This window comes from Falco rusticolus, chromosome 13, assembly GCF_015220075.1.
Source record: "Falco rusticolus isolate bFalRus1 chromosome 13, bFalRus1.pri, whole genome shotgun sequence".
NCBI lineage: Eukaryota > Metazoa > Chordata > Aves > Falconiformes > Falconidae > Falco > Falco rusticolus.
In genome coordinates this window covers 25,288,590-25,410,485 of record NC_051199.1, presented here as the reverse complement: position 1 = coordinate 25,410,485, position 121,896 = coordinate 25,288,590, and the positions used below count along the sequence as shown (strand labels likewise).

General features: G+C 43.7%; 1 protein-coding gene across 5 annotated transcripts; it reads right to left on the bottom strand.

Moving 5' to 3' along the window:
* Positions 1-3,577: 3,577 nt before the first annotated feature.
* MECOM (MDS1 and EVI1 complex locus) lies at positions 3,578-53,097 on the bottom strand. Of its 5 annotated transcripts, none has more exons than XM_037407349.1 (15): positions 51,600-53,097; positions 41,001-41,103; positions 38,562-38,778; positions 35,213-35,360; positions 34,017-34,173; positions 26,945-28,307; positions 24,851-24,938; positions 21,925-21,951; positions 14,540-14,706; positions 13,079-13,156; positions 11,170-11,339; positions 9,925-10,069; positions 6,922-7,158; positions 6,176-6,362; positions 3,578-5,243 (listed from the first exon to the last, which is right to left on the bottom strand). In XM_037407349.1, the coding sequence occupies exons 2-15, from the start codon at positions 41,047-41,049 to the stop codon at positions 5,109-5,111; spliced, it is 3,168 nt and encodes a 1,055-aa protein (XP_037263246.1). In that variant the 5' UTR covers positions 41,050-41,103; positions 51,600-53,097; the 3' UTR covers positions 3,578-5,108. The 5 variants fall into 5 exon arrangements, with proteins under 5 accessions (XP_037263246.1, XP_037263247.1, XP_037263248.1 ...); XM_037407350.1 differs by having other exon boundaries at positions 34,017-34,170; XM_037407351.1 differs by lacking the exon at positions 21,925-21,951 and having other exon boundaries at positions 51,600-53,096.
* Between the last annotated feature and the right edge of the window lie 68,799 nt (positions 53,098-121,896).

Sequence of the window (121,896 nt, the reverse complement as noted above, 5' to 3'; positions counted from 1 at the left end):
GCAGGACTTTCTTCACCGGGCACCCTCAGGAAGAGACACTGGCCAGCGTGAGGGCGAGCACTGGCCTGGACAAAGGGCTGCTTTGCTAAATGACCATGTTACGCTGCTGCATACCTCAACCCAATTAGGCCAAGGCTGCTTGGACCTTAATTGGCCCTGACAAGCGCCTGTTGAAAGAGATTCCCCAGGAATTAAATCGCTACTTCTCTAGTTTGAGTTGGCTGGTGATGCAAAACATGACATGATTTTTGAGAATTTTCTGTGCTTACCATGAAACAAATATGCCACAGGTATCAAGAGGGCTTTGTTTTGGGGCTATAATCATATTACAAATTGAACACTTCCACATGTGCATGCTGGCACATCTACCCTCGGCTATCTCACATGTATCTGCCCCAAGGTACAGATGCTGAGGTCTTGACATAGCATAATATAGATCTAAATATATTTTCCAGATTGCCTTAGCACATGCTAATGAAAATGAGAAGTAAAGGCCTGAAAGAAGCAGCTGTTTAAAATTTTCCTCAATCCCAGAAAATCAACTTCTTAATTACTGATAATTTAAGCATCAAAATGATCACTAACCCTCTTCTCCCACTAGACCCTCCCAAGCTGGGAGGCCTGTTTTAAGACATTGGGGCAAAACTTTTTCTTGGAAGTGTAGCATTTCATCAAATTTCTTTAGCCTTTCTGGAATTAATTAGTATTAAAGTAAAGCAGGAAAAAGGAGGTTGCCTTCTGGAGGTGCCTTCTTTCAGACCCTCCACTCAGACAGCCGGAGCTGATACTGCTAAAGCTCTGACCCAGCACATTATATGAGACTACTTTTATATTTCCACGGCACCTTTCATAATAAAAGGTTCCCTGAACTTCCCCGAATGGATTTCTAGATATAAATAGCTTCACTTGCCATTAAAATACAGACACTCCTGGATCAAAAAAGGAAGGCTCTGCTTCCAGCACGCAGCAGCAAAGGGCTCTGCATTCAGTCTGGTTTATGGCCATACCCAGGGGGGCAACCGGTCCCAAGTACAATTTAGGCAGCAGTTTTGGGAAAAAGGCTTCACTCTTGCAAGATGTACCCCAAGTTCCTGAATCACTATGTGGCATTGAGGCCTCTAGTTGATTAAAATCTAGATTGTGAGAAAACAGCAAATTTGGCTGATTTTTTTTCTTTTCCCTCTAGCACAAACCTACACAGCTGGTCAATGGGATGGGAACAAGGATGGTTTTGGCCAAGCTGCAGAAAAGATTTCCTTACAACTGGAGTCCTGGCAAGGTATGTGGGTTTTGAGATGGAGAAAGGGTTCTCTGTTTGGTGCTGGATGCATTTGTTTCATTTAAATCATTACTGGAAGCATCTTTAAAATGAACTAGCTTTTCCGTACCACTATATGACTGACCAGCAAAACCACAAATGAGACTTAATATAGCTGGAAGGCAGCAGACTGTGGCAAAACAATCCAGGAGTTTGCAACAATTCTCTGTACATCTGAGCAAGAGGGACCTGACAGAAAGTTTTAAAGTTCAAGACACGCATGGAGCAATGGGCCAAACTGAATCGCTAAGCAAAAGCAGCATCACAAATGTTTTTATAATAACTTCCCCTCCCATTACTCCATAAATGTGGCTATTAACGCAGATAAACAGCAGGGCTGACACGGGAACAGCAACTCGGACCTGCAGTGGTATGGAAGATCTGGGCCAGGGTGAAATATTGATTAATTATCTTGTCATGCTGGTGCTTTGTCAGATTCTGTAGATAGGAACTGAGGCAGTAATATGCAGCTCCTTCGTCTAGTAAGGCTGCTGTATCACATGGGAATGATTAGTTGACTTACGCAAAACTACTACAGGGGGGTGAACAGTAGGATGATGCAGAAATAAGCAGAAGGGTTTTTTTAGAAAAGGATTTATATTATTTTTTCTTTAAAAGATATACAAAAATCACTGTAGCAGTAAGCCAGAAACATTGGTCCTCACTTAGCAATTTGCATCTGAACAAGTGCATCTGTGTGGTCCATCAGAGAGAGTATGACACAAAGATAAAATGATCCAGTTTTCTTTCTTTGTTTGGGAAATGAGATGGCAAATCAAATCCGGGTTTGCTTTTCAGCTGTTCCTCTGGGTAAATAACTCTGCCACTAAGAAAAGGCAATGAAAATCAAGATCACGGTAAGGTATCTACACGGAGTTGAAGGACCCCCTTGTGATATTTCACCCCTTCTGCTCATCGCACCCAGTAGGAAGTGCTGCTGGGTGGGATACTTTGACATGAAAATACAAAGTTCAAGGCTCTCAATGGAAACATCAGCCCAGGGATTTGATGAGGCGGTGGCAGCCGCTCCCTGATGGTCAATAGACCTAGTTAAGCACAGGTTAAACTAACCCTATGGCTCAGCTCGAGGAGTACTTTTGCTGACAGTTATATGATGGGAGTGTGCTACTGTAACCCAGAACGTTCAACCCAGGGGAAACGGTCCCACCCTCTCTCCACCCCCCCAAGCCCCTTTCATTTAGGGCAACGGAGAGCAGAGCTGATAAGAACTGTCATTGCATCACATTAAAGGGGAAAACGATCTGGAAAGTTGTTTGCAGATAAAGCTTGACTTGATTAATCTATTTGTTCTCTTTATTTGGCAGAAACCTGAACCCAAGTTTCAGGGTGACTTTAACTGCACTAAAAATAATAGCCTATTTATGCAATTATCTGCAGGTACCTGACCATTAGCTCAGGCCAGTGAGGTGAGTACAAGAACATGCACACAGGCGCTTCTTTTTTTTTTTGTTATTATTTTGGTTTGTTTCCAGGTGCAGCTTAGGCTTCCTGCATGGAAACCCTTGGCCTGCAGGCCCCAGCTGGCCACCAGCTCTGTCGGTGCCCCTGTTGCTACATGATGGTTATTGAACAAGTCAAACCAAGGCTGAAGACAGGAATGACATATAGAGCTTATTCTGAAATGTAATTTAAGGACCTGGTCGGCTATGAGAGGCCTTCGTGTACTGAAATGGGCTGAGGGAGGAGCACCCTTCTGCCTTGGCCTGCAGACAAGGCCTCCATCTTTGGAGGTACTTTTGCCTAAATGGACCTAATTTCTTTTTTTTTTTCTTTCTTTTAGACCCGAAAGGGTTAATTCCATGCAGTTAAAAGCCCATTTAGCTTCTCAGCTTTGGATTTTTATCATTCTGGTGAGTCAACATTTTGCTGTTAGCCAGCCAAGCTGACGTCATCCCCATGAGCAGCAGGCAGGTGCATCACCAGCCCTAGCTCAAGGCTCTACAACAGCTTTTAAAGGTGAACTTACACCAATCCCTCCTGTAAAATGACTTAAATATTTCTCTTTTTTAAGGTAGTGTTTTGAAGCTAAAAGGACTGATCTAAAACCCTCCAATGGTCTATGGAAAGACTCTGGTTTGGGTCATAGTTGCATGACCAAGCCCAAGACGCTTTGCAATGCCCCACCTTCTGGTTACCCTTATCCCCCTGATTCCACAGTGTCTTTGCTCCCCAGAATGCAGACAAAATATGCCATTTTTGCACTGACCCAGACATAAAATAAGACAAGAAGGAAAAAGATCCCTTCAGTTTTGTAGTCCTTTATTATTTTTTTAAGTTGATCCTCCCATAGTAATGTACTGAAATGCGTAACAGTTACATTGTACAAAGCATTTAAAGAAAGTACCTCAACTTGCCGATTATTTCAAAATGAGATTATAAACAAAAGGAAAAATAAATCTGGTCCCTCACTAAAGGCCAAAAAAACCCCAAAAATAACTGAATACCTTCCGTTATTTATTTTTTTTAAAAACATAAATTTGGAACACTTCATCTTACAAATAGGATTAACATGAACATAACATCACACAAGCTCGCAGACAACCAGCATAAAATATTGGGTACAGTTTTTTAATCAGAAGAATCATGCTTTCATGAAGAAATTATAACTGTTTATACAATCGAATCAATTTACTGTATTACAAAAAAAAAACCAAAACCTAAGTCGCATCTATTAGTTATTTAGTTCATTAAAAGGCAAAAATAAAATAAAAGAGGAATGTAAGAAAATTTCAAACACTGTTTTGCACTCCCATATACACAGATCAGTTCACCTCACTTTTTTTGAAGTACATGGGTGCCTTACATCGTAACGCAGTGGGGGACTGCAGCAGTGCTGTTTGTTATAGGAACAGTGCTATTTTAATCAACAAACAATCGTTTGCCAACAAATAAATACATGGTACACACAACACAAAGAAGAAATTAGAGGGTAGGGGGGAAAAGGAAACAATACAACAAAATAGTGACATGATTGTCAAAAATTAAAATCTCCTTACAATGATTTGAACTAGTGGTGCTGTCGATGAACGTGGTGTTTTCACGGAATTATCTGGATGATTTAGCTTCTTGGAGTAGTGAACATTCATAGTTTACAATATACACAAGCCTCTTATGTATTGTTTCTCAGAGTTCTTTTTTTTCTTTCCTTTTTTTTTTCCTTGTTTTTCCTTTTTTCTTAACAATGCAGTTGAGAAGGCAAAAGAATTACGGAGCGAACAAAATATTCCCTGTTACTTCTTTCTACATTTACGATGGATAGTGTGCATTTGATAGAACTATTTTCTTTCTTTGAAGGGCTAAAATGCATAAAGCTTTAATGAAGAGATTTGTACATAAAAGCAACTGTTCCCAATCCTGTGTCAAACTATCTTATACAAAAAGAAAATCAATTCAGTTCCTACTTTAAAGGAGTGCCCATGTGTGTATCAATGCAGTCTTAACCCTTTTGCCCCTGCCCCTCAAAGCCGGGTGAACTGGAAGACACTTTTTCCCGGCCCCAGTTTACATAATCCACTGAAACATTTTTTTTTTTTTTAAGTCGCATTGATCCTCCAGAAGTCAGCAGCTGCCTTTGCTGTGCAAAACAAAATATTGAGAATAAATAGTTTCTTTCTTTTTAAAATTATTCAGTTTAAGGTCACCAGACTTTAAATGAGTGACCCTGCAGATTTATAAGGCATTCTGCTCAGCAGTCTTTTAAATAGTCATATATGAAAGAGCCATGCTACTGGTTTGGACTTGGTCCCATTCTTGGTAAGACTTCACAATGTCATACGTGACTGATGGATTGAATGGCACTGGATTCTGCAGCAGCTCTCGCCATACTGTGCCACATATTGGGAGAATTGTGGGATGCAGAATGAAGGGAGTCCTTGTCTGAGAGAGAAAGCATCATCGCATACGCCTGGACAAGGAAAGAAGAAGGACAAAGAGGTCAGGATCCTGCGGCATGGATCTGAGCTTGGACCCGTGCCACCTCTACACAGTTAGGGCATCATTTAGGCTACGACTGCTATTCTCAACTTATTTTTTAAAAAAATAAAACACATTAGGTAGAACCACTGTCAACATTTCCACTGACACTTTTGACTCACTAATAGTAATAATAATTTCTGCTTTCATCTGGCTTCACAAAGCTCTGAGAAACCTTTGATAGTAGACAAGGTCCCAGAGTCTCCTCTGCCTTCAGATTCTTGGCACAGGAGGCAGATTTCAAGAGCCTGAGGAATCACATTATCCCTTGGCTGGTCCTGTATTTCACCAGATAAAAGTCTCCTTTGCTGACCTTTTTCTACAGGCATTCTCTGCAGTTTTAAAAACTGGAATCTTTTAAAGGGGCTAAAAAGACCCATTCTAATTAACGTTTTAAAAAAAATCAAGAAATAGCACTAAGATATCACTCTAGTTATTGCTGTTTGAAAAAAACGTTGAGGACCTAGAGGCAGTAACATCCAACAGACTATTAAAAAAAAAAATACCAAAAAGCCAAGCCAGCCAGATGATCGAGTCATACCCCTGCAAGGCTGCAGCTAAACTCCCTGGCATCAGTGTGACCATGCCAGCTGTCTGAAGGCGGAGTAGGACTATCTCTTAACGTGGCATCTCTGCAGGTGGCAGATGGGAACAAAAAAAAAGGTAAGAAAATCCTCCACTATCAGGGACCAGAGCACCCACCACATCTCCCAGGTGCAGGGAGAGGTCGGGGCAGGCTGAGGTCTGCGGACGTGGAGCACAGCCCTGTTTGACAAAGCTGAAACGGCCTTGCCTGCCACATACTAACAGTTTAATCCTTCAGGTATTTGGCGACAATAACATTTTTACTGAGTTAAGCTTTACCTGGGATTTGGATTTCCTGTACAACGGCTGTTTTAGGTCCTCTGGCAGCTGGGAAGTATTGAAAGCTGCCAATTCAGCTTCACTATATTGATTTTCTTCCATTTTCCTCATTTTGAGGCTATCTGTGAAGTGCCTTATGTGGTCCAAAGCCGAAAGTCCAGTCTTATTATACTCCTCCTCTTTATACCTACAGAAACACCACAGAGGTTTTAATGTCAGCTAAACAATCCTCTCCACCTTCCCTCGTCCTCCTCAGATTTACACATTTGAGCTATTTCTCCCCTTTTTCAAGTTCATAAACCACATTGCCCTGTGGAATTCTGACCCTGAAATAAAAGAAATTCTCCTTTCTTTTGTAAAGAGGAGAGGGTGGGCAGCAGGAGAAGGGGAGGGAGAGGTCACCTCTCTCCTGTTGTCTCCACAGCCTTTCACAAGACCATTATGGGAGATGCAGGTCAGTTTATAGAGCAGATAACGTCTCTCCCATGAATGTTTCCTGTCTCACCCACAACCTGACAATAGCTCCCCGAGCACAGTTATTTTTCCTCTTAAGGGCTACAGATTGCATGAAGAGACTGAAAACAGGGCTGGTATTGACCCAAACACAGACGCACGTTGCTATCGTAACTGGGAAGCTGGCTACTTCGGACTGGTTCCCACGGCACACAGTTTGGTGCTGGCACTCTTGTATGGTGTATTGTTTTTATTCCGCATATTGGGCACACCAATACTCGGAAGGAACCAACCTGCCAGGGGAAGCTTTGCAGTTCATGTCCAAAGTACTCGTTTCCTCGTAATCCTCCTCTGGAGTCCCCTCATGCATGTCACTTGTAACAGGCTCTTTGACTGTTTTCCCTGCAATTTCACTCTCTTCATCTTCTTCGTCCATCATGACTTCATCTTCTGCCTCCTCGTCATCCAGCAAATCTGAGTTCTGGCTGGCTACCATGGCTTTTTCATCCTTAAAGTGGCTGCCATTCATTCTGAAAGTACCAAAACAAACCCAGACAATAATCACAAATCAGTTACAAAAGCTCCTTACCAGCAGATCGTCGGAGGCAGATCTGGAAAAGATCTGTGCCAGCAGAACAAAATTATTTATGTATTTCATATCTTGTTTATCTTCAGACATTTAGGCAGTACTGGAGAAAATTTCACTCAAAAATCAGTTGAATGTTACAGTACCATCAGCATGGGATTTTCCTGTTACTCTGCTAAAAACTACTGTTCAAGCAGAGATATGTTCAGATATCCATTCCAAATTTTCTCACGCATTATTTCATCTCATGTTTCCAATCATATATGTACTCTGGGCAAAACAACTCATTGCCTTTTAACAAAAGCTTTAGGGGCCAAGAAACTCTGAAAATCAGATCCGGCATTTTCAAAAATGACATCCAATACTCCATGCAGAGTTTTAAAGTCAAAATTACATGCATAATTAATTTGGTACACTACCACCCATTTGGAAGCATACTACTTCACTGAACGTATGGATTACATACATGGGAACCTAAAGGACTTCAGCTGAAGATCTGAAGAGTGGTGTGCAATATTGCCACCACACTGAACTACATTATCAACTGATTTGAAGGGTAAGAAGTAATGAAAAGAAAGGTCGTATAGCATTTTAAGTGCATTTATTCTTATTAAATGAGTAATTATAGCAATACGCACATGGAAAACCATTTGGTCTACCCACTATTCTTACGTTGTCCTTTGCTTTCAGACAATGACTTCTCTTAAGTACTTCCTAGGGGATTTTATCAAGGACATAATACCCACGCTGAAGTAGGGGCCCATTTGCTAATGGCCTCAGCCCTGTAGGATCCTGAGCATCCACAGTTGCACCGCATCCTGCTGCGTTAAATGAGAGCTAAAGAAATTCAGCACCACTGCCACATCCACCAATGCATGGCCAGAGGGACTAGTGGTGCAGAAGGGCTGTACTCGGAGCCACGTGAAATTTGCGCTACCAGTGTATCTGCTCTGCCACGTTATGTATCATGGAGGCCTTGATTCATCTATTGTTCTCATTGTGCAAAAGGTCCTTACTCTTCCAGGAATACAGTTACAAAAATGGAAACTTTATTGTATGCCCGCAGTTTGCTTTAGACTTTGTGTGCTTCAAACTGTGCAGGACAATATGGAATATACCAAAAGTTTGAGCAAGATAAGGATGAGCCCTAGCAGCATATTTCGTATTTAATGTCTGACTTGCTGTTGTAACAGATGTATGTTATAAAAGATGTATTTCTTATGGAGCATACACAAGTGAAAGATGGTTTCTTATACAACAGCACCGTTTTCTTACACATAATACAGTTTCATCTATTTTCTGAGCAAATTCCAGCTAATTTTCATGAGCTTGGTATTGCATTTAAAAAAAAAAAAAGGCTAGGAAATGGTCTGTTTATATCAAAGTATCAAAAAATCTGAGGCTGTGCAGAGTCGGGAGAGCTGAAGCAGCCACCCCCCTCTAAGATAATCAGAGCAATATCTCTATCATCTTTTATTTAACTAGGCAGAAATAAGAAAATGTTGAGCATAGTTTGGGCTGCCAACTTGCTTATTATGCTCAATTGAGGCTGCTAGAAATGAAAGGGAGATGGACTACAACCAAAGTAACAAAAGCCATGTGATTAAGAAAACAGATTCTCTAATTATGCTTTCAAATGCAGCAATTTGCCAGGGATAAAATATCCGTCAAGAGCAGTCTGAAGTGCCAAATTTAGAAAGGAAACACTGCACAACCCAGCAACCTTTCCACTTTGCTGACTTCCTGTCGGAGGACATGTTGAGACCAGATGTGCAAGGAAAAAATCCCAAGCCCTCATTGCCAATCAAGATGGAATGAAATTTGAATATGCATGTAATCACTTAATCCAATACTTTCATGGAAATTGTGTTATGTCCACCATTTTTTTCCCTTCACAAAGGCATCTAGAAATTGAGAATACAGTGAAGTTTGTTCACCGACAGTAAGAAATTTTTGATGCTGATAATGTAACGCCCGTTCCAAAGTGCACATAATGCATACTGCAACACCAGTCTCAAAGAAATACATATAGCTGATGTGCGTATCCATGCTACAGCCTTTTCTGTTTAGCTGTATTTTTACTAGCTGAAAATATTTAGAAGTGGTCTCTCTTCTGTTAGTTCAGAAGAACTGAAACACCCACATACTTCATAAATAATAAAAGGAAAAAGTCTCTCACATGCTAGAACACTGTGGACTACCAATGCCTACCCACAACCTCACCAGCTTTTTGCTAGTCAGCATTTTTCTTGGGATTGAGTTACTTACGGGAAAGGCCTTTCAGTTATAATCTTTCATTTGATCCAAGAATTTAGCTTAGTCTATTAATTACACATTTAGATTGCATTTAAATGGTAAGGTTCTCTACATTTAGCCACAGGATATAGAATTCACCTGTTCTGCCGTGAACGTAAAAGGAGGGAATTTTGCAACAGACTTAAATTAACAATGGGAACGTGAAACTGAGAGCTCCTGATACACAGAGAAATGTGTTCATGGATGGAACCTTCTGGCCAGAACTTGCCACTGGGAATATGCTCCTGCACAATCAATACGTTTCTTTTCATAAGACACCAACACTGAAGCAACCAGATGGCTAAAATAACTCTGGCTCCAGACATCATCAAAAGTGAAAAATCCGGTTTAATAAGCTAGCAAACCTGGAAAAGGAAGAGGGGCCCCTTTTGAATGCAGATCAGATGCAACTCACCTCTCCTCTGAGTTTCGGGGGGACTGATTGTTGTGGTTGCTGTTTCCAATAAAATTCCTAATTTCTGTGAAGTAAGAGTCTTCCTTGTCGTCTAGGATTGCCCCTGTGCTTTCCAGTTCTGAGTGAGGTGAAGACGTTGCAGTACCTTAAAGCAAAACAGAGGACTTCTGTTGTTGCTCCTTCACATTTTTTATATTTAACCATTTAAATCAAATTGAAATTGCAACACTGGTTAAAATGGGTGAGAGCCAGAAAAAGTCATAGTGATCAATCAGCTTTTGGCCAGAAAACCAGTAACTAGAAGGGAAGTAGCAGTATCCATGAAGCAAAAGTGGTTTCCAGCCAAAACAACTCCTTGCATGCTGGGTGCCATTTCCATGGTTTGTTATTGCTTTTGCCAAGTATCTATTCCAACATCTCCCTCCTGTTCCCTTGTAGCTCCAAGAGTGTCAGTCAATAACTGTGTTAGACCAATGGCTGAACTAAGCAAATGGAACTTCATTTTAGCTACTAATTATGCAAACATGCTTAAAATACGGAGCAGCCATTGCCATAATCACCCAGGTGCATTAGCCCTGAGACCAGGCACAGACATCTCTGAGCATCGGGGAAAAGGCAGCTCAGCATTCTCTGCAGGTACCTGGTTATTTCCAGAGGAGCGAAACTTAGATCAAAGTCTGCAGACAGGGTTTTCATTAAACCCTGCAGATACCTAAACCAGACCAGTGATATCCACTACCTGCCACTGCCTTTGCTGCTGCTGTGCAGTGACCGATTTGCTCTGGGCTTGGGAGACATCATTACCTCCATAATAGCATGAGCTTTTCAGCTCCTGACAGTGAGAATATTTCAGAAGGTGCCAGGAAAATCTTTTAGAGTGCCCCCTGAGATTCTAAATCTAGGACTCCTATTGAAAGCCGAGTGATTGCGGAGATGGGATTAAACCAACTTTCCCAGTCTGTTCTCAAAATGCTATGGTTGGCTTAATTAAAACCAAAAGAAAAGGCATCATCCAGTCGTATTAAGTTATGCAAGGGTAGAGTTTATGCTGGGATTTTCAAAGCACTTTAAATGTCAGCAGAGCTTATGCACTTACATATTTTCCAAAAAACCACTCATTGGAGCAGATGGCGCAGAACAACGTGTGCCTACTGACACTCAGTACACTGAAAGCGAGCATGCAGCCTCTGTTTATGAGCGCTGGTGGTACGCAGGGCATGCCGGGGAAGGAAAAGGCATACATACCAGACATGTTCCCGTTCTCGTGCTTTTTTAGATGTCTGTCAAGATTGGTTTGTTGACCAAAACACCTGTCACACAAGTGACACTTGAATGGCTTCTCTTTATTGTGGATGTTACGGACATGTCTCTGCAGGTTAGAAGATATGCTAAAGGATCTGTCACAGTATTTGCATCTAAAAAAAATCAAAACAAGTGGGTAGAAAAGGGTTTGTTAGTAGCTGGAAATGTAAGATTTGTCCTAAGAGACATGAACCACCTTCTGGGCTCAGCCTCAGTACCCAACTGCAGTTCCTCAGTCTCTATTCAGGCAAAACCCTCCCTGAAGTAAAGACAAGTTTTGGCTGAATAACTGGAGAACTCTGCTCTTGGAATGGAGACGTCACTTCTGCGGTGGGTTTTTCAGCTTTAATTCACATTGGGCTTTATATTTCAAATACTGCCTTTAGGAATAATCATAATATTTCAGAGTTAATGGCATCAAACTAGGTAGGGTAATTGATTCCCATGTTCTGAAAACTGTTGCACGCAAAGTTGGGAAGTTTAAAAACAGTAGAGCAATAACTCTATTGTTTCATGTGCTGCCAATATAATACAATTAAACACTTTTGGAAAAAACATGAAACAGATCTCTTCTAATGCTCAAATAAGGTAAAAAGGGTTATTTCTTTTCCTATTCTAAATTACACTGTGTGATTAAATCTTTTCTTGAGGAATTAGCTTGCTCGATTGCTAATCCCAGAGGAAATTTGGTTATCTTGCAAAAACCAGCAATAAACAGTCCCAACCTTTAATACTGTGCCAATGTGAGTAGTTTAGTCTATCACTCCAGTACCAGAGGCATCAATTTTCATACTCTGTAGCGATTTGGAGTCCCTAAAGCCTTTACTGTATTGCTCTTTAAGCCATTACTAAGTCATACTATAACTATTCCAAATTCTCTGTCTGGCAACTAGCCAACAGTCTTCACCACTTTAGTTTTTCAATCTTTTACTTCTCCCATGCTTCTCTTATGCTTGTCAATGATGTCAAATTTTTTTAGTGCTGAAATCATCCATTATGCTACTAATTGCTTGTGGCTTTTATATAGTGGACGGGTATAACATGCATCAAGACCTTCCTTCAATAAAATTAGATGTGAATCTCATTTCCCAAAGAGACTAGAGGCCAAAAACATATTGTTTCCTCACAAACAATGAGCTTACTCTGCTCTTTACAGCTCATAAAATGCAGAAGTTTGGTGCATTTGTTTTACTGGAACATGAACTGGCTTCTTTCCAGTTGATTCAAATTAATCTTTCATTTTCAATAAGGTGAAGCTTCTATACACATTTCTGCATGTGACTGTCCTGGACACAATATCACTACATATTCTTATCAACAAGAGAGTACAGCCACATGGGTTTTGGTTAAGCAGACCTTAGAAAGGATTCAGATTAGGCAGGAAACAAACAAATACAGTAATGCCTTTGCAACCAGGACCTTTCAAAAATCAGATGATTGACAAAACACCCAACTTCAGGCTGCAAAGAACACCACAGAGCTCCTACAAAATAACATTTTTGCAAGGGAAAATATGACCATGAGCCCTATTGAAAATCACTTCCGTCCTGCTGGTTTCAGAAGTGCCAGCTAACCCTCCAGGCAAAGGCAGGACTTGCAGACAGTGCCTGAGCAGCTGCCTAAATCAAAATAACTTCACTAACTAGGACCAAAACCTTCCCCTACCTCTGCAGCTCCAATGCTGAATTATCAGCATTGAATGCAAAAAGCCCCATTTGAGACCAAAATGCAATGGTGGGTCACCGAGGCGAAGGAGCGAGCACTGGAGCTGGCCCAGCCAGGCACCTGAACACTCATTCCCTCAATTTACCCACTTGACCACACCACAGTCAGGGGTAAGGGGTTGCTGTACCTATAGGGCTGCTCTCCAGTGTGCGTCCTCAGGTGACGTGTTAGGTTTGCAGATCTCGGGAAAATCTTGCCACAGTATCTGTGATAAAAAAAAGGTTTAATAAGACAACGCAACCTGCAATGGCTTCATCCCAATGCGAGCTGCCCTGGATGCATAGCCCAAATTGAATCGTTAACATATGGTACTACTGGCATTGCTTTGGTGCAACAACATTACAATAAAAGCATTCACTAAATGTAAGTGACTGAGACACACACACTCACACAAGAAAGGGACTGGGACTGTTGGCAGTGACCAGCTTTTCTTGTGCATAGGCAAGGGAGATACGAAAACACACCAGTTTTAAAGATCACCCTAAATTTCTAAGCTCACTACATGATTAACAGTCACATTCAGATTTGGAATCAAGAGAATCTGTTATTAAAGCCTCGGATTTCTGCCTCCCTGTAAGCAAATTTCAAACCTTTCAACCAATTCTACGTGTCAGCAAACGTGACATCATTCTGTGCATTGAATAGGAACAGAGCAGACAAGACTCAAAGACCTAATCCATCAAGGTATGTTTCTATAACAACATGTCTTGAAAGAAGGTGACATGTTTTCAAAAAGATCAGATAAACTGATATGCCAGTGTCAAACGCCTGCGCATTCTGGAGATGATATAGAGACCTAAATAATGCAATTTAAAAACCATTCTCTAAACTCAATAATATGTCACAGGAAAAATAATGGAAAAAAAAAATATCGCCAGCCCTTCCTCTTCATTCAAGTAACATATTAATATTCAGTTCATAATTATCCCAGCTCTATTAATGACATTCAGCCCATTTTTGCATGGGGACAGAGCTCACACGGCACTCTCTTTAAGTGTATGAGGGTGGTGGCTGCTCCACGTGATGACTTTGAAGATTGCATCCCTTCACTTTTAACATCCCATTTATTTTTTCACAATGAGATGTATAAGCCTTCAAAATACCCACACAGCTAATTCTACTCTCCTCGACAAAGCTCCCATTCATTTTGGTTGCACGTACAATAACTATCTTCATCGTATTTTTTTTTTTAAGTCTGTATACATAAGTCCTAATAAGTCATGAATTTTATCTCTGATCCCTTTGGATATTAAAACCAGAAGCCCGAGAAAGAACATGTCTGTAGTTTATGATCAAAAAAATCAATAATGAAAGCACACTTGTGCATATGAAAGTGATGAGAAAATTTGGAAAAAATAATTGTTTATATAATAGTTTCCACCTCATTTATCAAACCGGCATGATACAGGGCAACCTCTCTGTTTCCTAATACCAGTAATTTAATAAATAAGAACCCCAAAGCAAAAGGCTTTCTATGCTTTTTTGGGCACACACAGCCCTGAAAGACCTGCTGCAGTCCCCATCAGCTGCCCATGCAGGGTGGGCTCTGGGGGCCTGGGAGGGCGGCGCAGCGTGGCCGCGGGGCTACCTGCAGGTGTAGCGCTCCTTGCCCTTGCGCAGCAGGGTCTCGGGCAGGGCACTCGGTGGCGCGCGGAAGTTGAACATGGACGGCACCGACTGGATCAGCTCGTTGGCCTCCGGTTTCAGGGCACTGAAGCTCTCCAGCTTTTCGGCCATGTTTTCTATAGCTGACATCTGCAACAGAAGATAGCACAGAACCCGTCACAGTGAATGCTGCTGTGGCTTTCTGCCCTCACTGGAAAGCCAAAACACAAAGAACAGACACTGCCAAGAGAAAAAAAGGTGGGGGGAGGGCAAATCTACACTTGCAGTCTCAAAAATGATGGGGCACGTCAGGCAAGGTGGTGGCCACGATGTTGTCCCACTTCGAGTAACGCCCATAACCACTACAGTGGGGTTTCTCTGCAAGGCTAGCATACAGCAGAACTCCTGCCCTAATCGCTGTAATGGAAAGCTGCTTCCACACAACATCGAAATCAGTCAGTGTTAATTTCTTCTTATTTTTAAGCCTCAGCTTCTATAAAATTCCAGTTTATGCAGTCGTGCTCTGTGGCTGTGTGCTTATGAGTTTAGTCTAGTCATGCCCTCTACTGAAACCATTGGCCATTTTTGACCAAATCAACAGAAAAAATAGATTCCAAAAATAACTTAATTTGCCCAGTCAGGGTTTTGTTAAAGGACTTGCAGAGAACAAATATTGCAGAAGAAACCTTACTAACGCTAGCTCAACCAAGGGCTGCAACAAGCCAGATCCAGAAAGGCTCCGTCAGTGCCCCAGCCACATCCAACCATTCAGCCCAGTCTTCTTGCCCTTCACAGTTAAAGACCATGAGATAAAGCCATAAGAAATGAAGCTTTAATGGGTTTGGTGCCATGTGTTTACATTACCTCTTAGATGCCTCTTATTTTTCTACAACCTCCTAATATTCCTGCTCCACTTTTAGTTGCTTGTAAACTCTATGTACTTTGGGATGCCTCCACTCTTGGTTAGCTGACTGTAATTTTTAGGGATTGGGGATTAAATAATTCCTGGAGAATGATTTCCTTTAAGGTGTCTGGAACCGACCATGAAAACTGCTCCAAAATCTCAAACTTTGTCACTTGGAGAGTTCAAGACTGATGCTAAGCCTACTGATAGGTGAGAGAAACCATCTGCCTCTTCATAACGTCACAAACAAATTAAAGAAAAGAAACCCAAGATCTCACCTACACATCATAAAAAAACCACAGCATGAGCCCTGTGCGATACTTTAGTTGTAACGAAGGAGGAAATTCTATGAAAGACAAGATGCTGAACGCTCCTCAGCTGAGAACACCTTTACAGCCCTTTCTTCAAAATTCATAAGAGGTTAATCTGACTGTTGGGATTTTAAAATTCTATTTTAATCATTTGTTGTTTTTTAAAATTTTTATTTTAATGAGCAGAATCGCACGTTTGCCTCCTGGAATGACTGTTCACATCATGGTTAGCTCTGGCTTTGGGTTGGGGTTTTTTTTTCCCTTTAGCCTGTAGCCTGCCCTCTCATTTCATGCTCAGATTCCTAATGCTGAGTACAAATTGCAATGTACAGGGTACCACTGCCAATTTGCCAAATGTCTTTCATCAAACACGGTGCAAAAAAAAGAAAAAAAAAATCTCAGAGGGAAGTCAAGATACATTTACTTGTCAGGCAACAAATGTGAAAGCATTGCGAGGCAGTAGGGGCTGTAAGCTCTGGGGTTTGATTCATAATCACTCAGCTGCTAAAACATTCTCCACAGATGCAAGTGGACAGCACATTTGTCAATATGAAGGATTTTGACATGTACTGATCACAGGCGTGAGATATGTAATGATGATGCTGCTGGGAGAGGAGGTAATTCTATCTCGGCACCAAGTTGTCATTATCAACCCATACACCTCAACATTACCATATATTTCTTTTGAGACGACTTCATCTTTTTCTTTAGTCAGAATTGATTCTCAAAGCTTTTACTATAGTTTTCCCACTGCCTTTAATTCCTTCTAATTGTTCCCCACAAGACTTCATTCATCTATTTTGCAATTGCAAAAAATAAATGGTTTGAATGAAAAATGACCTTTGGCCTCTGGGCTGATTAGCAATGACAAGACAGTGCATGGGTTATGATAGCACGTTTATGGTGAAGAATAATAAGGGCATTGAGAAGTATAATAAATGTTTTATTTATGTATATTTAATATTCAAGTCAGTTTCATTACCTAGTGGTTTTAAATCATTTTTGGATGACCATTTCTCATGTACATGGTCCCCTACAGTAATATATTAAAGCAACTATTTTGCCCTTTACATTTAAAATGTCTTAGTCATGCTTTTTTTTTTTTTTTTTTTAGTTCTTGTTTCCAGGATTTTGCAGAGGAGAAACTAGACCAATTCTTCCCTAATGTACAGCAATGCAGATCAGCACTACCTCCAACACTGCTTCCAGGATTACATCAGTCCCAAAATAGGTATGAAATCAGCATCTAATCTTAAATCCCTCATTCAGAGGAAGCACAAGCACTTCCAATTATTCTAAAGTATTACTCGCTTTCCAAAAATATGTTTCTCACCATAGGAATGACTATTGCGTTTGTTGTTTGTGGGGTTGTCTTTTTTTCTTTTCTTTTTTTTTTTTTTAAACCTGATCTATGTAGTTACCTGGTATGATTTATATTTTTCAAGAAATGCACCAGCAACAACGGGAAGCGCTCAGCCCCAAGCCTTTGCTGATACGAGGCGCTGCCACGCTGCTGCCGGCAGGATAATTACAGCTGTTACCAGCTGCTGGAGACAGGGCTCACAAGAACCAAAACTGGGGCATTTTCTTAAGAAGTCCTGGAGCGTGCTGGTGCTCAGGGCCTTCAGGAGGCAACCCCTATCACGAGATGGGTACCTGGGTTGCACGGGCTTGTTACAGCCCCTAAAATCCTGCCAGCCAGGACCCCCAACAAGCTCTCAGTTACTTTACAGGCAGGTAGGCAGCCCCTGCTCATCAGTCTAAATGCAAAATATCAACTGAGTAATATGAAATCCGGGGTTTGCTGCGCAGAGGACTAACTCAGACACTGAAACCAAGCAGGAATTTCAAACCTGCGACACAGGCTTTTGGGGAGCCGGTAGTCTGGTTTCAGGCAGTGGTTCCAGGGGATGCGCAGGAGGGTGGGCGAGGGACCGACCTTCTCCCCAGTGTCTTCTGTCATGCACTAGCAACGAGAGGTGCAAGAGCCCTAATTGGAGGTTGCATCTCGATTACAGTGTTGAACAGCCATAGGCGGCTGCTGCTCCCATTCATTTGGCTAAACCCTTTTCGAATTCATTTATATTTTTGTCAAGGAGAGTTCGCCCATTTAATTAGGTGCATATGAAAAGATACTGGCTTTTGTTCCTTCTAAGCCTTTAGCTGGATAATTCAGCTGGGTGCCCCTCATTTTTTTTTGTATTGTTAAAACTAATGAATAACCATTTCTCATTCACGTTCTGCTCACCATTCATGGTCTCACAGAGCTGGGGCACAGCTCCCTCAGGCATTTCTTTGCCAAGCTGAAAAAATCAAAATCTACTTAGTCTCTTTTTGTATGGAAGCTGTTCCCTACCTCTGATCATCATTGTTGCACTTTTTTGTGTCTTTTCTAATTCTACTATGTCCTTTTTGAGAGGGACTTCAGCTGTATTCAAGACCTGAGGGCAGTATAACATTAATGATGTTTTCAATTCCTTTCTGCTAAGCACTCAGATGATATTTTCATAGTACTATCGACTTCAAGATCTTTTTCCTGAATAACATGAGTTAAGAGTCACACTTTCCCCTCAGTATTAATGGGTACTTACTGACATTGAGTTTTATTGCTGTTTTAATCCCTGGTGACTCAGCTTTCTGCCCATCTTCTGCAAAATCTTCACAGTCAGCTTTGGATGTAGCTGTTCTCCATAAACAGTCACAAGCTCTGTACTCTTTGTCTGTTCACCCTTCTTCCCATGTCATTTATACAGAGTATGCCATAGTTCAGAGCCCAGTGATACACTGAGGTGGACCCACTGATAATCTTGAATGATTGTAAAAAAGACTAATTTGTTCTTATCCTTTTTTGCCCCAGTTTTTTTTGGGGGTGGATTTTTTTTTTCAACTAATTATTAACACAGGAAGAAGATACCTTTCCCTTTTCCACAGTGAAACTCCCTCTTTCATCTGAAACACAAAGTAGCTCTTACTCCTTCAAATACCACTACTGCTGATGGGAAAGCAAGACTTGCCCCTGTAGGAGCTGTATTGGCCACAGAGATGCTACCAGTCAGCGCCAAACTCCTGGAGCAAGCTGCCAGCAATAGCATCTGTCCTGGGAGGTTAGGTGGGTGCTCACGGCCACCTCATCCCTCCAGGGGTGGTCCCTGGGGAACACCAGGGAGGTAGGTGTGTGGCTCAAGCTGCCAGGCAGCACTTTCAGGAGGGGTCTGCACCCCAGCTGAGTGCCCAAGGACCACAGCGATCCCTGAGTGGGGCACGGGGAGGAAGGCACTGCTTGACCCCAAGGATGGGATTAGTGTAATTGCCGTGGTCACGGAGAAAGCTCTCCAAGGAGGTAGGAGAGCGAGAAGATCCTATTACATATTCTACATACAGCTATTGCCTTATGGACAAGTCATGCCTGCTGCTAATCTGAGATCAGTGAATGACAGTATTTTATATAGAACAGTAACTTTTGATTTACATATATAAGAGCTGTTGATTCTATCTGCGTCCAGATGTCTGGAAAAGGAAGCAGCTTCCCCCCACCTCCCCGAGAGGCTATTAACCTCCTACTGACGCAAACTAATATGCAGTCGCAATTCCCCAGCTCCGACTCAAAAATGCAGACATTACCATAATCGGCTAAAACAAGTATTTATAAACATTTCAACGGGCAAGATACCATCAGCAGGAGCCTTGAACATTTGTCTTAAAATTTATTAACCAATAGAAGAAAAAGTGGTATAAATAAAGCAAAGGTTTGTGGTTGCTGCTTTTTAAGAACAACCTGATGATCTGAAATAATCTAGCAGACAATGCCATGTAAAACATGACCTCATGTTTTACAAACGCGACTCCTTCATTGCTATTATCACAAAAACAACTGATTTTATGGCTGTAACTCATGGGAAAAAAAATTGTTCAAATGTTTGCTTTCTATTTTTACTAGTGTTATTTAGAGAAATACTGAAAACCCAACTACTAAAGCTCAGGATTTCTCCCTCCCCAGTTCAAGTTATAATGCTTTCTGTAAAAGCTACAACTTGTGAATGTGTTGTCCTGAAGCTGTGTGCATTTGGACATCCAGCCATGGAACTTGGCTGAGCTATATTCATGTTCAAGGGATCTATCACACGTGGCTGAACTCTGTGAAGCAGTAGTGAGAAACTCATGCTGATCTGCAGCATAGTTCTGCTATAACTCTATTTGTATTAATGCAGTTGGTGGGGATTTAACTGATCTAAAAGAATGGATCATGCTAAAATAAGCCCAGTAAAATAAAAGCTCTGTTAATGCACTCACCAAATCTCCTTTTTTTTTTTTTTTTTTGTAAAATTAATTATTTACAATTACTCTCCATAAAACTATTGCAAATAAAGTCTGACTATAACTACAAAACCTCTTTACAGCCACCTTCTCTTGATGGGACCAGAGAGGATGAAAGAGTCTATTGACTAAATAAATTGTGATCCATTCAGGAGAGGGTGTTGCCCATTGATTTGTACGATAGGGTTCCTGCCAAACAATGAAAAACAGTCCGAAATAATCTTGAAATATATGGCACACGCAACTGCAAACGAAGATAAAAAGGCTCATGTGACATATTCAAATATCTCAAGATGAAGATTCATCCATGAATCAGCATCCTGCTCTAGGCACTTTATGTTTTAAAGACCTATTTCTGCTGCAGCTGCTCAAAGCACTAGCATGGCCAGGAGACACGCTCACAAAAAACAAACGAGATGATGGAAATTTGAGGACCAAGCCAATGTCAAGGAAAGCAGACAGAAGAAACAGACTGCACTGGGTTTTTTGACTTCCCAAATAAGCCCAAATAAAGCTACTTTTCTGAAAGCAGGGGATTCAAGGCGCCTGGCCCAAATCACAAATCCTACCACAGCTCCTTCATGTGCTACACTGAATTCTCTCTACTGCAAAGAAAATGTTTGGGAACCACCTCTTGTGCTCTCCCAGTCCGGCATCTAACCCCACCTCCTATCTGTTGAGCTCATTCAGCATCTGTGGGTGCCCACAGGAGCCCTTCAGTGCCTGCTTAGCTCCTGTCATCTCAGGATCCTAGTGCATCTTTTGCAGCTGCATAAACCACTGCTTTACAGGAAGAAAATGGGATTAAAAGCCATGTGTATGCATGGGTCCACCGCTGCTTTTGAAGCATGGAGAAGGGCAGGGCTAAGAGCCAATCTGCAGGGGCAGTACCTCTGAGGGCTCCCGCACTGGCCCCATACAGACATGCACGTGGAAAAGTGTACATGTGAAATCCTGGCTTTGTCTTGTGAAACTAGTCCACGTTGCCTCTGAGTGATGAAGGAGAGTGAGTCAGGACCCAAGCCGCAGCCGGCTGGCTCCAGCTCTCCCTTCTGAAGCCCAAAGGTTGGGAATAATCTGGGACAAGTATTTATGGGTTCAGTGCTGCAGCTGAAGAGCCAGCAATGCAAGAGCAAAACACGGTGGTATTTGAGTTGCATCTGTGAAAGCAGTTGCTGTGGCTCTTTTTTCATGAAGAATTTAGACATATTAAAAATAATGTTTTCTAAAAATAGAAGAGCAAACTCAAATTTATCCCACAGTACTAAAAGCACAACTCCTGTTCGCATAAGGGGGACGATGTAAGTATACACACAGGACAAATTTGACCCAAACACAGCAAACAAATGGGTGTTGTATTTCTGCTTTAAGTACAGCAATGAGCAATTAAGCTCAAAACTTTAAAGCTATTAAAGTGACTAAGTCCCATTAAGCTCAATGCCAGATAGAAACGTGAAGTTCTCTGAGGCTCTGTGTTTTAATATCTCAAATGCAGATTAAATATTTATAACTATTGCAACCTAAGATTTCAGCCTGAAAATTTCACTGCAATCTGAAGGAAACGGCTTGGACCAATTTCAGTTAATTATAAAGAAAAACTGCATTTTGTAACTCTCAGGTAAAGCTCCCATTGCCTTCACCAAATAAAACCAGCAGGATTAGGTAGGTAAAAATAAAGCCAATTTGACATAAGAGGACATTTATCTGCTACAGCTACAACACTGTGTAGGAAAGCCTGGCATGCTCCATAATTGAGTGGTAAGTTTTCTTTCATACTATATTTTTCTTATGCAATTTATTTCACAATGATTAAATCAAAAATATAAGCAATGAACTTACCCAAATTCTTTGATCAGGCAATTGGAACTGGGAGCAAAATTGAAACAAAAACAACACATTATTCGTGCATTGGAACCCTCATTGCAATCAATCTACTAATTAAGATTTTATTTAAAGATACTAATTAAAATGTTATTCTGAATGATTTGTTGCATCGGGGTATTCTCTCCCTAAAAATACAATCCTTGTAATGGCAAATTACTGTGAAATATCATTAAATGATGTAATTTTCCTAGCTGTTGGGCCACTGCCACTAGAAGGAATTTTGCCCAGACAGGGACAGTATAAGGGCTGCAGGGTTTATATCCTTAATCTCTACTTCTGAAGCCTATTTTAAAGATCCATCTGTTAGCTGTCACTTTATATAGTTTAAAAAAAATAATTTTTTGCTTCATCAGATGGCCCATTTCAGAAACAAATTCACCTACAGATACACAAACTTGTAGGACACAAACAATAATTTTGTTCATGTTTTACACAGACAAATACTGCCAGCAGAAAATGAAAACTGTCGGTGCACTCCACACCTGTACTTTTACAGGGGTGAACAGGACTATAAAGGAAAAACAGCTTTTCTGCAACTGTTCCCCAGTCCTCCATAAATACCAAGTCAAATTCTGCCTTTGCAAACAGGAGACTCTTTTCTATTAAAGGCCGCAAAATAGCAGATTTTGGCATTTACTTTTTTGACAGGACATGTGATGGTGGTTTAGTTTTCTTTTACAATGTACTAAGAGCGCATGTTGCACTCACGACCTTTGTATCCATCCACCTCACACCAAGTTAAAGACGTCATCCCTAGCAGCTAGATAAATGATAAAATGAAAGCCAGCTTTTACCATGGATGCTTGTTTTCTTTCTATTGCAAAACGAGAAATGTGAAGGAATAGGTCAAGCACGGCAGGCGCACAGCTAGCCTTCCCTCCTGGCAGAGGGGATGGCTCTGCCCCTCCTCAGCTGGCACCTCAGCAGGGAGGTGGCATCCTGCACCTCCTGCTCACCCTGACGGACTTGGTGACCACACTGGGACCTTCCTCGGGCACCAACAATAAACAACTCTGTCAAAAAACACGAAGGCTGAAATCCCGACATCCTGCCCACTAATGGAAAAATGCCCAATGTCTCCATTTCACCTGCACGCCTACAGCATCCTTGCCTAGCTCCCATTAGCTCTTCTCTAGTTCCCCGTGTAACTCAGGCTCATGCAACACTGCATAGCAGAGTACCCAACTCCTTCCCTGCCCACCACAGCCAAACTCCTAACAGTGCATTTTAGTTTCCCTTCCCACCCACTGACCACGCTACCTACCACCATCATCACACCAACCTGTGGCAAAACCTTCATTTTGAATCCAGCTTGAATCCTTGAATCCAACTTCACTAAACAACACAGATTTACACCTCAAAAGCTAGCTAGCACTAAGCAAAATAATAGTTTCTTCCATCAATACAGCACCTAATATGCCATCATTTAAATAATTTACTATTAATTTGCAGCCCCTTAGCTGCTCTAACACAATCACACACTTAATGGAGAGGAACCAGCCTGGTTTGACAGCAGAGGACACAGAGGCTCGAGCTCCTGTTTGTGTGTTCGCGCATTAGCACTATCTGCTGCAAAATGGGGATTGTAACTTGTTGCTTTGCAACTTTGGCAAATAAGGTAACTTGGCAAGAGGTGCTGAGCTGCTACTAAATCTTGTTGATAAATTCTTAGTGACTTTAATGCCCAATAGATTCATCAATTCCTTCAGGCACTGGATCTAGAACGGGGTATTTTTCTGCACTCTCCACCCATGCAATAGCATTATGCTTGTGCATCTGCAACTATACGTGCCATCAGCTGCTCTTCCCAGTTCTGCAGAAATCCCGTATTTCAGAATATATTCCATACAACTTAGGACATAACAACTGTTGACTTCACTGAGAGAGAAAAAAAAAAGAAATGCAAGAAGGGGCAGATTATTGGCATGTTACGCCCAGGAATTCAGAGGAAGCTGAACCAGCTTCTGAAGCAGCTCCTGGTTGTACACTTAAAATACAAGATTTGTATGGGGTGTCATTAGTAGGATGAAGCAGCCCGTAGTCAGCAAGCAGTTCAAAATTCCCAATGCCACAGAGCATTTTATTTCAGGCATAAGATTTAACCCAAAGTCTTAGAAAAATCCCCTTGGGCAAGGAGGAGGAAGACAAAATGAGGGTGCAGTGCTGTTGAAGAAAAGCAATGTACAGTTCGCATACATGTCCTATTTCTATACTACGTACATATTGCAGTTGTTACACCATATTTAGGGACACTCTCCTAAATTTTTGTTACTCAGCAAATAAGCAGCAGGATTACAGCCTATGAACAAGACAGGAGCCCTCTCATATAGCATGTCTTCAGGTACGGAGGAGCAAGGATCTACAAAGTCACCGCACACACTACAGCCCACCACAGGTACCTAAGAAAGATGGAGTATTTGCATGACGAGACTTGAAAGCATTGGGTGGAAGGTTTTATCTCTTTTCTAGGAGTCCTTAAATATTGACAACTGGGATGCTCAGCTTTGCTGGCCCAACTTTGAATCTACATATCCTCCTTGCAGCCACTGCTGACTCCACCACAACAGCCCAGCGCAAGGAGAGTGCTGAAGAAGACATGGGTAGCTCTAAGTGTTGGTAGCTACACTACAGTTTTGGAGGAACACAATTCTAAAACATACATGTAGTTTGTATCTGGCTTCCTCTATAATCAAAACATGTTGTTTCATCTGCAAAACATCAAGAAGCTCAGAACAATGCTTATGCTTTCCACCACAATGGTACAGCAAAAACTGTGTGTTTTAGGAAATCCAAAAATGACTAAGACTGCATTCATTTCTCTGCACCTGCTTTGAAGCATCAACAGGCTTGTTTACAACGTCAAAATTCCGAAAATACTTACTTGTGGATGAAACAAGAATCCTGGGGAAGGTCTCAAGTATTTCTCTTTTAAAGCTTCCAGTGGGTCAGTTAACTTTCTTTTTTCTACTCTGTAAATGTTAAAATTAGATTTGCTTGTGATGAATCAGTCTCAGATATTAATAATTATACATCTACCAATGTTTAAAATAGTCAGTTATACATCAAGTAATTTGTTTCTCAGAGATAATCGTAAAAGATAAGGAAGTACAGTCAACTCTCGATGCCTGCATACAGCTCATTACTGTGGGTGGGGGCTGTGAATTGCCATTAAAGGGAGATTATATCATTTATATAGGAAATAATTCCATTTCAAAAGACTGGTAGTAATTATAATAGGAACGACTAACTACCGAGCACTCTTCTAAAGTGATAAGGCAACCAAGTGTGCTCTCCACTCAGAGGAGAGGAATTCAAGGCAACAGGAGCCTTGAGCAATGGGTCCTTTCTCATCTGCCCATGCAAGACATCACAGGCACCATCCTGGAAAACTTTCCTGCATGGCCACACACGAGCAGGGTGAGAAAGCCGGGCTTGTGGGGACACACTGAATCTGATATGCCAGCAACAAGGACTGTGATCAGCTCAAGTGGGCATTTACGCAGCGAAACACAGTGTGGATAATTCAGATGCAGCATGGAAGTTTGAGGATTTTGCTTGATATGTGCGGTTCATGGGACAGATCCTCTTATCCATACATAGATATAACTCAGGGCAAAGGAAGGCTCAGTAGCCACTGGCCTCATGCTGTGCTGTCAGATTTGTACAGATTTCATTAGTTTCTAATGCAGGACCATAAAACACGGATCATTATTTCCACTGCTTCAGGCATTTAAAAAGAGTATGACGCAAAGAAAACCTATAGTCTAATTCAGATATCAATCTGGCATGAATAAAACCATCTCAGTAAATAACATCATATCCTGTTTCCTCATAATGCATACCTGTTGTCTTATGCGACAGCACTCTCCAAAAACTTTGCCCATAGCATTTCTTTTCCAGATAAAGAAATTAATATAATTTACATGGCAGTAACTTTCTTTTTTTTTTTTAGCAATAGGCTTTAAAATCAGTCATTTCTATAACAGACAAATATTTTTATGGCTAATAATTTTCTAAACTAATTTAGATGCATGACTTTGGCTGGTTTCAGATGCACGAGCAGAAGGCGAAGGGCAAAGAGGGGCTGACGTACACAGGAAGCAGGTGAAATCCAGATCCCAGTGAGATCTGTCTCAGCACTGCTGGGAAACACTGAGGGGTCAGGATTTTACCACTGGTTTTTAAAACCCCAGCTCACTGGCAGTGTCTGCTTGTGCACCCGTCAAAGCCGCAGACAAGGCTCCCATTGATTTCATAAGGTAGATCAGATTAACTAGCCCGCCGGTTAGGCTTTGTACACACAGGGACACTGCACCTTCAATTATATTAATGAAATGCCTGGAGAAATCAACCCATTGCTCAAAAAAGGGTAAAAAAGGGCCGAAATCACTCTTAATTTCCGTACTGTTTATACACTTTAGGACAAATTTGCTTCCTTGTTGTACTTATGAGATACTCCTATTTAATTCAGGAGGCATCAGAAAGGTGGTGTCCAGGTGGCACCCTGGTGAGATGCGCTGGAATTTCCAGGGGAAGGCTGAGGGCAGTCAAGGAAGGTGGGCAGCATTTTGGAAGAAAAGGAATTTGGGGCAAACCAGTGGTGTCAAATACACAGTAAATAGACAAACATTCAATACTGATGCCAATTCACTTATGGGTAAGAGAAAACATTCAACTTCTGCATGTCAAGTTACGCAATTGAAACTAATGACCCACGGCAATGAGGGCAGTCATGAAGACTTGCTAATTGCAGCGTTAGCAGAGCCAGGGTTCGCTGCGAGCAGCTCAGATTTGAGGCGGGGTGCACAGGTTTGCATGCAGCCTGGGCCACCCCATGCCTCAGGGGTGGGATGATGCCTCCAGGGCCAGTGGGAGGGGGATGGGATGTGGTTGTCCTGCCTCCGTGGGCAGGTGGCCCTGACAGACCTAGCTGCCTGTACCAAAGGATGCCGAAAGGCAGCGGATAGTCTGTTACCTGTAAATGGGATCCATAAAGAATGGGGTGGGCCTGGCGTGCTGCAAGGAGGACTCCGAAGCTTTCCTTTGCTCGAGGTCACCTCCTTTCTTTTCTCCAAAGACGTGGTTTTTCCGAGGCTCGGCTTGTTTTGTGCCACTGGCTCGACTTCTGCTGCCCATGCTGAGATCTAGAGGCTGGTCCTGGCTTGCCGCAGAGGGGGCTGCTGGCTTTGAGGGTATGGGAGTAAGTGGCTTCTCCTCCTTACGCTTTATGGTGAGGTCAAAGGGAGACTCAGAGCTTCCCTTTGGAATCTTCTTTATTTCACTGGGTGATTGGGGCTCCACTTTCAAGGGTAACGGTCTCAAGTCTCTATCAGGAAATGGATACATTGATTGAGAGAATGCTGGAAAAAATGGGAGGGGAAACATGGAAGGGTAAGGTAAGGCTCCGACTTTTTTGTCTTGCAGCCCCACAAGTCCTGTTGAACCAAAGTACTTTTCAGCAATAGAAGCAATAGCCTTTATAGAATCATTCACCGCTCCTGACACCGCAGTCTGCTCCTCTAAGGATGGTGAGAAAATGGAATGATTGCTGTGGTCTTTCTTATTATTTATTGAAGCCAGGCTCTGCAGAGAGCTTACTTTGTCTTTGAACATTTTACCATTTTCTTTAAATTTCTCTTTCTCACTTTCAATGTCACTTTCCAGATCAGAGCCCGAGGTGGTTTCCAGGTCACTGCCACTGGGGGTACTGACATCGTCAAGGTCAAGGTCACTACTCTCTGACTGGTCACTGAGTTTCTCATGCGGCCTCTCTTCAGAGGACCTCTCTGGTTGAAGCTCCACTGGCTTATTCTCCCCTACTGATGGTTGCTTATTTAGTGCCTTCAAAATATCCTGGGTGGCTGGCAGTATCTGAGGATTTGTCATGAGGGGACTTTGACTTTTGTTTGTCTGATCTGCGCTCGGTAGTCCTTTAACAGGAGAACTAGTAGGTAGCAAAGGTGGCCTGTGGTACAAGCCTGAAGGAAACAGACCAGGGAAGCTAAAAGAAAATCCAGGAGCTGTTGGAAAGGTAAGACCAGCAGGATGCCTATTGGCTCCAAAATAGTCAGCAAGGCCCGGATTTGCATGATTCATATTAACCATGGACGTTTTATCCATAGCTGGGGTTCCAGGAAGTGAAATGCCTTGGCCAAAAAATCCTCCTGCTGCAAAATGGTTCTTGCCCTCACAAAATCTCCTGTGTTTATTTAAGGAAGACGTAGTGCTGAACATTTGTCCACAGTCTTTGCACTTGATTTGGGTTCTGCAATCAGCATGCATGCGCTTATGACGACAAAGGTTTGAAAACTGAGTATAGGATTTATGGCAGACCTCACCTGTATGTAAACAACAACAACAACATATCTCAGGCTTTATGGTAATTGCCCCCACCCTCAAAATTTTGCAAATAACACCACTTTTTTACCCACCAAATGTCAATTAGGAAGCCGTAAGGAGAAGTCTGGTGCCCAAATGCACAAAAAGCTATTGGTCTCTTCCAAAGCAAGGCATCCAAGCAGACAAATGCCTAAAGACAGCACCAAAACCCACTCCAACAAACCAGAAAAGGCCTTAAATCACTAAAAGACAAAGTTTCCTTGTTTGCTCTTTGCATTACACAGTGTTGCATATTTGGTGCTGTTACTCCATTTCGCATTAGCACCCAGAGCCCCACCAAGAGCCCCGGCTTGGTGCCGTAACACCGTACAAACCCACAGTGCCCCTGCACAATCAAGCGCTCGTGTCTTCAGATGACATTCATTACGTCACTAATCACATGTGGAAAGTTAGTCATTAAAATAAATATTTGCAGGACCAGACAGGAGATAGAGCCGCCGCACAGAGCTTTCAGCCTGCAGGACCACAAGGATATCAAGGAGGTGAAGAAGGAGACAACCAGGTATTTCCAAGTGCATAACCTTATTAACAAAAAACATTTGTTTCCACTTACAATTAAGCATTTAATTTCATGGAAGTTCAGGCTAGAGCCTGAGTAACCTCAGCCTAGTACTCTTGTATGTCCAAAGCTTTTCTATGTTTATAATGCATATAGTCCCTACAGGTGCCTGGGATGCTGTAACTCTGAATTCCATGTCTTAATAACTTTACTAATCTTAATATTGCTTATTTGTCTCTTGCACATGAAAAAATACACTCTATTTCAACAATTTCCTTTAAGAATGCAGCTGTATTTATTTGTGTGTCTGCTGCTCAAAACAGCTCAATGGATTTCCTTTCAAGCTCCTCTGGAATGAGAATAGCTTCAGCCTCACAAAAGCAGTACTTGGAGAAAGCCTGAAACCGCATCATGGAGGAGATCTACCTTGAGCTCATGGGCCTGACCTAGCCCGCGACACCGGCACGTCACAGCGCAGCTTCCAGCAACCATTTTCAGCAGCCGGAGGCTGAAAGTGGCCCCAGCGGTGCAGAGCGAGACACCATGAAGAGTGAATCACAGCACTGAAGCAAACGGGATTTTGCAGCTCCCCAGTCTTCTGCCTGTTACAAACCTTTGGGAGCAAACTGAGGCCACAACCAAGTTATAGGTCTGTAAGTTAAAATGCAGTTTTGAAGAGGATACCACTCAGCTCCCCAGTGCCTTTTTATGTCCCCTTTTGGCATCCTTTGGATGAGCAGGGGCATCGGGCAAGTCTCAAGGCTGTGCTATGACTTGTGCTTTTCATGATGCTAAAATCTGTCTGTGCCTCTGCACTACCGTGCTTCTAACAGTATCAGCTCCAGCCTTGTTTAAAAACAAGGCAGCAGCATTATCAGTAAGCAGTTATCCCTATGTAATAAATCCTTTCGGGGTTTTTTGTTTGTGGGTTTTGTTTTTTTTTTCCCAGCCAGGAAAAAGCATGTGGTCACTTTATTTTTATTTAATTTGTGTTATATCATAAGCTCTCATCTTTCACACATCAAAGCCACGCAACAATACACATTGTTTATTCTGAGGCCTTTTTAACAATCATTTTCATGATTTGAGACAGACTGACATAATTTACAATGGCTCTATTTTAAGCCTGCAAAGGAAACTGAATTGAATGTATCCCATCCTGCACTCTTGGTTCCCATGAACTGCAATCACGTCCTCTAACTTCCACTCACACCGGGGCCTGCACTAACCTTCCTGCTCCTCTAAACCTCTGCCCTTGAGAAACTTGACCACTTGTTGTCATCTCTTAACTGTTTACCTCTTCAGCAGGCTGCTTCATATCTCAGCAACAATGCTGCTATTGTTCCAGGGCCTGATCTTGCCTGATCCACCCGTTTTCCCTGCTCGCATCCCGTTGACATCCCCAGGACAATTCGTGGGGTAAAGCGTGCAGAATTGGGCCCAACCACAGGAAATTTGCAATGCGGTAATTCAGGAAGAATGTTTGTTGCTGTGTATCAGTTACTGTTCCTGTTGGAAATCTTCATTCACAAGGAAAGACAAGAAAGAAAAGAGATATAATAAAGAAAATGAAGAAGAAGAAAAAAGGAGAGAGGAGAAGCGGAGGAGGAGAAGCGGAGGAGGAGAAGCGGAGAAGAAGAGAAGAGGAGAAGAGAAGGGAAGAGAAATTATTCAAGTTCTTTGAAAATGCTAGATTTTCTGTGGATAAGTACTTTCTGTTTCTTTTTTTGAGGGGAAAATATTTAATTTGCCCATTTAACATAGAACTATTTTTATTTAATACAGAACTATTTGTTGTTTATTGAAGTATGAAGCTCTGCTTTTTCTGCTATTTCCTCCCATTTTTAGCCTATTTGCAGACATAAGGTCTCTGCTCCCACAAACGAACGTCACCTCCAGAGTTCACGGTACAGAATCAGGCCCCTGACCTTCACTGCTGAGGTCTTACACAAAAAAGCTTTCCCTGCTCCCACCGGGTTGATCACAGAAACCAAAATTAAACTGACCAAAATGGTGACTCAAGTGACACATCCGTAGGTCTGCACAAGGTTTACCTTGGATATTATGGGCCAACTCCCCTCCTTGTGTGAAGCGGTATACCTAACATTCAGCAGCAGAGCATCAGACTGTACGTACTTTTCCAGAAAAAAAATCTCCAACCCATACATTTGTGAGACTAGGCTAATATATAATTAAAAACAAATCGTGTTTTGTGAACTTTTGATCTTCTACCAGGTTGTGTCAAGGGCCTGCTTCTTATTTACATGATTATTAAATATAGCATTTCACTCAGGTAGGCTAGGGCGGCAAGCAGGTGAAAAGGCGTGTACTGGCACAGATTTAGTCTTCCTAAAGTTTGGGAAGTTCTCCTTAAAGAACATCCGTAAATTATTAGATTATTATTCTCCGATAATATATTCAAAAGTCAACCGAGAAATATTCCACTCCGAAGAAGAGCAAAAATACACACTCACAGCTGAGAGATATCCTTACAAACTACAAAGGGAGATGTAAATTAATCATTTGACTAAACATATTTTATCTCCGTTTCAAAAATAAATTAAACCAATAATAGCAATACCATTAAAATACATAAATATTTACTACTATAATTTCAATCAAACAATTAACAGTTGTACTGAGGACTTTACCTTTTTGAGCATAAAAAAATATTTAAAACTATTTAATGAGGTGCTGCTTGCTCAAGGTGCCTCTTGCATTTACATGTCAGTCTATTCAATCCACTGGCTCTCCAGGCTGGCAAAGAAATTCTGGGCCGGGGTCCAAAGCCCTTAATCTCCTCAGTAGTCTTACTCCTGGGGACCATCACCTGAAGCTGGGGTGTAACATGGGGTCAGTGAAGCGCACACCCGGTGCCCTGCTGATTCTGGAGGGGGGACCGGGTCAAAATCAATTGCACCACCTCGACCTCTGTGGGTATTCACAGGAGCCAGGACCCCTCAGGTAAGTTCGTGTTATAAGATCTACCACTTTTTCATCACACGACTTTTATTTCCAAGTAGTTTTGCTTAAACTTTAGTAGATGGGGACAGTTATCAACTTTAATTGCTTCCATGTATCAAAGCAACAGAAGCTGGGTTTGATTTCTCCTATTACACCTTAATACACCCTTTAAATCTCAGTGCCATACTTCTAAGCAACTAACTTGTAAGGGAAGCTTCCCTCCTTGCAGCTTTTATTGCTCTACAGACCCCAGGTTTAACACAAACTCCCAATCTGGCTCCGAAATTGCCAAAATTCATCTCATGCCTACACACACTCTGTACCGCGATTGTCTCTGGAACCCAAATTAGGCAGCAGTTAAGTTTGCATATTTTCTGCTTATTAAAAAAAAATTACTGTAAGTACTATTTTGAATATGTTCAGTCTATTATGGCATGTGGTTTCTATTTGGAGAGGCTGGAGATTTTGCGAAGGCAGTGAGTAATTACCTTAGTGTTGGTGAGTTTTCACTCAAGCTTGGGCGGTGTACTGTAATAAGAGACAGTTGCCATAAACAGACTGGTACGAGTAAATCATGGTGTGTGGCCTTCTGGTGGAAAACAGATATCTCCTTTAGGTGACCCTCTCTCCCTCCCATCACTTAGCAAAGCCTACCAAACATGTGGTCTCCAAACCCTTTTGTTCTGCAATTACATGGGTGTTATTCCTAGGCTGCTCAATGGGGTTTCATCCCTCACACTGTACGTATGAAGAATACCAGTTGCTGTTTTGATTTATCAGAATAAATAGTAACAAAGAGTATTTGAGAGGTTATTTCATTTATGAGAGGTGCTACTCACAGACTTTTATGTAGGGTATTGCAACAAGACCATCAGGCTAAGATTCCCTACTTAGCCAGAAGTTACTGCTTTCTAATGATTATAACCTTTAAGTGTAACTACTTAACCTGTAATCAGGTTTAAAAATTATTAGTGATATTTATTATTGGATCTAGTTGTGCATTTTCTCATTGAAGAAGCCCAAACCACGGGTATTATCTAACCCAATGGCAGGCATACAGATTTCACACAAATGAGTCTTTCAAGCCAATACTCCTCCTCCTCTTGAGGAATTACCTTAGCCTATGGCCACCGCTTTGTCCAGGAGTGCTGCTGATATTTTGGAAATTGCTGCCGAGAGCAGCAAAAGATAAAGAAGTTAAGCAGACAAGTAGGGGACATGGCCACAAGGTGCCTGTCAAGCCATAGCAGGTGCCTGAAAAGGCTGTGGTGGAGATCAGCACTACCCAGAACAATATTCTTGAGTATTTTCTGCCTCTGCTTCTCTGGTGAAAGGGAGAGAAGGCAACCTGCACCATTACCTACCAGGATCTGCCTCAGCAGCAAGCACAACCCGTGAGACTTTGAGGATCCGATTTATAGCCCAGCACAGAGTCAGGCCCACATACGAGGCAAGTTTTATGGCTGGAGCAGCTGCTGGCAAAGATCTAATGGCTCAACTCAATACTTAAATGTGGGGCATGCAAAGGAGCCTCAAGGAGGGCAGCAACCTCCTCCAACTGAAATTCACTGCCTCTAAGGTTTATTTTCCGACTCCAGCAAAAGTCACCGCATCTGTGGTGGAGACTCTGTGGCCCAAAATTAACTCCCAAAGCAAAACAGCCTTGCAGGTACTGCTGGCTCTGCCGAATTCCCAACGTGTCCCAACGGTGGTTGCAGCCACTGCCATTCCCCCGTGCCCACCCTGGCACTGCCACCCCCTCCCCATTGCCAGCACTGACGCTGCCCTGTGCAGCAAGGCTGGATCCAGCACAGGGCACGGCACAGCAGCAGGAAGGAGAGCAGCAAGCCTGGCACCGGGCAAAGCAGTGAGGCTGCAGCCACCGAGCCCGGCATGGCTCCTTCTTGCTAAATTCGCACCCCACTTGCTCTTTGCATCTGTGCATGGAAAAATATCCCAGGGACAATAGGTACATGTCTACATCATGCAGTGTTTGTCTGAAAAGGAAAACGGTATGAAAATAATGTTTTGCATTGGACTAGAAATTACCCAGAACTCATTTAATAGTGCACAGCCCCCGTGAAACCAGCAGGAAATTCACAGGGAGCACAACACAACTCCTGCTTCCAGATTACGCTGCTTTACAACAAAAGAAATAACCAAAGACATGTAGTTGAAGACTTACATATAAAAGGTTTGACACTGCTGTGGATGTGTTTATGCTGTTTGAGGCCTGAAGAAGTGGCAAAGGTTTTGCCACACTCTGGACAAGCGTGAGCACGAGCCCCAACATGCTGGGAACGAATATGCCTCTGAAGGTTGCTGGGGTCCGTGAAAACCTGCTAGGAAATGAGTACTGATTAACCAAGAAACTTGATTGCGGAAGAAGCCAGTTATTACAAGAGTCTTTTAAAATTCAAACCTTGGAGCTATTTGGGAATATTTAAGATAAAAAACTTTGCTAATGGGCATCAGGGGGAACTGTGCCTGCAGGATGGGGCCTCAGTTTCCCAGAATCAGCCAAGTATTTGGTGGACCTGTTAACCCCTTGGCAGCTGCTGCAGCAGATGCATTTGACCCTGCCATTAGAAATTGTGCTTTTGACGTCAAGGACTTCACAGAAAACAAGTCAAAATGTGGCTGCTTGAAACTTCTAAACATTACTGCAATAGAAATACTTTATAGCGACAACTGAGTGTGACACAGCAAGAAATCCTGTACGTGACACAGTCCTGGCACCCAGGGCTTGGTTGTGTCTTACGAGTCCCAGTTCATTATGAAATTCCCATTATTGTAGCAAATCTACTTGAAAATGAGAAAGTCCTCATGCAAAAGGCCCAAGCTTTGGGAATCTGCTACAAAGCAATGCAGAGCACCACATCCTATACAAATAACGTACACAGCAAGCTTGGCGCTGGGAAGCGACAGAGATGCTCTAGAGATGAGATAGTTGCACTCACTTAGTGCAGCTGGGGCCCATCTCTATTTCTTGATTTATATTGCAGTAGTGACCTGAAGTTTCTGGTACCAACGGCTGGCACACAGCCTAGGGAACCCATGTGCCCTGCATTTCCCCAGGGTTTCTCGCCCCTCAGTGATCCTTTTACATCCCACCGGTCCTCGCAAAGTGCCATGCCCTGAGCTCAGGGATGCTCGGCATCCTGCATTAGTGCTTATTTCATACTTCAGAGCCATCTCCAAATCAAAAGGGGTAGAAAAATAACATATTTATAAAGTAGAAGCGTAAATCCTTGAGAAACCATTTGGAGCAAGGCAGAAGCCCTACGTCCTCCTGCATCCCAGCCCCAGGCATCCCCACTAGCATGCTCCTGTGCATCCAGCAGCACAAGCCGTGCCAGGCAGCCTACAAATTCACTGTACCTTGGCACAGTTTTCACACTCGTAGTGCTTCCCGCTGTCGTGCGACATTTGGTGGCGTATCAAGTTGGACTTCCAGTTAAAAGCTTTGGGGCACTGGTCACACTTGTACTCCCTCTCCTCGCTGTGTGACAGCATGTGCTTCTCCAGGCTGAGGAAAGAAGAAGAGGGCTCAGTGAGGTTCCCCACACATGTGAGTTTATCAGCAGTTTATAGGAAAAGGAGACAGCAAAACACATAATTACAGCAAAAAAATTTACGAAGCTCCAAAGGCCAAACCCTGACAGACCCAAGTCCTTTGACTACCAGGCTCACCCCAGCCAGGAGGCACAACAACCTCCTCCCTACCAGAATAACACATCCTCTCGTGTTTTGCCAGGTCACTTGCAAATGCTGCAGGAGACATTGTTGCCATCACTCCCTACGGAGATTATTTCATACAACCCTCAGTATTTCACTCTGGTAATTCTTCCCTGTGGTCTGAATTATTTCTACCTTACGACTTTCCCTCTAAACACACCTTGGATCCCACCACCTGACATAACTCCACTGCTTTGATGGGAGTCAATTTTTCTTACAGCAGGAAGAGATGAGAAATAACCCCACTGGAGCAGAACAGGATGAGCACGAGAAGCCTCTCAATACAGTACGCTACGACTGAAGTTATACTTGATCATTACTGTGTTCAATTGCATAGCTGTTTATTCATTCATTTCTTAGTAGTTTCTTCAGTCTATTAGTAGGGTATCTAATCTTCACCTAATTTCTGTTGCACATCTTTGAATTAATTTTCATCTCTAAATTTTCTGATTTCCTGGTTTATTATTCATTTGTAGCAAATATATACTTTTAAACACCTGTATTGCTTGGTTACATACAGAGCTGTAACTCACACTATTGCTTGAGGAAAGGTAACTATATAACGTGAGAGTGGATTCACAGAAAAGCCACTGGAAACTGGAATTTTTAACCTGGGATGCCAAGCCAGATCAATCTTTCCTCACGTGAAGCTCCCGCCGATCCCTGCTGAATCTCTGCTGGTTTACTGTCCCATTTGTGTTGTGCAGCCCACATAGCAATGGATATTCCCACTCTCAGCCACAGGCAATGGAAATGCTTTTACCCTGCAGATGCTTTTTACTTCTACCCCTCAGAGTCTCCTTCCTTTGGGGGAAAAAAACAATTCTGGCTTCCCCTTCTAATACTTCTATAACAATTGACTCTCCATCATGTACTGGTAAACAAATTTGCTCTAAGAACTGGAGAGACCCTCGTCCCCAGCTCTGGCACCAGCTCCCAGACGCCTGCCGTGGCTACGTGATCTGCCGTCAGCACTGGGCAGTCCTGTCCCCCAGATCTCCATCCTCCTGCACAGCTCTTTCTCCATTTAATTACACACACCCTCAAGCATGGCTCATTCAGGCCTTTTGTTTTATATAATCTGGATATATCACACTTTGGTACTTTTTTGCTGTGAACTGTCTTTGTGGTGTATTAGCTTTTCAATAATTCAAGAGTTCAGAGAATGACTGCATTCTGTCTCATTTTTCACTCTTTCTCACAGTACTGCCCATCTATTTATGATGACTCGTTCTTTGTTTTCTGCCCTTTCTCTTCAATATTTAATATTTTAAGCTAAATTTACATTTCCTCAATGATTCCCATATGTTAGATATCGTCCTCTAGATCTCAGGCAAAAAAGAACTTTTAACACCAAGTAACTCACAACCTGGAAAAACATTACAGCCTGGACTCCTGCCTCACCCCCAGTGTGGCAGCCCTGTTGACTTGATCTACCTTCATCAGCCCTTCCCAATCAATCACTGGGATTGAAAATGAGACACGCGGAGCCGCACACTGCTCGGCATCAGCTGGTGAATATGGCCCTGTGTCGGCATGAATTCCCACTCCGCAGGGCTGACCTAGTATGTGGGGAGCAACGTTTGGCACATCATGTTTAATTTCAGTGTCATTAATTTTGCGGAAGTGTGAGGATCGGGTCATACGATACGCTGGTCCAAGACATCCCGCATGATGCCAAGCCACCTCCACTCCGTGAAGAGCCCGTGTTTTGGGAGAGAGGGCTCCATCTCACAGAACCAGCACCTGAAGCATCCAGGAGCAGTTGTCCAAAGGGGCTAACCCTGGGTGTGCACAAACCCATGCTAACCTCCAACAGACACCCCAACACCCTGAATCGCAGACTAGTAAACATTTCTATGAAAAATATGAACCCACAAAATACTCTCAATTGACAAGTCAATACTTAAGGGGCATATGGTTATTAAGCAATGCAAATAAATACACTGCTGTCCCTAAAAGGGCAGTTAATCAGCACTCAGGTTGTGCCCACATGACGTGGAAAGGAAAGAAGACACTGTGGGAGTGTGGGAGCTGTGCTAAGACTCCAACTGAAAGCAGGAGACACTGGCCCAGGTCTGCTGCTGCTACAAACCAGCTTCCTAAGAAATGCACTGCCTCATCACAGCGGAGGACCTGGCCCAGGATTTTGCTGTTGAGGTATCTCAGCACTACTATCAAATATTGGCTGAGGTCAACCTTCCCCTGGTCCTGAAAGATGCGAACCTGACAGGGATGTGCTGCAGAAGCTCGTGTGTACTTTCAATATCTTTCAGAAATCTGCAAAAATTTGCCATAATGTGCACCACAATACAGTATTTTAAGCAGCCACCAAAATGCTAGTGACAATAAATATGTAAATGATCTTCAGCATATAAAAGTCATACTTTTTATTTACATTCTATGCATATTTCAGACACATATGCACACCGGCCTATATGTTTTAACAGATAGATAGACAGATATGAGAAAAAGATGAACACCAGTGTTTCAAGACAGTACAGCTAGAAATATATATTAACATACACACATATATATTAATATCTAGAACCTGCCTCTAACTGGCATGGCTTGATTGCAAAGATAAAATTGGTAACATCAGTGAACACCACTCAGAGATGTTCTAAGTTATTTCTACCTAAAAATAAGGAGCCCAGACGTCAGTTGATTTGAACTATAATCACCCCTCTGATTTCACTGCACCCAGCCCAATTCATGCCAGCTAAAGATCTGATTAGAAGATCTAGTTCTTAATTTAAGGTCCCCACTGAGGACTTCAGTATAAAGATGAAATTTCTGATTTATTGAGAATTCACTGCTTTTTAACACCAACTATCACAAAAGTCTTATTCATCTTCATCTTAGGTTTGTATAGAAGAGGAAGGTATCAGGTTCTGCCTGGCTGATGCTCTGCCTGATTTACCATTAGACTATGGCTGAAGCCATTGCAGAATTTGCCTCGTTTAATCACTCTTTAAGCATCTACTCCTACCTTTGTAAGTCTGGGAAGACTTGATCACACTCCTTACACTCCTGGATTTCATGTACATCCTGAAGGTCATTCTCATTCTCAAGCTTTTTCTGGAAGTCCTCCTCCACCATGGAGAAGGCGGAGTGAGGGGTGCTGCAGGGGAACTTCTGGTGGTCTACAAGCTCAGCCTTGGACTCAAAGAGCTGGTCGCAGTCCTCGCAGCGATACTGGCGCTCCTCTGGAAGACAAAGGGGTTGGGCACAGGGGGCTCACATCAGTTTTCAGCCATTTTTAACTACCATCCCATCAGGAGTTCAATGACAGTATGGTAAAATAAATGGTTATTCAGTGAAAAAGAGAAGAACCTCAAAAGAAACAAGGATGCCTTAGAATGCTTTATAATAATGCTTAGATTCTACAGTATATGACAGCACACCACCTGTTAAATTGCCTGGGTGATATCCAACAGAGACACTTGACCCTGGCTTAGGACAAAAGTCAGTGTGTTTATATTCTATCCTAAATGGGTATATACAGGGTATAAGATGGAGATCCAGTGGAGGCTGCCAGTCTCTGCATTTCTGAATGAAGGAGACTGACTTAGACACAACATCAGCATCTAAAATAGCTAAAAGGGTGCTTATGGAGTTTTTTTAAGTCTCTTCATTTCCATCAGAGTCCTTTTGTAGCACCCGACACTGTACAAAGTAAGACAAGAGACATGAATTCGGCATCCTTGCTTTAAATTCCATAAAATCTGACTTTCTTACTGAAAATGAGTGTAGAATATCACAAAAGTGTTACTTTGGAGTCAATATTGCATTCCATTAATTAGTAATTCCTGCAAAAGAACAGATTAGCTGAAGAAAATTCCCAAAAGCAACCCTGGAGAAGAGCATCCCATGATACTTATTTCTGCTGTACTTTCTACTGATGGTCCATACAAAGAGGCAGATGCCCTGGTGTGGTTCCAGTGTTACCCGCCCTGCAGACATAAATGCCCAGGGGCTCTGAGTCAGAAAGGCACTGAGGAGTCTGGCTGAAATCTCAAATGCATGTACTCAGTTGCTACTTGACAGTTGAGTTTATACACAGAAGGCATTATAGTGTTCTCTTGTTTGCTGTCCACGAGCAATACTTTGGCTCAGTCTGCTTCTAAATTAGCCCTGTGGGACATACTCCTGCATGTGACTGCAGAGATTTCCTCTGGTATAATTTATACAATAGCTACTTGGCCATAGGGACTAGCAGGGAAAACACTATGCTTGAAAAGCAGGACATCTTTAGCAGTAACTAAACAAAGTTACCACTATGGGGAAAAAAAAAACAACCAACCAACCACAAACCCAAGCTAGAATGAATGAATAATCCCCATCTTTTTCTTTAGAGAACAAAAGATACTGTTCTAAATGTACAGGCAGTTATAGAGCAGCCCGAGTTATAGGCCTTTCCTGCCCTGGGAAAACCCCTGTGTACTATCCCTGAATCCCTGAGAAATTATAAAATGTCCACATTGGCATAAACTGCGAATTAATGGGTATCAAGCAGATGTCCTACACCCAGTCCCCACTGTGGCTGTATAACCCACCGCTTGATGGGGCTTTTGGAGGTGGGGGACTAATCTGAGCAAGAGCTCAGGAGTTTCAGTCCCAGAATCTGTGCGTCGGATGGCTAATGAATTAGCTCCATGAGGAAGAATGGCTTAAATGTCCTCAACATGTGACAGCAACATTTAACAACCTAAAATTTTCTATGTTCAAGATGATGGAACAACAGTTGCTTGGGAAAGTGACAAAAGATAACCTAAAATCAGGGTCCATACAGGTCCTGCAGGAGCAGCACAGCCTAGAGATAAGGGCATGGACTCTTGTTCTCCTTTCGCAATACCCACAAAATGATCAAGTTTCAATCTTGAAGCCTTACTACCACCCTCAGTTACATCTGCAGACTTCTGTTTCGCTAGGGAGGTTCAAATAAGTGAGTGTAAAACACAAAAGCATTATGAGTTGCAGGGATGCAACACTGAGAAATATCAAGCGTGCAAACCACAGCTTGCCAGATTAGCACGTAGAAAACGCATCGTTGAATGAAGTGACATTCAGTTGCATTCAAATGGAACACTGAATGAAGTTACACTCCCGGTTGGACTAGGCTGGAGCGATGAAGAAAATAAACAGAGAACCCCCAACACCAGCGTTGGCATTGCTTTTGAGAGCAGATTCACCCTTCAGAGGGACTGAAGGAGTCGTGGTATTATTAGACTAGTTAATTCACCGAACAGCTTTCAGAGAAGCAGGAGGGCAGAAGGCGGATAAATACAACCATGGTCCAGCTCTCCTCCCTGGCTGCAGCGAAGCCATCCCACATTTTGAAGGATTCCAACAGAGGAGAAATCTCCCTGATTTTTTGTCTAATTTCAATGATATTTTCTATTAGTTTAGACAGTAAGAGGTGGCTAACCGTGAATGTCTGGAGCCATTGTTTCATGTGAATAATCTTCACTCTTCATGAACAGTAAGAGCTCCTCTCCTGGTTCAATGTCTGCTACCACTCTGTAGAATATCTGCAAAAAACAGAAGAGAAAGCAACGTGACTACCACAATAGGCAAAGAAGCGTAAACCACTGCTGGTGAGTACTACAGGATCAAAACCCCATGGCCAGAGCCTGCCCCAGCGTGGGCGCTGGCTGCTGGAGAGGTGGCGACTTCGCAGGTCTGCTCCTTCCAGCCCCCAAGTCGTCAGTGCTTCAGGCTCTGTGAGGATAAAAAAGATGACTTTCAACAGCCTCTGCTGCAAAACGAGCTGCGTGATGACTGCAGATATCACCAGCAATTTGCATGCTCAGTTATACCAAACCCATGTACGAAGTAGCCATAAAATGCCTCCCTGAGTGATGCACATAAGGGAGGTAACTCCTGTTGCATGGGGAAAAGGCACTAACTCAGACCTGAGAGGACGTTGTTGATTAAGCCCAAGGCGTCCAACCCACCGTATCGATCATCTGTGTGCTCCAGAGAGCTGTGAGGTGAGAGGCTTATACAAAGCAGCACACCTGGTTATTCCTTAGCTTCAAACGGGAATCAAAGGATCAGTCCTGGATGAAGAAACACCATGAGCAGCCAAAGCTGCTGGCAGTGACCCCGGCCAGTGGCACCTGGTCCCCTCGCACAGGTGACATCAGGCCCTGGGAAGGAGCCCGTCAAGAAGCACGAGGATGCGGGGGGGGGGGGGGGGGGAAGGGGCCACACTGCCTTGGGTCTGTGCACCCACGCCAAGCCCACGCCAGCACCGGGTGGCTCTACCGAAAGGAAATTCCCAAAATCCATCTGGCTGCTTTCTGTCTCAGCAGGAAATGTGAGGAGCACTAAAAAGCTCCACGAAGCAGCTCAAATAAATATTAGTAACTTCCTCAGGCCTTGTTAAACAAAAACACATGACAGCTACGTTTCCTACGCTAAAAAATGATGCCTTTGCGTTTTCTCAGACTAATGTATTTTTAAAGGTTTTGCTCTCAATCTCTTAACTCTCAGTACTCAGCGCACTGGGAGAAAGGCAGAAAATCACTCCTGTTGTTTCAAGTCAAACGGACGCTTTCGTTGCAAGGCAGGCACAGGTATCTAGAGGTGCGTGGGCATTTTCCTCGCCCGGTCGCACGGACTGTCACCGGCCGGGTGGCCCCGGGAGCCGAGCACATACCGATGTCTTCCAGGAGGTGGCCGTATAGCCTAATCGTTTCTTTCTGCACAAGCAGCCTTTGCCCACAGATATGGGCTAAATACCTAAAAATAACGAAATGAGATGCATTTCCTCAGATTTGTTTTCTTTGCCTTGTCCCAAAAACCGCTCTGGAGGAGGCGCACAGGGGAGCAGCGGTGAAGGCTGCCGGGGCCAGCTCATCCCACTGCCCTGCTGCTCGCCCCAATCCAGGTGCCAAAGCGCTGGCAAAACACATGAGGCACAAGGTACTCATGCCACAACCCCTGCTTATGGCCAGTCTTCCCCATAAAAGCCAGGAGAAGGACTTTATGGGCAGCCTGATCTGCCCAGGCTGCACCTCCCTCTTCTTCCATACCACCCTGGTTAAACCATCAGCAGGGTCTGCTTGGGCTGGCCACTTTTACCCCTTGCCAGGGGGTTTAAAACTCCAGTAAGTATTTTGAAGGGCACAAGGGGTCAAGAGAGCCACGGCAGGGTCTTGTGCATGTCTCTTCATGAAGCTGGGTGAATGCCTGGTACCACAATCCCCTCCGGAGCCGACTCCTCTATCAGTGCCAAAGGACACGGGGCTGCTGCGTGAGCTTCGGCGTGCTGGGCATGCGGCTGGGGCAATGCAACTCGTTTGATCAAAGGCTGAACACATTTAAGTGAAGCCAGCTTTTAACTCCCGCAAATAAATCTGATGCCAGCACTGCATCCAGTGAATATTTGCTTTAAGCAATGCCTGCTTTTCCATTTATTAAGATAAATGTATTGAAAACTGGCTTTTTCTTCCAGAAGTATAATGGCCTCCACACATCTGAAAGGGAAGCTGCAGTCCGATCTGTGGAAAATAACCCTGCTTGCTGGCTGGCTTTGCGTGGAAATAATACATGTATGGCATTGCACGCTGAGCAGAGAGACTTCTGCAGACCTCCCTGCTGCCACAGCACCTGCTTCCCACTTGGGGTGGGAGCCGGATCAGGCCCACCGCGCAGCCAGGTGGGACCTCCACCATCTCCAAGGGACTGTGCCAAAGCTCCTGCTCTGGCCAGGACTTGCCTCAGTGCTCCCGGGTTTTGTGTCACAGTTGGGTAACCTCAGCTGTTCTTCTGAGGTCAGCAGCGCATCCACACCAAGGAGCGAACATAAACCACAGCGAAGCCTTCTCCGGTATTCTTCCTGTCCCATCAATGGCATTTTGATGGATCTTTTCACCTCTCATCGTGATGAGGACACACGGACCGTACACAGGCATAAAGAGGAGCTTGTTCACGAAGCGCTGCACCGGGGTGCATCACTTCTCTTTGGGAAGGCCCAGTACAGTGCAGCATTTTTCTTGCAGCTGTGGGACAAATCCCTAACCAGGGTGTAAAACTCTGCAGCCAATTGTCCTGTCTGTGATGATATTGGAAAACATCAGAGACGATGCAGCTACCCACAAGAAACTGTCTGCCCAGCCTTTCTGTACCTCAGTAGGGAAACAAGACAGAGTATGCAAAAAAAAAAAAATCCATGTTTTAGGTTGAGTGATATTTCTTTACTTTGCATCTCAGAAGTTAACACCCTCCAACACAAGGTCTATGTGACAGATTTCCAGCTCTGTCCTTTTCACATTATTATTATTATTATACTAACTTTAATTATTAATTCTTTTTTTTCTGTATGAACAAAACCCCCTACCTGTACTAGCAGTTCATATACCAGATAGCGTTCCAGTAAGGATCTAAACCATTATATATTGAACTTTAAACCAAAATGACTGTGCAGGTAAACCTAACGTGATTTTAAGAGCTGTCCTTAATACTTCACACGAAAAGCTTTTTTCTTACTCTTTGCACCTGAAACCTGGAATTACCCTGTCTGAGAACAAACTGAGAAGCTAACTGCTGAAATGGACCACGTTGCCCAAGTTTTTAGGCAGCAGCAGCCTCCCGTGGGCAGACGGCATGGGGGTCCTGCAAGCCCCCAGATGGGGAAGCTCATAAATTACCCCCCAGCCCTGCAGGTCCCCTTGGTTTGCAACAACTGCAACCTCCACCACAGGCAGTATTTTTTTGTTTTAGGAAACACTAATGTAGAATAAAAGGACTTTCCATTGCAAAGCTGGAAGATTTCCTGGACACAGTCCTGACTCTACTGTAATTAACGAAAGGTTTTAATTTTCTGACTATCACCTCTTCAGCCTGCCAAGCCCATTTTTTTTTCCTGACTTTCCTGCGCTAACCTGGGCTCACAATGCACGAGCACGCAGCAGTCTGCCTAAAGACGTATAGGAAGAGCCGCTGCACGGTAGAGGAACGACCGGGGGTGGGGGGGAAATAATAAAAGCAAAGTCCAGATGCACATTTCACATGCCCTGGGATCAGCGGTGTGTGACTGCAGTTTATATAGGAAGAGCAAAATCGGATCCAGATCTGGAAACACTTTCAGAGTTCAGGGGGTCTGAGGTGGGGAGAAGTTGGGGGAGGCCTAACTCATCAGTCCTCTGTGCCTGCCTACACCACAGGTCATATATTTATGCTACTGAGCAGAAATAAAAGCTCCCAAACTGCAAAGCCGTAAAGGGAAAGGGGAGGAGGAAAAAAAAAGGAACACACACAATTTACTTTTAAATGGATGAATAAGGCCTCATTGTTATGAATCCCAGTTTACTTTTCCTGGTCAGGCACTTGAAATTTTATTTATGCTTAATAGACTGCATTTGGCATGTGTAAAGATGACAAAAGCGTGAATTATGAACGACCTTCAACCTATTCAGGAAGTTGTAATAATTGAAATAATAGCAAAAACGCACTCCCCGCGAGCTCGGCCTGGGGCCGTGCGCTCGGCCACGGCTGCCCGCCGGCTGTGAAGCAGCTCGGCCATCCCGCCTGCCCCGGCCAGACCCTCACCCCCTGCCTGACACCCTCCGCCCCTGGCAAGCTTCAACCCAAGGATGCCGGTTTGAGGGGGAGAAGCGACACTTCAGCGATGAGTGTGAGTAAAGGCACCGGCTGCTGCACACACATCTGTCATGCTCAGCCCCAAGCAGGGGCTGTAATTCCGTTGCATTCAACTAAACCCTTTACTCCTGCGTGTATGAGAGCTTTGGAAAACATTGCATGTGGCCCAGCACCACCTGGGAAATTCAGATTTCAGGGCAGAGAGATGCTGCTCAGCATTGGCGCTGCGTGTACTCTAACCCTCCGGGCGAGGTATTGAGCTCACGCAGGGGAAAGCACCGAGTGACTTTGTCCTGCACCACATGGTGTGAGTGGGAAGATGAGGACCCACTCTGTGTGGGATGGTGGGAAGAAACAGAAGACCCCAAAGGCAGAGCACACCCCGATGAAAGCCTGGTGAACCCCACCAGCACCCACAGAGCCCTGCGCTGCCACTCCTGCGCCAACACCCAGCGCCCAAGGGGCTCCGGGACTCCACCACACGCTATGGGTACATCCACCCCGGGCATCTCCCAGGCACCTTTGGTGTCCCAGAGGGGAGCGTGCCTCGAGCTGGGGCAGGGCAGCGAGCGCCTGGAGAGGTGGCATGCACACTGCCAACTGGCGTTTGCCTCCACATTGCTTTAGAGCAAGAATGGAACTTGCTTGACAAGCAAAACAAATTAAATGTCCAAAACAAATAATAAGCATTATGTTCAAGGAGCTCGATCAAAATCAGGATTTATGCCCGCCAGAAAAATGAGATGGACGGATGGATACATAACCTCAAAACAAGCCATAATTAAGTATTTGAGGGGGAAAAAAATGAAGGAAAAAGGTCCAAACTGGGAAGTTTTAACTTTAGCTCCTGTGATGAACAACTTTTGCAGCTGGAGAACTGTGTGATGAAACCCGAGCCAGGTTCCTCTTGCCATACTCAGGCAAATGATAAATTGCAATGCACTGGAGTTTTTTCAAGGGCTAATATAGAGGAGTCCTTCCCCAGCACTGTATTGGGCCCAAAGAAAACCTCAGCAAAAACCCACAGGCAAAACTCAGCAAGTGCCTGCGTGCCAGTGGCTGCAGGGGCATGGGTGGGAGCCCAGCGGTGGGGAGCCGGCCCTTCCCTTCGCCCTGCAGAGATGGTGGGGGAGCACCGCAGAACCTCAGCACCAGGACTGTGAGCCCTTTCCTTCCTCATTTCCAAAAAGCTCCAAAACTGTTCAAGCGGATCAAGCAGGAGGGGCTGGAGCAAGGACACTCTCCTGAAATGGCACCAGGAATCCCCATTTTCCCACCTTCCAAGGGAAACAGTGCCTCCTGCTCCCTGAAGCCAGAAGGGAGCTACACGTCCCTCTGCAGGGCACCATCTTTGCTGTCTCAGGGCTGCAGGCCACCTCCCCAGCGATACTCATGTCTTCTTTCATTGTAGATGAGTTTTTGCCTCTGTGAGAGCCCTGGTTCAGGGCGAGAGGTTGCTACATCCAGCTGGGCTGCTCCAGCCCTGCAGAACCTCCTGCTTGGGGGTCGCTGACCACCGACACCAGACCACAGCCCCTGCGTGCCCACCCACTCTCCCGAGGTGACCCCTCCATGCAGTTGTCTTCTAACATTCCACCTTCATCCATGAACCACACAAAGTGTCTGAGTTGCAGCCTTGCCCCGGCTCTGTGGACATCGACAACCCCCCATGCTCTTTCTGGCAAGCACACGACCATGATTTGACAGGCCTCGTCACAAAAGGCATTTTTGCTTAGAAACAACTTGCCTCACTACTTTTATTAAACGTGAACTGTCGATAAAAAGCTTATCACTGCAGAACTACTTGCCGGGTTTGGTTCTAGACTATTTTAGGTCATGTCAGGACAGGCCAGCGCCGAGAGCGGTGCCACCAGCAGCGCATTAAGCACCAGATAACACAGGCGGACCTACAGACCGGGCAGGAGTTTCACCCACAGCCTCAGCTCAAACTGCAATAAGTGGAAAATCACCACCGAAGAGCTCCTTGTTCCACTAGCCCCAGCTAACACAACCCTGCTCCACTGGAGACAGATTTTCAGTGGGAGCTGGATTAAGCTTCATTTGCTTAATAAACTAATAACTCATAGGGAGAATCGCGGCAGAATAGGGCCCCACATGCGCTCAGCATGCATGTGCCCTCCCGACCCACAACAGCCCAAACCTTAATTTCACTCTCTGACAACAAAGCCTCGAAACTATTCCTTAAACACACAACTTTTGCAGGTGGCTGTGTGTGGAGGGGCTGCTGGCGGAGCCGCTGCCGCCGCTGCCCACAAGCTGCCTGCCGCAGAGGGGGGGGCAGCGGCAGTAAAGTCTGAAACTTGAAGCTGTGCCTGCAGATTAAAAAAGTTTGTAAAACATGTAAGATGTGATCAGGTCTGGTGAAACCTACAGCAGTAGGTTCACCCGTGTAAGTTTATATCACTGACATCGGGCACGTTGTTAAGAGGGTAATACTACTGGTTTTCCTCCCATTGCAGTGGCGTATGCCTGAGTATAAGGAAAGAAGACAAAACACAGCGGGGAAAAAAGAAAGCCAAACCCCTATTTCAGCACACAGAGCAAACCAAAACCTCAGTAAATTAATCTTGAGCCACTTTTGAGTTTTCCATAGGTAAACCAAAGGGAATCCACAGGAGCTGCTTTGCTGAGGGGGAAGAGACCTGGAAGCTCAGGGCAGTTTCACAGCATTATGTGCCTGTATCACTGTCAGAGCTCTGCAAGCAATAAGCTAGATAAAAACAACATTCAGAGTTTAAACTTCAACTGCTACCAACTACTTTTCTAAAAAGAAAAAAAAAATATTTTTTTCTAGCTTGAAGGTGACTGTGATCCCAGCCTGAAAATGTGCCTGGAACGCGTGACAGTCCCTGACACGCCATAGCTATACTCACTGTATTTGCAACCGCACTTTCATTAACATACATATTTTAAAATAATGCTTTTGCTGGGATGACAGCGCTGCCAGAAAACCTAACAGTGCTAATCATTCTGAAGTCATTAAAAAGTTGAACTAATAGATGTTTAATGATAACAGAGGGGAGTCATCCAAGTTAGCAGAAACTAGTATTGAATCCTGACTCCGACCTGAAAAAACACATTCCAAGGCACTAACAGTGACAAGACTTTCTGCAGCTCTGCACACACTGTAGTCTCTTTGGGGAAAGGAAAAAATGAGAGTGCCCTGTTTGTGGAATTTTATTATTCATATATGTCTTGAATTACATACGTTCCAGTTAGATTAGGTATGACAGGAGATAATAGGAAGACAGCAAAGAGAAATCCTAGATCAACCTCGTTTGAAATAATAATAAAAAAAATGCAGCTTTTAAACCCTACTCCACCTCCAATCAAATGAAACATGAGTTGCATCCAGCTTGCATGTTTTGACTGCATCCCACCATTATCGAGCTGTTCATCTTAGCAAAGCTCATTTATACAGTCATAAGAGAGAGCCCAGGCCTTTTGTAAAGTTGATCCTAAGTGATGAAACCTAACCTCAACCGTGAGTCAGGGGGTGGGGTGGTATGTCTCTGAAAAAACTCCAATAAAGAAAACAACAAAAAAAAAGGGGGGTTTTCACTCTTATTGTTAAATACACAAGGTAGAGCTTAGCAGTGTGACTAGATTACACATTGCCCTGAGATTCATCTCAATCCTGCCTCCAGCAGTCTGGGAATCATACCTGTCTGTCAGTCAAGCTTGAATTTAGTAGCGTAAACTTGTGGGCACCATGAGGCTGGGAGCGCTGGCAGGATCTTTTACCTTTTCAGGTACAGCCCAATGTTTGCTTGTGAATTTTACAGATGAGTTGAAGCAATTAGAGGTGAACAATTACTGCTGATGGAGTGTCTGTGCCTCGGGAGCCAGCAGTGGCTCCCGCAAGTGGGGATGCTCCCCACGCAAGCAGAGCTGCTGAGGCGCTTCTTACTCCTGGGGGAAGCAGGGGGAACTGGGATGCCCCCGCCCAGGTGCCCCTCTACCCTGCACCCAGCACTGGCTGCCACTCCAGCTGAGCTGGGGTCTCCTGTCCCAGCTGGGCTGCATGGCTCTGCCCTCCAGCTCTAGCTGTAACCACCAATACACATCCTCAGGCTTCGCCTTTTTTTTTTTTTCCTCCCCCATCTTTTTTGTCCTCCCCTCTTCCGCCCCCCTTTCTTTTTAATTTTTTTTTTTTCTCCTCCTTTTTTCCCCCCTTTTCCTTCTAGGAGCTACAGAGGCAGAGTGGCCCGAAGGCAGCCCCATGCAGTCTATACACAGGCATATATACACGCTTAGTCCTGACCTGCATTTGTCACTCCTTGTACATGCACACGTTTGGCCATCTAATGTCCATTCCCAAGTTTGCCTTCCTATTATATTTTATATTACCTCTGGTGAGCTTGTGCCAGAAGAAAGCAGAAGGAGGAGCTGTTAGAAAGACTTTTTCACTTTAAGATTCGAGAGCACATTTTTAGCATTAACTTTTTAGACTCTGGTCATAAAATGTTGGAGTACACGTACAATTCTGCGGGTGAATGTGCAGTGTTTCGAGAGGGCCAAATCAACAACAATCTCTTGCTGACAGCGCCCAGCTCACAACATGCTACTTGAAAGACAACCAATTCTTAATTTGCAAATCTCAGCAACGATAAGCTATAAAAATATGGAATTATGAACAGCACGATACTGTGCAAAATAAATAGCAAGTCTCCAGTGAATGAAAGAAATTATTGGCAGCAGTACAGCCACCACTACCAAATGTCAGAAATGTAAACACTAAAAAAAAGAGAAAGTTAAAAGCGCCATAACTTTCCTTCCAAAAACGTCAAGACGGGCGTGCGTATCTGCATCGCAAAGGTAGATGCTGATGTTTCAGCCTAGGGTGCATTTTCAGTTGCAGATCACCAATACGACGCAAAGACAGTAAGTTGCTTTGACCAATGCACGTGATTCCACTCCTGATCTTCCCTATCCAAGCCAGCTCTTATTAAAAGTAAAATATTTGAATTTGCTGTTTCAATTAATCTATATAGTTTCCTTTTCGTATCACTGTTCTGTTAATGTTCTGCACTGAGAGAATTTATCTGTTTTCAGCATAAAGCATATTTCAACTTGGAAAACGTATTTTGCGTTTACTAATAATCTTTATGTCTTCTTCGTTTAAACCAGCTGCTACATAAAAATGAAATTAAATCTCAGTCGGCTGGCTCATTCTGTGTTACATGTGCTCAGGGCTGAACTGTAAAACTTGTAAAAAAAATCTTCTCTCATAGTTTCTAAAAAAGTTATTTAAACCAGTTTTAATCGGCTATCTCGCATGAGCAAAATACATAATGCTGTGCTGGAAAGAGCAGGCTGTCTCATATTCATTTCCTATACGTAAGGAATTTGATTAGAAAGAATGATTTCTAATTAAAGCTTTGTGTCTGGTTGTGATTCTTCTTTCAATACTGTCAAGGCAATTAAATCAGCTAAAGATAATCTTTAACATTCACCTGATGCAGTTAATTAAGTGGTGAAAAATGAAACACTGATTAAACGAATCAAATCCTACATTACAGGTAGCAAAGTTTAAATTGGAAACTAGAATTCACAATCAGTTGCTGCTTTGCTATTTTAGGTATTTTACTTTAAAGAAGTATAGCTTTCTTAACCTAACTTCACCCATTAAAATATTTCATAATGGCATGAATTATCTGCAGACTAAAGTGAACCTTGATTTAAGAAACACCTAATAACTCATCAGCATAATTGAAAACAAAATGCTTCACTGCGTCCTTCCTCTGCCTATTCCAGCCTTTTTTCAAACACACCAGGATAAATAACGTTTCAGCTCAACAAAGAGTGGATTTAAGTGCAGTAAATATAAAAGAAAACCACTGAAGATCCTGGTTCAGCACACAAGTGCTGCGAGTTCTAACAAAGTGTATGGGAAGGCACAGGAATATTCACACACGTGTGCATTCAAACCCAAAGCCCCATACACGCAACTACATTGGCAGCATTATCAGTTTTGTGTCTTCCCCTTCATTCTCTCCATCAATTTTACATTACAGCTTCTGATCAACTCAACGGTTTAACGTAGCAATCCAAGTGGACTGGAACAGGAGCCAGAAAATGCTGCTAATTCAAAATCAGCAAATACTGGCTTTGTATTCCAAAGAAAGCACTCCCAATTTTTTTCAGGTATAAGATGAAATAAAAAGAAATTATTATTTATGAACAGAAAAACAGAAAATCCTTATGATCTATTGCCCATAATCAAAATTATTCTATTCTGCATTTCACATCTGTGCCTTATTTTTTGCCATAACAGCAAACAGGCCAAAATCTGTTGTGAATTGCTGTTGGTTTTGTTTAGTTGTTTTTTTTTTTCTTCCATTGACACCTTAAAAGTTCCTTAAAAAAGTAAGTCCAGAAAGTGAACGCCACATACCTGATCACTTATCTGACATGCGACAAGGTTGTGCTGATCGTAGCATCCAGCAAACTTGATATATTTGAGCCAGTTTCCTACATCTGGTTGACTGGCATCTATGCAGAACTTCACATTGCAAAACTCGTCCAAGATCTAAAAGGAAGAATATGAAAGAGTAAATCTTTCTGTCTTTGTCTGGGCATACTAATCACAAGATAAATCACAGGTTTCCAGATAAACAAATGGATAATAATAATAATAATACAGGCATGCTTATTCAGAAATATGCTTCTCTGGTGAGACTATATTTTTTTTTTAGGAACAGTCAGAATATGTACATAACAATAAAAGGACAATAAATGTACTGAAAACCATCTTGACAAATGTCCACATGTAATCAAGAGGTTGTCTAATTACTGCTAAGAAACATAATGCTAATTTAAAAGGGATCTGATTTTCTCTGCATTCATCAATGACTATGTTTGAAAATATTATTTTAATCAAATATGATTCAGTCAGGGAACATAACGGAAATTATTAAAATAGGTGGTATTGGCTTCATTTAAGGTTTCTGTTTTGTTTCAGGGTTTACGCTGTTTGCAGCCCCCATTTGGTCTTTTCGTATTTGTTGCTCAGAACTAAACTTTATTTGGTAGGCAGAGTTATTTATCTCGTTTTCATATTACGCTCCCAAACAGCCCCTTCTGTGCAACATGTAAATCACTCCCCTTAACTGAAACAAATAATAGAACTCTTTATGCCAAACTAAAGAAAATAAATGAAAAACAATGTAAACACTCATGCAAAACATGGCAATATTCAATACATACCAATAAATGGTTCCAATTACGCAGACAATAAACAAATATAATGAGATTGCTTGTGGACAAGCTAAAGAGGATGTTCTATGCTAATATTATGACAAATTACTAATCGTTACATATGACTGAATACCATTATTTATTTGCAAGCTTTACCACCGGCCTATTTGAAACTTTCCACAGCATCCCAGTGAGCTCACTGCTACATTTGTAACTTCTCCGCCTTGGCAGCGGCAGCAAACCACCCGGTTTTATTAGAAAAACAAACAAACAAACAAACAAACAAACCAACCCAAACTGAAAACACCATAAAACACATGCCCCAAACGAAAAGCAAAGGGAGAGGGAGGTGGTTTCCCCGACGGGAAACGCTGGGGCTCAGGTCGGGCCCGGAGCACACTTGGCCCCCGCGCCGCGCGGAGGGGAGCCCGGCACTGCGCCCCGGTTAAAGCGAACCCCCGGCGGCTCCTACCCGGGCACCGCCAGTCAGGAAACGCGCCCCGCGGAAAGCGGCGGTCCCGGCGGGGGGCGGCCCAGGGACAGCGGCCGCTGCCCGGGTCACCGCCCCCCCGCGCTCCCACCGCCCCCCCGAGGCCAGAATCGGGCCCCTCGGGGAGGTGGGGGGGGCGGTGGGAGCGCGCCAGCCCCGCGCTGCACAGCATCGCCCCGCACAGCCGGGTTTCTCCTCCCGAGCAGCCTTCCCCACACACACAAAAAAAAGGGGGGAGGGGAGAGCGTACCCCAAACCCACGACCACCCAGACCCCGCGGCCGCGCTGCGTGGGGCCCAGCGGAGCCGCGGGAACCCCGCGGGCGCGCACGCTGCCCCGCCGCCCGCACCTCTCGGTATTTTTTAGAAGGAGGGGACACACACTGAATTTTCCCTTCCAAAGCAAACCCCGCTTTGCTCCGGGAGGGGGGGGGGGGCGGCTCATCCCCCACCCCCGGGGGCGGCGGAGGAGGGTCCGCCCGGGGACCGACGGGGCAGGGCGGCCCCGTCCCGCGGGGCCGTGGGCAGCGCAGCCGCCGCGCTCGCCGCTCTTACCTTGTGTCGCCGGGAGCCTGCGGGAGAGGGGGGGGGGAAACGGGGTGGGGGGTGGGGGGAGAGGGGAAAATGTCCTTCAGGCGGCTGGAAGCAACATCTTGGCTTCAAACGCGGGCGGAGGCCGCGGCCGTCGGGTTCCGGGGCTGCGGCGGGCGCTGCGCGGGCGCGGGGCGCTCCAGCATTTGTCGGGGGGCGGCGGGGGCCCGGGGCGCCGGGCGGGGTGGCCGGGAGGGGGCTGCCAGCCCCGGGAGGGGGGGGGGCTCAGCGGCGGGGCTCGGCGGGTTTCTGCTGGCTCGCCATCACCTTCCCCTGCCGGCCCCTCCTGGTCTTATCGGCTGGGCTGGTGTGTGTGTGCGCGCAAAGAAAGTTATCGGGAGAAGGGGGGAGGAAAGAGAAAAAAAAAACCTACCAAAAAAAAACCCACCCCAAAAAAAAACCCTAAGAAAAAAACCACACACACACACAAAAAAAAAAAAAAGCAAAAACCACACAACCCTCTTTAAGGAAAAAAAAAAAAAAAACAACAACCCCACCGCACACCGCTCAACAAAACAAACTTCTTTCACTTCTCCGCCGGGGATGGGAGAAAAGTGTGCGCGCGTGGGCGGGCGGCTCGCCCCCTCCCCACCCCCGCAGCTGCCCGCGGCTCCTGCCCCGCCGCACCCCCGGACAGCGCCCGGCCCGGCCCTGCCCGCCCCCCCTCCCCGCCCACCCCGTCGGGTCCTGCCAGCCCGCCGCTCCCCTTCGGGCACTGTCTCTTTAAAGCGGGGCAGCCCCGGCTGCGTCGGCGGCCGCCCTACACCCCCCCACCCCCCCCCAAGCCCGGGCGGCGGCGGCGGCGCTCCCGGCGCGCTTAAAGCGACAGCGGCCTCGCGGCCGGGGGTCAGCGCCAGGTCGCGGAGGAGCGGCCCCGCGGCAGGGGCACACCGGCAGCCACCCCCCGCATCCCCCTCCCGGGGCCGGCGGGGGGCTGCCGCGGCCCGGGCCCTGGCCGCTCGCTTCTATTTATACAGCGGCCGCGGCCATCCCCGCCGCCGCTCGCCCCCCGCTCCCGGGAGCGCCGTCGCGGCGGCCCCGCAGCGGGACTGCGGCGGGCGGGGAGCCCAGGCCAGCCGGCCCCGACGGCTTCTCCCGGCGCTCCAGGAGCCAGCGCGCCCGGCGCGGTACCGAGTAACCCCCGCCGCCGCCGTCACTGTGGCTATTAATAATAATTTTTAATGAAATGCAACTTTTTTTTTTTTTTTTTTCTTTGCCCGGCCAATTTCCCGACGACCCCGGCTTAGTGCCGCGGAACCACCGCCCGGTTTGCTGGAGCTCGCTAAACCATTTGTATTCCCCCCCCCCCTTTATTTATTTGGTAACGAATCCCATGAATGGAGGCGGCGGGAGGCTGGGCTCTACCTGCCGGCGGAGCGGCGGCCGGGCCCGCTCCCACCCCGCGGCAGCCGCAGCCCCGCCGGCCCCGCAATCCCACCGCGCCGCAAGGCGGACACCGTCCGGGCTAACCGCGGCAAGATACTCCTATTTTAGCGGAAAGAGTTGGGGGGGGGGGGCGGGGAAATGCCGAACTGGATCTTTTATCGCACTATGCAGAAGTGCCACCCACTTTTTTTTTTTTTTTTTTTTTTTAAGTACAAATATATTTCTCAGACTAAAAGTCGATTTTTTCTTTCCCGGGGGGCCGGGGAAGGATGGCAGGGGGAGGGCGAGAAGCCGGGTGACAAGAGATGATGATTAATTCGTCTCACCGGCCTGTTATCTGTGACATTGAACTGTTATTTCAGATAATAGCTATTGTTCAAGGCGGGGAGGGAAGAGAGAAGGGGGGGGGGGGAACAAACCCGCACGAAGTGGTGGTAGGTAGGACAGGAAAAAAAAAAAATCCTTTGTCAATAACCTCAAAAAACCTGGTGGGAGATTCCCACAGCAGCCGGGCCTGAGAACCGCCCGGTTTGCCGGCCCATTGATTTCCTGCCCTCCCTCTGCTTGTCCATTGTTGGGGCTTTTTTTTCCTTATTATTATTTTTTTCTCTCTCTCTTTTTTTTTTTTTTTAATTTAGCCATAAATTGGACCGGCTCGAGCTATGAGCTGTTCTATTTTCTTCCTGTCAGGATGAGGGATTTGTTTTATGATGCATTGTGTATTAAATACAAGTAATCTGGGAAACTGATTGCTCGAGCCCATAGGCCTGATCAGAGGCCCCGATAGGAGCCGGAGCCCCCACCACCACCCCCGCTCCGCCACAAAAGGAGGAAACGCCGGTGGATAAACAAAAGGGCCTCCCGGTACCGGCAAAGCGGGGCCGGCCGGCACCGGGGCTCCGCCGCCGCCGGGGCACCACCCGCGGCCGCTAGGTGGCGCTAGCCGCCGGGACACGGCCGGGCTGCCGCGGGACGCGCCCGCCGCGGGGCCGGGAGCGGGGCCGGCAGCGGGCGATGCGCAGCCGCGGGACCGTCGCTGCCCGATTTTCGGGGGGGAACCGCCGGTTTTGATAATTTGCCTTCATGCACCGCTCCCCGGCGTGCTCGGCTGGACACCAGCCAGGCGGAGGGGAGCGCGGCCCGAGGAGGAGAAGGAGCACGAGGAAGGCCCATGGCCCCCAGGCAGAGGGTCCGCGGCGGGGCGCGGGCAGAAGCGCTGGGCAGCGCGGGGTGTGTGGGTGTGGGGGGGTGTGTGTGTGTGTGTGGGTGGGTGTGTGTGTCCCGTCGGGGCTGCACAACACACACGGATTTTTCTTCTTTCAAGCAAGAATCTCTTAAATGTACCCACAGCCTTTCCTCCCGCCCCTCGGATGGTTTGGTAGGGGCTTCAAGAGGCCCAAATATTTCCACAGGGTCCCTTTTGCAATTGTTTATTTAAAATAAGTCGCTATATTAGTGGAGGCAGTAAGGAGTTAGTACTCAAGTCTGCTAGTAATTCCCACCAGGCTGTAAACTGATGCCTCTTTTAAGCCTTTAACTTCATGGTCGTCCCAGAAGTAAAAGTTCTCATAATGGAGACCCTATGGGCATCGTGCATTCCAGCACATCATTAAAGCAAAGCAAAGCAGCTCAGCCACAGCCAGATGAAATAGCTGCACTGTCCACTTCTAACGGGCTTCCTGTGGACAAACACGGCCGGGGACAACGGTGAAAAATCAGAGGCATCGCTGGCGATTTTTTAAAAATTTCATAAATGTTCATATTAAGCTGAATATTATCCTTACGCTTATAGAGCAAGCCACTTAACAACCACACTTTTAAGTGGGGTTTAATGTTATATTTCTCAAGGTGACTAAACACAACATTGAGCATCCTGAGTAACACTGTGGTGAGTGTTTAAAATACCAGATGAGCGTATCAAGCAGGGAGGGAGAAAGGAAAAGCAAAGCAAAACAAACACAGCAGAAAACAACAGCCCTCCAACACATCCACATGGTCTGGGACAGACCCGGCAAACAGCGACAAGCAGGAAAGGCGACGCAATTCCAGTGTGTTAATTCCTCCCACCCTGCATTGTGGATATCAACTTAAAAATAAATTAAAATTGAGTGAAACTACAAGCGTTGCTGCTTATTTCAGGGGGAAGAGCCAGCCCTCTTCCAGCCCTTGGGTGAGGTAGCAGTGGTGGGCATCGCGGTGCTGCCGCAGCTCCATCCCGGCCGCCCCTCTTGCCCTCACACGCTGTGGGGCTCGTCCCTCCCGGCCAAAAGGCAGTTTTCAAGTGAGGGAGAGGAGGAGGAAATTAAAGGTAAAAAAATGTAAATAAAAAATTTCCCTTGGTCTGGAAATGGGCCCAACTGAAAGCATGTTAATCTCCACCTCGGTAATTTGGTTCTTCTGGAGAAGACAGAAGCCCTGCTGCTGTGCCCTGCACTTCATAAATCACGTCTTTATGTGGACAAGGTCAGGGCACCTAACAGCTCAGACATGGGCCTTTGCAGTGGCTCGGAGGGCTCCGGCATGTTTATTCTCTTGCACAGATCTCCGAGGAGCAGTCCAGCACGCTTCTAATTACTTTTGATTATTTTCATTTGCTCGGGTCAGGCTGGCTTTGCCGGCACTGCTGGAGGGTGGGTTTCCTCCCCCCAGCCTGGCTGTGGGATGCGGGGGGATCACTGCTGTGCTGCACCCAGCACCCCCTTCCCCAGGGCAGTGCAGGCCTCCGGGGACCCCTGGGGCTCACCCACCAGTGGAGGGGGTCTCCTTTCAGCAGCAGAGCAAAGCCTGAAACCTCCAGCTGCAGTGAGGACACCCAGCCAGGCTGTCCCCAATAGCCATGCAGTGAGGGGCATTTACCCATCTGAGATGAGGAGTGTGCAGAGAAGATGCACACCCGCTGAAAATACTGAGTGCGTTTGAGGAAAAAAAAACCCAAAAAACAAACTACTCCATATCCTTGCAAAATAAAATTAAAGCGGTGCATATGCAGGCGATAAAAAAAGTGGAAGGACCTGTGCGACTGCGTTGGGGACAGGGCTGTGCTAGGGAGCTGCAGAGCACACGCGGCTCCTGGCCGTGCACAGAGGCAGCACGTGTTCAGCTCCGCTCACCTCCTACTGCCATGGACCCCCCCAGAACAGCACGTTGTTGCTGTGATAAATAAGCACGCAGAGCGAACACGCGGCACCCACACGGAGCAGATGCATGGCAGGACCACTCGATCGGTGCCCTGGCGCTGGTAGGGCCTAGGTGTGGGGGAAGCCGGCCCCACGTTCCCAGGGGTGCTGCTGCCCCCTTGCACCCCCTGCTATGGTCTGGAGCAGCCACAATGCTGCTACTGGCAGAAGCCAAACCACTACCCAAGTCCTGAGCAGAAAAGCTCCACTTTTTCTCTCCTATGCTCTATGCTCTAAAATAGCGTGTTCCTTCTTACCACGATCTGAGCTTGACAGCTCAGCCCCACTTTCTCATCTGCCATTACCCTGGTGTGAGCAGGGTCCCAGCAGACCCACTGCCCTCGTGCCCTGCCCAGCTGCCACACCTGCAAACTCATTGGCATGCCGAGTATTGGGGCGGGCAGCTCCATCGCATCCCGCTGGCGAGGGTCTGCCTGCAGCTGTGGGTACCATCACGGCCGATGGGTGAGGGGAAACTCCTAGAGCAGGGGCTACCCTGGTGGGACGGAGTTTTCTGGCAGGCACTGAACCACACCAACGGGGTTCGAGCCCAATTCTTTTTGGATCTTGGACGCTACTGCATACCAGCAGAAGGGAAATCGCAGCAGATTTGTCTTCTCCATCAACAAGGAAGATGTAAAAATGGATTGGTGACTAGTATCCAGCTGTCTGGGTGAATTTGCTCCTGCCTTGGGGAGGAAGGCTTGGAAACCCTGTAGAAACACGGCAGCAAGAGATGTAGTAACACCGTATTACAAACAAGCCATGGCCCTTGCAGCCCCAAACTGATGCTGAGGGATGCGGTGCCGCTTGTCCACCCCGGCTGTGAGCACACTCCTTGCAATGGGAGAAAATCTCCTCATTTTCCTCCTCTAAATCTTCCCCCCGGTTTCCCTGCCAAGGCGTGTGCTCTGGTGCTGGATGTTGAGGACTGTTGCTGTTTTCCTTCGTAGTGTTCATTACTTCCATTACAGAAGAGTCTGGAAGCCTCCAAATCCAGCCCGGGCCCTTCTCACGCTCAGGGCTGCTGTAACCGCAGGGCGAGGCAGTCCTGGCCAGGCGGGCTTGGCACCTGTGCGTGCTGAGATAAAAGTCAGGGGAGAAACCCGTGTTAGCCAGCTTGTTTTAACACCTACTAGAGACGGGGCAATTTAAGGCAGCGGCTGATTGATGTGGGTGCTGGCCTCCTGTCCATCCAGAAGCTGGGTGTTTTCCTGTGCTTTACCCTTCTTGTGTTTTGAGAGCAAGCCAGAATTCTGGAGAATCTGGGAAACTCCATTGGCGATGCCCTAATTCTGCATCTCCCCCTGGGTGCTGGGCAGCCTGGAAGGGCTCTTTTCTCTCTTAACCGCCCAAAGAGTAAAAGACCTTGCCATGGCCCTCTGAAACCTACCGCTGTGACCAAAAAAAAGTCTGGTTTGGGTTTATTTTAGCATTCTCGTTCATCCTTGCTGAAATACAACTGAATAAATCTGTATCAGGATGTGCCCACCCCAAGACAGAGCAGGGGGACCCTGCAGGCGGGGGCTGCACATGGGGCGGCCAGAGGTTCCCACCTGATGTAACCGCTGCTTCTCTGCCTGGAAACACAACTTTTTGCAGAAGCTGCTCTAGAAAATTGAAGAACTCTATGCCTGAGAGGGCACCTCACCCAGGAGGTAGAAAGCACAGTTCAAGGATTTTGCAGACTTCTTTTGTATGTATGTGCATAAGAATTCAACAGGGATTCATTAACTCTTAGTTTCTTTCAAATTTTTAATTTTCAAGCCTTCTCATTTGCCAAATAGTCTGGGGACAGCTTTGGAAGACCTTTTCCAGCCCCAGAGCCCCTTGTGGCACAGGGAAGAGCCCTGCAGGAGGGGTATGGCAGCAAGCCCTGGAGCACTGTTCCAAACTATCCAGAGTCTGACAACAGAATTTGAAAACTGAAAGGATGAAGAAGAAAATACCAAACCAGAGAAAATGCCAGTCCAAAAGGGATTGGAAGGGTTAAGCAACAGAACTTTACACTACAAGAATTACTGTGATGCATAACAGGCAATTCCATTTTAATAATCAATTTTAGGAGTGACTGGCTATTTTCAAAGCATTCCTATTGTAGCCAAAGTTTTAACTAGCCGTACAAGAGTGGACATAAACACCTGTGGACTTTATAAGAGTAAGAAGCAATTTATCACCCAATAAAAAGTCAAACACTCATTTTAAAATTTTCAGGTTTGCATTTGCTATTTTAAATGTACATGTGTGGATGGTTCTAGGGGAGGTACAGAAGAGGCGGATATGCACCCTACATGCAGAAACACACGTGCAGACGGGCAACATAACCAGCTCCAGCAGCAGGGAGGAAAAACCTGCCTGAAAGCATCACTGTTACAGTTTCACCCCACCAACATTTCGTATTAAACATGTTGTGATCATCGACCAGAGTTGTCTAAAACCTGAACTAAACAGGCATTAAATCAGCTGGCATATGAAATTACTGCAATTCGATTTTCAGATAAACCACAAAACTTGATGAACTAACATTGTTCCAGCTGAATTAACTCATCATCCCTGGGAAGGGAAGGTTGCGGAGGAAAGCAAGGGTGCTAACAGTGACGATTAATCCTTCTCCTATTGCAAGGCGCTTGCCTGTGAGCGGAGAGAGACCCTGCTAAAGGCAGGTTAAGGATCCACAGTGCCTCAGAAACTTCACTACCCTGCCAAGCCCTGCCAGTAGCACTAGATAGTATTTACATGCGGGTAGGAGAGGGAGAATTCTTTGTTACAGGCTTGTTATGAAGCTATAAATAGGTTAAAATCCCCATCAACACTTTGAGTCATGCTCGGTAGATAAACCCAAGGACTGAAATTCAGGAATGATAATTTATTCAGCCAGTGGAGGAACATGTAGGGTTGATCCTTATCTTGTACTGGGAAACCTCCCTGGGATTAAGTTGGGAAGTATTTGGACATAAGTGCAACGTGATGGGTCAGGTTCCCCACCACTGGCGGGCAGAGCTGATCGGGTGCACCCCCCTGGGTGTGCAAACCAGGGTCCTGGCCAGCGCATGCTTTGCTAGCCCTGGGTGTGCACAGCAGCCCACCTGGGCATGCATTTGAAGTGCTGCTCCACATAAATTAGTCACACATAGCTAAAGGTGCCTGATTAATTTTGAAAAATCTTACTCCAAGAGTTACCTGGATTGCACTACAGAGATTTTGCTCATGGGGAAAATCTCTGGGGGAGGGGGGCCAGAATGTATTTGATACAGGGGTCAAAATAAACCTGTCCTATAACCCATTGATCACAATGGGTTATTAATGAAATAGCTGTGAACATCAGAATATCCTTCTGGCAGATTTCTTTCGTAAATGAGTTGAACATTTTCCAATTTCAAGAAAGTGCTGCTACCTATAAACTTGGAAATTAAGGCTTTTTCCCCTAAGACTCAGGTCCCTCGGGGCACTTGTGTTCTGGCATGCATCCCTTATTTGCCAAAGAAATTTCAAACTTGGTAATTTAGCACCATACTGATAAAACAAAGGGGGAGGGGGGTAGCAGCTGAGCATGTGTGCATGTGAAGGAGGAGGGAGGTAAGTGGTACAGCTTCAGGCATTTTTTTCCTGTGGCTTTTTTATCCACAAGTCATGCTGCAGATTTTGTGTGAGATTCATAGAGAAAACATTCCCAAGACACAATATATAAGGTGCATATCAATCCACTAACTGAGTTTTGCAGATGCAAAATGACCTGCAGAATTTGAAGAAGAATGGAGGCTGCTTTATAACCATTTTTCCATATAACTTATTTAAGCCTAAAATGTTGGGCTAAATTCCCCACTAGCAGAATTATGAGTATTAGTACTGTTAGCATCACAGCAACACCTAGAGGCCCCAGTTGAAACTGGGACCCTTTGTGGGTAGAAAAATAATAAACATGAGACTCTGCTCTGAAAAGCTTACAGTTGGCGTGGACGGATAAAAAGTGTGCAGGATGGGAAGATTATAATTTTGTTTTGATGGATAGAATATGGAGATTTGCTCATGGAGAAAATCAGTGGTGGGCTAGGAAGGAACCTCATGCAATATTTTCCCATGACTTCCATTCCCTGAGAAGTTGCTTTTTACTTCCTTTCTTTGACTGCAATGAACAGAATCTCCTATCTGCCTGCTGGCGTTCACAGCTTCTCAGGGGTAAAGAGCGGGAGCCTGCTTGGTCTCTGCCAGTTAAAACAGCTCTGCATGCTTTAATATGGCTCATCTGTAGCAGAAATTGTACTTTATCACCCTTTTTTTGCTAGGAAAGTATTTTAGCTTTGGAAATGAGCAGTTGATGCTTTGGAACAGATCTTTAAACATAAGCACGTTGTGCTGATTGGTACCATAAATGAAACCTTCTCCTATAGAAGCAGTTTTGGGGAGGATGCATAAAACTGCTTCTGACTTTTGTGGGAGAAACGAGAAACAGAGTTCATGATGTCAAATCCTGTTGCTAGGAGTCATCTAGCAATCATGCAAGCACAGGTGGATCATGATCCCCACCAGGCAGAGCCAGGGAGAGACTGCCCCAACCACAACACCGGCTGCTGCTAAAACTCACCCAACGAGTGCAAAAAGCAGCAGGGCACAGGCATATGCTCAAGACAGGTTGCAATTTTTTGGGTCTGTAGAAGCAAATTGAGGCAATGTGTTAAGAATAGATTCTTTCCACCAGGAGGGATTTCAGAGACTGTACGATCTGTATTGCTGAGAATCCAGTGTAGTGAATACGGCACTGAACACCATTTCTTTCCCTTTCCAAAACACAGTAATTTGGGGTGGAAATTGCGCTCTGTCTGGGCTTGATCAATAGTTTTGGCCACCAGTTCATTCCCAAGGTTGCCAGCTGTCTTATGTCAGTGCTGTCTTCAGTATTTTGAGCTGCTGGTGCTTCCCTGGTAAATATGTGACCACCTTCCCAGGCCCTGACCTGTGCATCCTTCAGGCCAGACCCTCGCATGGGGCAAAGCAGATCCACTGAGGTTAAGGGAGCGGCTGTAGGATGGATCGACTGAGGAAGGTGCTCATCTTTGTTGGCTTTTCAAGGAGTTATAGTAAGGTCAGGGCCAGGGAAGGTGGTCACATATTTACCAGGGAAGCACCAGCAGCTCAAAATACTGAAGACAGCACTGACATAAGACAGCTGGCAACCTTGGGAATGAACTGGTGGCCAAAACTATTGATCAAGCCCAGACAGAGCGCAATTTCCACCCCAAATTACTGTGTAGTCCCAGAATCAGACGGATGCTCAGACCAGACTCAGGCTGCCCCAGGGCTGTAGAGTGGAGGAGCTGCTCCGTCTCCAGATGAAAGTCAGTCCTGGATTCCCCCACTCACTTCAGCAACGTGATGGGGGCTGGGACACGGTGCTGGCACTTGGCGTGCTGGAGCACACCAGGGCTGCAGCCCTGGGCAAGGTGGGGATTGAACCAAAGCACAGTGCCTCTGGGAACCTGCACGCATCACAGGATATGCCAGATATTTGCGCATCCTGTCATTTTGATGTAATATTTGTGACACCTCCAGAAATAAACTGAAGATGGAGACTCTCCTGCCAGGCACTGTGAACAGAAGCTCAAACCAGTCATGCACTGCACGAAGGAAATCTGGCAGCTTGGGCGATAAAGAATGGAATCTACATCACAACATGAGTGACCACAATTTTCCCTAGTGCTTGTGGTATATATAACAATGCTATAAAAGATGAAAGCAGGAGTTGTGAGCGCTCATTATCATTTCAGAATTGCTTAATTCTTATTTAATTCTCTAAGTTAATTCATGAGTTTTGTCTCAAACAGAAAACCATAGGTTTAGATTGAGGTTGCTGTGGACCAGGAAATACTTCTACAGAAAGCAGAAACCGAACTGGCTTGAATGATTTATAAAATGTGAGGGTTTCATTCCAAAATATCATTTATATGCCTAGAAATCTACTCAGCAAATCTAATCCAGCAAAGGAAAATGAACATTACCCATCCATGAATAAAGATGGGAAGTAATTCTGCAGCAGTTTCAGACTATGCTTGCCCATGTATGACAAGTAACCGATCTTTCTACACATCTGTTAGTTTTGTATTTACCCTGAGTTTAGCAGGCAACATGCAGGGACAAAGAACACCGTGATAATCTTGAAGAAAGTAATAATTATAAAGCAATAATGATAATAACAGCCACTTGCCACACCAAGAGTTAAGCACATCCTTCCTCCGTTAACACATCTACTGATGGGAAAGAGGAAGGAAGGTCAATGCCAGGTGCAAAAACTAACCAGATACCCCGAAAGTCCAGTAAATCCTTGTTCCTTTTGATACAGTACAGCTCTGCCAGTTTAAGGTTACAAAAATAAGAATATGAATGGGATATAACAAAGACTTTTTTGTCCTGACTTCCAACCAGCCACACGAAGGGTTTGGTACCCATGGATGATGTTGTTCCAGGTGATTCATTGCAACTCCTGTCAGTAGCCAAATGGCCAGCAGACACATGTGAAGTGCAGTGACCTTGGCCAGTAATAAAAGTAAATAGCAGTTAAAATGAAAGGTGTATATTTTTAGAAGAATTTGTAGTGTTTGGACTCCAGCTTTGGATGGCTCAAGAGCATGTTATAAGCCAAAAATCTGTTCTTTGGTTTTGGTTTGTTGATTAAATATACTTGTTACCAAGACCATCAAGCAGGAAAAAATTTAAGAGACTTCAACTAAGATATTAACAACTACAGCTGCAGCACTGAACAACTAAAATGTAATAGCTCTTCAGATCTCAAGTTATTTCTACTGACTGCCATATAATCAGCATCTTAAATCTGGGCATCTCTTCAGGCAGTTATTTGTGTGATATATACAGATCAATACCTATTGATTTTATAATTTTGATTCATCTCCACGCAGTGCTTCAGTTTCACATCATCTTATTTATCAAGCTCTTCTCTACACCTTTGCTTCCAAGCTTCCCGGTGCTTCCAGGCTACTCAAGCAGGGTCCCACCATACCACCCCCCCCCCCCCCCCTTGGGCCCTGCACACCATTTCAATGGGCACACACTTGTCATGTCCTGGGGAGTTTTGTGTGCAAAGAGCTGTCAAGGATAACCAGGGTCATTAATATGTGAGGATAAAGTTCATAAACCTCCCACGCTAATGCCATGTCCCCACTGTCCCTGCTGGACCTGGAGCCCCCCCCCCCCCAAATTTCCCAGGAGGCTTTGCCACCCCAAGGGCAGACCACTTAGCAGGGTATTCCTCACCCAGTGGGCAGGACTTCAAACTTCCCTCTGTGCTGGTTTATGAAAATATAGGCTGGACAAAATTTTGCACTGAATATTACAGTTTATTCTTTTCACCCCTGGAGCTTTTGGGACCCGTGCTGGCACCTGAAGACCTTCCCCATTGCAGCTGCTCCCACGCACAGCAGCAGCAGAGTGGCTGGCACGGAAAGCCCGACAGGGACTGATTAACAGCGACCTGCTTGACATACTAGAGGAAACCAATGCCATTGCTACTGCTGGCAAGCACGTCAGGGAAATCCTGTTAACTTCACTGGATTGCATATATGCAAATGATAGCAGATTAGAGAGCCTTAGCAAAGCTGCCGTTCCCACTGAGCTCCCACCAGTTTGCATCGAATAAATTGTGTCTGAACGTGCTAGGGATGCCCCAAAGAGACTAAATCATGATCTAGCGATTCCTTTCTGCCTAAAGCTCCAGCTCGACAGGACAAAGCTGGGCTGCCCTGCCGTGCCTGGGCTGGCTGGCTGTGCCCCCGCCAACAGCTCCCGTGCAGCACCGCCACGGCCCGCAGTAAACAGGATGTGGAGCAAAAGTGGTTAAAAACCATCAGCTGAAATATGTGTGGGGAATGAATTTAAGGCAAACAGGAAAACTTCTTTACATTGAGAATGCCCAACAAAAAGAACTGAACTCCCTTGCGATGCAACGCTTTCAAAATGTTTTTGCAGAAGGTGCCGAAGGGAGCTAGGATGTACTGCATCCGTGAAACGGGAGTTATTAGGGTGAATGCCTTCTGGAAGGAAAACAAAAGGGGCTGATGAAGACTAAACAACATTTCAGGGGGGCTCACACACTACAGCAAGATAGAAAGCATGGGATAATTACAAAATAAGACCTATCACCGTGCAAAAATAAATGACTTCATAAATAGCTATAGATATCATGTTAAAAGCACCTTTAGGAACAAAAAGATGCTATGCTAAAAACAAGAGATCTAAAGAGCTGTTATTACACATCCATTACATTTTCTGAGCTGTCTCAGTTACTTTTTGAAGTTCTGTATACATGATACAGCAAGGCAAAACATTTTATGTACCGTAAGAAATTTGAAACAATGTTTAATGTTCAGAAGATAAAGTTAACAAAATTACACTTCAGTGGCTTTTTTATTTCTCTATTTTATGACCTTTCAAGAACTTAGAGTGAAAGGAAACAAGAAGGAAGGATAAGCAACCATACGCTCCTGCTTGCTTCTGTCTACATTGCTGATCAGAGCACAAGGCAGAAATCATAATAAAAAATGTCTTCTTTTTAATGCCTAAATAGGAGCTGTTAAAAGACCAATGTTGTAATGTGTTTTGGGATGGAAAGCATTTGTTCCTTTTGCAGTTATCAACAGTCATATGTTATGTGATTTTCTGATTTTTCTCCCTGCAATTACAGAAGCCCATCGCACCTTCACAAACGTTTGGAACAGTTTTTCTGCTGTTTCTGCTTTTTCTAAAACCAAAACCAACTACAACTATGGCTCTCAAGAACTATTTCTACAAGCACCAGGCACCCTCCATTCCTTCTAAATGCCCTTCATCACATCATTACACACCTCTCAATGACACCGTTAGCTATAATCACTGACTGCACTGGGCAGTGACCCCCCACAAGCTTCCATCCCACAGGATGCCAAAATGCTCGGGATGCAGCTGCTACAAGGCATCAATGCTACAGCACACACATGCACAAAATCCACTTTCCAACCTGAACACGCACTTCAAATTCAAGCAGGAGCCATGCATCGATTTGTGTTGGGAAGAGGAAAAATCAATGTATGAAGAGTTGCTCATTTCCCTTGGAAGGAGAAGGCAACTACAAAAAAAAAAAAAGTAAATGTGATGGGAGATTGATAAAAGTTTTAGAGCATGGTGTAGTTCACTAATACATTGTCCTAATGAAAAAAGAAAAATTGACATCTGAGTGGCATAAGGCACATCAAAGCTAGTATCTTGCCAAAACTATGTTTTCCATTGAACAATGGAAACAGAGGTTTGCTTAAATGGTCATATTGCTACTGTGAACAACTTCTGCAGTTGTACATCTACTCTACTGGTGAATAGATGGTCTGGTAGAAAGTAAGGAATAATTTCTGCTGATTTCAGGATGGAGATGCAAGAGAAACTACAAGAATATAGGCAATATTTTATAAAATGTATTTCACAAAATATCTCAAATGAGTAATCATTGAACTTTTAAAAATCCTAGTATTTTCTGTAGCCATAATGACTATATTCAAATGCATTTTGAACATTTCTTAATGTAGTTCTAGGGTGTCTGGTTTTATTCTCAATTAACCAGTTTTTTTTGTCTTTAAAGTAGAAGTTTCAATGGGATGTCTTCTGTTCCAATCCTGCAGATTTAATATCTGTAATTCAGAGGTCAGTCTAAGCAAATCTGAAGGTATTTTAGGTGCTAGACTACGTACCTGCAATCCAAGTTCTTGTGGTCAAATTCGTTGCTGATATAGCTTCAATGAACATTTCAGTGCTTTTGCACTTGGGAAGAATTTGCACTTGGATGGGTTTATTCCTGGCATGAATTTCAATGCCAGAATAAAAATCAGATACAGCTACTTAGGGCGACACCCCTTGACTAAAATAAAATGTATGGGGAAGAAAGATAAGTGAGCGACCGGGAGGTAGTCACTGGAAGGGTGATATCCGTGGAGGATAAATCTATAGCATTATTATAATATAGCTAATATTATGGCTTGCAACATTACAGTAAAGTGTACAGTAAGTTGGAAGGTGCCTATAGCAGGGTAGCAAGATGCAGTTCCCCTCTTCTATGCTTAAAACAAAGGGTGTGATGGAAAAAACCCTGTTTTTTCAGGAGCTAATTCATGACCCTTAGTCACCTTCCACTCATTTCACTGGAAAAATATTCCAAACACTTTCACCATTAAATTCAACAGGGAGCTCACATCCTTCATGATGGAACAGGCAAAGAGCCTGGGGATGGAGCAGGAGCCGGTGAAGCGAGGAGTACCACCTCCAGTGGGCAGCTTGTTGGCCATGTAACATGGCTACTGCATTAGTATTTCAGGTGAATGTGGAGTTAACACCTGAGCCTTTCAGCAAAGATCTTTAATTTCAAAGGGCTGCTCTGAAATTTCCCAAATCTGAAAGAACACCTCCATACACGTAACCATTACGCAGGTTCAACACCGACCCAGGGAAAGTGTCACCTCCTGAATCACGAGGGATGCTTCCACTAACATCGATATTTTCCTGGGAGGTCCCCCAGCCAAAGCCTGCCTTGGCCCAGCCCTGCTTGGAAGATCTTCCAGGGCTGTATCACAAGGTGGTATGGCTGGAGACCAAGTCAAGGCATTATTTTATTTTGTTTTGGTTAGTAGAGTTGATATTTGGTCAAAGGTTCCTAGCTGTGAAATGGTGAGGAGCTGCCAATTTCTAAGCTAAACGTTGTACATTCATATCCTGCTACCACTAACTCCATTATGATTAGTCAGGAGTGAACTTAGAAGGTTCAGAAATAAGGTTTGGATAAACATCCCCAAATTTTGGATGCTTATCTGAGCCTGACCCAAACCCCCTGAGTATGCAGAATTGAGCTGGAAATCTGGCAGGAATGTTAATTTCCACACTTTTCATTTCTCTCTTGAAGGCTATATTTGCAGTTTAAGAAATTTCCTTTAATTGGAATTAGCATAATACATTATTTCCCTGTGGTGAGAACAGCTTTTCTGTAGTTACTCTGCCTGTTTGGATTTTGTCCAAGGAAGTACAAAGGGGATGAAAGTGAACACAAAAATCCAAAGTAAATACATGAACCAAACTTGTTAAACCCCACAAATGGGTAGATTCTTGCTTAAGACTTCCCCCAAAATAAATGACTTGGTGCAATCCTAAAATGACGTCCTTTGGTTTTAATGGTGTCCCTGTACAAATGCCAGCCATACCCCTTTCACATACATTTGGTAATAATTAATACCTTCAGGTATTTGTGTGCTTTCTTTTCTGGAGTACATTGCTGCTTCAGATAGCATCTGATTTGTTTCATTTCATTCATTATCATCACCTACAAAAACGCTGTGCCAAGGTACGGCAGACCTTTGGAGAGCTTGAAGTCACAATTAGTAGGTATTTAACCCTCCAAAATTTAAGAGTTATGAGACGACGAGTCCATTCATACACCAAATTCTGTGATATCTGGTGTGAAAATGAAGTATTTAAGCAACCAATGGAGCCTTCAGATGAGGGGAACTTTACACCCAGGTTGCACATGGGAGGCTCAACCTGCCATTGAAAAGGTGCAGCCTGCGCAGGTGTAAATCCAGCTGCTAGATCTGACCTTGCTGCAGACCTTGGATTCAGCTGGGGAGAAGACTATAAAACGGAAACCTTGCAAATACTCAGTGATACTCTTTTCAAATTAGCCTCTTTGCAAATCAGGTAGCGATACAAAGCGCATTCAAAATTACATAAGTGACCTCAAACCCTTTCCAGACATGGGGCCAGGAAGGTCGTATTAGCACCCAGCTGTCCGCCCTTCCTCCTGCTTCCCTTCTCCAGCACTCCTGGCTCCCAAGTAACGAACTAATTATAGTGACCATCCATGTGTTGTATGTGTAGGTGTAAGCACGGCACATGTATATATTCCCGCATATCCACCAACCTGAATGTCTGCTCAACATTTAATAATGAATAAAATAAACAAAAATGAGTATTGACAGAAATGGCTGTTACCCAGCGCTCCCAGGGAAGAAAAGCAAAGCCAAGTGCTATTCCATAAACAATACACTCGGTACTCAAAAATAATCCATTTCAAGCTCGAATCCAGAACACGGCACCTACACCACCAGCTCGGACACCGAAACAGAAAACCAGGCTGGCGTTTCCCAGCTCCCTGCTCCTTATCGGGGAAGATCTGGGCAAGCTGCAGAGGGCTGTGCCCTGCCAGCCGTTGTGCCCTGCCAGCCGGGACGGGGCCATGCTGCCTGCCGCTTGGGAAAGGAGAAAATGTCATCTAGCCCGAACACAAAGGGCAAGATGGTATCTCGCTGCTGGTGCGGTGAAGTCATACGCTAGAAAAAATATATTTAGCTGTTTCTGGGCAGAGTCCCCAGGAGGCTGCGGAGCTGGTCCGATACCAACATCGCCCTGTTTGCCTGCCCCAAAGCACCGTGTGAGCCCCCCGTGGCCACGGGTTGGCCCCCGCGCGAGGATGAACCCCTAGGAGCACTGCGGGAAGGGGGACTGTCACTGTTCGCACAGCTGGGGATGTGCCAAATACCACCAGCCAGCCTCTTCCTTCAAAACACAACAGAACTGGGGTGAAGATGGCCACAACCAGACCCTCTGCCCCCCTGCGGGGCCCCCCAGCCAAGCAGCCACCAATGCAGAGCAGCTACCGATGGATGCTACTGCATTTGGGACGGGGGGGTGTCTGGGGGCTGCGGGGGACAGCACAGCCTCCTGAGCCCCTGCAGCAGCAGACCACCATGCTGACACATATTGTACTTAGTTAATCAACAGAGACACTTAAGCCTGATTGTGCCTGATTATTTTCTTCATGTAGAAGGAAAGGCTGTGTTCGGGGAAGAGGGCAGGAGGGGGAAGGGGCAGACCCCACCACGGGGTCCTGAGGTTGGCCCCTGGGAAGGGAGCACTGCATGATCCTATGCTCCTGGCATTCCCTGGGACCTCCTCCAGGTCTGCTTCTGTCTCCCTCATTTTTTACTTATACATTGTCACATACTGGGAGGGTGGGGTTTTGTCAGCTTCTCATTTAGCAAATAATTTCTAAAAAGTTGCACTCTAACAACGGTTTAAACAGAGTCAAATCTGCTTCTCGAAAGCCTTGCAGATTCAGGTGCAGGACTGGGTTTGCTGTTGGCTGATGCTGTTTCACTGCAGTCAGTGGAGCAATGCTGATGTAAACCCAGTGTGGCCATGGTCATCAGCTCCCCGCGGAGATGGCATCCTTCTCTAGGAGTCCACCCTTAGAAACTGCCATAATTAGATTTTTCTTCGAAAGATTTGGGTTGAAACAGCTTTTCAGAGCACCACAAAAGAAAAACCGGCCAATTAATTGAAGACTGTATTTTTCTCCATACTTGATCTGGATCTTTTGATGTGTAGTTGGAAGAACAGAGGATGAAGCATAAGTCCGTATTCAGGGCTTAGCTGAGCACACACTTCTCTGGGGCACCCATTGGCCATGAATTGGAGGACTTGGTTCCTTGAGGTCGGTAGGACCTCTTCCATCACTACAGGAACAGGGAATTCTGTGACATATTTTTTCTCCATAAAGCTGTGTCACAGGACAAGCCCACTACTAGATGTGAAATAGAGACACACACGCCTGGAAGAGGATTTGTGCCACAGAGACAACGCAGATGCAAAAGCAAGGGCTGTGTTTTGATGCTAAATTCCCAAAGGGAAACTGAAAGCTGGTGTGCAGAATACAGCACTTTTAAGAGAGCGAAAATGAAGGGTATTCAGAAGAATGCAATAAAAAAATTTGAATTTTTGAACGTTGATAAGTTTTCATTCTGAGATGTCCTTACCCAAAATTGAAGGCAACCAGCAATGACAAGAACAAAATACTAAGGGATATGTCTGGTAACTCACTGGAAGTAGAGGAGGTACCTCTAACATATCAGGTGTCAGAGTTTGACTGAAGAAGACAACCAGGATCACACAGGCAGAGCGACCCATTTTAAAGCCACCAAAAGCAAACGCTCAGAGTGCAGGGCAAAGGCATAAAGTATTTCCATTGCGAAATCCTGACAGCATTGAGAGCAACAGAAAAAACTGATTGCCTTTAGACAGAGAGGGCAACAATTCAAGTGTTTGTTTAGCAGTCAGAGAGGGAACATTACCTGGTGTACAGCCCACGCTGCTTTGTGATAAATGTGTTATAAAACAGATATTTGCACAGAACTCCTACTGCTTACAATGGGAAAACCATGGGGCAAGGTGGGGTTTTATATGCACCACAGAAGAGCATGAGCTGGAGGATGATGGCATTTCTGCTCTCCTGGCTCAGCATCCTGAATTTTGCACTGTGTTCTGCTGTTTCTTCTCTCACATTGCTAGAATTTTACAGTTGAACTCATCAGTTGGCATTAGCCAGCGACACCCTATTTAACAGTGTAGTAAAACAAACAACCCAGAAGAGTTTGTCACCACAGCCATGTACTTTATAAGGCACAAGTCTGAGTAAGTATGCAACTGTTCACACCCTTTCAAAACTGCTGGAACAGGAACACACTGAACCAAAAGCACTGATTTATATCTAAAGCAACACTGACTACAAAGTAAGAGTGAAAATGTAGGTTAGATGGATAGTGGGTGCTACAAAGAACTATTGCTCTGTCATTTTACACCTTAGAATGCTGGGTGGGGTGGGTGAGAGCAGAGTGCCTGGCAAGATGGAAAACAGCCACCTTGAACGCATGGACTGGAAAAAAAGGACAGTCACAGCTCATCCCGCCTGCTTGAAAATACTGTTTAAAATCATAATTTGCAGCATAAATCAAGGTGAAAGGTGGGAGGAAAGTCTCTCAGGAGCATCTTTCTAGTTTCCTGGTAAGACGCAGGGCCCTTCGAAAAATACACCGGGAGCACCAGCTCTTCACACAACACCTGAGCAGCTACATGGGACTACGTGGTTACTCTCGGTGTATGAATGAAATCAGCTGAAAGGACCCACTGAATTCAGTTTTGTTAATAAAAAGAAAGTTATGCATAAACGTTGACTGCAGGGAAATACCAGCAAATGGTTTGAGATCCTGTCTTCTGGATTTCTTCTGCACAGGCTGGGAGAGCAGCGAGGATTACTTTTGAGTAGCCTTCTTGGGCTCAGCAAGATGAGTTTTAACAAAGGAGCAAATGAACAGGCTGCCCATCTAATTTTTGTTCATATACAGAAGTAACAGTATCAGTAGATACACTGTAATTTACTTTGTGAGATTCAGGTGGAAAATAATAATTAGGCATTGCACTATAAACCCTCATTTCCCAACAATAAGCACTGAACTGAAGTACCCACATGTTTAAAGGACTTGGATTCTATTCCTAAGTTCAAAATGCTAAAAAAGAGGTGATTTCAGTAGGGAATTATTACAGTCAGGTTGCATGAGATTCACTCTGATGTACTTTAAATGATGTGTTAAATGATGATTTCCAACACAGCCTGTAGCAGAGAGTTTGTTTGGAATGACATTTGTTGTGGCACCAGTGGCCACTACGAAGATGAATTTATATATACACTTAGAGCACCTGCCTGTGGAGGTGTTGCAGATAAGTTCTGCATGAACAGATGACAACAGAAATTTTGCAAGCAGTCATGAACTGAATTTATGTTCCAAAACAGCAATGAAAAGGTTGTCTGCAGCACTTTCTCCGCTGCTTTCATGAATTGCATGCAGCCAAACTGTCAGCTGTTGTTATTAAACATTGTGTGCTGATTTCTTCAGCAAATACCTATCCTCTAGCAAACCAGCCCACATTGCTGTGGTTGCTTGTAACTTGTTTTTTAGCCATGCAGGTTTTGCAGAACGGCTTCTCTTGGCAATGTGATTGTGAGCGGTGACATTTATAAATGAATACGAAGTTTGAAATTGTATTCAGAACTATTTAAGCACCAACATCTACATAAACAAAGTGCTGATATTCAGAGATTAGCAGAATGCTGATAGAAAGATAACCTACACGAAGGCTGGGCAAGGAGCAATGATGGATTTGCCCACTGTTCTTTCAGTTTTGTTAAGGAAGCCTTTTCAGTGAAGTCACTTCTTTACCCTGAAAACATTTTGCTCCATTTTTGCAGCTGTGTTTTTTTATATAAATACAACAACAGTGTCCTCATCAGTCCTGGAGACTGATGCCACCTACCCCAAGGACAGTGGTCACAGTCAGTTCCTCTCCTGGGGATCCCTGTTGCTTTGCCACCAGGTCTCAGGTTCAGGACCGTTGTTTCTGCAGGGATTTAGTCCCTCTCTGGACTGCTGTACAGAGCGTATGTAACTCTTACGCTCTTTGGTGAGAGAGGGTTTCCCTGTTTGCAGTGCATTTCTTCCTTACCTGCAGACTCACCACTTGCTGGGGATGACCTGGGACCTGTTCAAGCTCTTTGAGGGGTGGAGGCAGAGGGAGCAGAGTGAGCTCTCCTGGCCTCTCCGTAGGGCCAGCTCACTGCTTATCTTGAGCCCCGGGAAGCCAGCTCAGGAAGCTAATTTGGCAGGAAACTACTGACTTTTTTTAAGGTTTGTTTTTTCAGAGTTCCTTTACCCAAGTCAGCTTCTCGCATGGTGGGGCAAGTGCCCACTCAAGGGTGAGCTGTGCCCAGGGAGCAGGAGGGGAACAATGACAGCACCTTCCCTTATGAACCCATCCACAAACCCATCTCATCTGGCTATACCGTACAGCTGCCTGGCCTGCAACCTCCTTGCCTGGGTCTGAACGTCTTTCTAAGCCTGCTCACAAGAGTTTGGATCTTTGTGGTTCCAAATCTTACTTGGCCTCATGCAAACTTCCTTTGCAGATGAGGGAGAGAAGAGGCCAAGTCTCCCAATGGACACGGTCCTGGCACTGCATCTGAATAGGATCAAACCTCTACCAAAAGAGCAGCCCATCTTCTGGCACGCTTTCCCTTCCCTCTCACACATCCCAGATGCACCTGCCGTCCTCCTGCCTAAACAGTCTGGGGAGTTTTCCAGTTGGCCATAATGACCAGGACACCAGCAGGATGCTTTCCACCAAAATCTGCACCGTTTTTTAAAGCCTGAGAAGATAAACTAAGTGGGAGGAGAATGTGTCACTTTTACACTTAGACAGCCCTCCTAAAATGCCAACGGAGGCTGCCTGGTGATTCCAGTGGGTTTTGTACAGTAGAGCAGCTTCTACCAGCGCACAACAGCAAGGGGTTTCGCAAGCAACAGCCAGCAGTAGCCTTTATGCTAAAACCAGTTGTGTCTGAAGAGCCTGTTAGGTTTAGCTGATACAGAAGCCAAAAAGCAAGCAAGTCTAACTTCCCAAGTGCTTGCTTAGCTTTCAGATGGTTTTGTTGTTTTGGGGGGGGGTGGGGGGTGGGGGGGGGGTGTCGTTCTTTACTGGTTTTCCATTGTCTGGCATTTACAATATACCCGCAGAGGTAGAAAGGCATATATTTACCTCTCTTTCCTATCAAAGCTACTTTAAGCTTAAGGCACAGTGCTGTTTCCACTTGGAAAATTTTTTGTACAAGCCATTTACAAGGCCTTTACAAGCCACGGTATGCCAAGATCTCTCCGATTTCCAATTTAGTGCAATGGAGACTAGCTGGCACGGAGAAGGGAGGAGCTCAACTATCCCACCCAAACACCAGCTGGAGGATAAAGCCACGGCTGCATACGGACAGCAAAGCTGCAGACAGAGAGAGGGAAAGCCCAGGAGACAGTGGAGGCAACGAACCAGTCTGCAAAGATGACCGAAACTGAAAATTTTTGCTACACTCCAGAAGTCGCCTTGGTGGGACACACAGACAAGGCTGGCTTCTGCCAGGGTGGGTTGTGAGCTACTGACAATTTCTTCAAACCATTTAGATGGGATTGATGGCAGAATGAACAAGTATACTCATTAAGTCCTAAAGACATCTGAAAAGACATATATAAATATATATATACACACACATAACAGTGTAAATCTCTTCAAACTTTGGTACAATTTATTTCTCAGCTTGCTACCCCTCTCACTGCTACTGGTCCATCATTTGACATATAAATGACCTTCTACTGTAGCACTGGTCAGGGGAGGTTTGGTGCCAGCTTTGCAGCAGGAAATCAACCTCTAATGGGCTCAACAGGGGCTGAAAGCCAGATTTTACTGCCATTTGCTGTTGGCTTGATGTAGTTTCTTGTTCTGTGAGCACCTCACGCTGCCAGAGGTGGCACCAAGCACACAGGAGCTTTGTGGGAGAGTGGAGAGGATTTGGGTACTCAGTCCATCTGGTTTGTTGAAAATGAAAAAAATCATATCACCTGGAAAGAACATGAACTAAAATAATGCCGCGTGGAAAGGAATGAAAGAGAAGCAGGAGGGGGGAGGGCATTAGAAGCAGCAGGAGAAAGGCCAAGGAGGGCACATGGAGAAGCAAACAGGACTTCCCCGGGGCTGGGACAACCTCAGGGCCACTCCTGGCTGCACTCGATGGCTTCACAAACACCCCGGCACAATACAGGAGTGCAATATAAACCTCAGCTCCTCGAGATTAGTGATGGCTGAGAAATAATGTTATCACTCCCCATTACACTTCAGCAGCCCTCCAGGAAAAGTCCCCAAAATTCCCACAGGCTTTAAATAAGAGCAACATTTTCCCCTGGTGTCCATCCTGTTTTCCTAGGAGATCTTATGTCCTGCACACATCACATCCTAGTTCTTGCCCAACCATGCAAGAGCTCAACCTTTTGCCCAGAAGTTTCACTCTCTATGGAGATTGCTGCTTCTTTTTCTCTGTCTCTCTCTCTCTCCTCTGCTGAAATCAGGGATCCAGGATTTCACTGCTGGGTCAAAACCCAATCTCATTCCACACAGGGAGTCAGTTTAACTACACAGCACCGTGCCAGACAGTGACTGTTAGCACCACCCAGTTTCATTAGTTATCAAGGGCTAAAGTTGCGCTTCGAACATTCATCAATTGGTAGGAAAAAATACACATCAAATTAAAACTCCAACACCTTAGGGCTTTTTCCTTTTACAAGTGACATTTTCTTCCACTGAAAACAGAACTACTTGTGCAGGTGGTTTTTAAACACAAACAGCTGTTCCATGGAAATGCAGTTGGGGAAAATAATTCAGAAAAAAAGCTGAAGACAAAGCCATGGGTGTGGAGCAAGAACCTATACGGCTCCGATTCCCAGGGAAATATAGGAAGGGAAGAGAAACCTCAGATATAAACAGCAAGTGGAATTTCCATTGCACTGGTCCCAATAAACACACCGGTTTTAGGGGAAGAAAAACAGGATCAAGGGACCAAAGTGAGCCAGTCAGTATTGCAAGGGAAAGCATGGCTGAGGGGTACAGCTTGTAAAAAACTGCTTCATCTTTCAGTGTCAGAACAATGCCCGGGTGTAGGTTAAGCTGTGTTATCAGCGAGGGAAGCAGAGCAAGGCTGGGACAAACAGCACCAGATAGCCAGGGTTCTGCGGTCACGATTTACTCCTGTCTTTCCAGATAGTTCCTCCTTTCTTTTTGCTTTGTTTCAATCTGCCCATCTTTCAAAAGGTCCTATAGGAAGCAACTGTTTTTAGCACTGTCATCATAATTTTAATTGCCAATACAACATTCTTGGCTACATAGTATTAAAAAGAAGCCTACATATTTGTACTGTGGCCAGACTGTGAGATGTACTACCCAAGATCACAGACGAATATTGCTGCTCTTTACTCATTCCACCGCTTTGCACCGTGACGTCTCTGAATCCCCACATTACCTCTCTCTGCTGTGCACCGCCTCAAGCAAAAACTGCCATCCTCACTTTCCAGGCGCTCTCTGCTTTAGCGCATGGTATGTCCCACCACTGTATAGAAACACTACATCAACTCCCCTTCCAAAAACTGACCGCAAAGGTAACTCTTGACACGCTGCATTTTCTCCAGCCCTGCCCTCCAGACGGGGGAGGCTTTCCTTGCCAACACCGCCAAAGATATTTCACTGGGCTCCTCCCAACTCCCCTTCAGATTCCTCTTTGAATTCATAAGGATTAATCTGATGGTATGCTACAGCTGCTGTCAGGGGGACAGCTCTTGGTTTCCTCCGCTCCTATATGCATCCATGAATGCTCTTTTTGTAAGGTCCTAAAGCAAGAGCCATCTCTGCTCCCTTTATTTTCCACCCGTCACATAGGTCTCCTGGCTTTTGCTATCCTAGTGGTGAAGCCCCCAAATAATTTTCAGTAAAGGCGGAAAAAATTAATTCATTAACCATTTGCACACATAGGAGAGTTATGATCTCAGCTAATACAAGCCCGCCTGGTGCCACCTTTCTATCTGAGCAAGTGTAATGCTATTGTAATAGGAACTGCAGAGTGTTACCCATTACTTTTCCTGGTGCTGACAGTGTATAAAATACTTCACGTACAGACATGAGGATGGAGTCTCCACCTTGGGAACTGCATTCCAAGAAAATGACATGAGCAGAGAAGAGGTGTAATGAAAGCCAATCTGATGCTGGTGAAAGCACATGTGTAACTTGTTAGTTCCACCATCATTTTTCCCTTTCTCGATACTCCTATTGTGTTAATGCTCTTTGGAGGCAAGGACTTTGCAACAGCATAAACTCTTCTATCAAATTGAATCAGGCCAGTAGTATCCCAGCCTGGGAAGGACCGAGTGCCAGATAGCCCTGGAAGGTGTGCAATCCTTGCAGCAGACAAATCAATAGCAAAACCTTAAACACTCAGGAGTGCAGAATAATCAATTGCAATATTAATGTGCTGGTAAAATGATTAAAGTTTGGCGTTACACATATTTTCAAATGTACTGACACTTCATTCTCATAAAGGCCAGCTCAGTTATGTTTGATTTGTATTCATATCCTATAATGTGAATATATTTGCTCAAAATTGCTTAGTAGTAAATCACCGTCACAGAAATAAGCTTATATTTATTTTTAGTATTCATGAATTGCATGGTATTGGACCACCATATATTTAACACCTCCGAAGAAATCCAACCGTAACTTTTGAAAGCAACACCTTTATATATCATTATGGACATTGTTTCCTTAACAGTTAATCACACACTCTCTGATCACGTGACTTTTACCTTAAGAGAGAAAAATGAATGACTCTTTAGCTTGAAATGAAAAGCCCTCTACTTGACCTCTCCATGTGAAAAACCACGTCGGGCTGGGTCCTGAGGGTGCTGAGCACTCTTGGCCACATGCTGAGGACCCTTGGCTTCCACCAAAGCCAACAGAAGTTGAAGGCATTCAACAACTTGCCAGACCAAGCCTGTAATCACTAAAAGCTCTCTCTAGAGTGGTATAAATACGGACAGTCACTTCACAGATTTAGTCCAGCATTAGGGTTACTTTAAAACCAAAGCTGTCGGAGAAAATGTTGGATCTATGATACGACTTTGAACCCAGGTCACTAAAATCTTTCCCAAAGCAGCATCTTCTTTGGGATTCTTAAGAAAGCTAAACCTGTAAAGGCAAATATTATGGCAACAAAAATAAATGCCTGAGTTTTTAACCTTTTCAGGGAAAGTAATTCCTTTATTGGCTGCAGCTAAAACTTCCTACCTTTCTTTCCCTTTTTGTTGTATCTGTGAGTAATTTCTTCAGTCACATTGTTTATAAGAAGTGAAGTTATTCGTAATCATGCCTTAAGAGTATGTACACAAACTGGACATCCTAATAGAGCACTATGTATTAAATTCCTGATTGTTTGACATAAATTCTCTCTCTTTCTTTTACTCAGACAGGAAGCTTCCCATTTATTTACGAATAGGTTAAGACCCTAGTCATGTTCCTAACCATGTTCCTAAGTGCTAACATATATTAAGTAAATTTAGAGCCTCTTCTGCATAGGAAACAAATTAAACTGGTTAAACATGGAGAAAGACTAAATGTAATCTATCTTTTGTCATGTTTATGATATCGGAACGCATCTTATATGAATGTTCCAATTTGGCTGTTACAGCAGATGGGTTGCTTATGATAAACCACAAGTACAGACAGAGAATGTGATAATATAAATCATAAAGAAGATAAATAACGAAATTCTTTGAAACAACATTGGTTAAATATTTAGACATTTGGTTTCTAAGCTTGCTTGCACATACAAAATAGTATTCTCTACTGATGGAAAGAAATGATCTCAACAATAATCATATCGGGTTAACTAATAAGGCCTAGAGGACTTATTTGCATTTAGAGACCTCTTTGGATTTATATAAAATTTGTGTACACAGGGAAGATATTTACTCTCAAGGGAATAGTCCAGTACGGAAACCTGCATAAAAAGTAAACGCAGCCGGTGACTGAGCTATTCTTCCTCAGGTCAGGGCACACTGGAGCACTGTTGTTTTCTCCTCTGTGCTTCTTTGTGTAAAGTGCACAAGTCTGGGGAAAAAGTGCAGTCTTGTCTTTATCCTCCCTAATTTATAGCCGGCCTAGCTGAGGCAGGTACCAAACCTCAAAATTATTACCAGGCAGGAATTCAATTTTCCAATTCACAAAAGTCCTAGAAACCTGATTTCTACTAGTAACTTAAGAAGGAAGATTAGTGTGCAAATCCGATGAGGGAGACACGCAACCAAGCTTAAGACTGCACCAAAGAAAGTAATCCACTCCTCACGGATTTTATTTTTACTGGAAGCTTTACACATTTCGAAGGTAGGTAGCGAGTCCAAGCTCCCCTTAGAGAGAGAACAGACTTCTTGAATGCAGCCCTCATCATCTTCACCTAGGTGTTTATAGGAAAATGGGTGAATTGCCCCCAAGAGATGCCTCTCCTTTTAGACTGATAATCAATTTAAATTGCTGAACCACAGACGGCTAATGTAGGCTATATGTCTAAAGATGGCATTTTATGTGGCTAAAGATGGAGATGTTTAACGACTATCTTGGTGTTTCAATTTTAAATACCACTTGTGTGTTTTGCTTGGTGAGGGCCCAGAAGAACAAAGCTTGAGTGCTCAACAGTTAAACCAAAAATCACTTACGCACTGGGTTAGAAAACTGCACTAGACCTGTGCCTCCTGAAATAAAAAGGATACCTGCCCTGAATTCATTCAGAGTAGGACTAAGACTTGTCTTTTTCTAGGTTTTCCATGAGACACGCATCATTTTGCATAACTCTTGGTTAGTTCCATATAATCCCTACAGCAGTGAAAGCAGCTGAGGTATTCATTAGACAAAGATATTGATATATTCACAACGGCATAATTTCTCTGCCCAAATCCTGGCATGACTTACATCCCAGGGATCAAAGGGCTGCAAGGGTAACCCACAGCCAAGTGCACGCAGCCAATATTCCCCTCCCAGGAACTGACGCACGATTAAATGCACAGAAACTGGAGCACACGTGGTGCCCCTTCCTTTTAAATTAAGGATCTTGCCTTTTTAAATGAAGTGATTATGATGAGGGCAGTGGGATTAAGAGAGGACCGGGGCCTTTTGTGCAGGTGGTTTCCCTAATAGGAGACTTTCTAGCAAGGGAGCTCTATATATTCTTCAGGCTCAAAGCTAAACTTCTATTAAAACCAATTAATTCATTGAACAGGCTTGTATCGCTTTACAGTGCCTGGGCCTCTGCTTAAAAGAAATCAATTGTATGAGTACAGCTGAGAAATAACCACTATAATAGATGTTTTAGCTCTTGCTTTTACGTTTCTCTGATAGCCCTTAAGGTGGTCAGAGGTAAAAGCTAAAGATGCATTGTAGCCTAAGGGATGATTGAATGAAAAAATGGGGGATGGGAGTAGAGCTATGCTGATAGACCAATTTCCCACCACTGCAAGCCAGCGCAATTGATTGATGAATCCTTGCTCTGTCAAGAGGCAGCCCTTCAGATTTGATCACATAAATACTCATTCAACTCAAATTCTGCTTGACAAGCCTCAGACAGCTTTGTTCTGTCACAGATATCATTGGAAGGAAAATGCTCCATTAATCATCCTTAATTAACTTTACCATAGTCTGCTGGAACCAATATGTTCCCTGGCTAAATCCCTAAGACTTAGCTAGATTTGTGTAGTTATCAAATAGAGAGTTGTTTTTAAAGTTCCTCTCCCTTATTGCTGTTAACTACAGGAAATCTTTCCCTGCCTGTTTTCTAGGAAGTCACTTCCATTGATCAGGATGTAGCTTAATCCTTTGACAGTTAAGCTCCTTTGCCAGAGACACACAATTATACCTATTTCTGATTATAAGAGATAACTTACATCCGCAGTAAGTGCTAAGGTGTTTTGCTTCCAAAACACCCAGTTGTTTTCGTGCTGCAAGAAAGCTTTGCAAACATTAAAAGAAAACAAACACAAAATAACCCCCACAAGTACTTATAAAAAAGGGAATAGGAAGAAACACAATGGATTAATTGGATTTTGGGGACAACTAGATGCAATAGATAATATTTCAGGTGCAAAACAGGTGGAAAGTATGAAGATGCCCTCATTAGCCTGGGATGCCACTATCTTTTCTCACTCAGCAGTTTTGTTTTGCTGAGGAGCTGGAGGAAGCCCTGGGACCATTGTGCTAACATTTTACCACCAAGAGAAAGAACCCCCAGATGGCCTCTGCTTTTGATGGGTGTCCCCCATTCGTGGGGATGCTCCTGAAGCACACAGAAGTGCATTTACTTCATGGAGCTCGCCCGACGTGTTCCTTGTGTATTGTTACACTGATTATATTTCTTTCTTTCTGACACCTTTCTGATGTTTCCTTTAAACATGGTGAAAACCCTATATTCCCCAGGGATTTTAAATGGGACCTGAGGGGTCTAACACTTTGCTGGGTTAGGGTCTTGCTGCTCTAGGTGTTGCACAGAGGCAATGGGAGCAACAGACCACGCAAATAAATTGCTTACTCATTCAGTCCCATTGACAGGGTACACCCCTATAAAAGGATTCACTGAAGATGAGGAAAGAAAATATCTCAGAATCCAGTTTATTAAATAGAAACAAGCGTGGGAACCATTTCTTTAGTGAAACAAAGCTTTATATTTATTAATCTTGCAAAACCTTGCTCATATGAGCAGCCTTTCCTCCTGAAAACTGTATTACTGAAAGCTTAGGAGAACACGGGCTGTCTATATTGCTAAACATTTATGTGTGACTCTGGGTACAAGTGGTGAAATACAAGCTAAATTGTTGAGCAAATTTAATGGCAAAAGCTAATGCTTCTTTTATTAAGGAAACACGGTCTTTTAAAGTAAACACTGCAGCATGGGGGCGGGGGGGAAAGATCATAGTCTATCCCCCTGTATGTCAGAAATCTTCTGCTCGCTCTGGGGAGAAGTCGCTTTGCGTTTATGCTCTCTACCAGCCTTGGACTGTGGTCAATTTAATCAACGCTCCTCCTGACGGCAGCGCTGCTCAGTCAGAAATGGAAGTGACCGTTTCAAGCTGTGCACTCTGAGAAGCCAGCTGGCCTATTTTAAAGTCTTTGGAAACTTGACATACTAATGTTTTCTTTACAGCACCGAATATACTAGTTATAAAGGCATCTTCTCAGGTTATACAACAGAAAAAGGCAGACACATAAATCAGGTCTACCAAGCTTTTGCACACCGAAGGACCAAGCCAGAGAAACATCACTGGCAGCAAGATGATAACGAATTGGGTCCAGAAAAGAGTGATATCTAGATAAGAGAAGGAAATAATTTCTGTTTTCTTGTCTTGTCCTCAGGAAGAGCTGGAGCCTAAAGAAGCAGCCAAAGTTGGGACCTTTTCAAACAGCATAAACCTTTCTGTAGGATCGGATCCACTTTGCCAGCAGTGTTCCTTTCCTTCTCAGTTCCTTCTCCTTTTCCTACACACCTGTCTCCACCACTTGCTCTCTTTTCTGCTTTATTTTCTCTCTCTTTAACCAACATTTTGCAGAAATGCCTCTCCCCACCGAACGAACCTGCTGTTAGCTGCCCTCCCCAGCTCGCAGGGCTGCAGGTAAGGTTACCCCCCGCACCTCAGCACAGAGGTGCTCAGGGAGAGGAGAAAAGCAAGAGAAGGGCTCAGGAGGAAGGGGTCTTCCAGCCATAATCCATAATGCCTGCCTAATTCTGCCTGGAAAACAACAACAAAGCAGGTTTATCAGCACTAACCTGGGTTTTGCTCTTAAAGCAGGTTGCGGGGAGGTGGGAGCCCTAGCGATCCTGCTCCTTCCAGCATTGGGATCCGTGGTTCTCTTTCTCATTCAATCTTGCCTCAAAATATAGCCATGATATAAACTGACAGGCAAAACGCGTAACTGAAAGAACACTTAGATGCAGGAAACTTAAAAAAACCAAACTAACTTATATCATCTAGACCTCTGTGAGAAGGTCCAGTCCATCTTTAAATCACAAAATGAAATAAACAGGATCAGATGTATAGTGAAAAACCTGTAAATGTCCTTTCTCATTACGGAGGTCAAAGAATACATTAGTTATTTTTAACTAATGTCTTATTCGACCCCATGCAAACTTAAATCAGTTTGGGTCTGACTGATTCAAAGCTGTTCTCTGGTTCCCTGCTCTGCTGTAATAATTGACTAGGCTAGACTTTAGAAAGGTCAAAAAAGCAGCCCCACTTCATATTATTTCAGCTAATAACTCAATTCTTAAATCAAAATTTAAGAACTAATCTCTCAAAGCATTATTTCCTCCCCCTCCATTAAATCCATATGTAATTTCAAATTAAATGATAGATGTCGAAAATTGTTATTTTTTGCCTAATTACTTTTAAGTTACTGGGGGACACAGCATGAGGGTTTGTTAGAAGATCTAGGATTCTCCAAAAAAATTAGAAACAAGAAAATCTCAGAAAATCTCAGAAAATGCAGCAGCGACAAAAGGACCTAGGGAAAAAACAGCAGGCTATGGACAATCTAAAGGAAAAACCAGGCAGACACATTGCAGCATCTAACAGGCTCAGAAATGGCGGGGATGCAGATCTGTAGGGTAGGTACGGCCGAGCAGATAGGGAGCTTGTCAGCACAGATGAGACGTGTTAGTCACGACAAACGTACTTTGAGTGGCAGACAACAAAGGCTTCAAATTAAGCTATCATGACTCTCTTCTTTAAATACATACATTCCAGGAGGATACCAGCATATAACTTATTAAGTGCAAATCTAAAGATTGAGTCATGTCAGCTGTTTAACATAAAATTTAGCATGTATCTAACTCATTTCTACACGAGATTCTGATATTAATTCATAAAAACCCCAAATCCAAGTGCTTTAATTTTATTACAATAGTTTGCAATGTTATATTCACTCATAAAATACTCACTCTGCATTCAGCATAATCTTATTTCATTCTGCTGTCCTTATCTGACTCCCTTCAACAGAAAATTGGCCTTAATCCCGATGTAGGAATGTGAGATGAAGATCGTTATTAGGAAGTACAGCAGTGTGACCAAGGTCTGTCATTCCTCCAAGGTCATTATGGTCATATTTAAGAAAAAAAGAGAGAAAAGTATCCATACTCGCACATGTAAGAAGGGGATCATTTTGCCCCATTGGAAGTCACCAACAAACCTCTCCTGATTCCCAGGGATGAGGATGGGAGGATGTTTGGCCAAGCACATCTGCATGCACTTCTGGAGGACTCCTGGTACACGCATGGCTGCCCCACACATCTTTTGCCTCAGTATCATGAAAAGAGATTTCAAATTGGGCACGGCACAATTAGGCATCTGTTGTAGCCAACCAGTTGACATAGAAGTATTTTCTCTCTCCTTACCTACCCTCAAATGCCTTTTCTTGCTCCCTTTTCACAGACATATTTTTTTAAGATGCCAAACACTGGAGACTTTGACTCCTGTTTATGGGATACTTATTTGAGGCTGCAATAAACTGCAAGTGGTTCGAGGCTGGTTCTTCAAACTGTAACCACCGTTGGACTTTGTGTTGTTTTTTCTGCCGAGGGAGCTTTTTCTTTCCCGCTTCCCTGTGGTCACTCCACGCTGGGCTTTTGTTTAGCCTCTCGGCACAGTATTGTTTATTTGCACTAACAGTGCCGGCCATGCTCCCCGTGGACTGTTTGTCCAGTGGCCTGTGGAGCCTCCATGACTTTATTGTTGACAAGTGGTAGGTGGGATCCAAGATTTTGTGGTTAAACTGTTTATTGATAATTACCTGTTAATTACTACTGTTGCCAGCTTCCTATAATTTATCATAATCACTGTTTTTTCTTGCTCTTAGAAATACATGTGGAAAAAAGGAGGGATAACAGAGAGGGCAAAAGAAGCAAGAAGCAAAAGAAGCAAATTGTGATCTCTCCTTCCTGAGTTTTAAAATTGCATGATTTGATCAATTTAACGTCTGGCCAGCTGCCATTGGTGCAACCCATCAGTACAGCGAGGATGTCCCCTCCCTGGGAGCTGCTAGCCGGGGACAGCTCTTCTCCTGTGTTTGTACCAGGGATGAATTTAGTGTCAGAGCTCAACACAACTATGCTTTCCCTAAACTGTGGAAAAATGCAAACACTTCAGAAAGTAATTTTTTTGGCTTATAACAGGAACAAATCAGTTCCCCATCATGTCTGGAGAAGGAACATTTTTTAGGGATTTGGTTTTTTGGTGCATTGTTTGGAAGCTGATTTACCCTGTGCACTAAGACATCACCATAGGACATCTGCAGAAAGACCAAGTGGTACCCTCAGCTGTACCATTCTAAACATATCGCTCCAAACCAGGGCAAGCCAGGGAGCCACGTCCCCCAGATGTGGGATGGCTGCCTGGTGAATCGGGGAGTGAAAAAGCCTGCCTGGGAAGAGCCTTGCTGCTTGAGCATGGAGCACGTTGGCCACTGGCTCTGCCTCCCACGGCTGGTGAGGCTGTAGTCAGTCGGCTCTTCAGAGGGCTTCTGGTGGCCGCCAGATTTCTCCTTAAAGAATGAAGCTAAAACTAAGCTCATGTATTGGTCTCCTTAAGTGCATTTCTGTGCCTATGAAGTCTGGCATGTCCTAATCCCATGCTTAAACACATGGTGTTGGCATAAATACATTTTTAAGGGGTCACAATGATAACACAGTATCCCTTCTGAGATGCTGCCTGGCTACCAGATTCAGGTGGTTTAATAGTATGAAGTATGAAAACCAGCACCAGCAGCTGCCCTGGAAGGGATAAGGAAAACCCAAAGCAGCCCAATGCCAAAGGGTACCTACAGACACATTTTCATGAACACGTTACTGCAAACCATTAAGACTGCACTAGATACAAAACAAATGATCGTGTTTCCATGTTTTGATGAGTTTACACAGTTCCCCCTTTTAGAAGCACTACAGCTGGGAAGGAACTATATCTTCATTTTGATACATTTATAGAATTCTTATTCTAGGTGCCTATTTACACATTTCCTGGCCTAAACAATAGCCCCCATGCCATGTGCGCATCGGTCACTGCCCGACACCATCCCTCCTCGTGACTCAGGCGGTGTACAATCGTCCAGGCAACTCACAACAGTTTATCATTGTTTGATATAATTGGAAGCAGAAGTATTTATACACGCCCATGTACCCTACAAGTAAATTTATAAAGGCAACTGTCTCTTCTAATCTATAGCACATCCAGTGTAAACAGTAATTTGAAGGAATATTCAGATTTATTACATTACTTGCTTAAAGATCAATGTTTAAAATGGATATATATTGCATTAATCCAAACACACAACAAATCATAAAGCTATTTACACAATAAATTTACAATTCCTGCAGACACTTTAATCCTATTCCTGCTTCCAAGGAGTGCTCTTGTCTGCACACACACATATCCACCCACAAACACACTCACAAAGTACTATTGTAATGTTAATTAACCTAATTTATAAACCACCAACTAGACCTGTAACCTCAGCACAATATACATTTAACCATAAAGACGTGAATTAAAGTCACGTTAAGGGGAACGGACAAAAGCAAAGAACTTTGGTTCTGGGGCTGATGTGTGATCCCCACTTCAGCCCCATGGCACCTCCGGTGTCACCCCTCCACGAGTCAACAGCATCGCTTCGGGCGTCAATCCTACTCCTCTCACCTTCCTACAGCTAAGTCGTACCCCAAGTTATTTAAACTTCATTTCTGTGGTTTAAAATAATATCCCATTGACATGGGATCCAAAACTCCTTCAGAGCTAATAAAATATCACCCTGCCAAACTGAGACAATACGTGCCAACCTTTAGCCTAGTGTGAAATTTTATAACTGAGTTATAAACCCCTCAAAAAACAGGGCTTATAATGGAAAGCCTGACAGATTCTTAACTATACAGTTTCCAGTGGGCTTCTGCTTAATATACTGTATTTCTTCTCCTTGAAGATATTAATTTACTTTTTGAAATGTTCATTGCTAAGATTAAGCGTAGGGTTTTGAAATGTGTTCACAGGCAATTTATGCAGGCACACAAATGTACTCTTCTCCAGATGTACGGAATACTAATTTGAAAATGATTTATATGCCGTGCCGTACTGTACATCCATCCCCTGCTCAAAAGGTTTTCCTCTGACACAACACCAGGATCATCTCATATATTAACCCTCTGATAGCATTAGAAATTTGTTGAAAAATTGATGAGGATTTCAGACGATGGTACAGGACAGAATTAATTTTGTGGGTTTCAGCAAAATTGCCAAGAAGGACAGAACAGACTCATCAACAAGTGAATACACTGGAAAATAATGGTCTATACATATAAAATATATACTTCTGTGGGAGGACAAGCAACAGAGTGTTTCAGGAAGACTATGAAAAGATAGCAAAGTTACTAAATCCTAAGAATAACCAGTCCTTAACCCCATGCCTTAGTGTTTGGCTGTGTGCATGCACCATGCTGACCGTGGTATTTCCACAGCAGCGCCGAACTGCTGGTTGCACAGAAGGATGGAAGGATCCAGCCAAAATGTAGTAACAGACCTCACAGCTGACATTAAAATGAGCTGCTTACAGACTTACACATCACTGGACATGTAAATATTTACCAACAAATACCCCTTCAGCAATTAAAAATATTTTTAAAATACATTTCCACTGTTACACCTCCGTCAAGAGCTCACTTTTCCTTTACACACTGGATCCCAAGCTCTTCCACATGTAGATGTTTGGGTCTGCCTTGGATGTATGCTATGGACACAGCAATGGTTTGCCTGCCCAATATGACAAAAAAAAAAAAAAAAAAGTATATTCTTGAAAAGAGCCTTTGAAAAGAACCTATCTCAATGTTTTCAAAGGAAAAATCTTCTCTTTGAAGCAACATAAATTTCTACATTCACTATAAATACAGGAATATAAAATGCATCAGTGATGAGAAAACACACTTGCCTTTGAAAGTTGAAGGCATGGGAGAGGCAAGCAGGATTTTCTTTATTTTTGACCACACTAAAATTTTCTGGGCTTTGCAGCCCCCACTCAATCTCACGTGGCGTCTTGGAGCACCATAAGAGAAATAGCACTGGACACCTGAAGGCTCATTCAACACTCACAGGAGATGAGAGAGAGAATTTATAGATACAGTAGGTGAGATTTCTCATAGAATATGGTCTGCTTCATCTCTACCTCAATTTTAACAAAAATATACTGACAGTCAAGGTGAGTGGTTCCCACATGAGATAGAGGAAGCCAAATATGCATCTATAAACACACAGCTAAATTGCCTTAATGTAAAAGGGATAGAGGAAAGCTCAGATCTCCCCAGCAATCCTTCTGGGTTTGAATTGCACGTTACACCATAGACCTTAACAAAATTAGTCCCCAGCTATGGATGCCAAGGGTAAGCTAACCAATTAATTTGGGAAATTTGCTCATCAACGTTCCCTCCAGAGGGCTACTGGATGCGATGTTTTTACTCATGGTGTGAAAGGAGCAGCCCCCCTTGTGGCCCAGACCAAAATACCCGTCTGAAATCAGTGTCTCAGGGAGCCTGGTGAGGTGGCACCAACCATGCCAGACCTTGCCCCACAGCGGGTCCCATGGTCCCTGTGCTGCAGTCCCCACACCGAGGCCATGCAGATGTAGATCCTCATGGATCTGGTAAAGATCTGATTCACAGTATTTAACAGTAGCGGGGTCACAAGGTACCTTTATCTTTCACTATGAAGACTTTTAGGCATTGCTAAACAGCTTACTGCAAACACAAAATTAGGGTTGAACGCAATTATGATTTTAGAAAAGATACTTAATATATCCAGAGGAGGAAATTCAGTCATTTGTTCTGTCAACTGGGAGAAAAACTTCAGTAGAAAACTATTTCATCTGCCCCTGCTTGAGATGATATATTTTATTTGAAATAATTTTCTCGGCCTATGTCTGGAGGGTGAAAACTGACTTGTTCTTATTTATCTTTCTTTTGGGGCTGCATGAATTTCAGACTCATGAAAGTGAGCGACTGATAGCAGTTAAGCTAGGCAGGGCATTAGCAGGTGAGTTCAGAGCTTCCACTCTGCTGCCAATGTATCTCCACTGCAGCCCCAAACACCTCTATATTCTAGGGAATAGCCAGCCTTTAAAAGGCACTGCCACTTTTAAAATACCAATAACTGTGATCTACGACTTGGATTTCCTATGGAATGGCAACTAGATTGGTTTCAAAACTACTTCTCCCCTACCTGCGTTAGGTGTTTGTCGAACACTTTTTGCTGCAGTAGCCGAATGCTAATTTAGACCTTTAAACCCCATGCGCAGGCACTGAAACCTTGGGTGCCCACGCGGTGGTGGGGTTCCGAGGGACAGTGGGGCAATCAGAGATGTGCCTCGCTTTAAGCAACAGCAGGGAGCAATGTAGCACCCCCAAAAACCAGCAGCAACAACCAGCAATGGGAGCAATGACTCATTTAATGCTGAGAAACTGCAGCTGTCATAGCTTAATGAGAAACCAAGATATGCCTAAAATGGAGATGGAAACATGGCTTTCCAAAACTACCTCTTGTGGTAGGCACATCTGTAGGTACCGCAAAGCATTTTGGCTTAATTCTGCCCTATAGTTTCTCCAGTAAGAGCTAGAGAAAAGGTTGAATTTGTTTTTGTGCTGGGATGGCAAAGACCAGCCTCAGAGGTGCTGCTGGGATGTCTGTTGGGGACCATTTCCCAGTAGCCATTGGATTTGGTCTTACACAGTGTGCTGTATCTTAAATAAAATCGTTATGGTATAGTTACAAATCTACAAAAACTTCACATGCACTGGAAACACCAACGTGACTTTATAGCAGCATCCCGAAGACCCTGCCACAGCTCAGTCGGGAAACACAGCCACACCATACACAGACCTGAGCATCAGTTGTTTGCGTTAGCTCTGGGCTTGGAAGTTTGGGTTCTCACTTCACTGAATATTCACGCCATGCTGTTCCTCACAGCCCAGGTTCTCAGAGAATAAGGAACAAATAAGATAATGTTTATCCCCTATAAATCATACACTATCAGTTTTCAGTGTAACCAATCGCCTTTCATCCACGTTTTCCTAAGAACAGATTTTATACAGTATGTGAAACCAAAGGTTCTTACGAATCGTAAGGCAGAGATGAATCAGTTAGGAAGAACCCATTAAACATGAATCCATGGAAATCCTCCTTTTTTGTCGTTAAATATGCCTACAATAAACGCTACAGTGTGACTTGCAATTTCCTCAAGTTCCTTTTCTCAGAACAATGATGGTTGGCAGCCGCTCAAACTGCTTCAGTAAACTTTGCAAGATAGAAAGCAATTTAGTTTCCCTTTAAGACTTCATTGCTAAAGTTATGCTCATTGATTTCCAGCCTCATAATTAAAATTCCTCATTAAACATGCTTGACAGCTGAATGTGATTCCTTTTACCTGCTACTGCTACCTTTTTTTTTTCCTTGTGATACCATTTCATTACAAAAGAACAATAGATTTCCTTTCAGGGTAACATAAGGGCACAGTGAGTAATGTACTTTCTATCCTACAGAAGGCCTAATATTGTTAATTTGCTAAATCAATTAAAAGAAACCACTTTGGAGAGCGATGCAAGTCTTGCATATGGATCACATCAGCCATAATGTGCAGGAGTTCAAAGGCTGGCATTTCGCCCCAGTTGGCACCTAACAGTTTACTCCGATCCAGGGAATTTGGCTCTTGATTTCAAACAAATGCATCCTGAAGGCTTAAGGCCAGGAGTAGCTCCGTGTGATTTATGTTGCATACTTTCTCATAACACAAAACCTAAAGAGCTTAAAAAAAAATAAAAAAGTTGTCATTACAGGGCATTTGCTGCAACGTACATGTAAATACAGAATTACTCAGTTGCCCTGTGCACCTTGTGTTGTTTAATACAAGCTTTTCCTCTGCATGGTTGTTTGATCCCCTAAAATTACTCCTCCTCCTGCCAGCTCTGACAATGCAAGATGGCAATGACCTGTTTGTAAATGGTTTTGCTCTCCAGGTCAGGCTCCCACCTGACCACAACCACCACCCTTCCCAGCAGGAGATACTTGCCTCAAAATATACAGCCAGGAGACAGTGCTGGCTCCGCAGCAAACATCCTGCAGAGCCCTAACTGTGCAAAGAGCCGCGGGGCTGGGGTACCCTCACCTCGGCTCTCAGCCCAGCATTGCCCCCACCTTCTGCTGACCGCTGCAGGAGCAGGGTGCTTGACAGTGAATGGGTGGGTTTCCCCGAGGACGGAAGGGTGTTTATGGGGTTAGCAGACCTGACCTTGGCAGGGGCTGGCTTCAAGTGCCTTCAGAGCACCCCAGGATTTCTTAGGCTCAAGCACTTGGGAAAGAAGCAGAAACTCTGTTCTCAGTTATAAAATTAGCAATAGGAGAAGTTTAAAGTGACAGATATAAATTTACAGGCATAGCTAAAACATTAAGTACTGCCTAATATGCCAAGTTCCTGGTGCAAAACACATCACCAGAGCTGATTTAGAAATGAAAATGAGGAATAGATCACTGCTTACAGAACAATTCATTGTTCCACAGTTTAACAGAGCAATTAAATCACATCCATGGCTTTCCAAATTCCAATTTACCAATCTAGGCATACAGCAAGCCAGCTACTATATTAGCGGAGCACTAGGTAATTAGCAACATATTGCAATGCAGCACTGCAATTCAGTGTCTTTCCATGAAAAACAAATAAGTTAGTTGTATAAGTGTGTGCTGCTGGTCCCCAAAGTTGGTAAAGCCCAGCACTGCACAGATTTGCTCTCATGCACATAAACATAATGCTTGTTTATAGCAGTGCCCAGTGACAGTTAAGGTGCTGTCAGCATTTTCATTACAAACCCTATTTTTCTATGCTTTATAACTTGGATATTTTTTTTCCCAAAAAACTGTGGATGTAATGCTTATGGACCTGATAGTGTGAATATTTTAAGTCATGCTATGATGAAATTTGGTACCACAGGCTGTGACTGTGAAAGTGAAGGATATTCATTGTGAAAGAGGTTGCAGAAATAAAAACTTAAAAAGAAAACGACAAATGAGCATTCAAATACACCAGTTTTATGACAGATATTGCTAATTTTTTCCAGTCAACAGATGTGGTCTGTGGGGATGTAGTGATTACTGCTGCCACATGTCCTTTCTCTAAAAACTTCTGCCCACTAAAAAGATTTCAGGAGAGCCTAAGTGAAGAGATACTATTGCTCTTACTGCTGAAGTACAGACATCATGTATCAGCCAAAAAAAAAACATTTCAAGCATTTCTGGCATAAATATTATCAAAATGCTGATCGACTTCACAGAGGCTGAGACTACACTCACGGATTGAGATTTAAGCCACAAAAGACAGACTGGGGTGTTGGACCCGCCCCAGCAATACAGTGTGCATCTCTTCAGGTCCAGTCGTGGGCAGGGTCGAGGTAGGTAGGTAGGGGGTAGGTGCAAAGTAAAAGAGCACAATGACCTGGACATCTCCCAGAGATGTTTGTTGGCAGTGTGTACACTGTCATTCTTGGACCTCCTGGATGTAGAGCAGCCTCCAGGCAGGTGATGAGGGGTGAACATGAAAAGCAGGTGGTAAGAGCTGCTCAGGAGCTGTCAGGACAGCAGAGGCAAAGAGATGGACTGCTACAATGATGCTGAGCCAGAGTCATCCCAGGGGCTGCCAGAAAAGGGAGTGCTGTCCCTTCTTCCACAACAACCAAGAGACCATCTGGTCTCTTTTTTTGGAGCATACATCTTGCTGCGGAGCTATTTGGCTGTGTGTAATGCGGACGATCCTGCAGTATATCAGGGCAGACATGGGACATATCCCGTGTCTCCGCTCTTTGTTTTTTCTGGAAAGGAAATCTGGCTGTGTGGTCCCATGGGAGCCACAGGATGCTCCGCTGGAGACCTGATAACCGTGGGATGAGGAGCTTTGCCATCCATTGATGTTGGCTGAAAGTAAAGCCAGCCTTACAGGAGGCACCTTAAACTGCATGAGCAGCAAGAAATTTATTCTGATTTCCCTGAAAGATGAACTCACCAGCAACCCCAGCACATACTGGTGGAAAAAGCTTGGGCTTGGCTCCCTTTGGGGACACAGAAGGATACAAGTGACCTAGAGAAGAGTTAGCATGTTAAAAACAAATGTTTGCTAAATAAACACCCACATTGCCATGTCTATTGGGGAAACATGGTGCAGAAGCCCCGTGGGTCAGAAGTGTTTGAGATCTGGAGTGAGCCTTCCTTTGGACCTGCGGACCACCAGTTGTGACCCACCCCCATAAAAAGAAAATAAGAAAGAGTGAAGCAAGAGTGGGAATGCTTAGAAACCAAGCCACTCCCCAGGCTCCAAACTTTTCAGGAGGCCTTTTTTTTTCCCCATAGAAAAACATATTTTAGAAGGACAAATGCAAAGCAGAGGAGAAACAGCAAAGGAGTAAAGGAGACGGGTGAATCTTTGCAGGCTCATCTCTGACCACTCCTGAGCATTATTCATTTCCTGGAGCTGCGTCCATGGGAAACGATACAGTCACTGCTCTTCGAAATATCCAAATGTACGACGCATGAGGGAGTTCTCTCTCTTACGACATCATTCACATTTTTGAACTCTATATCATCCTTATGCTTTAGGAAGCTTTCCTCCCAAAGTAAACAAATTTTGGTGGGGCTCAGTGGAAATCTTTTGTGGCAGAAAAAGTGATTTTAAAAAAATGGGTATTTGGGAAGCAAACCCCACACTTTGGAACAGGTCTGTGTCAATCAAATGAATATAATACATTTTAAGTATCTATGGTCTCAATATCTTGTCATTGGCAGGAGGGAAACACGATTTTTGAAGGTGAGCCTTGGCATTCAATTCCCTCATTAAAACCTGTCAGTTCTTGAAAACATCTGGATGTATTTTATGCAGCTTTTATTTGCACCAAATCAAGACTCACTGCAGTTCCCAACAGGGTCTTCAGACCCCGTCTCTCTCCACAAGATGGTCTGACCTCTCTCCCCCCAGGATGCTCTTGGTACCCTCTAGCTGCCATTTTTCTATTTTTCCCGCTTATCCACCTATTTCATTTCCTTCTTACCTTACAGAGCCTGTGTACATCCCAGAAGACCTTAAGTACCTCTACCAGCACAAGTGGGAAGCATCAAAGCCTTTAGGGGGTGTTCCCACATTAGTACAGGGGATGTACACTGGTCTGGGGGCAGAACGGAAAACCTCTGTGCTGGGACAGACAGAGGAATACACTGACTTTGGGAAAATCCTCCTTTGCTGATCCATTTCTGTGCCTTGAGCACAAAGACGCATTTGTTCTTAGTCCTGAGGCACAAGTAAATTAAAGAGCACAGATTACCTCTAGAGAGAATCAAAGGTGAATTTGATACGTAAGCATTTACTAAGAAAAATCTGAGAGGTGGCATACACAGTCATAGGCAAAGATTTTAAATTAATTACAAAACATATCTGTCCTAGAAAGTAATTGAAAACATACCCAGGTCTTACGGCCATAGAGAGGCCTTGCCCTTCCTACGCAAGGCAACCCCAAAACGCTCCACATGGGATCCTGACCAGTCACGTGACTTGTAATACCCACATGATGGCACTAAAACGACCTATTAGATTTACAGTGTCATTAACCTTCCAAAATAAGATGACAGTCTGCTCTGGGGGAAGAAAGAAGAAAAAGAAAAAGAAAAAGAAAAAGAAAAAGAAAAAGAAAAAGAAAAAGAAAAAGAAAAAGAAAAAGAAAAAGAAAAAGAAAAAGAAAAAGAAAAAGAAAAAGAAAAAGAAAAAGAAAAAGAAAAAGAAAAAGAAAAAGAAAAAGAAAAAGAAAAAGAAAAAAGGCAAAAGAAAAAAAAGAAGAAAAGAAGTAGCCTAACTGCTGCTGGGTTTCGGGTAACCAGTCCGTGAGGAAATGCTGACAGGGGTCACTGTGGCATAATCTTTCATTCAGCCCCAAAGCTGTCACATCCTCCCCAGATGTCTGAAACATAGATATAAATTTTCATTATACGGCAGAATAGGGGCAGAGGTACACAAAATGATTTTTTTACCAATCAAATTATAGCTCATTGCCACATTATGTGTAAACACTAATTTTGTGAAGTTTTCGTGTGGTCATTTATCTACACCCACATTTAGCAGCGCTGCTGAAGCTGGGAAAAAAAGGACATTTTTTCAAATTAAATTATTGTCTTCATAATCGAGTTGAGGACACATAAAAACTGAATGAAAAATTAATACTGTTACAGAGGAATTTTGTCTTACCCAACTAAACTGTGAGATCGCAACATTTTTTTAATAAAAGCAGAAAGGATGCACCTCTTTAAAAGGACCAGAAAAACATTGTTGGTGTTGTATAAAACTAAACTGAGGTCTCTCATAGAATTACTTAAAATCTCAGTATTTTTCCCAGGTTGGCCGTTACCTAATCTCCAGCAGAGTCACTCCAGGGTGCAGCTGAGCAGCTCCTCAGGAGCTCTGCAGCAGATGTATGGTGGCAGCAGAGCCTGGGCACCACCAGCCAAGGGCTCCCATAGACAGCCCAACCCTCGCCGAGAGCAAAAGGAGGTGTCTGCTACCTGAACCCAGGCACAGTTTACAAGTGAAGAGGGACATATATTTGTAGCGAAAAAACAGGTTGTGTCATAGTATTTTATAATTCTTCAAGGCAAATTCAACCAAATATTAGGAATAACCAGCTCTCCTAGGTTCTAGACAGTTAAGACTAATACCTTACTTTGTGACCACCCTTGGAGACAATAGCCATGGGCTAACTTGATAGTCTAAACAGGTAAAATATTCCTTACAGGTGATTGCTTTGCAGCAGTGGAGGAACATCCAATTTGCTCTCTAGTCTTGCTCTCTCTTCAAAAAAGCTGAAGAAACAGTCCTGCTGGTGGCTTAGTGCTCAAACTGAGGGGAAGTCACAAAAATGCCACGTTTCCTTTTTCCTTCTATGTAAGACAATAATATTCATATATCTTCATGCAAGACAAGGACACTAATACTTCTTTATTTCACATGGAAGTTGCGAGGCAGGATCCCTGAAATGTCTGCAAAAGGCTGCTATGCTCAGAAATGCAAAGCCTACAATATTATCTCGTTTAGTATCTTGCTTTGGGACTGTACCAAATGCTCTGCAAGGCTGGATCACTGTCACCCTGTTACGATGAAAGAAGTGCCTTCGGTTATGAACTACTCCGGAGACACCAGATTAGAGTTCAAAGGCTATTTCTTGCATTAGCAGTAAATGCAGGAATTCTGAAGCAAAGTGATATACTTAGTGTGAGCTTTAGCATATCACTTTGCTATTTTGCTCCAGAACCACTTTGCAGTAGTCTGAGCTACTGTTTGAACCTAAGCTCCTGATGAGTTGAAAGGTTTGGGCATGTTTATTGGATAACCCAGATACTTTTCTATTTACCGTCAGCAAACACTTTGTATATGTCACAAGCCTCCCACCCCCTTCCAAGAGACTGGGATTTGATGGAAGGAGAAAGAAAAACATGGCTTTTACAAATTTAATACATCCCCCGGAAGAAGTGAAGTCTGCCCAACTCCAATTTCAAGTAAGGAATACTGAGAAAACTCAATATTCTCATTTAATCTGGGAAATTCCACTTCGAGAGGGAGTTTTATGGATGCTGAAAGCCAGATTTCCCGCTATAACACTCTGGCAGTGGATTTCTCCTATCTTGGACTCAGACAAAGCTGACGGAGCCAGCTTGGCCACCTCCCTAAAATGGTACTCCCCATTCTCCCACAAGAAAGTACCACATCAAAAGCTGCCCCAGCCGGAGAACATCAGGAAATGCATTTGGGCAAGAGGCATCTAAAGCAACCCCACCCCCAGATCACACTCCCTGTGTCCAGGGACCTCTGTCTTGGGCCTATGATTTTATTAAAAAATCCCACAACAAATTCCTGCCTTTGGTACTATGCAACCGGCGCACAAAATTATGCTGGGTCTGCTTTAAATTAAAACAAAAGTTGTAGCAGATAGGATCTCTGATACATATTGAGTTGCTTTTCTCATCTAGGAGTCTTCCTCAAACAGCTAAAAACAATTAGGATAAATGAGTAGATATAAAGGTCAGCAGTACAAACAATTCTGGGAAAACCAGACAGCTCACTGGATAGTTCCTTTACTTCCGTCACCGCAGAATGAATAGATACAAGTCCAAACGCACTCCCAGCAATCTGATTAGAAAGATATTCAGAGCTCCTAAATAGCTTTTGTGGTTTCATCTTTTTTTCTTTTTTTTTTTTTTTTTTTTCTCTTTAACCCTAGCTGAATTGCTCTGTGCTGCCGATCTGCCACAGGTTTGGCGAGGCCGGGGCTCGCTGCAGCAGAAATGCTCAGGGGGTTCTTGCCATCTTACGGCACAGAGTGCCGGAGCCCGGACGGGAACACTGACATGTGGCATTCTGGCACGTGAATGTCATTCCTTAGGACTATTAGTCATCCACGTAATGTCTAATGACATCACTCTGGAAGGAAACAGAACAAGAGAAAAATCAATGGACAGCAGATACCTACCTATTATGAACTATAATTGTGCGTTTACCAGCCTGCCAAGCCATAAATCTAGTAGTTTAAAAACCATTTTAGCATACATTCATATATGTTAGGAGGCTATTAACACAGGGGTGAATTATAGCAAACAGGCTTCTAAGCAGAGTCAGGATATGTATTTTTTTAAATAATTATAACGTTCAGCACTGTAGTTAAGACTCAGAAGGGTTTTGTATTCCACCCGCTTTTATCCCTAACCGATCACAATGGCAAGGAATACATTGTCTCAGAGTGCAGCTTTCCATCCCTGAACCCCTTCTTCGTAGCAAGTGTTCATGGGGGGCAACCTGCAATACCCTCTCTAGGAAAAATCTGGAAATAATTATTGTGTGGGGTTAGGGCCAGACTCAGACTGAAGTGAGTACGAGCCCTTTCACGGCTTTTATTTTGTGTTGAATTAAACCACTTAAAATTCTCAACTCCAAAACGGAGAGGTTAGAAAAGCCTGAATTAGGCCTCCAGAGATGTTTGGAAGAGTGTTTGCCTTGGCCAACAGGCCGTATTAGTAATTCAGGCTGATGGAGGAAAGAGCTGCTGCAAATGGCAGATTGCACACCAACAGATTATTAACAATTGTGTAAATAGTTCTGCTGTGGTAGCTCAGAAAAAAACCCTTCCTTTCATAGCAGTGGTCTGTCATGTAAGGAATCCTTAATAGGTTTTGAATAAGCAAATAATAATGATTTTTGGTCAAAAAGATTCCGTTTTAAAAATACTCATTATGATGAGGAATTCATGGGAAATGGGGTTTAGAACACCAGAAAGACTTACTAATGATAGAGAGCAGATACCCACGGAAATTAGTACATGGTCACAATACCAACCAGAAAAGAAAAAACAGTAGTAGTGCAGGAAAACTCAACTTTAAATTTGATATTGTATTCCTCATTCACCCAGTTGAGTCTACCATGAATACTAAAGAGCTTTGGACACCATATAGAGAGTGCTGCTTTTGGTATGTCTCTTGATTCTTACTATATATAGTGCTTGACTTGGGTTCAGCCCTAACACTTCCATAAAACATGAGTTGTAATCCCTAAATATGTTAGTATTGCTACACAAAGGGAAATACAAAACTGTCCTCTTCTTTTTCCTCAGACTGCAGCCCATAGTCACCACCTCTGAAATCCCTTAAACAATAAAAAGCATAGTCTACATAGTCTTCTCCCAAAATAGCATGGTTTTTTTTTCTGGATAACATAGTAAGTTGCTTAAATTCAGAACAAAGGTAATTTAGCACTTCAGGGATGCATTTTTGTCTTCTTTAAAACCAAACCCAATCAATCTTGAATCAGATTCCTAAAAATTACAAAGAAATTCCAAAAGTTCAAGGTGATTTTTATAAAATGCTTTCACTTTTTTTTTTCTTTTAAATCTGCACTCATTATTTTGCCAATGCTATCAGTTCTTCCAGCTGCTCATGGAAAGGTGGTAATCAACCGTCTCACAGTTAGATGCAATGACTTCAAAAACTCTGTTGCGCTTTGAAAGACATGTACAATAATACATACATGAAGTTTATCAATTCATGATGGAACTACGAGAATATCTCATAAGTATGTGCATAATGAGGGAAAAGGTGGTGAGGAAATAACCAAAGTTTTATGAGAGGAGGACATACTATTTAAAGCGTTATGGTGGGTGCTACAAAAGCAGATATTTGTAGAAAACATATTATTTATCTTTATTGCAGCATTCCTTTCATGTAGGGTACAAAAAGAAGAGAAACTTTACTATAAATTTCACTGCTGCTGGAGGTAAGTGGCTTGTTTTTCATGACACCCCCTCTGTTTTTCTGCTATTACATGATCTTCCCCTTCACACCGCGGGACCAAGCGCTCAGCCTCTCTGCACACCCAGCCTCTTCCTCCCAAATACTTATCACAGATTAATGATGTGGTACAGGGCCTATGGCTGACAACATGTGCATGAACTCAGTTTCCACATGGTTAGCCAGAACGAGAATGCTTGCTTTTGGGGCCAACCATTAAATGGCAATAAATATTTACTTGCAGTATGTGAATTCCTGAGGTCATTTCGCAGCTCTAGCAGTTGCATTGCTGAGTTAGTCTTTCTCTTACAGATGCTTCTTTGTCAAAGGCATCACCTAGTTTTTAAGTTTTACTTTTACGTTTTACTTTTTCATTAAAGTGTAGTGGGAAGAGGTCTTCATTGGGCATGTTGATCCCCAGTGCCAGCATTTTTTAAAATCAAACCAAACTTATTTAGAACCATAAATATGGGTGTGGGAGCCTAACTTTAAGCATCCATTTTTAAAATTTTTGGTGCATTTCCTAAGTTCTTATTGCCTTTCCCTCAAAAAAGAATCCCACCCTGAACCTTTTCACATGTTTTCAGTTCCTAACGCAAATAGGAAAATCTCCAGGATTACTCCAGCATCTGCTTGTATCAACAACCATACCAGTATCCTAGCGAGGTGGCACCTCTGCCATCATGCCATGTCAAGACTGTTTCACAGCTGTGAGACATTTGGAAAAGATAACTTATATTTTTGTAATACACCAGCTCCAGTCCACGTCTGCTATTTGTTCTTTTTCCAAAGCATGCTGCAAGCAAACCACAAGTGTTTTCCTGGGAGCCAGTTTTAGCAGCTGGGAGACTGATTCTGCAGGACCTGGAGACATCAGACAACCTAAACATTGTAGGGTGAAGCAAAATGCCAAAAGTGGAGCTTGGACTGGAGGAGAAATATCTCCCCTAAATAGGAAGTAGAAAGGATTTATGAAAAGCTTGGCTTGTGCTCTCCCATTATTGAACTGCTCCTGGCATAAGAGTTTCATAATTATGTAAACACAAAACTAAAGAGTTTGATCCAAATCCCTCTGAAAGACTCCTGGTGACTCCAGTCACCTTTAGATTAGCCCCAAAAACTAAGAGACGGCAAATTCTTGGGATATGAGTAGCATCACCTCCAGCATGCAGGCATTCCCAGCTTGTGGAATACTACTGCCATTCTTGCATTACTGAAATTAGAAAATAAACATACCGATGTGATATCTAATATCTCTAGTAGATAAAAAATATAAAATCCAATTTACTCTTAGTCTTTTCCAATTGCCAAGATGGGAAATGGTTTTGTATTTTGCTCTAACTCCCCCAAACTGATTCAAATAATTCCTAGATTTTGTAAGAAGCCCTCAAGTACAGGTCAACTTTTAACAAGCTCTCAACCTTTTGGCACCTTCTGTTCCTTTTCAGATCATTTTGATATTTTAGCTATTTCCTGGCCTGCTTTCAGTAGTGGTGTGCAGGTTTTCATATTCTGAGTTGTTAATAATTATGCTCCACGGTCCCAGATCTGTCTTCCACATTCCAGCTGGGATGAGATGGGCCAAATAATTTCCTGTTTTCTAAATACAAATGATAAATGCCCATATTTGACATAGCTTTCAGGAGTTTTTATGCTGGAAACTTTCCTGATGCTTCTCTTAGCGCGTGATATATAAGGTGTCACGTTTCGTTGTGTGAATATCTCAGTGTTCTGCTCCAGTGGACAGCATCTTTCTTCAATTTTTATTTTTTTTTTTTTTTTTAATTCTAGAAAGTCAAAATGATTTGCCGGTTGGAGGCTTTAATATTCTAATAGAGGGCAGGAAGCAAGTAAAGCTATGTGACAGAACAGACACTGCTTGCAGTCTAAGCGTGATGAAGGACAATAATTATCACTCCACAGGGAGCGATTAGGCCCACTGAAGCTTGAGTGATTACCCTTTCCTTTGCTGACCCTATAATCAGACCTGGATCTCTAAAGTTATGTGCAATTTTTAGAAGACAAAGTCTTAAGGAAAGCACAAGTAGTTTTCACATACCATATGCACTATCAGACAATTCCAGAGGCAAAAGCAGCAAAAGCAGATGTCTGCTATAGAAGCTTCTTTATATTATGTGTATACCATTCAATTGCTACTATCTGTGCAAAAACCACAAAATAATTAGTAGGAGGAAAAAGAAAGAGAGTAATGCAATAGGACAGAGCAGCAGTCAACACTAATAAAAAGTCATTATTTACCAGCAATGACATGGGGTGCACGGGTTTTTCTCACGAGGTATGTGAAAAAGAAGAGAATGGCACTAACTTAGGCAGTGATGTTGCCAAAATATTTAAGAAATGCTAGGGTTTTTTCACTAGTAGTCAGTGGACTGAACAGCCCAAAGCATGCTAGTAAGAATAAGAAGAGCAAGCAAAATAGCATTTCAACTTACAAGCAACAGTAAGACAGGCCAGTTTGTTTTCAGGATCATTTGTTCCCATAGCATCAATTATTTATTCAACAATGAAAGATAAGATTTGAGAACAAAATTGTTCAGGGGAAGTCAAAATGTTCCCATTCACCAATTTCTTTAGTCAGTGCATTGAGGGAAAAGCATAGCCTGCATGGCAGATAAACTGCATTGCATTTACCACTTGCCCTTACCTCACTTCCTTCTGACAACAAATCCATGGCGAGCAGATAAGATTATAACCCATCTGCTCCGTTTTAGACTGACAGGTGTATACCTTTTCAAAGCCAAAATGCAAAAGCTCTCACTCAGCTCAAAGGCTGGCAGGGCTATGTTTATGATAACTTCCCTGCACCAAGGATACAGAGAGCATTTTAGCTGCCCTGTAAACTCCTCATTTTTAACCCTAAAAGAGCATAATGAGATAAAGATAAAAGCGCATGAGGCACTGAATGCACTTATCTCCCAAGTCAGTCGATTATCTGTAACATCAGACCGGGCTCTACGCAGCCTGTGAGCAGCATCCTCCAGCCTTTTGGTACCTGCTTGAAACACACTGAAATCATTATCTTAGAGCCCGTTAGTCTGCAAGTCTGGGCTCAAATACTCCACCGCGAAGATTAGAAGAGTTGGTCAGAAACATAATATTTGGCCAATTTAAACCACTTGACAAGTTAGACCTGGGCGGGGGTGGGGGCGGACAGGACGAAGTCTCGGACTGGGATGTGGGATGCTGCTGCCGGTATTTCTACTGACTAGGGAGACTCAGACCGTGGCTTTCAACCCCAATTTCTGAGACATCCTCCACAAATAATCGCGTTCTCTAGTCTCAGTCAAATACGTGTAGGAAGGTAGACAAGAAGCATTAGTCTGATGTCTTGACTCAGGACCTTAGCGACAGCCAGAAAGAAAATCTGTTTGGATGAAAAAATCTTAGCTCTGTTTAGGTGAGGAACAAACTGTGCTACTGTTTCATTCTTCTTTTGCCATTAACTCCATTATCATATTGCTAGCAATATTTCTCATTTCAACCTGCTCGCCATATGTGCATATGCTTTCTGTGCTACTAATTGTTTCTTTTGACAATATCATCTATACGTGCACACCATATTGCCATTTTTATCACTCTAAGCCTATTAATGGCCAGACTTATAGTTCCCAAAGGAATTAATATTAACCAGCTCTCTAAATATTGTTCATGTCTTTCAAAAACTCCTGTCGTTTAAAGCCTGACTCTGGTTGTGTGTAATTGGGCTGTTGTATTTCATCCTCTGGGGCCTGGAGTCTTAACTTTTGAAAGTGTAGCTCAACAAAATTTATGAGAGTAATATTAATACCCAGGAAAGGCAAAAACTTAGGAAAAGTAAACAACTCGTTTGTCGTAGCTGTTTGCTTACCTAGGGTCAAAATCTGCCCTCAGATATACATGTGCAAGTTCAGTGGGTCCCATACATACAGATTTCCGTGGAAAGAATTTGGCCTTAGATGACTTCAGAGGTTTCTTTGTCAGTCCCATTTCCCAGAAAACACTGAACACTCCTACACCAAGTTATACTTTTCTGCTAGAATGAAAACAGTTGTAAGGAGATACTCATTTACCAGTGCTCAGAGAACATGACAGAATTTCGACTAGGAATTTTATATCCCTAGTTAGGCTTAAAAAAATAAATGGCATTAACATGCCACTCAACAAAGTGTCCCCACACTGCTGGGAACCGTGCAAGGCAGATAACAAATGTGCAGCAAATGAGAACAGTGATGTGTTTCACTGTAATTCCTAACAAGACAACCAGTCTAAGAATAAATAACACTCCATGTAATTTGGAGCAGGAGAATATCAGCCAGCAGATGACTGTGTTCTCCTTGGAAGAAACCTGAAATTACTATAATCATAGTGTTTTAAACCGATTTCACTCTATACCTCTGCATTGGGAGGCAGAAGAAAGAGATTTAAGATGTTATACATGTCATTGCGGCCCTGATGGTGAATGGCTTTGCAAACCCCAAGCTGGGGCGCCTAGGAGGGTCTGGAGGAGGTGGGCCACTTTGCTCAAAGGAGTAGATAACTCCTACATAGCTACAAGAAAACTACTGCTGGAGCCAGATGCTTAATTGGATGTTGAAGACCTCAGCGCTGCAGCACCTAAATCGTTCTGTGGAGCTGGGTTGAGAAATCAAAGCCAACTGGTGGCCTTTTGCGATTTTTTACCTCCTTTTCATAGAAGCATAGAATGGTTCGGTTTGGAAGGGACCTTTAAAGGTCATCTAGTCCAACCCCTCTGCAATTGCTGTCAATCAGCATACACGTCAATTTTCTAGGAAGCCTTTAAGTAGATCTGGATTGGCATCAAGATCTCAGTCTCTCTCATTGAACACACAAAGTTTCACTCCACATTCCACTTTTTCTGAAGAGGGTTGGAAAGCTGGAGAAACACTGAGAGGTGGAAGTTTAATATAGAAAAGGTGCAAGTAGTGTAGGCAAGATAAAACATTTTGAGGACTATCAACTCTAAGAACTAAAGCACTAATTCACATTCCCCTACTGCCCCAATTAATGGCTGTTTTTCCTCTCTTTTTCTGACCAGGAGGAGAGTCCCATTCTAGGGGTCCAACTCAACAGAAGACAACTGGAAGGCAAATTCCAGGAGTCACGTCACTGGGAACCACGGCTTATCACGACAGAAAAGAAGCAGTTTGGAAAGGGAAAGAAGGCCACTCATTTTTTTTAATATGAAGCTTAATTATTGCAATGTTCCTTTGCACCATTACAAGGTGTGCCAATAATAACTTTGTTAGGCTAATTGATTAATGTCTTGCATTAAAAACCAGACCTCATTGTTTTGTTTGAAGTCCTTCTGAAGAATGAGATGGCTGGAGGAAAGGAAGGGTGACATCATTTTTCCTTGTATTTTTTCTTTCTCTCAGCTCATGAGGATACTACAAATTTCTTGACTCTCTGAAATTCAGACAGGACAAAAGTCTTCTCAAAACTGTAGCAAGGCTAAAAGTAGCTATTTTAGATGAACTGATGTCAACCATCATTGAATTTTGTTGGTTTTTATTTACAAAAAAAAAAAAAAAGAAGATGTAGGAAATCTCTTTGCACATACAGTTACAGATCCCTAAAGGACAAACCAGGAGCCTGAAGTGAGCATGTGTCCTGCTGACTTGAGCTGCTGTCAGGAAAGCACTTTGAAATGAGAATCAAATGGAAATTATTGCTCCTGATGCAAGTGTTCGAACAGTCATCCTGACTGATCTGGTTTGCATGTATACGAGACTGATTTTGCTTGTAAATCCAGCAGAAAAGGGGAGGATGAACTGACGCTGGCCCATACTAGAGAAATAAAACTGGAACTATTGGCAAGAGGAGAGGATCTGACTCTGACTTGTCCCATCCTGATGGAAATTTTGTGAGAAAAGCTCAAAATCCATTGTTTTCAACACCTATCTGAGCCCAAGATTTAATCAACCTGAGTTAACCTCAATCGGCACCACCATAGCCAGCACTGGAGCCTGATCTGAGTGATGCCTGCCTAGCCCATCTCCTGTCCCAGGTCTGTGCCAGGGAATGAAATTTCAGCCGCATTTTGATGCTGAGGATGTTGGTATGGGTCCACTTGGGTGTGTGGTCTGGCTGGCGTGCAGGCTGCTCACTTTCATCCATGATGAACCTTTCACTTGACTTTTGACCTTTCACTTGGCACTGTCCTGTCATTTCCTTGGTTTCACAAATTTTAGCCTCTCACTTGACCTGTGAACTGAGACCTTTCACTTGACCTCTGATCTCATAAATTCTGGAAGCTCATACACGTAATCGCGGAACAAATAAACAAAGCTGCCGCGAGACGCTGCTGCTGAATGAAGACCAAGGGGCCGGGGAGCAGAAGCCCAGCCCCGTCACCCCGCCTCACCCCGTGGACATGTCCCTTTGTTCCAGCCAGGACTGGCATCTAATCAGTGTGATGCGCATTGTGCACTGCCATGACCATACATCAGCCCTGGTGCATTGTGTTGTGGCCATGGAAAGGGATGTGAGATCACACAGCCTCCGACTTCGCTATGGATGAAAAATGCAGCTCAGCGGATCCACATCCACAAACACGTGTAAATTAATCGTGACCTCTAAAGTCATGGGAGGGTCTTATCAAATAAAAATCACCAAAACGAGTAAAAGCCTATAGCTGTAAGCGTTGGATCCTTACCACAAGAGGAATCAAAAAAGCCTCCCCTGAGCCCCTCCTTGTCAATACTAATCCTAAAGGCTTCAAATGCAAAGCAACGTTCAACCTTCAATGCAGCGTAACAGCGTATGATAAGGAATCTCGTGGTAAATCAGCTGGGTGAGATAAAGTTCTCAGCTGTGAACAGATCTGTCTTTACCAAATCCATAGCAGGGTTTGCACATAGGATGGCAGAAACAGTGGCAAAGATTACAGCTGAATGAAGTTAACAACTTTTTGCAAAATTAATTAGTTTAATATATGAAACCATAGCAAAGGTGAAATCTCGCAGTCAGGGTAAGGTCCTGAGAGAAACGTCAAGCACACACATCTTGATACATAAGTAACCTGAAAGCATGCAGATAGTTTAACAGTCTAGTCATTTGTTTTGTCTCACACTCCCAATTCTTTTCAGCGATCCTGAGATGAAAAATGCAGACATTGTATGCACAGCTCACAACACTGGTAACCCAGAGCAAACCCCAGACTAGGCGTTTTTTCCTCCTGCTCTTCCTGGTAGAGGGGAAGATAGAGACCAGAAGAAAGCCATAAAAGAGATCCAAGGGCACATCCATGGCTGGTGCCTGGAAAGCAAAGCAGCTTCATTTCGGTATTGCAGGGACCTAAACCAGAACAAGTGGCAAAAGCAGCTCTTATGTAGAGTGTAATTGTACATGAATAGGAAGCAAGGTGACATGGGAGATAGGCAGAAGCAGTGCCAATCTGCCGAGCCATCGCAGAGGAGATCTCTAACAAAAAGGATCTGGGGGACCACTGATTTACTCTGACACATAATGTAATGAACCAGTGCATGCTGTCACTTTACTTGAATTCACTGTGATTTTATGTTTTGAAAGCAAACTATTTTAAATTCATGGGAAGAAGGACTATGCAGAGAAAGCCACTGGATAGCGCAGACGGTCAAATCTTTGTGTTCCTTCAGTTACAGTAAAAGATTTCAAAGCTTAAATTAAAATTTTGCATGTCACGTGCAACAAAGGTCTCATTGCACAACAGAAGTGGTCCTCACTTGCAGGTGAACAGGTTTTGTGTGACTAATAAAATCACTTTGCAAAGCAATAGAGTACATATGTTGTGTTTCCAGCAACGCAATCCCTTCTTCATCAGCATCTTTAGGGAAACCTCAAGGCTTTTTTGTTTGTTCAGAAACACTGTCAGATCTGGTGGAGATTTTTTCACTTATAAAAGCTTGCAGTATAGGCTTACTGCACACTTGGCTCTGCAACACTTGCATTTCTTCCAGTTCTTCTGTTCCATGATTTTCAACTATCTTCCAGCTTGTCTGGAAATGTCAAGAAGTTATTGGAAGGAAAAGACATGTGGTATGGGTTGAAGGAAGATTATTAATGGACTTTTCTCTAGGGTAATCTTCCCACTGTGCTTGTTAAATGCTTTCATTAGTGATTTTATCACAGAAAGTAGGGGTGTGTAAACAAAAAGGGTAGAAGTTGTTTGACATTTAATAATTCATATAACAAGTTACCTGTTAGAAACCCAAAACTCATCCTTCGCCCTTTAGGACTGAGAAAGGCTGGTGGCATGGTGATTAGGGATGACTACATGGTATCAATGGGGTACACCTTGATAAGGGCCAAAGTGTATCTTGGCTGAATTAAGCCAAGAGATTATTCACTCTTATTACACAACATATGGCTGGGATCTCAGGGACACTACACGCAGCTGAGTCACCCACAATGAATAAAATTCAGACTGGAACAGGTTCACAATAGGGTTAGTTGGACAGAGCGTCTATGAGAGGGAACCCAAAGGAGTCTGAATTGTTTAGTTTAAGAAAACAGAAGAACCTGGCAATTCTGACCCAGCTCTGCTTCCCACCAGCCTCAGTGGGAATAAAGGCTGTGAGTTTCCTGACATTACTAGAGGTTTTGTCCTTGAATACAATGGGAGCAGAATCAGATCTTGAAGAAGAAAACCAGGATTGGACCCAGAGGAGCCAGGGCTGGGAAAGCCCCAGCACGTTCTGGTTTGAATTGAGCAGAACTATAAAAAGCCAATAAAACTCATATTGAAATAGGAGCTAAAAGAAGCGCATATCACTAAATTATGTTGGTCAAGACAATTGAGTTTAAGTGCTGTATATATATATATTTAAATACGCTTGAATCTAGATGAGGTAAGTCTATGTTGTTTTCTTGTGACTAAACCTGTTGGTTAAAAGTCATCTTGCCTACAGAAACAGAGTAATACAAAGCTGGAGCAACTTTTTCCCACGCTTTGGATTCAGAAGCTCTTTCACTGCAGCGTCAAAAGACTGGAATCCTGTTTCCTGCCCCTAATTTCAATGACCAGCTTAGCAGCGTTTTACTGTCTATATATTTATCAAGTAGAAAGTAAATTATTTTGTTAGACACATGTTTCTATTTCCAAGATAAATCTCAAGAGTTAACTTTTATGGAAACCAAGAGGAGAGTCCAAGGAGGCCCATTTAAAGCCTGTAAGCACCTGAGTCCTGTTTGCCTTTTTAAAACTTCCTGAATATGTTCAAAATCCACTTTCATCCAAAAACAAATAAAGTACCATTGGCTGGCCCTCCTATGCTCAGAGCAATTAGGATCTAACAGCTATAATACACATCTGAATTCCTCTTACTCCCAGTATTTAAAAGAGAAAATTAATTCTTGGTGTATAAACATTTGCACACACCTCCTGCAGCCCAGCTGTGAAGATGGTACTTTCAGATCCTCTCTCTGCAGAACTATTTCATGTAGAATGGACAATTACAGCTTTTAGAAGCAGTGCACAAAGCCACCATCTGGATGAGTATTGGGAAGCCAGTGACTAAAACCTAACAGGAATGTTGGCTGGCAGAAAGTAACCATGAGATTTAACAAATACATCCATTTGCTGATACCCCACCGAGGTAATATGACTGTCCTTGGGAGGGGAGGTGGACACCAGTTGCATGGTTAGCAGCAGAGGAAGGTGAATGACTTCCTCAGGCAGGAATGGTGGCAGGAGCTGGCCACACGTCTGGGTATGCAGCGAGCAGCCAAAACGCGGATAACATATTCTTGATACAATCTAAGCAGCAATATCTGACTTTGAAAACACTGAGCATCTCTTTCATAACCAGCGAGAACACAAAGGGATTCAACCAGGGAAGTTTAATCATTCAAAGTTATTTCCTGGGACAATCTGAGTGCACAGATACCTAACAGTTTTCTCTTCTATCATCTCCTGCACTTTTAACTCCACTCCTCCCTCTGATTAGAGCTCCAGCTGTACGCAGGACCATGCCAGGAGGCAGTGAGGTCCTGGGCATGGGTGTGCAGATGCAGTGAAGCACCCACAGTGTGTGGACCAGCCTGGATACTCGGGGTGGACACACAGGCAGACCCCCACTCATGGCTGGTAGCTCACACAAGCGATCACTCACTCATGGCATGTGGGATATGGGGTCTTCCATGCATCCTCCAAGCAGCCCCACACAAGACCCCTCTTTGCCAGGTCCCATTTGCCGCCCACCAGCCCTGCCCCCGGGTCCCCCCCGTGCAAGTCTGGTCCCTGCAAGCCCAGACCTCACTACAGCACTGACATAAAGTACAAATAAGTTAATGAAACTGCAGTATTTTTTTTTCTACATAGACCTGGACTATTTCAGCCATGAGCAATGTGAGCAGCCACAGGTGTTGCACTAAATAAAGTAATAGAAAATGTCTCCATTGTAACAGTGGAAGCCCTGTTTCAAACCCCCTCTCTGCTTTTTATTAATAGTTGGATTCCTTTCTATCAGCAATCACAACTGCATTTACCTTATTTTTCAGCAAAAAATGTTTTGCTAAGAAAAGATCTACTAAAAATTACTACTGCTTTTTGGTCAGTTTGTACTTGAGCAAGCTTTCAAGCTTTTCACAGAAGGGGAGAACATAAACTTGTGATTCAGAAAAGAGAGGAAACCAGAGGTTACAAAGGTTGGGAGGCCAAGTAGTATGAAACAGACCCCCTCCGTCAAGTAAAAAACTTGGCAGGATAACTAGAAACAGACCAACCCTAAATCCAAGGGTTCATGAGCAGTAACATAATTAGCTGGAATAAAACTAATATTCTAGTGTTAAATTTCACCTCAACACAGAGCAGCAGTTATTAGGGAGAGACCAGTGAGAATGAGGAAAGATGTGTTTCATTTAAGAAATTTACACCAAGTGGGAAAGCACACATGGGGTTATTTCCTAAAAAGCTCATTTGGATGCTCCGAGTGACTCTGGTTGCATCAGCGTCCCTGCTCAGAGGTGGATGCCTTTATCAGCTTTGCCTAAAGTGTCTGGTAAAGCCCAGTCCACCCAAATCCTGAAACATTTGTTCCTGGGAAAAGAACCACAAATACATTGGAAAAAATGTTGAACAGGAAATGTTTGACCACTACTACATCACAAGATATCAAAAGAATTTCACATTGGCTACTTCCTTTGCTGGGGAGGCAGGGGGTGCTCCACTCCAAAATAAAATGGTCCCAGAGGCCCTAATGACCCCTCCCCCAAAAGCTGAGGCTTCAGTAATATTAAACACACATTCTCTTTTCCTTAATTAGAGAAGAGGAGCAAAATCTTCAATGAGAATGCATGCGGCAAATATCAGCGCTGAGAGAGGAGATAAGCGCTAAAGATCTGTGGATAGCGTGCAGGAAATTCCATCCATCTGATGAGCTGTTGGCTTAATGAGCGGCCCTTCGCATGTCAGCGGCCAGCGAGAGGCTATTTTCTCTTTTACACATTTCCTGGAAAGGCAGGAGGAAACGCAAGGCAGGGGCAGAGGAAAAGCAAGTCAAGGCGCTGGGAAGGCAAGGCTGCCCTCGGCCACGGCAGAAGAGGGCTCGGTGCAGAAGCAAGCGGCAAACCTGTTGCTTTCTGGAGACAGACGGGTGTGTGTCTGCCTCTCGAGACATAAAGCATTACAAATTCCTAGCTGCTTGCAGCCTTGTCGCGGCCTCGCCTCGGGCAAGCCGCGTATGGTTTCTTTTTGAACAAGCTATCTTTTAACACTCGCAACCGGGATGATTTAACAGAAAGAGAGCGTCTCAATTTTTGCGAGCGACATCCCCCCTAGACTCTACCCAAACAAAGCTACTAATGTGTGGTCATTTTCTTGGCAGCGCGGCTGCATGCTGATAACACTGCTGCCTGCTATTCTCCCAGGAGCTGGGCTGCTGGAAGACTGCTCCCTACCTCATCCCCTGATGCTTCTGATGCGGGTGATCCTCCGACTGCACGGCGCCAACCACAACATGCTACCCACCGTGAGAGAGCAGGACACAGGCTGCTCTAGTCAGGAGTTATCGTCTATCATACTGATTGACGAAACCAAGAGTGAGCAGAAAAAATAAACACGAACAGAGGCTGCAGTGTATGGGGCAGTCAGCTGGGAGTTTTAGTATTTGGCCTTGGTGATCCTACTCTCATGGTAGGTTATCTTTTCCTTGTGCTATCATTTATCATAACTTTGAGGGCCAGAGGGAGAAACAAACCTACAATTTTTCTATTGGTTACATTCATTAAACTCTTCTTTTTTTAGCACTACTTCCTTTGCCCCTAATAACAATCCCACCCCCTCGATCTGTATTCCCTAAAGAACAGTGAAATCAAATCTAAGTACAGTCCTCCCCTTTTACTCCTATTACAGCAATAGACCATTGCAAGCAATTAACCTCTGTTATTCCATCAGACCCGGGACTCAGCCACACACTCGCCTGGCAGTGCCTTGCCGCAGCCTGCATTAACTCCCAGCTCAGCTCCCTCCATCCTGGCCCCTAACATTATTTGGGCATAGATGTTGCTTTTGTCACGACCATCTCCTTTTTAAATAATGCCAGTTGACTTTTGCAGGCACAGCCCAAGTTCTGTATTGGGCTTGACAGCCACCATAAAGCACTCCCCGAAGTGTCAGTAACAAAGATGATTTGTATGGGGCTTGCAGTCGTCCCCTTTTCTAATAGCTTTCTCATTCCAGCCCAGGAACACCGAGCAGAGCGCAGCTGCTTAAAGCTGATACAAGCATTTCTTCTCTCAGCAGGCCATTCTTGCATAACCATTTATTTTGCAGAGTTTTAAAGTGCCTGAAGGATTTAATTATGTACATAGACAACCCCTATAAACTCTATTCTAGGCTTTTTATTGACTTTTGTGCCGGGCAGCTCTTAGGCATTTCAATTAAGTGTTTTTATAAGAAAAGCAACAATATAGTAAAAGAAATATATTCTTTATAGATAGTTCCAAACAGTTTGTGCCGATCGAATAAAGTTTATTTAATTGACAAGGATTTAGAATATCTTACGCTACAGCTTGGAATACACATCCGTTTGGACTGTGGCTCTGTTTAAAGGGGCCTGCCAGGACCACTTAGGTACCAGGGGAAAAACAGCTTGGATCTGATTACTTAATCCTAATAACGTGTTGTGAAACTTTAGGAGACTACCTGTCATTTAGCGGCATGGTCAAAATTGAAGTGATAAATAGCTGAGAGTCCAAGTTTGGCTTTGTCTTGGTTGGGACTTTAGGGAGCCCAGAGTGGGCTAGAAGCAATGGTCCCAAATTTTCCGGAAAGGTCAATGTCTCCTCTATCTGCTTTCTAAACTATTTACAAGGCTTCTGCAAACCTGCCTTCATTACGGCGTCGGATATTTCAGTCCCAGCAGGTGGCCAACAGGAGAGCAGGCCTGTTTGCAAAATATGTAATACTCTTTTCATATACTTTAACCAGAAATGTGCACCTCAACAGCCCTCCTAACCCTTCTAATTTCCCTTTCTCCTCTTAATCTGCTCTGCGAGCCATGAGCATGCATTAAAATCTCCCTAAAACATTTCACCCAGAGGCAATGTAATTCCGCAACAAGCAACCAACATTTCACAGCTCTGGAGTAATAGATTAATTTGAACCTAATGTTGCCCGTCGTTTACTGCTCCAAATGTTCTGGTGTAGACATAGCCCCGAGGCGCAGCGCTGTGGCATGCGCGGCTCCTGGAACCAAAGCTACAGTTGGCTTCACATCTGTGCATCACATTTGCCATGTGCCTCATTATCCCGCGCCCCACTGTGCCTACCTGTCCCAATCAGCTTCTCAGCCACAGGCTATCCAATTTTTTTCCCCCAACTAAGGATCTTTGTTCTCCTTCTCACTTACTAAATTTTTGCGAGACCTCTGCACCCAAGCAGTAGGGATTCTGCGCATGTGAACCTCTGAGCTTCTCTAGGTTCTTAATTCTCCATTAGGAACAGGAAAATTACAACATTAAGTCTCCGACATGTCACTGCATAAATTGTACCATTTGCAGAATCTAATATAAAGTCAGTGACTAAGCACATAAGCATGTAATAAAGAACCGAGTTGTTTGTTTTGACTTTAACAAGTTCGGTCTGCATCAATTATCTGTAAGTAAAGAAAGAGTAATTTCCAATTCCAGATAAAAACCCTTGTCACAGAAAGAAAAGATTATTACATCCAAAATCAAAACCAACTGTTCCCAAAAGTTTAAAGAGCCAGCCATTTAAAATTCATTGATACAAGAACAAAAATACATATATTTGTGTGTTCATATGAAAATAAAATCAACTTTTAACAGCAAAGTGTGCCTGTTTTAACATTTAAAGCTCTGTGTTTAATTCTCTATTTATAGCAACATGTGCAAAAAAGGCATAGTGCCTTTATCTCAAGCCACTACAGAGTAAAGAAGAGAAAGTAAAATGCACTCTAGAGCAGGGGCAGGGAATTATCTCAAACCAAACATATCAGTCTCTGAAACCCAACAGCTCATCACTGCATTAAAAGGTTACATTGTTTTTGCTTCAGTGTATGAAGCACTTGAGTTTGCTTTAAGTTTATACCCCTTGGACTTATTCCAGCGAGGAGAAATTAAAAATGCTTTCGGTCTAACAGCACAATGTTCATCCTCTTCAGAGGATGCAGAGGGAACTGGAGCCTAATGGACATTATGGTCCATTTCCTTCCAGCAGCATGAAGGGGCCTTGACAGAAGTAAAAACCCCACATTTCTACCTACTTACAGCCCCTTCATGCTGGAAGGGAACCTAACATGACCGAAAGCCTTACATCCAAGTACTATTAAACAGAATAAACACTTGTGGCATAACTGAATTTCTCTTCCTGTGAGATCCCGAGGTTCTTGCTGCAAACTTCTAGCATCATTTTTAATAGCAATTTTTAGCTGCCCTTCCCTGAGTAGTTGTCAATTCTGCCACTAGTCTTACCTGCTGCAGTTCACGAACTATATTAGATTTCTACACATAATTCCAACACACAAACACACTCCTAGCACATTTCATTACATGCTTGAATTAATTTATTCTATATGGAATTTGTTACCTTTACAATAATAATAAAAAAAAAAGTAACTACTCATTATTGAGAGCAGACAGATGGAACATGTTCAATTTAAGACATCAATAAGAAGGGGGGTGGGGTGGGGGGGAATCTTATAATCCGTGTGGCACAACCTATTCCATCTGGTACTTCCAACTTGTCTGCCAAGACTTTTTTCCTATATAAAAGTGAATGTTTCTCTTTAGAGTTAACGGAACATTCTTGGGCATTAAGACTCTGCATCTGATTTATAGATAACAAGCAGCAACACACACTTAACATACAATATTTTGAAAGCACAATCTGTTTCATAAGGTAAAGATTCTGGGCTTGACCTGGGAGAAAACAAAACAAAAAAAACACCAAAAAAAGCACAAACTCCAGGAAACTGTGTTTATCTGAAAATGTTATCTAGGCAGTCAGAACAGAAGCTGCAGCTTTTGCTTTAATGAACCATGAAAGTGATTCAGCAAACTGTTTTGGTCTCTTAAAAACAAATATTAAGCAACGTCAATACTAAATTATACAACAAAACAACGTTAGCCATCTCTCAACAGGAAGACAGGCCCTTTTAGCACATTACCACCATCATACAGCATCTAGAAGATAATGCCAAAAGTGCAAGGTTTTGGCACGTGTCAGAATCAATTTTAACTGTTGGTTTAAAGGCTACTCAATTAATTGCAATTTCTTTCCAATGAACGTGAAGATAATGGAGCTAAAGTAATCATTTTTCATAATACAACTACCTTCCAAGAGTATTTAATCAAATAGGTGTGTTTTTTTTCTAGTGTCTTTTTGACAGAGCACTAAACGCACATTTTCCATATGCTTTATTTCCATTATTGAAGCGTGTCCCCTAATTCCTGCGGTGCTTTGCATTAAGCTGTCTCATTATACCAAAGACATTATGTCACTTCTCTGTTTATGAGCACGCTGGCCCTCAGCCCTAGCAATAACACCCGGCCACAAACACCCGCTTCTGGCAACCAGCCTAATGATGAAAAAGATTGTTTCAAACCAAAAACGAAGAGGAATTCAATTATCCACCTAAACCTTAAAGGCACGGAGGAACAAGTTAATTTGGTATAATGATGTACCAAGGGTTCACATTTATCTTTTAAATCTTGGGGAGAGATTACATGGGTTCAACTCAGCGGCCACGGAAATGACTAGTCACGTTGGAGGGCTGTGGGGTCTCACATGGGTGCACTTGGTATGGAAAAGTAAAACAACGAGCATCTGCCTCATGTATCCAATGACTACCTGTCACCTACCATATCTCCAGTGCAGAAAGAAAAGTGGTTTTGATGCTAACTTTACAGCATTTGGTTGCAAATGTGTAATATTTGCTTTCTTTGAATCCCCACCAACTGTTCTTGTGTTTTAAGGAGAAAACTATCTGCAGAGCAATACATTCCGCTGTGCATGGGCCATGCGGGGACACGGTCTGTGCCAGCTATAGGACCTTCGATCCCACCGCAATAAGAGGGCTAAAACACTCCTGTCCATATAAAACTGGACTAGCCGTGCTTATTTCAATGAAGATGTTTAGGGTTTATGTAAATATAGAAGAGTTCAGCCTCTCTGGGGTGTGTGGGGTGTTAGTAAGAGAATCCCACCCAGGAGCTGGGCAGAGTGGCTGGGTACCAGGGTTCTCACCCTGCAGCATCCCAGTCCCTTACCGGCACCCCAGGGAGGCGGGTGGGGAAGGATGCAAGGAGAAAAAGGCCAAGAAATACTTGTGAGGATGATATATTTCTTTTTCCCTTTGGTCACAGGTTTTTTGTTTTGGTTTTTTTTGTGGGTTTTGTTTGTTTGTTTGTTTTCCTTCTGACTTTCGGTCAGAGTTTACTTTAAGGCCAAAAGCACCCTGGGATCTTTTTCCCTCACTAAAGTGATTGCATGAGGGAAGACATTTCATTCCTCCCAACATACGCAACCTGCAGATGATTAAAGCTGAGCTGGGGCAGAATTAACCGTTCCGCTAACAACCCCCTATCTATTATGGGGGGCGCGGGAGCGTGCGGAGGGGCAGGGGAGCCGCGGCCCCGCAGCCCGCTCCCCTGGGTCAGGGCGTGCTGGGAGGGGAAATAAGCTACAGAGCAGACAATTTTCAGCTTGACTGGTTTTACTTTCTCTACCAGGCCTCACAAAAACAAACTGACAAAACAAAGGACACAAAATTAATGACCCATGCCTTCTGTCAATTGACTCTTAGTAACAGTGGCTAGTTCACCTTAATTTTATTTTATTTATTTTTTTTTCTTCACTTTCAGCAAGTCGCCGTAGGCAGCAGTTAAGGTTCATTTAAAAATTCTTCAAAGGCATCACTTGGTTTTCATTAATCTGTTAACAGTAGTTTCTGCTGCTGACTAACAAACAATGCAAAAGAGTTTATCCAAATTAAAAAAAAAAAAACAACCCAACCAACCTCTCTTAGTCACTGCACGTGTTTTTCCAGTAATGTTCATAAATAATGGCATATCTATATTTTGGCGAAAGACATGCTATTCAGGGTTTCACCATCTCCTCAAAACATTTTACCCTCTCGATTTCCTTTTGAAACATAATTATTTATAAGGCTGAAGTTTCACTTGACAGCTCAGCAGAAAGCAAAGTTACAACAAACCTTTTATTATTAAGCAACTACGTTATTTCTGAACTGATTTTACTCACATTTTCAGCAGAGGTGTATTTTATGCCCTAATGAATACCACTTTAAAAATGCTAATGTATAGATCCCTCTTACAGGGCACCCTGCTTCCCAAACCTGGCTGCAGTCACACCGTTTCCCTTTTATAACTCCTGGCACCTGGGGAAAAGGTGCCTGATGCTCCAGCCAGCAGCATTCACGTCCTTTAGCCCTGCATAGCTAAAGCACTGCACAACTTTTTAAATATTTACCCCATTATATAAATGTCCATTGAAGGGCACTTACATAAACGATAAGCGCTCACAGCAAACACTTTTAGAGAGCAGGATCTGTGGTATGCAGAAGAGATAAGACCGTTTCCTGCAAATCCTTATTCACAGAATTAGTCCTTAACCAGGCAAATAGACTCCTTGATATCAATGGGATTTCTCACATGAGCAAGGGTGGCAGGATTGGGCTCTTAATTGGGCATGTTAAAAATTCATCTCTCTTCCCAGTGAAACCCATGAGATCTGCTATTGATTTGAGTGGGAACAAAAGCATCCCACCACGCATGTCCTAACCAGCAATATCCATATGGTACGGCCCAGCATCCTCCCCTCTAAATATTTATTTACACGTGTACATAGATTAGCCCCATTACTCACTAAGAGACTCTTTTTGGTTTATAAAATACTATATTCAGTGGTAATCCATATACAAACTAATTGACAGATATGTCACATGCTAAAATATATCCAATATAAACAAGAGTATTCAACCAAGGAAAATAAAGACCACAAAGATGCTTCTTGCCATGTAAAGAAGCCTCACAAAAGAAAATAATATGTTAAACAATATCATCAGAAGGTTTTAGACATCTGGTGTAAAAGCTAGAATACCGTGATAGCCCAGTTCAAGTTTACAATAACCCAGTGAGAGACACAGGAATATTAACCGGATTTTATAGGTCAGGGGTGCACGCTGGAGTGGTGGCGTGGCTTGGAGCTGCTGGTTCCAGTCACCAGCAGAGACACCCCAGCGGCAACTGGGGATAGGGCCAGCCCCTGTGCCGGGGCAGGACCACAGCTGCTGCTCCTACCTTTGAACTTGAAGTTACACACATACACCAAAGAGATACAAGAAGCAGGATTGCAAAAAGTCCCTTTGCAGCCAGCCTAACGGGCTACCTGCTATCTATAAACTTCCTGGAAAGCTGCAAATATTACAGCACTGCTTGCTTAGTGACACTTTTTGTGCCATTTATCAGCATTTCCATTACAAAACTTTTAAAAGGGCTTATAACACAGCCACAAAAAGCCACTTCAGACCAAAAGCTGGTGTACAGCTTCCCAGTCTGGGAGGGAAAGACTTTGTCAAACTAAACAAAACATGGTTTATGTTCCTTTATGTTCTAGCACAGGAAAGAGCCTGGGAGGTTTGCAAAATTAGCAGGAGCATCTACTTATACAGAACTGTACATTCTTGTCCAGTTTTCTATAATCTTAACATACAAGTTATAAATTGCTGAAGAAATATTTCTTTTTTAAAAAAAATTAAATTACAAAACCACACAAATATGATATCTCTCTCTGGCTATTTTGGATGAATCCAGGAAATTTTGCCAGCCTCCCTCAGTTAGGGACTCAGCTGTTGGTGACAATTACAGATAGGGAAAAAAGCCAAAAAAAATATATTTTTTTTTTTAATAGTCTACCTGTTTCAGCCAAGTTCTGTGAATCACAGGGTGTTGGTAGCCGAGTATTGACCGATAGTTCAATAAACAAACAATAACACATGGTAGCTTCCTTTCATCTGTCAGTCTCAAAGCACCTGAGAAAGGGGCACATCTATCAGTAACTTCATTTTACGAGAAGGCTGATGTCCCTTGAGGCTGCTTTACCCTCTGCCTGGTAGGACAAGAGGAGGTTTAGAAGAAGGGGACAAGTGCTGCCGCCCCGGTTGCTGGCGTGCTGCTTGCTGCTCCAGCACAGCAATGGACCTGGCACCGCTCGCAGCAAATACATTGGGATTAGCAATTGCGGCTACAGGGCACAGTAGCATGCAGTGTGACGTTTTTCAGTAAAAATCAGTAAAAAGGCACAATTAGACAAGTTAACGGACGCAAAGTCTACCCAGGACTGAAATGAAAGAGATCACCTCTGTCTTGGATCACTGGAAATAGAAACAGTACCTCAAAGGAAGGGTTGCTCCATCCTCACCTAATCCTGAAGTTGTTTTCCTTGACATCTGCTGCTAGCGTTACCTGAGATAGGGGAATGGGTGGGGGTTTACTGGACATGAGTTTAGCCTTTTTTTACATCTCTGTGCTGGTGTTGATGAGACCTGTGTGCAGGGGCTCTGTGGCTGCCAGCGCCGCACAAGGACTGGCAGGGAGGTGCAGAGGCACTCGGAGCGTGCAACGGCTCCCAGCCCCGGGGCTGCTGGCAGGGCTATGGGGCACGGCGGTGCGGATGGGGGAGGCAAAGGCAGCCATCAGGGAGGAAAAGCTACACATATCTGTTAAAAAAATCCACAGGTCACAGCAAGTAAGACTCAAGAACTGCCCTAGCAAACTGAAATCCCCACATATGCCCACTCCAGCCCCAGGCAGGTGGAGGAGCACCAGCTTTGTGTGGAGGAGCACCAGCTTTGTATGGAGGCAGAGGTGATCATCAGGGGTTTCTTCTCTTTTTTTTTTCCCAGGTGGAAAGTCACCTGCTTCAGCTAGAGTTGTCAGCAAACCACACACCATGAGACATCCACAGGGCTAACAAATAGCTGCTTCTGCAGCAAGAGAGGTTTTTTTATTAAACAGAGCAGGAGCTCAGATGCTGTGTGTAGGAAAGCAGAGGCCACAATGGAGTAAGATAGACCAGAAAACTGAAAAAAGATGGTAGGATATTACCGCTATCAGAAAAAAAAAAGTTTGGCACTGACCGTCCAATTAAAAATGGCTTGAGCAGAGTACTTAAAATGAAAAAGGTTTTGCATATAAAGGGCTTCATGTCACAAAGCACTGATACATCTGCTCCTTTTCTTCATCTATCTACAGTACTCATAAGATGAATGGACACACGGCAGCCACCGAAATAATGTGATATTGGTTTAAATGATCGCTGGATTAGGCCTTATGGTCTCCATTCAGCAAAGCATTTAAGCATATGTTTAAGGTTAAATACATACTTTTCATGCTTAACTCTACAGGGATAAGCTTAAGCACATGCATCAATTTAAGCAGATACTTAAGAGCTCTGCAAAATCAGGGTGGACATGCTCAGACGTGTTAAGTGCACAGTGTTATTTAACTGTTGCCTCGTGTAAAATCTCTGGTGAATATGCTGAATAATGGAAAGTGCCCGTATCCTGTGCACAAACTCTGACCTGGGCAGATTTCGGCTAATACCTGTGGGTGCACATAGGCGGGTCCCCTGGGAGCACAGGGAGCTGCGTGCACACGCCCCATGGGCAGTAAAATCCGAAGCTGAGAAGTTGCT

What these genes read in the sequence shown, in the direction of transcription:
- MECOM (XM_037407349.1), bottom strand. Translation starts at nt 41,049, where the DNA reads ATGAAGAGTGAAGATTATTCACATGAAACAATGGCTCCAGACATTCAC. An exon ending in AGTGTGAAAACTGTGCCAAG is followed by an intron (nt 34,174 to 35,212) that starts GTACAGTGAATT and finishes CTCATTTCCTAG; the next exon opens with CAGGTTTTCACGGACCCCAG. An exon ending in TGCAAAGCTTCCCCTGGCAG is followed by an intron (nt 6,363 to 6,921) that starts GTTGGTTCCTTC and finishes GTGTTTCTGTAG; the next exon opens with GTATAAAGAGGAGGAGTATA.